A 144,179-nucleotide genomic window follows, 5' to 3' on the forward strand; every position below is an offset into this window, starting at 1 on the left:
TTTTCTCTGTTTGACAATGATTTATTTCATTGACTCACTTTTATATATTTTATTTTTCCTTATTTCTACTTCTATTTAATTTGATCTTCTTTTTCTAGATTTTTCTGATGTAAACTGGCCAGCAATGCAAATTTATTTGGTTAGCTACTAGCACAGCAGTGATGTGTAATGTGTAATTAGCACTTTAAACTGTAGAACCAACTCTACAGACCTGGCAGGATTTTACCCTGAGCTGGCTGCTGGTCAGCTGGCAGCTGCTGGATGTGACTAGAGGATGTGACAAAGAAAATAATGAAAAAAATCACCAGGGATTTAGAGAACCTCATATGCAACTCTAAGTAACTGCACTTTCGCTAAAGGCTATTGACAGATTTGAGTTGCAGAAACATCGTTCTTTTTTCAATGAGGAGAATAGCAGAGAATGGGTCTGAGTAGAGATCCAGCTCCCAGGTGGATCCTACAGTCACATAGAAATGTGATAACACAACTCTTTATTAGACACGGTGGAGATGGAGAGAAAATACAGGCTGAGAAGATGGGAGAGGTCGACTTGGTGATATGGATGCTAGTGAATGAAAGAGAAGAAAGATCACACTGTGATGGGTGGCTCAGCCAGTGGTCAGAAAATAAACTTGATTGAGAATATAGAAAGTGCCACATATAATGAAAAAATATGAATATATACAGAGAAAGAGAGCATGAGTTGGGTTTTCTAGATCATTTTTATTTTATATATTTAAGGTGTACAACTTTATGTTTTGATATACATATAATTCAGAAGTGATTACTGTAATCAAGTAAATTACCATATTCATCATCTCATACAGTTACTTTTTTGTGGTTAGAGTACCAAAAATCTATCTTAGCACATTTTCAGTATGTAATACATTATTAACTATAGTCCTCATGCTTTAATTTGATCTCTAAACTTACTTATCTTGTGTAACTGCAACTTTTTGTTCTTTAATGGATATTTCTCCTTTTTTCCCCAACCTCCACACCCTGGTAACCACCTCTCTACTCTGTTTCTATGTATTAATTTATTTCCTAGATTCTACATATAAATACCATCAAGCAATATTTTTCTATCTGAGATTGGCTTATTTTATTTAGCATACTATCCTTTAGGTTGATCCTTGTTGCAAATGGCAAGATCTCCATTTTTAAGGCTGAATAATATTGCAGTTATTCAATTCCATTAAACATCTGTTTGATCACTGAGCCCCTCCATCAGTCATCTCTTCCCCACCCTGCCTTGGGAACTGCTCACCCTCTCTGGGATATGCCACAGTCTGCAGATAGCCCACACTCTCTGCAGATCAATCTGTTCAGTCTGTCCCCAGTTGACTGAGTAATTCTTGGGTGCTGGGGAGTCTACCAACATCTTTCAGAAAGACCCATTATTTGGAAAAAGACAAGAATGGAAGGACTGTCACCCAGAGCATAATCCCTCCCTAAAGGAAACTGCAAATCCCATTTCTTGTCACTCCGAGCTGTGAGGGCAGTATCACTTCAGAGCCTGTCCATTTAGGTGACTTGCTGGGTCCCAGCTAAGTCTTGGCAAAGATTGTCAGCCCCAGCAGAAGCTGTGGGATGGATTAACCCTCACCACTATGTTTTCGAAAGAGTGGTCTGTGCTGAAAGTTTCCTCTGCCCTACTGAGAAACAGATGCCAGAGGAGATAGAAAAAGCCTTTGCCTCTCTCACCTTTTTTTAAAATACAAAAATATTATCATTTATCCTTTAAATGAAGCAGAGCAAGGACCCAACATGTTTGCCTTAAATCACCTCCCTTGCAATGTGATAATCCAGGTTTCTAGAACAACCATAGGATTAAAGCAATAAAATGCAAAATCTCCAGCTCTAATTAGCAGAAGGCTCAATAAAAAGCTGGATTTTGTGGTCATGGTCAAAGCTACAGATTTAATCAGACCCTCTACATGTGGAGTTGAATCTCAAACAAATTACTTCCCACACTTTAAAATTCCAAACTCATAAGATTTTTTAACTAAAAAAAGAAAGCTCACAACGAAACTGTAAACATCACATTTTTTGTCTCTTTCTTGCCAGAAAATTTAAAGCTTGATTCATTAATCAACCATGCCACACATGGCAACTGGCTCTGGAGGCATCCTCCTTCTCCCCTCTCCTTTGTGGAATTTGCTTTGCTCTGTCATTCCTTGGTTAGGTGTTTCTGGCCTCTACATAATTATCTCTTCATGTCTCCCTGACTCTTCTCTGGTCCCTCACAATCTATCACATGGAGTCACTTAGGTTTCCTTCCTGAAGGAATAGCAGGCACCTAGGTCGCAACCAGGATGCCAAGTAACAGTCTCACTCTGGATGGCTGCTGGAGTTGCTGGTAACATTTAAGTTAGGCATCCTGAGATACTCACTGAGCTGTAGCATGGCATGACCTTCACCCACTAGTACCATAATCCAAATAATTTTCTTCTTGAGTCTTGTAATTAGTGGAGAAACATTAATATCCTTTGCTAGACCAAAAACCCATATGGCTTACTTACTTCTGTATTTATAATGCTATTAGATAAATGCTTATTGAATGAACTGTGCATGATTTCCCTTGGACTAGAAGACAACTGCCCTATTTCTCCTTTTTCTTCCTCCAACAAAACTGTAAGAGAGAGAGAGAGAGAGAGAGAGAGAGAGAGAGTGTGTGTGTGTGTGTGTGTGAGGGAGTGGGGGGTGGTGGTTAGAATCACAAACCGAAATCCTAATGCCATTCTAGAAATAGGATGCCCAATCAATGTTGGCCATTGATGGTTTGAACCATCTTTTCCTGCACGTGTGAATTTATTTATCAGCATTATACCTAATACTTCATTCACTCATAATTTATCCATTCTTTAAAAAATGGGTTAAGTCTTACTATGTGTCAATCTCTGTACTAAATTGGAAGTATAAGTGGTGAACCAAACAGAGGAAGTCCTTGCTCTCATGGAGCTTACATGTGATGGGGACAGGGGAGGCAGTAGACGGTCAAATGACTCTGTAATATACATATATTAATACAATGTATAATTTCCAATAGAGTGATGGGACACAGTTGTGAGCAAAACAGACGTGGTCCCTCCAATGGTCAACAAGACAAAAGAAGTCAATAGGTAAAAACCTAAAACAATAGGAAGTTGTAGTTAGTGTTGAGAAGAAGCAGAGGATGAGTTAGAATAGAGAGTACTGTGTCTGGAGCATTTACATGGGGAAGAATGAGGAAAAATCTCTCCAAGGGACAGTTCCTCTTCCTGCTGCCCTCCTCCCCTCCTGTTCATATCCCATCACATAACTCAGTGTGGCCCATAGGAAGTATTTAGGAAGTATGCTGTGCCCTGTTGGAGCCATTTTAAACTGGGACATGTCACATAACTGCTGAGCCTCACCTATGGAATGGGATTCACCACAGGGTTCCTGAAGGGATTAAATAAAGTCACACAGGTAAAGTGCTTGTACAGACCCTGGCATATGGTAGACTATTCATTGTAGGCTGGGTTCTCTGAGACACAGACTGAGATGGGACTATGATATAGGAGCAGGAGCTTTAGGGGGGTGTGCTTTAGGGAGCCAGGGAAGCAGGATGGGCAGATTGAGAAGTCAAATTGGGACATAGCCTCAACAGAGGCCTCCTCGGCTGGCTCTACAGGAATGTTGAGGGCTAGATGACCCTCATGAATTGGGAAAGGAGAGCTGGGCCTTCAAAGCCTCTCACTGATTAGTCCCTGGTGGCTCTTGGTAGGTTTGGGGGTGAACTTTAGCAGAGGGCAGTGCTGGAGGAGGGAGGGATTCAGCTGTGATTCTTCAGCAGTGACACACCCAGCAGCTAAGGAAATGAGTACTTGAGTCCTGAACAGCAGGTGGGGGCAGCTCCCCAAGGCATTCACCACTATGACCCATGCATGTTATATTTTCACTTCTACCCTATGGGAAGTATCCAGTGCAGTGCCTGCCCCCTAGGGGATGGCCCTCATTTTATTGTTGCTCCATGGTGAGCCCTGCTATGAATACACATCTACTGAGAGCCACGGAGTGAAGGCATCTGGACTGGACTTTGAATAGGACATGGCCTTAGTGTTCTCGCAGAGTCTCAGCTGGAACTGATCTCCTGATTGCCTATCAAGGAGGAAACTGAGGCACAGCCCAAAGCCACATAAGGCAGTCAATGGTGGGCTCTGGACTCAGCATTCAACGTGTCGCCCTGACTCCTAAATTCAGGCTCCCTTCGTGACATCTCACTGCCTCTTCCCCTGCATAGCACCTTCTTCCTAAATGAGTTGAGCAATTGAAATCAGTGATGGGCATCAGGGAACTCTGGCTATCTTCTTGGGTCCCCCAGGAAGGCAACATGTTCAAGGCTTCTCTGGAGGTCCTAGAGCTCAGAACACCCATGCCTTTAAGCAGGTGGGCATGTAGGTGGCATAGTTCATTAGTGACTACACTTCGGGTAAATTCTCCAGCTTCAACCTCCCTGCTTTCAATGCTGCCTCTGTTCTCTGTCAGCAGAGGTGATGGGAACTGCTGAAAATTCATCAAGTTATTATGCCATTTGCCTAACATGACTTATGATTGACAATTATACCTGTCAGAACCCAGAGAAGATATGGTAAGTCTCTAAGGCAAGGCAGCAGGCTGGCTGCCTCTTCACCCCAAGGCCGCCTGCAGGATGGAAGGGTGGTGGGGAGGCTGGGACAGTTGGGGTCTCAGCATTAAGTGTGGCCCCTGGCCTCCCACCGAAAAAGGAAAAAACTAATAAGAACGTTTCACAAAACGTGATCCACCAAATCATGTTTTTAGTGCATGTGAATAACAGTGTCTTTGGGAAGAGTGTTCTGTGGTGAAATAAAGGGCAACATTTCTGGGCTAAACACAGATTAACTGGAATTATTTGGCATTATTTATACAGGACTGTATGTAAGCATTTTTCAAACATATTAAATACTCCATTTAGCCTCTTTTGGAGAACATTTTTTGCTTGTTTTTACTGATTTTTTTCTTTTCTTTTCTTTTTTGAGATGGAGTCTCACTCTGTCCCCCAGGCTGGAGCGCAGTGGTACGATCTCTGCCTCCAAGGTTCAAGTGATTCTTGTGCCTCAGCCTCCCATTAACTGGGTATTACAGGTATAATCCTGAGTAACTGGGATTACAGGTGTGTGCCAACACGCCCAGCTAATTTTTGTATTTTTAGTAGAGACAGGATTTCGCCATGTTGGCCAGTCTGGTCTCAAACTCCTTACCTCAAGTGATCTACCCTCCTTGGCCTCCCAAAGTGCTGGGATTACAGAGGTAAGCCACTGTGCCCGGCCTAGGTGATTTGTTTCTATCACATATTCTTTGGTCTCCAAAACAGTTTGTGGCTTAGTTGTATTTATAAGTCCCGTTCTGCAAATGAGAGAAACTGAGATTTGGGGAAATAAATCTTTCTGAGAGCCTTTTCCAGGAGTTTTCCGGGGGCGCACAGTTCGCAGGAGGCAACACCTGGATCCTAGTGCAGTTTGCTGCCTGAGGATTGGTGCTGGATTTGCTCTGAGGCCCCTCCTACTCTTGCCATCTTCACACTGGATTCATCAGCACTCACTCTTAGAGGGGTTGATGAGTTTTAAATGTAAAGGTAGAATTAAACACAGAGCTCTGTATGAATGCTAATTACAACTTTGAGAAAGTACATTAGGCCTAACATCCTCATGTGAAAATTCAAACCTTTGGCCTACTTGCATTTTTCCTGGTTTCCTTCAGCAGAATAGCTCTCTGATTTGGGTAAAAAGAGAGCTAGACTAGGGTCACGTCACCAGAGCTAAGGTGGAAACACGTTGTGTTCCTTCTCTGAGTTTCCGATCTGGCTTTCAAAAATCTTTTTTTAATTATTTTTTTGTAAACTGTGGATAATGCTATTTTCTGTCTCTCTTACAGAACCTTTTGGAAATTGAATGTGATGATGAACACATAAGTCATTGCATGAGAACACACTCAATTGTCTGTTATTCTCTTCATGAGGACATGATGCCAGTGACTTATGGGTCATTTATGTCTGTGCCCTCTCTTCAAAGAAAGGGACGCACCAATAGCAGGGAGAGACACGGTGGTGAATAGGACATGCATGAAGTCAGTCTTTCATGAAGATGAAGAAGGGTCTTTGGGGCAGACCCCTGGCTGCCTGACTGGCTGTTAACTTCTCAGAGCTCCTCCAGGCCTCAGAACAAGCAGCACATTATGACAGAAATGAGAATCATTTCCTTCCAAGGAAGTATTGTTCTATTAAAGCAAAAAGGAAAGGAAGTTGAGAAAAGTACAGAGGACAAGTAAAAATTGGACAGAGTTTAAAATAGTTTATTAAGTATTTTTTAAAACAGAAGTAGGTAATTTTAGGTAGGTATTTTTTAAAACAGAAGTAGCACATGAGTTGTAAAAGAAAAAAACATCACCTAAATTTATACAAATGGTATGATCATAATATTTTTATTAAAAAGGCAACACATAGACTGAGGATTTATCTGTTCCAAACACATTTCACATGTTATCATACATATTCTTCAAAACAACCCAGCTGAGTAAATTTTATATTCTATTTTACAGATAATAAAACTAACAATTTGGAGAATTTTTTGTTTTGGTGGCCACTGTGTCTTTCTTTAATGTTTCACTTTGTATGCAGGTATTGTTTTATTTTATTTTATTTTTGAAATTGACTGATAAATATGTGTCATGATTATTTCAGCTTACCATAAGGTTCAAATTGAGCAAATCATGGGGAACACAACTTTCCTTCTTGTTGTTCCCCGTCACTGACTTTCTTCCACAACAACTTTATGAATGTACCTCTTCCCTTTACCTTTTACTACATTTCCTTTCAACCTTTGCTGTTTTGGGGACTGAACTGTTTAATCTATTCACCTGGCCACATGGTCACATTTCTACATTCTGTGACTTATAAGTTGCTAAAGTCATTTCTAGGGGAACCTTACAAAGTGTTTGCAGAGCCTATTTCTACAAAAGGACTCAGTAAAGGAGAAAATTAGAGGGGATTTCATCTTATCCCAGTGTCTATCCTGCATCCTAACATGGAGTTTTGCTGGGAAGGGCCTCTGCATGCCTTTGTAAAGTCCCAGATTTTCCAATGGCTTAGCTCAGAGAATATGCACCCTCTGAACCTTGGTCACCCCCTCAACACCCCCACCACGCTTCTCCCCTTCTCCAGATACTATAGGCCATTCTCACCCAAATCTCTGACTGCAGGGTAGGATAAATCAATCAGTGTAACTTTATAACTAAAAAGTGATAGTCAAAGTTTTTAAATTAGGTGATAAACACTGTTCTTAGTATTTTACACCTATTAGTAAATTTACATTTTTAATGATGCTAAGAGGTAGATAATATTACCTCCATTAAACAAATGAGAAAACTTAGTACAGAGAGTTTAATTAACTCACCTAAGGCAACACAGCAAGAAGGAAGGGGACTTTTATATACATTCAAGTATATTTAATTAGACTCCTATATAAACAGTTTCTTAACCAATACAGCAATGAGAGGAAATTACTTGGGAAGGAAGAAGCAAACCATTTCAAGCCCCATTCCCTCAATAACCAAATATCAAAGCCAGGCTTGATGAGCCTGAGTGACAGCAATGCATCCTATGTACTAGATGCCTGTATACTATCAGTGAGAACTTTAATGCAAAAACATTAATGATACTAGCATCTTCACAATTTTAATCATTCAATTACAGTTATTGCTTTCTAACTTTATTGTACTGAGGTCAAAAAAAATGTTCTGTGTGCTACTGATTCTTTGGCCTATTCAATAGCGGGCCAACAGGCATTTTTTGTGCCAAGTGTGCTGGTGAAGAATGTATGTTCTCTGCTTGGTCTAAGGCTCTATGTCCTATAAAACACATCCATTCTATCTTACATCAAGTGAACAATCCTTGCTTAAGATTTGATATCCTCCTCAACAAGGCATCCATGTCTTTCATCACCTTGGGAAATTCATAGTCATTTGAACACTGTCTCTCAAATCTCTCCTACCCTGCACTTTCTGGGACTCCTGCTAGATGTAAATTAGATTGCTCATTTTTTTTATTTATTTATTTATTTATTTATTTATTTATTTATTTAATGTGAAGTGAGTCTCTTGTAGGCAGCATATACCTGGGTCATTTTTTTTTTCTTCTACTTTTAGGTGCTGGGGATACATGTGCATGTTTGTTACATGAGTAAATTTTGTGCTGCTGAGGCTTGGCATATAAATGTTCTCATCACCCAGATAATGAGCATAGAACTGGATAGGTAACCTTCCAATGCACACCTCCTCCACCCTCCCCTCAAGCAGTCCTCAATGTCTGTTTTTCCCATCTTTGTGTCCATGTGCATTTAATATTTAGCTCCCATATATAAGTGAGAACATGCAGTATTTGGTTTTCTGTTCTGCATTAGTTCACTTAGGCTAATGGCCTCCAGCTGCATCCATGTTGCTGCAAAAGACATTTTCTTTATCCAGCATTGATGAACATCTTTATGATTCTGACATATTTGCTATTGTAAATAGTGCTGCAGTGAACATACAACTACATGTGTCTTTTTGGTAGGACAATCTATTTTCCTTTGGATATATTTCCAGTAGTGGGATTGCTGGGTCAAATGAGAGTTCTAACTTTTTAAAGAAATCTTTACACTGCTTTCCACAGTGGCTAAACTAGTTTACATTCCCACCAGCGGTGTATAAGTGTTTTCTTTTCTCCATAATCTTGCCAGCAGCTGTTTTTTTTGTTTGTTTGTTTTTTGGGTTTTTTTTTTTTTTTTTTTTTTTTTGAGTTTTTAAAATAATGGATTGCTCATTTCAGTCTCCATTTTCCCCAAGTTAATTTTCTATGTTGCATTCTGGGTAAATGTATGCAGTTCTACCTTCCAGTTTCCCAATTATTTCTTCATTTGTATACGTTTAGGCTGTCTAGTTTGTCCATTGTGACTTTAATTGCAATAACTACATTTTTCACTTCTGGGAGTCCTATTTGGTTCTTTTCACTTCTGGGAGTCCTATTTGGTTCCTTTCATGATAAGCTCTTGATTGTATCTCACTTTTTAGTTTCATTCATACTTTAAAATGTTAAAAATATATTTATTTTTAAATCTCTAATGGTGATATTATCTTATGGTCTAAGACGTTTAAATATCTTGCTTGCTTGTTTGCTTTGTATTTCTGCTCCTCTCACTGTCAATGGCTTATATTTTTCTTTGCACTTTAATTTTTAATTTTGAGCTCATTCACTCTGATTTCACCTTTGTGAATCCTGAATAAAGTGGATTGAGAGTGTCCCTTGCCAGAGAAGATTTGAGAGTATGTTTATCTTGTGCCTCTGGGGCATTACAAGTCTGGAACTGTGTGTTAATATTTAAGCTTTAAGAATCCTGGACTTTGCAGTCACTTAAACTTGAGCCCCATTGTGGCAGAACTGTGCTGCTTTTCAGATGCTCTGTAGATCTTTGTTGAATATAGTAACTGAAAAAAAATGAATGAGACAATTATATTTTTTCATGCTTTCTTTGAAAGAACATCACCGAAATTAAGCAAGATACTTTTTAATCAAGAAAAACTAAATGTGGTTCAGACTTTTGAAGAAGACATGCCTGTACAGTCTTTTAAAGTGATGCAGTTTTATAGTTCCTAAATCAGTATTGACTAAATCAGAATTTATATATTCCTCTGATTAATTATAAAACACTGGAAGCTAAGTGGGAGTTCCAAGGTCATGCAGACCACCCCTCTCACTGCACAGGCAACGAAGGGTCATGCTGCTTCTCTGAGGCCAAGTGTTTGCCAGTTACTCCCAGGAAATGATTCCAGTTGTTCATATTGTACATCAAATTGGAAAGAGCAAAACGTGAACAGGAGATAAAGCTTAAAGCTCAAATTCACCTTACCCAGTGAGACTTTGTATCTCAGATCACCAATTAAAACCATCCTGACAACACATTTTTGCTGTGTTTTCTCCCAAAAGACCTCACTGTGGATGGCCTCTTGCCTACCAAACTGTAGGGATATTTCCAAAGCAGCACATAATGTGATTGAACAGCCTGCCAGCCTCAGGCTTAAGGATTTCAAAGGATTCAGCCCTAATTTACCACAGAAGCAGGGCATTTCAATGACTTTAGAGATTTTATTTGATCTTTCTAATATTTGCTGATTCCGGAGGTGCAGACCATTTTTATTAGTCTTGTCTCATCTTGGGAGCACAAAAACCAATTCCAGGGCACAAGTGACTTTTCTTTTTACCAATCTATTATCTAAGAGCACTTAGCATCAGATAACCCTCAGAAGGATTGGTTAATTGGACAGTGTGGAAGTTTGCTATTGAGCATATCTCTCATCTGATTCTTTCTGGCTTTTACCTGCTCCTGATTCTTTGTTTGAAAATCTTGTTTGCCTAAACAAGACACACTGTGAGGTGAGGTGGTTCAGCCATGGTGAAACATTAGCCTTTTCTTGGTGTCCATCTGGCTTTTCCTAGCTGGAGTGATTGTTTCTATGATTGTGTCTGGAATGAGCTCCCATCTAGTCTTCAAGGAGAAGCTGAGAAGGAGCCACCATCCTGAGGCCTCATAGGTTTAAAAAAGATGCCCATCTGGGGGTCCAGGCATGAGGAAGCCAGAAGAGGGATACATAGGGTCCCTTTAGTGAATTTCAGAGAGGATGGGCAAATGAATGCTACTGATAATGGGACCAAAGCCATTGCAGCCCCTAATGCTCCCAAAGCCTCAAGCCTTTTCTCCCAAACTTTGATATTGCATGAAATCTAATCAATTGCCCCCCTTTGTTCTCTTGCTGATTTTGTGAACTGGAAGAGATAACTTGACTTTTCCAAACTTCAATTTCCTCACCTAGAAAATGAGGCATATTAAACCTGATCTCAAAGATAAACTCAAACACTGAAGCTCTGACTCAGGTTTCATCATTTCTTAGGTGGGGAGATCAAGGCCCTGAGAACGAAAATGTCTTCCCCAAATTGACATGGTCAGTAAGTGGCATTACTCAGGCCAGAGGCTAGGGCCCTTCACAGACTCTGACCCCCAGGTCCAGCCCCCTCCCACCACAGCCCACTCTCCTGCAGGCACAGAAGGATTCTTACATTCTGCAGTGAAGGGAGGAGTTTGGAGGCTATGGGCTCATCAGAGACCCTAGTTTTCATATTCACACAATTTGTCTTTCTCTTTCACAGTTTACATTTGTTAAATTGTTTATGAAGTGTTCGTGCTTTGGGCAAGTCCCTTGTCTCCTAAAAGAAAGCAGAAGTAGATTATTCATCCTTTCATAATTAAAGAGTGTCAGCATCATGGACTGGTCTTCATACACTGATGCTCCTGGTCAGCCCCATCTGGGGCTCCAGTGATGGTGCTGTGGACCCTACAGATGGGGCAGCACCTGCTCCCCTTCCCTTCCTGGATCGTCAGAAGCCCGAGCTCAAAACTATATTCCTCCCTGTGCAATTGGCATCTATATAGTAACTCCTCTCTGTGTTAGAATTAAGAGCTGACAGCATTAAAATATGCTGGCCATTTGATATAAAACATACAGGATGTCTAGTGCATCAGGAAAGAAAAACACTGGTCAATAAAGCCTGAGTCCTAGGCCGTATACTGTTAATTTACCAGCTGTGCACAAATTATTTCATATCTTTGACGTTACATATAACATCTGCAAAATTAAGGATTTGAGAAGGTCAGTCTTAAAGATTATTTCATGGTGTAAAACAAGGTGCATTAACCTTGGCACTATTGATAATTCTTTGGCTGAAAAATTCTGTTGTGGAAGCTGTTCTATGCAGCTATATCCCCAGCCTATGCCCACTTAATGCCTGTAGCACCCCCTACCAGTTGTGACAACCCGAAATGTCTCCAGATATTGCCAAATGCCCCCTGGGGAGACACATCTCTCTACTACAAATCTCTGATCTGAAGTAATGCAGAACTAGAATCTGTACATTTTCCCAGGTACACCGTCACTTTGAGATATAGATTAAAAGAAAAACAGTCCTTGAATTTCTCTTTCACTAATTTTGTCAGATTTTTATTCGGTGGGCTAGAAGCATTTTCAAAAGTTTATTGCCTGGGATGTGGAAGTTATTAAGTCATTATCTACTTTAGCTAATGTAAGTATTAATTTTATATTAGTTCAAAATCATATTGTTAGAGATTAAAGCGGCAGAACATAGATAAATTTAGAAACTGCAAAGCTAAGAAATACTTTTTACTCATAAGCTGCTTCACTCCTTGGTGCTTTCCCATCTGGGGCTGTTTCCCTTAGCCTCTGGATTGTCATCTCTCAAATGCCATTCCAAAATGTCACTCACTCTTGAAGATGCATCTTACATCCCACTCGTTCCATGAAGCTTCTAGCAATTCCTGTTCATAGAAATAATTTGGTTTACTTCTCTACTCACTGGGAAATGTGTTCGCGTTTCCCTTGTAGTCAGCCTTGTATGGTCCTATCCAAGGGCCAGGCTGTTGCAGGCCAATGACCTCGTCCATTGCTGCATCCCTTTGTAACCCAGAGGAAGCATAATGGCCCTGCCTTTTCTTCTCTGGACACGTCCCAGGCCAGGACCTCATTTCCTGTTCCCCAGATTATGGCATTACCTTTCCGGTTAATTTCCTCTTCTCTATTGGGTGCCCTGGGCTTTGCTGGCCAGGTCCTAGCTATCCCTCCCCATTTGTCTCAACAACCTGGACTCCAACATTTGTAGACACAGCTTACCTTTCTTGGACAGCTCTTCTTACCTTGCCTGTTGAGAAAACATATTGTTCTTCATAATCCAGCCAAATAATTTGGTTTACTTCTCTACTCACAGAGAAATATATTCACGTTTCCCTTGTAGTCAGCCTTGTATGGTCCCATCCAAGGGACCTTCACAGAGGTGATAATCCTCTGTGAAACCTTCCTGAGTCATGCCACTTTCCCAAACACAGAGAAATTTATTCCTTCCCTTCCCCATGTCACCCACAGGATCTCTGTCAAAACGCTCACCCTGTGTCCTCCTGCCAGTGGGTCTCTCATTCAGTATGAATGCTGGCTCTCCTCCCACCCCTCATTCAGTGAACACTCTGGCAAACTCCAATTCTCAGCTCCAGATGTACTCCTAAGGGAACCCTGTCCTGGTACACGCACTCCCCCAGTGGACAGTAAATTTCCTCAATTGTACACTGTATGAATTTTATTTAGTAACTATTTTTCTCCAATAGATTTTAGCCTTTATGATAGCAGGGACATGTTTTTATCATTATAGCAAATTTTCAGTAATTTATTGATGCAGATTAGAAGCTCAACAAATAGTATTGAATGAATACATCTACTGAGATGATCTGTCACCTCTCTTCCTGCTGGACTGCGAGTTTGGTGGGGTGGGGACGTGCTCACTCATCTCGTGACTTTGTGACTTCAGCATCTGGAACAGTACCAGGAAGTTAGTAACTGTTTATTAATTCATCAATATCATTTTTATTGTTACTGGTACTTACTAAATGCTTAATGTGTGCTAGGTAATGTGCTAAGCACTTTACAGAAATTATTTTTTCTAACCCTCAACCACTTTTATGAGGCACATATTATACCCACTTTAGAGATGAAGCAACTGAGAGTTAGAGGATTCAAATAACATGCCCTGTTCACATCCTAAATCTCCTCCTCTTAACTGCTGTTTCATGAAGTTTCTCAGATTTATGCTACAAATAAAGGAAATGGCCCAGAACTCTCTGATACAAGTGATTGAAACCAGAGATTCATTAGGTAAAGGAAAAATAGAAAATACGGAATATTTCTTTAAATTACATATATAGCTTGAGAATTTTATTTTAAATTACATAAATACAAATGTAATCATACATGTATTTATGAACTCTGAGGTAGACCAAGGGTGCTTCTTTGAGAATGGTTTATTTTCAAGAGTTCTGCCTTATCTAGTGTAAACTATGTCTGTAAAATGTCTCTACCCTTTCCAAATTTTTCTTTCTTTAGAATGGAGAGAGTTTAAGACATTTGACTGGCCAGGCACAGTGGCTCATGCCTGTAATCCCAGCACTTTGGGAGGCTGAGGCAGGCACATCATCTGAGGTCAGGAGTTCAAAACCAGCCTGGCCAACATGGTGAAGCCCCATCTCTACTAAAAATACAAAAATTAGCTGGGCATGGTGGTAGGCGCCTGTAATCCCAGCCACATGGGAAGGTGAGGCAGGAGAATTGCTTGAGCCTAGGAAGCGAGGTTGCGGTGAGCAGAGATGGCGCCATTGCACTCCAGCCTAGGCGACAGAGCAAGACTCTGTCTCAGAAAAAAAAAAAAAAAAGACATTGAGAATGCAGGTATCTTCTAGATTTTTATGACCTTGCCTCCAGCTTTTTTTTCCAGGTATGAAGTCCACACATAATTGTCTGGTGATTTTTAAGGCAATCTATCTTTTTTTTCAAAGTCTTTGAAAGGTGCGAAGTTTTTTTATTGTAGTTTTCATAGAAACAATATTATCTCCTTCTTCCCTAATGTATCTTTGGCTTATGAAACATTTTTCAGAGAGCTACAGGGAATCTTAGCATGAGGCAGATCTGTGGAGAGTTGTAAAGCATCCCACTGGCTGAGGCGAACTCACCCACTGAGAGCTTTATCCTAGAATGTTTTACAGGGTCATTGGGCTGTATTGGTTAATCAGAGAAGTCAGCTAAATAGAGTAAGTTTAGAAGAACTTTTATTATAAATGTTTTCACTATTCAATTAAACAGAATTGAGGGGTGTAACTGTTCCAGGTAGTCAACAATTACTGAACATCTCAAAGATGCTGTAAGGAAGATGGTTGAGCAGAAAATAAAATAGAAAAATGATATAATGTGACTCCTCCCCAAGCCCGCTGGTTCTTGGGCTCCTAATTGTTCTGTGGAGATTTATGACACTGCTGATTCTTCCCCAGGCAGAATGTCTCCTTCCTCTCATCCTGCAGGGCCTAATGAAGATCTATGCACCTGCATATGGCCAGTCAGCGGTTTTCAATGATGGCAAAAAGGAGAGATGCAGCCAGCATGCTCCATTAGGATTTTACTTTGTGTTGATACAGATTGTCTTTGGCTAAGTGTGATCCTTTGCACCTCAATACAGGAGGCAATGAAGAGAGAATAGGATATCATTCTTGCCACTCTGAACCTCTGGATCAATATAAGCTAAAGATAGCACTGATATGGAGGAATCTGAGTCATAAAATAAACCACAGGGGTGGGGAAAGGGGATTACTGCCTTTGTTGCCTAAGAGGCCAGACCCCTTCAGTTGGGAATTCTGTGAGGTGACAATGAGACCCACTGGAAATCTAGCCCAAGTGACAGTTTTGGATCCACTAGGACCTCGTCCCACACTGGTGTAGAACTGGCTGGACATGCCTTCCCAGCACATTCTGGAACAATTTCACCTGCAGGAACTTGTGGGGCTTTAAAAGCCTGGGGAACAAATCCCATCCAGATAGCCACACAGCAAGAGGAACAGGAGGGGCAGGGTGCAGCAGCACCTGTAATCCCAGCACTTTGTGCTTGTAATCCCAGCACTTTGGGAGGCCGAGGCAGGTGGATCACCTGAGGTCAGGAGTTCGAGACCAGCCTTGGCCAATATGGTGAAAACCTGTCTCTACTAAAAGTGCAAAAATTAGCTGGGCATGGTGGAGGGTGCCTGTAATCCCAGCTACTCAGGAGGGGGAGGCAGGAGAATAGCTTGAACCCGGGAGGTGGAAATTGCAGTGAGCCGAGATCGCGCCACTGCACTCCAGCCATGGCGATGAGAGTGAGACTCCATCTCAAAAAAAAAGGAACAGGAGGATGGCAGAGGAGGTAGGAACGGAGGACATGTACCCAAGGACCCCTGTGATCAGCTTTGAAAGGAAAATGGTGATCCCCAAATGGGTGGGGTCAGGTCAAGATAATACAACTTTTCACTAGAATCGGGATTTCACATTTACAACTCAAAAAGGTACCCTGTGAAACAGGGTTGGCATCTGTATGAAAAACATACCAGACACTGTATGGGGTTATTATCTAGCATAACAATTACCCACTTTCTCTCAAATTGCTTCCTTCCTGTAAAAGTGGGTGCCCGGGCCCCTGGAGGCTATCCTCTTTAACCATCGGCGGTTAGACCTGGCATGGACTTCTGACCCAGGTGCAGTAACCCACTTCCTTTCTTGGCGATTCTGAATTGGGTCTGCAAGTGAGTAAGTGTGAAATGGTTTTCTGCACAGAGGAGATGGTATCATGGGAGGTGTGGAGTGGCAACTGTTACCTCTGTACAAGCCCGGAAGGGTAGAAAAAAACCAGTCCACAGAAACTGTGAGGAGACAGTGAGAGGTGGAGGGAGACTTCACTCTAGGCTCTTGATACATTTTCAGTTTTAAATTTCCAGAAACTTTCTGAAACCAAGTCTCATTCTCAATCTTGACTTGAAAGACAACATTGCATTTCTTGATATAAAAGTTTTCTTTTTGTTTAAGCTAGAATAATTCACCTTATGTCTATCATTTACAATTAGAGTATTAACAAAAATAAGTAATGTAATTTTAATAATTCTGTATTATAGACATTTACTATGTGTCAGATAATTACTCTAAGTGGACTGCTATGGACTGAATTGTCTCCCTCTCTCCACATTCGTATGTTGATGCCATAATGTCCAAGGTAACTGTATTTGGAGATATGGCTTTTAGGAGGTAATTAAGGTGAAATGAGGTCATAAGGGTAGGTTCCTAATCTAGTAAGATTAATGGCTTCATTAGAAGAGGAAATTCGCTCAGTGTGTAGGCCAGGAAGGGGGCCCTCATCAGAAACCAAAGCAGCACAGCCTTGATCTTGGAATTTCCAGCCTCCAGAACTGTAGAAATAAATTTCTGTTGTTTAAGCCACCTAGACTGTAGCATTTTGTGATGGCAGCCTGAACTGACTAATAAATGGACAAGTCATTATCTAATTTAACCCCCACCACAACCTGTTGAAACTAGTGTCATCATGCCTCATAGATGGGAGATGGAGGCTCTGCATGGTTAACTAACTTGTTCAAGCTCCTCCTGCAGGTCTTTCTACTCAAAGCCTAGATACACTAATACTGCTGCATTTCTTGGGAACTGGATCCTCAAACAGCTAGCTCTAAACCCAGGCTGCTCATTAAAAATAACACTAACCATAGAGAGAGCAGGAGAGACAAATCCCAGGGGAGAAATGCGGGCGTCTACCTTGGGCTTCACAATTGACAACCCTGGGTGAACAGGGCACATGGTTACCGTTTTTGAACAGGAAACCTGCTTCTAGCATCTTGTCCACTAGTCTGAAAGAAGCGTCCACATGTGTAGTGTATGAGCGTGCCCTGCAACCCCAAAGCCCCATGGCACCAAGACTGGATTCATCCATGAGAGAGAGGCAGTTGACCAGGATGCTGGCTGTAGGGAAAGAAGCCTGCAGTAGATTCAGCTTCAGGGCTTGCATCTATGCCTCAGGCTAAACATTTACATAGGCCCAGTGTTTCCCAGGAGCAGTGAGAGGCAGATGGGCTGACAGGCGGAGGATGACAGCCTCATAGATGGGCTCAAAATGTCAACTCAAGATATGCACCAACTTAAGCTATAACAGTCCTGCTACTTTTCCTCAAATATTTTTAAAACTAAACTTAAGTCAAATGTTTTGTACATAATTGTAGATTCACATGCAAAGAGATTCCTATGTATCCTTTTCCCCCTTGTCCTTAATGATGATAACATCTTGCAAAACTGTAACGTAATATCACAACTAGAATATTGACACTGATACAGATCACTGATCTTATTCTTATTTCCCCAGTTTTATTTTTACTTGTACATGTGAGTTTAGTGCTATGTAATTTTATTTTATTTTTTTGAGACAGGGTCTTGCTCTGTCTCCCAGCCTGGAGTGTAGTGGTGCAATCATGGTTCACTGCAGCCTCAACTTCCTGAGTTCAAGTGATCCTCCTGCTTCAGCCTCCCAAGTAGCTGGAATCACAGTTGCATGCGACCATGCCTGGCTAATGTTTTAAAAAAGTTTTTATTTGTTTTTGTTTTTTGTAGAGATGGGATCTCACCATGTTGCCCAGGCTGGTCTCGAACTTCTGGTCTTAAGCAATCCTCCCACCTTAGCTTCCCAAAGTGCTAGGATGACAGGCATGAGCCACTGCACCCAGCCAGTTCTAAGTAATTTTTTATCACCAGTGTAAAGTCGTGTGTCCACCGCCATGTAATCATACAGTATGGAACCTTTTACTCGGTGTAATTATCTGAACATTCATCAAGGTTGTTATATATATCAATAGTTCATTCCTTTGAACTGCTGAGTGCCATTACATGGTATGAATAAATCAGAGTTTGTTCTACCCTTCCCTCATAGAAGGGCATCTGAGTTATTTCCAGTTTTGGGCTTCTATGAACAAATTGATAAAACAATAGTTTTTTCTTGTTTGTTTTTTGTTTTGTTTTGTTTTGTTTTTTGTCAGCACAAGACTTCATTTCTTCAGGATAAATATATTCAGGAATGCAATTGCTAGGTTGTAGGTAAGCCTATGTATAGTGTTCAAAGAAGCTGCCAAACTGTTTTTCTATAGTGTTTTTTATAGTGGCTGTACTATATACCATTCCTACAGAGATATTTGAGTGCCTTAGTTGCTCCACATTTGGTGTTATCACAATTATGTTAATTCAGCCATTCTGCTAGTTTCATGAGCTTGCCATCTCTATACCTCTTCTGTAACGTGTCTGTTCATATCATTTGTCCATTTTCTAATTAAATTTAATTGAATTATTTTTTACTGTTGAGTTGTAAGAGTTCTTTATATATTCTATATTCTAGTTCTTTGTTGGATAAATGGTTTACAAATTTGCAAATATTTTCTCCCAGTCTGTAGCTTGCCTTTTCATTCTCTTAACAGAGTTCTTTTACAGACAAAAAGTATTTAATTATGATGGTATTTGACTTGTCAGTAAGTACTTTCATGAATTATGCTTTTAGTATCAAGTCTAAAAACTTGTTGCCAAATCATAGACACTGAAGATTTTCTTCTACGATTCTTCAAAAGTTTTTTAGTTTTATGTTTAGTTTGTGTGTGTGTGTGTGTGTGTGTGTGTGTGTAATTTTTAGACGGAATCTCACTCTGTTGCCCAAGGTGGAGTGTAATGGCATGATCTCAGCTCACTGCAACCTCCAACTCCCGGGTTCAAGGAACTCTCCTACCTCAGCCTCCCAGGTATCTGGGACTATAGGTGCATACCATCATGCTCAGCTAATTATTTTGTATTTTTAGTAGAGATGGGGTTTCACCATGTTGGCCAGGCTGGTCTTGAACTCCTGACCTTAAGCAACCTGCCCACCTTGGCCTCCCAAAGTGCTCGGATTACAGGTGTGAGCCACTGTGCCCGACTCTACATTTAAGTTTATAATCTGAGCAATTTTAGAGAGTGAACTAAATCTAACCAAACCATAGAATCTAACAAAAAGAGAAATGTAACCTTTTAGCTTTGTATTCACTCATTCATATCTATAGCATAAGTCTACTCTCACCAGGGTTACTTACAGTTCATTTGGCAGAGAACACAGTAGCTCTCTCTGTTATGTGAACCCCCCAAACAATTATAACAAACCCCATCTATGAGCACCTATGGTTACGTCAGATATGTCATTTCTGAGCCTCAGTTTCCTGTCTCCACCTATAGTATCTATACTTCTATAAGAGATAATAAGTAGAGGATTCCAGTAAAGTCAATGGGAATGTTTGCAATTACTGTCTAAATGAGGCAAAGATGTGGAGAGAGCAATGCTGAGCTCTTAGTACAGTGACTGATGGGTGCCTGCCTTGCAACAGAGGTGGCTTCTCCACACCAATCCAAAGTCGACTAAGTTTAGAAAAAGGAGGATATGACATTTTGAAAGGAAACAGAGGCCCAAGAAAGAATGACCAATCAAAAGACACATTACTTGGAAGTGAAAGCTCTTCAGACACACTTAACTGTGCTACTTCTGCTAAGCACAGCACATCATTATGGTCAAAGCATGCCAGCCCATAATGATGGGAACTATGACTGTCATTAACAGATGTATGTCAAGGACCTATCCTAATATTCAGCACATAATCAATAATTAATAAATACATATAAAGTAAAGGAATGGACTGACTCTCAGTTATTTTTGAAGATTTATTTCAGGTTTTGTCTCCTCCAGAAACTCTTCTGCAGATCTCAGAAAAACCTTCCTTCTCACAAAGCTTACTTTGTATGACTTGTGTTTATGTTCATTCCTCCTCTACCAGACAATGACCTCTTTGAGGGAAAGAAATGTCTCATTTATGATTGTAGCCATAGCATATAGCACATTTCCTGTTACATAAGAGCTGACCAGTAAATACAAGAAAAGGAAAACTAAATTGTCTATCTCTTCATTAGACATGCTGCTCCCTCTGGAACCATCAGGATCTTTTGTATGTCTATAATTTTATTACCTGGGCAAGAAAGGACACAGGTGCTTCATGGCATACACAAGCACTTGAGTGACAGAAGGCTGCTTCTGCCTTCTAGGGACAATCTGATTTATCTAATCAGTGCATGGGTCTCTACAAAGTTCTTGATCACTTTCAGATAATGATGGAAAGGAAGAAAGAAAAGAAAAATGAGATTTAAAAAGTGTTGCATATTCCTCAGAGCTGTTAGCAGATGAAACAGGCAGAGGTGATAGGTGTCAGTCACCTGTCTTCTCTTCCTGTTTTATAGACTATAAAGTATAGATTTCAAAAATAGAGAAAAAGAGAAGAACACTGAGCCCAATAGGTATTACTACTTATTTATTATTTTAACATCCAAAGTGCACGATTCCTTTTTAAGCTGCGTGAAGAACAGAACATAGGCTGGCTCTCAAATGAGGGTAAACAAAACTGAAGCTAATCACCCCTGGAAAAGGCGATATGCCCTTTATTCCTAGAGGCAGACAAATAAATAAGAAAAATTGGTAACATACCCTTGGCTAGGACCAGCCGAGGGAGGCCCTAAGTGGTTAGTTTACTATGAGAAGCCTGAAAGTATAAGCGAAGCCCCAATACCTGCCTAAGGACAGAGCAAGAGACTGAGAAAAGAAGTGAGGCTTTGGGAATTGGAACTGAGGCCTCTTGAACAAGGCCACAACCCTCCAAGACCTTCCAGAGAAAAAGATTCTGGTTGCCAGCAAAGAGAAAAATGAGAAAGATTGTTTCTTTGTGGGAGTGGAGAAAGGCTCCCAAAGGCCCGATTCACTTGTGTTTTGAATTTAAATTGATCCTATCCTCACCCTACTTTTGTAGTCTGGAGGAGAGAAGCTGAGAAATAAAGTCAAGTCATCTGGGGTTCATAATACCTTTGGGTTCCTGGCAGAGACAAATGTCAACCCCTGTGGAGGTCTGCCGTCCAGACCACTGAGGAGTCTTGGTGGCAAAGGATCTCAGAAGCTGAGTTCACAATCCCAAACTGCAAAACAGGAAGATATCTATCATCATGACTAAGTCAGGAGCAACAACAGAGCTACGCTCCCTAGAACTACAGATTTGTCATTGTTGTATACATAATACACATTATTTTATTTTATTTTTGAGACAAGGTCTTGCTCTGTGGCCCAAGCTGGAGTGCAGTGGCACAATCACAGCTCACTGCAGCCTTGATCTCCCAGGCTCAAGTGATCCTCCCACCTCAGCCTCTAGAGTAGCTGGGACTACAGGTACACACCACCATACCTGGCTAAGTTTTTAATTTTTTATTTACTTCTAGAGACAGGGTCTTGTTATTTTCTCCAAGCTGCTCTCAAATTCCTGGCCTCAAGTGATCCTTCCACCTCAGCCTCCCAAATTGCTAGAATTACAGGTGTGTCCAGCCCATAATATAAATTGTGTGTTTAAAGTGTTAAAGAATGTAAAAAATGAGAACCACGAGAAATGAATAAAATACTACCAATAGCATTTCAGGCATGTTTTTAAGAGAACACATAGAACCTCTAGAAAGAAAATGTGATCATTGAAATTCAAAAGTATTTGAGGCAACGTAAAGGACAGTAAAATTCCTTAAGGAATCGGTGCAAGGATTTGACAGAAAGACATTACCAAGAGTTCAGAACAGAGAGAAGAGATGTAAAGTAGAAGAAGTAGAAAAAAAAGAAGGGTAGAATGGAAAACTTTAGCCTAATTTGTTTCAGAAAAAATGGGGTACTAGAGGACATAGTGGGAAATATTTTTCAAAAGGAATTCATGATAAAATTCACAAATCATCAGATTTAGGTAGCTAGCTTGATAGAAAAGAAACCCAAATTTAGATGCTCTGTAGTTAAACTGCTGTACTTCAAAAATAAAGATAAAAGTCTTAAAGTCAACCTGAGAGAAATGTCAGATTATTTAAAAGGATGGCTGTTCAACTCAGCTTTCTCTGTGGAAGTCAGGAGTCAGAACAAATTTCCTCAGAGTGCGGAAGGGAAAACTACTACTGTAACATTTCGTACCCAGCAATATTATATTTCAGAGTGAAGGTGAAATGAAAATATTTTACATGAACGAAAACGTAGAGAGGTTATCACCCACAAACTATCACTGAAAGAACTGTGAAAGTTTGTACTCTTGAAGAAGAAAACTGGTCTCGTGGAAAAGGCCTGTGAAGTCACAGTGAATGGTGATGAGGGGAACCATAAGGATGTGAGCAAATCTATGTCAACATGGGTTCTGCAAACCAGCACTAATAGTAATTAATATTGGCTTGAAGAAAGCAAGGTGAAATGAAAACACCCGACCAAAATTTAAAAATTATGTATGAAGGGATGAACTGATTTTTGTATTGTAGGATTGATTTGTAAAGATAAGATTGTGTATATTTTATTAACTCACTAGGTAAAAAAAGATTAATGACTAAAAAAAGACAAATACAGTATATACATTTTAGAGTAGTAGAGTAAAAAGTAATAAAATGTTATTTTAATAAAAAAGCAAGAAATAGGGAAAATCAGAAAAACAAGTGGAAATCAAAACAAAGTAGTATAAATAAATCCAAATACCTATATACCTGTGTTAGTCATACACATATATAATTACAGTTAATATAAAATTTACAACTCAAATATATCAGTCAACAAAAAAAAAAAACACAATTATTTACTCATTTATTCCTTCAACAAACTTTTTTTTGAGGATCTACTATGTGATTGGCCTACTACAATAATGGACACAACTTACCAGTTGTTAAATATTTCCAGATGGGATAGACAAGCTAATCTAACAATACATTATTTAACAGAAACTGATCTAAAAGATGTTGACACATGAAGTCAAAAGGAAAGATGTGGACAAAAGCTCTAAAGGGCACACAAGAGACAATGTAAGGCTATTGTTGCTATAGAGGTATCTGACAAATAGATTTCAAATGAAGTATTACTATAAATATTCTCTTACAGCAATAAAAGGTTCAACTTAGCAGGCAATTATAACAATTTTAAACTTGTATAAACTTGATAATATAACCTGAAAATATATAAAACAAAATCGATAGTTACAAAAATACATGTATAAGTCCTGATTAATAGTGTAATATTTTAATATCACTTTCTTAATAAATAATTTATTGAGAAAAAAAGTAAGACTATAGAAAATTTTATTAAACAGTGCAGTTTATAAAATGACTAACATACAAAGATATCTTGCATCCAAAAATTAAAGAATACACATTATCTTTAATATACCAGGAGTATTTATGAATATTCATGGTACATTAGACTATAAAGAAAATACTCCCCAAATTTAAAAACTCTTTAGCAAACACATCATTTTAAGTATTTCAATATAATTAAGTCATAAATAAAAATAGTTATACATTTAAACATTTAATTTCTAAATATCTCATGGGTCAAAAATAAAAATAAGAAAACGCTCAAGACCAAAAGATTACTCAAATATTGCACAAAATCAATATGACTATAAAATTGTACTCAGAGGAAACCTCCTTTATTCAATACTTTAATAACTTTTTATGATGATCTATGCTTTTTTCAGCTTGTAGTTAAGATACATTTGTGAGCAAAACAGACCAAAGTTCTGCCCTCGTGGAATTTACATATTAGTGGGTGGAGATGGATGATTATTGTAGAACAATATTCATCATGAATATTTTTTCAGGTCATTAACTAGAGACTTAATGTTTCATTTTCAAAAGCCTGCATACTATTACTTAGTATGTATATGTAAAACATTGTTTGAGTTGTCTCAACTACGTGCTGTCGCTCTCTAAGAGGTCCACATCCACAGGGTCTGTCTGGGAGGCCTTTCCTTTGAAGGGAGATGACGTCACCCCGTACTGACATCAGATACTTCCATAAGACTTACTTTTGGCTGATGGAATTGGAGTGGGAGTTATGTAGGCAATGTCCAAGCAGAATCTCGAGAGCCACCCCATGGTTCTATGCTTGCTGTTTGATTTTTGGCTATATCCTGACATGTCACAGATGGAAGGTGATCCTTCAGCCTGGATCCTGGAATGAAAAGGATATGAAAAGAGCTGCAATCTGCTCATACGGATGGGAATGGGAGCAACAGCTCTGTTGATTTAAACTACTAGAATTTGTGTGATAATTTATTTTGCAGCATAACCTACTGAAAGTTGACTGATACATGATGTAGAAAATTTGTTCTGCTGTGTCACTGTGGCAGTTGTTTAGATTATGTCCTTTTTCTCCACTTCAAAATATTTTTATAACCATTCTGAGAGATGGTGATTTTGGGGGGCTGCTTTTAGAAAGATTCTTCCTGTAGTTTCGGGCATGTTGAGAGGGAGAAGGACTCTAAGGTTAGTTGAAAGTTTCAGCCCTGCCAGTTCCTTGCTGTGTGGTGTTATTGAAGATTCTTGGCACACACACAGATAACTGGCTTCTCTGGTCTCTCAGTTTCCCCACTTACAAAATTGAAATGGGAATAATAATAATTATAATAATAATAACAATACTTCTATCACGAAGAGACTGTGTGGGTTAAATGAGAGACCATGCCATTAAAGTAATTTGAAAATAGTAAATATGTCAGTGATTGTAGTGTCTTTTCTGAGTTGCGCTGCCTAACCTGAGCTTTGTAAATGGTGGATGGAATGCCCATGTCCGCTATGTAAGCCTTCTTAGGAAATCAGGATGCTTATGACACTCAAGGGTCATTGCTCCATCAAGGCAAAGGGCTAGGTTTTATGAGGAACTTATGAGAGGCTGGTTAATTCCTGTGAGTATGCTGTTAGTTGACACTAGGGGATTAGTAGTGGCACCTGATTAGGATAACATAGGCAAAGCATTTGGACTTGCTTCAGGGATGGATAACAAGAGGAAGCTGGCTAGATCACTCAATAATTGATCAGTGCTTTTCATGAAGAATTTAGAAAAGCACAGCCATTATTTAACTACACTTTCTAATTAGAAACAATAAAGTACTCCAGACATAGAAAAGTATTAAGGAAAAAAAAAAATAAACGAAGGATAAAAGGTTCTCCTTTTCACTAAATGTAAGTTATGTTATTGTCAAGTTTTTAGTCTCGCTCTGTCGCCCAGGCTGGAAGCATCTCGGCTCACTGCAAGCTCCGCCTCCCGGGTTGCCATTCTCCTGCTCTCAGCCTCCGGAGTAGCTATACAGTGGGTCGCCCGGCTAGTTTTTTTGTATTTTTTAGTAGAATTCACCGTGTTAGCCAGGATGGGCTCCTGACCTTGACCCGTCTCGGCCTAGTGCTGGGATTTGAGCCACCACGCCCGGCCTATCAAGTTTTTAAGGAAGCATTTTGTCTCTTATTATAAAAGTGGGTAAAATTAATGGGCATGATTGACATACGTTTTATCCGTTTTTAAGGGAAAGATGTGGAAGGCCACATTACCACGAGGTTTTGTACATGCATGTGTGTATATTGTTGTGTGTGTCGGGAGGCAACATCAATGTATAGAACATCCAACAATTTCTGCTTTTTTTCAGTCTCTCATTCTGTATTCCAAAAAGAGGGTAGCAGTTCTTTTGGAATGCATTCAGCTAATACCTTATACACATGAGTTCTACATCAACAACAACAAAAAATGCTATCCCTCGGTTTGATATATCTGTAAGGTTGCTATAGTTTACAATAATCTATTATATATTTCAAAATGGCTAGAAGAGAATAGTTTGCTTTTAGCATAAAGAAAAGACAAATATTTAAGGTGAAGGATATCACATTTACACTGATTTGATCTCTACAAATTCTATGAATGCATTAAATTACCACATGTATCCTGAAAATAGGTACATCTAGTATGCTTCAATAAAAATGAAATACATCAAAAAAAAAAAACGACCAAAAAAGTGGTTTATCTCTCTCTGTCACACTCTGTGTGTGTATGTGTGTGTGTGATGGTTCTTGCCACTGTGGCAAATTTTTTCATATCACTTTGCTTTCCTTCAAAAAGTATTGAACAAAATTTAGTTTTTTTTCTAGCTGGTCTCAGAAATAATGGCAGATTCACACCTGACTTTCTAAATCCCCATCATACTGTATTTTGATGGAAGGCAGAAAATTGATGGTCAGAGGAAAGAGATATCAGAAGAGTAGTGAGGAATGTATTTTTTATCTTATCCACATAAATGTGCAAAACTTCTTGGGTTTACGGAGAAAGCAGAGGCTCACCATAGAAGTGAACCACTTGCGTATGTAAGCCTTTGCGGAGGGGGCGGGTCTTGCTGATACACCGTATAGAGGATGAGCAGTGTGATGGCCCAAAGTGGACTGTCAGATTATGCCATTAGCATCTGCCCCCTGTCCTGCTGACCACTTGAGAAGTGGTCATGGTGCAAGGGGAGAGGCTTTATTTAATAAATGTCTCTTTACTCTCTACTTTTCTGCCAAAGAGAATTAGTCCTTTTGCCCCAAGTCAGCATGTACTTTCATATCCTCTTATCTTGGTCAATGCAGATATCTCTCACTGGTTTCTACCCACTGCCTCAGGATGCATCCCCTCACTCTCTCTTTAAAACCTTCTCCAACTCTTGAGAGCATATTCATCCCTTGAGACCCCATCCAATGCTGTCGTGTCAGTGAATCTTTCTTCTAGTTTAACATGAGACAAAACAGGGGTCTACAAATTCTGTTGATTATACACCTCATCTATCAAAAAACTTCAAGAAAGTCTCCCAGGAGATGCATATTTATTTACTTTGAATCATGTGCAACTATTATTTATGGGTTGAAAAATATTAAATTGCTAATGCTCAACCTTTGGCCTTTGAAAATGGCCATTTCATACAGTTCAATCTAATATGCTATAATGATGTCCAGAAATACAAGTGAAAGGGGATGATATAAAAATTAAATAGATGATGTATTTAAAATTATGTGATTTCACTTTGTTTTTCCTAGCACAGAGAACCTTTTTCTTCACTGAAGCATGTTATTAATAATGTTCTGCATACTTAGATGTTAAATGTCTTTCTAATTGTAATGGTTTTATACTCTAGTTAGCTAATATCTCAAGGCTCACTATACACTTGAAGCAAAATTTATCTTTAAGAACAGTGGCTCTTAAAACCATATTTCAAGTAACTGTGCTATTTCTCATCAGTCCCTTTTGGCATTGTTATTACTATGTTCAAGCTGTGGGATTTTTTTTGCAGGATTTTTTGAGACTATTTTTCCATATTGTGGTAAAATAAATAAAACTACAGGTAATCTGTGCATCCTTTTTATTAAGGGCACATGCAACGCAATACCTTGGAATAATGGGTAAGCAAATGAGCAAATGCAATTTTTAAGTTCTCCATATTAAAAAGCTGTCACCTGTCTCTACAATATATGTTACCATAACATACAAACCAAGTCAAGACCTCAAAGTCAATCTGCATATTGCATATTAAACATGTGTAGAATTTAATTTACTTTTTGTTTTCATGCTAAAATAAAGAGAAAAATATTTCTACCATTTGTATTTTTTAAAATGTTAATATATATTTTATTTAACCTCAAATAGCCAAAATAGTATTTTTAAGCTTTTCATTGAAGTATAATTGATGAATAAAAATTGTGTATATTCAAGTTGTACACCACAATGTTTTGATGTATGTATACACTGTGAAATAATCACCACAATCAAGCTAATTGGAATATCCATCACTTCACATAGTTATCCTCTGTGTGTGTGGTGAGAATACTTGAGTTCTACTCTCCTAGTAAATTTCAAGTGTATACACAAGACATTGTTATTAACTATAGTCACCTATGTTATACATTAGGTCTCCAAAATGTATGCATATGATAATTGCAAGTTTGTTCCCTTTGGCCAACCTGTCCCCGTGTACCCCAGCCTCCAATCCACAGCCACCATTCTACTCTCTGCATCTATAATTTCAACTTCTATAAATTCTACATATAAGTGAGGTAATGCAGCATTTGTCTTTCTGCATCTGGCTTATTTCACTTAGTGTAGTGTCCTCTAGGTTCATCCATGTTTGAAGTTGTCACAATTGGCAAGGTCTCCTCATTTTTGTAAAGACCAAATAATATTCTATTGCATGTGTGTGTGTGTATGTGTGCATGTTTATGTGTGTATGTACATATATATATATATATATACACATCATATTTTTGTTAACCGTTGTTTTATCAGTAGACATTTATGTTATTTCCATATCTTGGCTATTGTGAATAATGCTTCAATAATATGGAAATGTAGAAATCTCTTCCACATACTGATTCAATTCCTTGTGGACATGTATCCTGAAATGGGATTACTGGATCATCTGGGAGTTCTATTTTTAACTGTTTAAGGAACTTCCATACTGTTTTTCCACAATGTCTGTACAAATTTACATTCCTACCAACAATGTATAAGGGAATAGTGGGTAAGCAAATAAGCAAATGCAATTTTTAAGCTCTCCATATTAAAAAACTATCACCTGTCTCTACAATAGATGTTACCATTTGACATACAAACCAAGTCAAGACCTCAAAGTCAATCTGCATATTAAACATGTGTAGAATTTAATTTACTTTTCATTTTCATGCACATCCACATTCTTGCCAACGCTTGCTATCTTTTTATTTTTTGACCTAGTCACCCTAACAGTTATGAGGTGATAGCTCATTGTGCTTTTGATTTACATTTCCCTGATGATTAATGATATTGGCCATTTTTAATAATATATTTAATACCTGATGGCCTTTTGTATGTTTCTTTAAAGAAATGTCTTGTCAGGTCATTTGCGCATTTTTAAAACATGTTATATGGTCTACTGATCTTGAGTTTTATGAATTTTTTCCATGTTTTGTATTTTAACCCCTTATTAGAGATACAGTTTGCAGATATTTTCTCCCCATTCAATGGGTTGCCTTTTCATTTTGTTCATTGTTTTCACTGTTGTGCAGAAACTTTTTTAGTTTGAGGTCATCCCACTTATTTATTTTTACTTTTGTTGCCTGTGTTTTCATGTTATATCCAAAAAACTATTGTCAAGACAAATGTTATGGAGCTTTTCACCTAGGTTTCCTTTAGGCATTTTACAGTCTTAAGTCTTGTGTTTAAGTCTTCAATCCCTTTTAAATTTTATGTTTAAGTCTTTAATCCCTTTTAAATTGATTATTGTGAATGGAGTAAAACAGGGATACAATTTTTTTTTTGTATGTGGATATCCCATTTCTTTAACATAATTTATTGAAAAAACTATCGTTTCCCCATTGTGTACCCTTTGTGCCTTTGTCAAAGGTTAGTGGTCTATATATGCATAGATTTATTTCTGAGCTTTCTATACTGTTTCTTTGGTCTGTCTGTCTTTATGCCAACACCATACTGTTTTGCTTAACATAGCTTTGTAATATAATTTGAAATCAGGGAGTATGATGCCTCTAGCTTTGTTCTTCTTTCTCACAACAACTTTGCCTATTCCAGGGTTTTTTGTTTTCTATATAAATCTTAGGGTTGTTTTTTCTTTTTCTGTAAGAAAAAATGCCATTGGAATTTTTAAAAGCATTGCATTGAATCTATAGACCACTTTGGGTAGTATAAACATTTTGACCATTGTGATTTTTCCTATCATGAACATGGTATTTTGAATATTTTCATTTATTTGAATTATCTTAAATTTGTTCAATCAATGTTTTATAGTTTTAAGTACACAGATCTTTTACCATCTTGGTTAAATTTGTTCCTAAATACTTTTTTATTTGTTTTACTGCAAATTGGATTGTTTTCCTAACTTCTTTTTCAGATAGTTTGTTGTTAATGTATAGAAATGCTACTGATTTTCGTATGTTGAATTTGTATCCTGAAACTTTACTGAATTTGTTTTTGTTATTATTTTTCATGGAGTCTTCAGGGTTTTCTCTATATAAGATAATGTCATCTGCAAACAGAGACAATTTAACTTTTTCCTTTCAGATTTACATGCTTTTTATTTCTTCTTTTTGCCTAATTGCTCTAGCTATGACCTCCAGTACTATTTGAATAGAAGTAGTGAGAATGTGCATACTTATCTAATCCCTAATCTTAGAGGAAAAGTTTTCATATTTTCACCAGTAAGATGTGTCAAATGTTGATGTGTCAAATATGGCATTTGTTTGGGTGAGATACATTTCTTCTATACTTACTATGTTGAGAGTTTTAATCATAAGAGAATGTTGAGATTTGTCAAATGCCTTTTCTTCATCAATTGATATGATCATGACTTCATTCTGTTCATGTGATGTATCACATTTATTTATTTGCACATGTTAAACCATCCTTACATCCAAGTGATAAACTCCACTTTTTATGATTCATTTAATGTGCTGCTGAATTCAGTTTGCTAGTATATAATGTAGTATTTTTTGCATCTACATTCATCAAGGAAATTGATCTGTAATTTTCTAGTCTCATAGTATTCTTCTCTGGTTTTGGTATCAGGGTAATGCTGATCTCATAAGTTGGAAATGTTCTCTCCTCTTACATTTTTGGGAAGAGCCTGAGGAGGATTTGTGTGGATTCTTCTTTAAATGTTTGCTAGAATTCACTAGTTATGTCATCAAGTCCTGAACTTTGCTTTAATGGAAGATTTTTATTTAATTACTGATTCAATTTCCTTAGTCATTATTGGTTTGTTCAGATTTTTTATTTCTTCATGATTCAATCTTGGTATGTTGCATGTGTCTTGGAAGTTATCCATTTTTTCTACATTAGCCAATTTGCTGGCATATAATTGTTAATAGTAATCTCTCTTGGGATTCTTTGTATTTTTATGGTGTCACTTGTAAGGTCTCCTCTTTCATTTCATATTTTATTTAATTTTCTTTACTCTTTTTTTCTTAGTCTAGCTGAAGATTTGTCAATTTTGTTTATCTTTTCAAAAATCCCACAGTTTTGTTATTTTTTCCCATAATTTTTATAGTATATATTTCCTTTATTTTTTCTCTAATCTTTGTTATTTCTTTTCTACTACTAACTCTGGGCTTAGTTTGTTCTTTTTATTCTCGTTACTTGTGATGTAACACTAGGTTGTTTATTCAAGATCTTTCTTCTTTAATGTAGGCATTTATCACTATAAAATTCTTCCTTAGAACTGCTTTCACTACTTCTGTAAGTTTTGATACATTGTTGTTTCCATTATCATTTGTCTTCAATTTCTTCTTTGACGTACTGCTGTTTTAGGAGCAAGTTGTTTAATTTTCTTGTACTTGTAAAATTTCCAGTTTTCTTCTTGTTGTTGATTCAGTTGTGGTTGGATAAAATAGTTGATGTCATTTTAATCTTCTTAAATTTGTTAAGACTAGTTTTGTGGCCTCATATATGATCTCGCCTAGAAAATATTCTGTGTGTGCTTGAGAAGAATGTGTTTTCTACTGCTGTTGGAAAGACCATTCTGTATACATATTTTAGGTACATTTGGACTAAAGTGTATTTCAATGTTTTCTTATTGATTTTCTGTCTGGATGATCTATTCATTGTTGAAAGTAGGGTATTCAGGTTCTCTACTATTATTGTGTTGCCACCTATTTATCTCTTCAGACCTGTTAATACTTGCTTTATATATTTAGGTGCTCCAATGTGAGGTGCATATGTTTTTATAATTATTATATCCTCCTGGTGAAATGACCTTTGTATCATTATGTAAATCTCTTTTAACAGTTTTTGACTTAAAGTATATTTTGTCTCAGTATAGATAATCAGCTCTCTCTTGGTTTCCATTTGTGTGTAGTATATTTTTACATCTTTTCACTATCAGTCTATGAGTGCTCTTTTAGCTGAAGTGAGTATCTCATAGGCAGCATATACTTGGGTACTCTTTTTTTTTGTTTCTTTAATTTAATTTTTTAAATTTGTATTCATCCACACTCTATGTCTTCTGTTTAGAGATTTCAATCTATTTATATTCAAGGTAAATAATAGATAAGGTATACTTCAAGGTATTATTAAAATGTAAGGATTTACTGTTGCCATTTTGTTAATTATTTTCTGGCTGTTTTGTAGCTCTTTTGTTCTTTTGTTCCTTTCTTGTTATCTTCCTTTGTGATTTGATGATTTTCTGTAGCAATATGCTTTGATTTCTTTCTTTTCACCTCCTATATAGCTACTGTAGATTTTTGCTTTGTGGTTACAGACTTACATAAAACATAACAGTCTATTTTAAGCTCGTAACAACTTAACTTTAATCGCATATAAAACCTCTATACTTTTAATTTCCCCTCCCATATACAGTGTAGAATGATGTCAATTGTGACAACAAAATCACAATTTACATCTTTTTACATTGTATATTCTTTAACAAATTATTGTAGTTACACTTATTTTTAATAGTTTTGTTTTTTAACTTTTATACCACAGATAAAAGTGATGTATGCACCACCATTATGATATTATTCTGAATTTGATCTGAATTTGGCAATATACTTATTGATATTTTCTTCTTAAAGCCAGTGGAATGTATTGCACACTCTACTATGAAACTACTAATTTAATAGAAATTACAAGCTTTATAGTCAGAAAGATCTGAGTTCAAAGCTGCATACTCACCAGTTTGATAATTTGATGGGCTTTGATTTTCTGGGTTTCAAGTTCCTCTTCAGCAAACTAGAGAGACTATATGTTCAGTAGAGATACTATGTGAACAGTCGAACCTTTTTGGGCATCTGTTCAATTCACAGCCTCTAATACAACTGTGTTCCCTGCCCTCCAAAGAGGGAGAATTGTTTGTGCTTCATGAGCTTTCCTCCCTGGCCAGAACTTAGTAAATAGGGATGGTCCCTGGCCCATGTTGGGCTAATTAGATTCTCTTTTCCTGGAATTTAGCATTGGGACATTGCATTGAGAAACCACGTAGTTGGGTGTGGTGCCTAACTGAGATTTGAGTCTGTTTTGTGCCTGAACGAAGAAGTCATTTACCTGCTGTGTGTGCAGAGGAATAGAAAAAGCAGTTTTGCAGAGTGCAATCCATGAAGCAGACACCCAGAGCATGGCAAGACAAGAGTTACAGTTGAATAAGCTCTCTAAGCCAACTTGAAGGACAATTCTGTGGCTCTATTACCTAAACACTTGCCTGCTTAGCTTTTCAAGGGAAAATGATAATTTCTCTAAATGGACTTATTGTCAGAAATGAAAGACTGAAAAGGTTTCATGGAAAGAGGCAGAAAGAACAAAATGATATTTTGGGTCTGTCCAAATTCTCATCATAAGGTACTTCTTCTGTGAGACTGTAATTACAGCAGTGTTTACCCTGAGTTGCAGTAAGTCATTTAAAAAGCAATTATTGCCAGCAGCCATTGTTCTCTGACTGAGAGTTGAATGGGAAATTTAATAGTATTATGAGAGTTTTTCCCCTACCAAACTAATTCTAAGAAATGATATAAATTGAATGTGTGTTTATTTTTTTAAGACAAGCTTATCTTAATTGAGTTTTTCATAATTGTGTTCCACTGGTTACATATGAAATGGAAAGAGAGGTGTGGTGTAGGGAGGTGAGCACTTGAGTTTCTAAATTCTTTCTTTCTCTGTGCTTCATTTCAGGCCTTTTCTTGCATCTTTCAAGGTACCTTGTAGCACTCAGGACCGGGCACTGCACAGAGTGGTTGCATAGGCTTGATTACTGATTAGTACCAAGATAGTTTGGAATAATGACCAGAGAGCATTGTGGGAATAAATGTTCCCGGCTCTGACTACTGATACACTTGGGAATCTCTCATCCTATCAGTAACATCTGAGTCAATGGCTGAGAGTATCAATGAGAACACTATTTATTGATCATGAACTATGCACGATAGTAATATTGAGAGTATTGCTTATATTACTCAGTTAACCCTGACAACATTCCTAGTATCATGCTAATCTTAAAGGTAAAGAAAACTAGGCTGGGGATATTTAAGCTGTTCAAAGCCACACCATTAGTAGATGATAATGGGTGTCCAGCCTGGGACTTGCCTGCTATGACGCCAGGATCTCAGCCACTCTGCCTTGCTGCTTTTTAGCTATATAATATTTATTGAATGGACATTTATAATACCTGTGATAAAAAGAAAACTTCAGCCGAATTAAATTTAAAGGAGTTTAATTGGGCAATGGATGATTCACGAATTGGGCAGCCCCCTAAAGTCACAGCCAATTCACAGAGACTTCAATGCAGCAGCATGGTGGTAGAAGATTTATAGACAAAAGAATGGCTGGGCACAGTGGCTCATGCCTGTAATCCGAACACTTTGGGAGGCTGAGATGGGTGGATCACCTGAGGTCAGGAGTTCGAGACCACCCTGACCAACATGGTGAAACCCTGTCTCTACTAAAAATACAAAATTAACCGGGTGCGGTGGCGCATGCCTGTAATCCTAGCTACTTGAGAGGCCAAGGCAGAAGAATTGCTTGAATCTGGGAGGCAGAGGATGCAGTGAGCTGAGACTGCGCCATTGCACTCCAGCCTGGGCGACAAGAGCAAAATTCCGTCTAAAAAAAAAGAAAAAAAAAAAAAGACATAGGAAATGAGGTACATAAATTGGAAGTGAGGTATAGAACAGCTGGATTGGTTACAGCTCAGCTTTTGCCTTATTTGAACAGTCTGAACACTCAGCAGTGTATGAATGACTGAGGTATGGCCACTCAGCTATTGTTACAGGTGCATACTCCTAAATTAGGTTTTCGATCTTGTCTACCTATTAAACAAATTTGCAGATCGTCCGCAAGAATTCAAATATAGAAGTATGGAGTCCTTCTCAGGCCATATTTAGTTCACTTTAACACCTGATTGAGTCATACTGTTTGTGAGCACAATAAATGTTTAAATTGGAAGGCTGTTAATTATGATTTATATAAATTCTGCCTTTTATAGTGATTCCTTCTTAATTAACAGTGTTCAATGAGTTACCAATTTGGGTTAAATTTGTATAACTGTTAAAGAAATTCAGTTACATTACATGAATGTTCAATGACTCCATGGAAAAGATAACAGTATGTTTCAGGACTTCTTCATATAGAAGTGAAAGAAACCCATTTTTAACCAGCTTAATGACAGACAGAATTAACTGGAAAGATACTAGTTTGGTTTATATAATTGTATTGGGAGCCACAAGAACCAATAAAGTTCTGAGGATATCAGAGACCAAAAACTGAGAACTCTATGTTGGGTTCACCTTGTCTCTTCCCCACTTGATTTTATCTTCATCAAATTGGTACATTGGCCACCAAATGGTTTAGGGATTTATCTTTGAAGCTCTAAGACTCTTGAGAACAGAGGAGACCATCGCTCAATGGTTGTAGCAGAAAAGTTCCAAATAAAGATACAGGCTGACCCTGAAACATCCTCAGGAGACAGAACAATTTTAGAGACCTAAATGAGGATTTGCCCATATCGGTGGTAGCCAAAGGAGATTATTTCCATTGCCAGAAGAAAGGAGTCTTGTGTACTGTTTACAATCAAGTCTTTACTTTTCTAGACTACTTACAAAATCTTTTTAGCATACAAAAATTGAAAAAAATGCTCCTTCCCAATATAACAGCTACCCATTGTAATTGCTGCTTCCAAAATTATGTCCAGATGTTACTTCCTCCATGTTTAAATGTTATGCCTTCCTCTCGCTGAGCTCTAGTTGGGGCATAAAAAGATTCTGTAAACTTTCAGCTAATGATAACTATCACTATCTGTTTTCTCTAATAAGCAGTCCTGAGGTAAAATATTAATCAACATAATTGTCTCATGGAAAGAGGGAGGAAGAGGAAGTAATATGCAGTAGCCACTGGCCAGATACACAATACTCCAATGGATAAGGATAGAAATGTACACCCATTCATTGTCTTGCTTGTTAATAACAGACTGAGTTCCTTTTTCAACTGATATGATTGCCACAGAATCTGCCTACTGGGTGAATTCACTTATCTGGAATCATCCTGGACCATTCATAAAAGGTGTTGTGCAGTGAGAAGAAATCCCATTCTGTGGTTGAATCTTTGCTAAATATGCTTGAATGAGCCTGAGGACTGTCTTAGGGAATGTGCCATCCAAACCTCATTTTTTGATATTTGGCATTTGTCTAGCCTTAAGTGTTCTTTAAAATTCTAGTCTGGAAGACTGATGCAAGAACATATGTCTGGTCATTATCTTTGAATAAGTACCGTAACCCTTTGATTGCTTATCAATAGACCTGACATTCTGACCATCAGATTAATGGCTACTGTCTTGACTCCTACCTCAGAGTAAAGTGAAAGAAAGGATAGGATGATAAGGTAAAGCTAATTCCCTTTCCTCCTCACCACTGCATCCAAGTTGCTTAGGCCATAGGGAATGATTACCTCGGGTAGGCAGGGAAGAATCTAATCTTCTTCCACTTTTCTCACTGTCCTGTTTTTGCTTATACTAACTTTATCATGGGGTAAAACACTTAGTTTTCCAATTCTACAGAGGACTTTCCTGCCTTAACCTTTCCAGTTTAGCATTGCTGAGGCTGTGTAGAAAGAATTTTTTTATATAGAGGTACATACAGATTTCTTTGTGATTTCAGATAAATCAATTTGTCTTTTTGTTGTAGAAATGTACTGAAGAATGCAGAACAAAGCCTACAGTCCAATATCATCACATTTTTCTACTAAGTCACTGATATTCTGGTTTTGTTGGACACATGGTTGAAGTTTCAAGATACCACAAGAAACCTGTAACCCAGTGCTGTCCTACTTTGCAACAAAATATTTCCTAGCTGAGGATGATGAGGGGAGTGGAGAGTGATTAATAAAGATTCCCCCATCTCATCTTGACAAAACCCAGTTTCACATTTCCATTTTCAAAATTATTGTCCCCACTTCTGGTACCAATTCCAATTGCTAGTCAGGGTTCTTTCAGTTTGCAGTGTCAAAATCTCAACCTGATCTAACGTAAGCAAACAAACAAATAAATAAAAACACTCTAACATTATAGATATTAACTAGAGAAATCCAGGTATATCTGAGACAGGAATAAATGACTTGATGTTGCTAGATATCTTTCTGTCTGCTTCTCATCACCACTTTTCTCTCAAAATCATCTTTATTCTCATGTGTTTATCCATGTGACAGTATATGTGATATCACATTGAGTCACATTCCTACAATTTACTACCTGCAAGAGGAAAAGAAAACCTCTTTGTTCTTAGTTCCAGCCTAAAATGCTTAGAGGGGGCTTCCAGTTTGTATGGTTTGTGTTATGTGGACATTCCTAAATTACTTATGTTACCAAAGTATGCTTTACTGTGATGGGCCAGATCTCAGTCACAAATTCATCCTTGCAATCAGAGTGGTGGGGTCTGTAAACAGAATAGGTAGAAGAAGAGCATTAGGCAAATAAAGATAATAGTTGAAATAATTATGATTCACTGTGTTGTGATGCAATCATGTAGGGGCTGCCTTAGGAGCACAGAGAAGAGAGCAGGGAAAAACTTAATCTCTTGCTTCTCATCTAGACCAGAAATGCTTGAGGTCAGAGACTGGGTCACATTTGCCTTTATGTTCACATAACTTATCACAGAGAGTACCTTATAGAAGATATTTTTAAAAATTAATACATATGAAGAAAAGCTGTTAGGAAGGAAGCAAGGAATGAGAGTCCATTCTAGAAACAGTTTAGATTTCCCCCAGGAAACCTTATGCTGGCACAGGGGATAAATGGATGGACTCAAATTATTGTTCAGTAGAATCTGCAGTGGGATAAGGAAAAGGAAGTAAACCATCCATTTCAAATCATAGAGTTTTAATAATTTCCCTTAATGCCAGATATGCTCACAACTGCTTTTCAGCACCCAGTGAGACTGTGGCATGCCATACATAAAATCCTCTCTGAAATCTTCTTATAGTGCACTTGTGGTTTGACAAGTACTAAGCTTATCTTTTTCATAGTTGCTGCTTGTGTCAAAGCAATTTAAAAATTGAAGAGCAATTTGGCAGCTTGTTCATACCTCCAGTGAGTGGCTCTACCCCATTATTTACAATTTCTCTAAATTTTAAGACATGCTGCTTGGATAGATGTTGGAACAGGTAAGGTTGTGACCATGGTAGAGATTAAGCAGAATTCCTGCAGACATTTGTGAAATAAGCCAGGAATTATTTATCAACAGATCATTAATTGGTAAGTATAAAATGAGACTACCATTTTTGTCATGGAAGAAGTTAACTAATCTTCCTTCTTCTGATGGATAACAACTAAAGAGTGATGAAGGGAAGTAGCTTGCCTTATACATGTATAGCCACATGTATTCCTTTATTCAAATCCATTCAATGATACTTCCAACCTATATGATTCTTTTTTCCAATGAGAATAAATGTAACCTCTTTTATAACAGGGGACATGAACTTCCATCAGTGTATCATTGATACCTGTCAGGTATCAAGAGAAAAGAGACAAAAATCAAAATGATTTTTAAATAAAGGTGAAGAGTCAGTAGATAAATGAATTTAACATAAAATATGGTGCTATAAATACAGAGAGGAATAAAACCAGTTTCCTGCTCTCAAGAATTTGTTCTAGAGAGAGGGAGTAAACAGCTGTCCACAGTTCAGTGGGCTGGGGATTGAGGGTTTTGGTTGGAAGTGTACAGGGTGCTGTGGTTGCACAGAGAAGCAAACCTTTGCATCTGCATGGAGGATTGGTGAAGGAATTTCTCACAAAGGGATTTCATTGCAATACCTTTCACATAGTAAACATTTAATAAATATTTGTTGACTAAATAAGCAAGCATTGAAAGATGAATATAAGCTTGTCAGAAACAGAAATGGAGAAATAAATAGCAATTTAGATGTAGGGGAATGCAATGTGCAAAGACCTAGAGGCATAAAAGCACCTGGCCTGATGGGAAAAGAGCGACCCTAAAAGTCCCCACCCTGAGGCAGCAGTGACCTTCCCACTGCCAAACCTAAAGAACATGTTTCTGTGCCCTTCCTGAGCCTTCAGAATCTGTCGACCACCCCTCTACCACCAAACTCTTACTTCCATTGGCTTCTAACATTGCATGTCCTATGCACTTCACTCTTACTGTCTTGGTAACCATGACTTCTCTAAGAGACCCCCATTCTCTCCTCTTCCTGTAACTATTAGTATTCCTTAGGACTTTGTGTTCCTGACACACATTCCGTGGATAATTTCAGCCACTTCTTTGGCTTTAAGTATCATCACAATACAGATAAATCTGAGATGTATGTTTCTAAATTAGAGCCCTTTTCCAATTGTTAGACATCTAAATTCATTTACCTCTTGATAATTTACTTATTTATTATAAAATAAGTTTAAGTGATGTTGACCACTTACTTCATGACAGATATTGGGGAGACATTAATAATAGTTCATAGTGATAATTGACTCCAAAGAAGTACATAAGATTGTTCAGTAAGAGGATGTGGGGAAAGAAAAGGGTAGGGAAAAGAACAGAAGAGAGAGGAGACGAGAGGACTTATGGCAAAAAACAGAGATATGATCAAAGCAGCCAGATGATACGCTGCAGGCAATTAAGTCTCAGGGCCATCAGAGATAGAAAGAAAACATGAAAGTGTGGTTCATACAACCAAAATAGAAGTGGTATTTCAATAATTAGGGAGATTGAGAGTACATACTTTCACTTGTGAAATGAGGGAACACACCAGGTTGTGTTCAGTTGAGAAAAGAGTGGAAGGTAAGTGAAGCCCAAAAACCTAGCTTGCATTTAAACAAGGCTGATGGATGGGGAAGTGAGCTACAGCAATACATGGAAGGACAAGGGTGTGGTTGTCCTCTGACACCCAGACACACCATGTCTGCCCATGTGGATTTGCATCTCTCCCTTCCCTCTTTCCAGAGAATTGCCTGCTAACATCAGAACTCTGAGAGGTATCCTGGGCTTCCCACTCCCTTGCATCCAACCAGTCACCAGGGGAACCCCACACGGAGGCAGCATTACATAATGAAGGCTGAGGCAGAGGAAAAAGATTTTTACTAGGGTTCAAGTCCTGGTCATGCCACTCACCAACTCTGCGGCCTTGGGCAACTGCTTGACTCTGTCTGAGTCTCAGTCTCTCTTCATCTGAAAACAAAGAGAAGGATATATATTTTGAAGTGCAGGGGTAATTATTACTGCTAAATTGTAGGCAGTAAGCCAAGTGATAGGCAGTTAATTGGATGTTATTATTACTTTTCTTTCCACTTCTTTATTTCTTCTAGCACTACTGCTACTACTGATTTTGGACTCATCTTAGGTTCAGAAAGGTGAAGTTATACAGAGAACTTTACACCAGTGGAGAGCAGGCCAAAGACCAGAAGGTTGCTCTGTCAACTCGAGATGCAATTGAGTACCATTTTTTCCCAGTGCAAGTGATGGCCTATAGTAGGGTCAGGAGGATGACACCACATCAGAACATCCTGGCTGCTCTGGGGAAGGGGACACCCCACCTTCATGGACTAGGGCAGGACTCTAAGAACTTACTGCTTTCCAACTTGCCTCTGGGCTCTTTCTAAAAGAGATTGCTAAGATATAATGCTTGCAATTCATAGAAGGTAGGGTATTCACTGTCTTATTTGGAGCTTCAGGAGTTTCATATTTTCCACATAGCATCTAATCCATTATTAAAGCAAACAAGTGTATTGACCATTCTGCATGCACTTTCTCAAGTGGCAGATGAATCTTGGTTATCTATTTCCTTCACCATTACTAATGCAGCCATGTGGACACTGGAAGAAATTGAATCTTTTTTGTAAAAGTCATATTTGCTCACTTGCTCCTATCCTCCACCACCTCCCTCAAGGGACGGATGCTCCAGTGCTCAGCAGTAGCTCTGGGAAGGGAAGGTGGTAGCAGTTCATCCTCATCTGAAACTCATCTTCATCTGTTCCAGGGTATGCTTCAGCTATGACATTGTCCCTATCAAGACCAATGCAGGGGAGAGTATTTCTGATGGCTTTTAAGCAAAGCAAAGTGACAATGCACTTACTAATGTTGTCTCACTTGAAGTAACTCAGTGAACTATGCTGAGATGGGCTTTTGAGATTGAGCCTGAATCTTGGTTGCTGGAGCAAAACAAAAACAAAAACCGTAAGAGGATGGTGGGCTCCAGGACTCAGGAGGTGTGCTGAGATGTAGCACTGAGCTAGACTAATGTCTAAAAATCACTAGATTTTTTCCTTGTCCTTCTCCCTGTACCCCCTCTGTTTCCCCTTCCATCTCCCCTTCTTCTCTTCCTTTCCTTATTTCCTTCTTCCTTTCCTTCTTTTTTGCCTCCCTGTGACATCATCATCACCATCACTGTCACCATCCCCATCATCATCATCATCATCTTCTTCATCATCATCTTTATAATCAGAAAAAGCATACACTGGGCATTGCTCTAATAATATATTCATTATGTGTGTCTCTCTACTAGTTTTGTAAGTTCCTTGAGGACAGAGGGCAAAGCTGTCTCATCATCTGTGTATTCCATGCATACACAGAAACTGAATGAATATGTCAAGTAAATTAACAAATGGACTTTTGAAAATCAACAAGATTAAAACAATTAGGATAACTGAATTAATCTTTGTAAGTTGATCTTTGTGTTGGGGCCTGATTATATCCCCACGGAGAAGCAGCCTCTGTTTAGGGCAAAGCAGATAGACATTAGAGTGGGGATTCTATTGCCTCAAATCTAGCTTTTCCTCCACTGCTGCTCTGACTTGGGATAAATTGTCTGTCTTCCTCTCTTTTAAAATATGGCACTGATGAGATGATTGCATAAAGTAATCAGTTTCTGGAATGTAGTGGTTTTCTCATCTAAGTGATTTCTTTTTGCAGGGCATAATGATAAGTTTCATTTGACAGTTATGCCTTTCATTTTTTCTGCAGGTGCCACCAGAAACCTCAGGTTTGAAACTCACATTTCATTGGCCTGTCTATTGCTACTCCATTACTTGCTAGTATGCCCTTTCATCTCATTTTAATAGATGTATTGGAGCTACAGTGTTTACTATAAGTAGCTTCATATTGCTTTTAAGAGTGAGCACTGGAGGAAATAATGTGTAGGAATGTAAGTGCTCATGATGGTGAGTGAAATCTCCATTATTAGTTAATCCCTATTTTAATATGAGTATTACATAATCTGAGCAAAAGCCAGGGTGCTACCATCATTTCATCATTTCAGTGAAGGGAAGAGTCAGCCGGGAATAGGAGCACGTGGTTGTGGTGATTTCCTTCTTGCTATCAGCTGATAGGCAGCAGGTTTGACAAAGCCCCCAGCATGAGCTGGAAAACATGACTCTAGCCCTTTGCAGTAAGTCTCGGATGGCAAGACTACATCTTTAGCCAAGTTGGACATTGGCTGGATTCTCCCCTATGGTTTTTCCAGTTCTGATTTATTCTAGCTGCCATTTACCATGCCAGTTCTAGCTTGGCTTGGCTTTTTGTGTCCTCTGTTCTGACACATAGCAATAGACTTTGGTGTGGCCCCTGAACTTCGGTTTGACTTCCAATATTAGAATTAATAGTTGGCCTCTGGCGTGGACCCTGAAATGCAATATGATTCCATTGCAAAAGTTAGTAAATAGTGACCACCAATCTGTGCAGCCCAGGCAGGAGCAAGGAACAGGCAGAAGGAATAAAGAAATTATCTAGCATGACGCAGTCACATAACCCCCAAATGTGCCAGGGGGCCCGCAGTCATAGCAGCAAGAGCACAGTAGATCACAGGATGCTACTAGTCACAAAAACTGAGGCACCCTGGAAACTTCATAGTGAAACTAGAGGATTGGAAAGTCTGTGATTGAGCCAAACAAAGGCAGGCTCAGGTCAACCCAGGTCATGGGTTGAAAAACAAAAATTGCCATCAGCTACAGAGAAATGAGTTCAGAGACTGAGCCCCATGGACCCTTTGTTAACCACTGAAGGTGGGCCTTGACTGATGAGCACCCCTTCTTTGGCCAGTCTTTTAAGGGACAATGCTCTTGTGTTGCTGCCTGGGAGGCAACATGTATGATTTCTGTGTCAGACTATAAAATAAAGAACCTCTGGACTTATTTTGGTGGGTAAGCCTGCAATCATAAAGACCGCCTTCTTCATTGTTTCTATTAGTAACAGTTTTACTTAAAAACATATATTTGTTTGCAAGGAATCCAAGTTGGTAGCATTTCACATTACTTTTTTTTTTTTTTTTTTTTTTTTTTTTTTTTTTTTTTGGACTAGTGCAGACTACACATCACTATACAGGTGTTAGACGAGGATAACACCAAAATCTCCCTTTGTTCAACAGGTATCTGCTCTCTTTCTCTCCCTCTCTCCTCTCTCTGTGCCCCTACATATCAATGTAATGAAAGGACTTGTTCAGTAATCATATTTCTAATACTGTGAAATATTTAATTTTTGTTTCGTTAAATATTGTCATAATATGACATTGTTTCTCTTTAAGGTGGGAATTCCACTGTCTTATGATACTGCACCATTTTAGGTAAGAGTTGTTTTTTGTTTCAATGAGTCTACATGAGATGAGAAACAAGCAAGGGATTAGGCTGCCCTGCAGCCTCTAGGAAGTCATTGGGTCCATCCACGATGGAAACTTGGAACCAAATCCAAGCATTGAATGAACTTATGTCAGGTGACCTTGACCATTGGCTCCACTTCTATGACCTTCAGTTTTCACACTGAACAAGCAGAGATAATATTGTCTTCTTAGCAGGTTCAAAGAGGATTAAATGAGATGATATTTATAAAATGAGTAGTGCAACGCTTGGTTCGCTGGATATAAAAGGTAATTATTATTTTTAGATTATTGAGATTACTTATGTGTTTGGGCAACAGTGACAAACTATATGTGCCTGGAGGGTAGCATGCTAAACCAATGCACTACAGTACAAGATAAAGACTAGAATCAGCTGGATTTTTAAAATTGGTTTCCTTTTATTCATAATATGAGTAGTTTCTATCTCCTGATTCTTCTCTCTTCCACTTATGTTAGATAAAATGATGCTTAATCTCATGATGATGCAAAAGATAGGTTTCCCTATCCAGGCTAACATGAAGAGAAGACAGTCTATTATATGCCAGGCTCATACTAGTCACTTTTAGTCATCACACACTTTCCATCTATCTTAGTCCATTCAGGCTGCTGCAATAAAACAGTTGAGTGGCTTATAAACAACAGAAATTTCTTTCTTATAGTTCTGGAGGCTGGAAGTCCAAGATCAAGGTGCTAGCAGATGTGGTGTCTGGTGAGGGCTGCTTCCTAGTTCATAGATGGCAACTTTTCACAGTGTCCTCACATGGTGGAAGGAGCAAGACAGCTTTCTGGGGCTTCATTTATAAGGCCACTAACTCCATTAGTGAGGGCTCCACCGTCATGACCTAGTCACCTTCCAAAGTCCTCATCTCCTTCACCTTGAGGATTAGGATTCCACTTCTGTATTTGGTGTCATGGGAGACAAATATCTAGACCACAGCATTATCATATTATCTATAACACTATATTACATTTGTTCTGTTACGTGTCTGATGTTCCCTCAGTGTACTTTGAATCTCTCAAGATATGGATCTTTTTCCATTACTTTCTGCATTTCCTGCACCGATACCTACATGTATTCAGGCCAATGATTGAACAAAAATTCAGCATTCAGCTGAAATTTACCTATAGTTTTTGTTTGTTTATTGTTTTTTATTTTTGTTTTTGTTTTCCAGTGGGCAGCATCTATTATGATTGGGCAATACCCATATCTTATTAGTTGTTAAATAGTGTAAATATTGATACTCATTAGGGGTTGAATGAATATAGTTTATCCTCACAGTACTCATGAAGTCAATATTATTCAATGTGCATATAAGAGGAAACTGATGCACAGACAGGACTTATGCAACCTCCACATTCTTTCAGAGTGTGGAAGGGGGCCAGAATTTGAAATCTGCTTTGTCTAGTCCAAAGCCCAAATGCTCTCTCTATTTTTTGTTGACAGTTTTGACTCTTTAATTTTTTAAACAATCTGGTATTGAATACTTAGGATATTTTATAATTCAAGTCTTAGTTTAAAACTTTACATCGGCCGGGCGGGTGGCTCACACCTGTAATCCCAGCACTTTGGGAGGCTGAGGCAGGCAGATCACGAGGTCAGGAGATCGAAACCATCCTGGCTAACACAGTGAAACCCCGTCTCTACCAAAAATACAAAAAATTAGCCAGGTGTGGTGGCAGGCGCCTGTAGTCCCAGCTAATCGGGAGGCCGAGGCAGGAGAATGGCGTGAACCTGGGAGGCGGAGTTTGCAGTGAGCCAAGATTGTGCCACTGCACTCCAGCCTGGGTGACAGAGCAAGACTCTGTCTCAAAAAGAAAAAAAAAAAAAAAAAAAAAAAGAAAAAACTTTACATCATACAGGCAAGAAAAGCCAGATGGATCTGTGCATAGAGTTAACATTTTACAACCTGCCAGTCAGGCAAGAGCAAAACATTCAAGGTGATTTCATGCAAAATGTATCCTAATCTATTAAGTGTAAGGCATTTATATACAAATAGAAAATCAAACTCAATAATCTAAATAAAGTCAACCCTCACCTCCTTTGAAAATCCTGTGCTTAAATATTTGCATGTATACGCAATGAAAACACAAGCTTAATTAATACTTTATATAGTTTGTTCTAGATTGAATGTTTGCATCACCCCAAAATGCATAGGTTGAAGCCCATACCCCTAGGGAGGCTGTATTTGGAGACTGGCCTTCTAAAGAAGTACTTACAGGCTGGGCAATGTGGCAAAACCTCATCTCTACCAAAAATACAAAAAATTAGCCAGGTGTGATGGCATGCACCTGTAGTCCCAGCTACTCAGGAGGCTGAGGTGGAAAGATTGCTTGAGCCCGGGAGGCAGAAGTTGCAGCAAGCCAAGATTCTGTGACTTCCCTCAGCCTGGGTGACAGCGTGAGACCTCATCTCAAAAAAAAAAAAAAAAAAGTAATTAACATGAAATAAGGTCATAAGGGTGGGGCCCTGATCCAATAGGATTAGCATCCTTATTAGAAGAGACACCAGAGAGCTCTGTGCCAAGGAAAAGCCATGTGAGAGCATAGCCAGGAGGCAACAGTCTGACAGCTCAGAAGAGTCCTCACTAGAAACTGAAACAACTCTGCACCTTGATCTTGGACCTGCAACCACCACAAGTATGAAAAAATAGAGTTCTGTTATTGAAGCTACCCAGTCTGTAGTATTTTGCTATGGCAGCCAGAGCTGACTAACACACAGTCAGAGCAGCTTCTTCCAAGGGAAGCGTTGTTGAGTTGACCAAACCAACCTTAGTTAACATAGACACTGGCGAAGAATGGGTGGTTATCAGATTACATATGCTCATGCTTTAAAATCAATATTGCCAATCAGCACATATTAATGGGACTCAACTTTGTCCAGTCATTCCTGTAAGAAGAGTATAAAAATGTTTTTGTGACTATATCAGCCTTAATTGAAATTTTCAATATGTTTATGAGTAAATAAATTTTCTTTAGTTCTCATTTTCTTTGTAAAAATCACAGGAGTGGATAAGAAGGCCTCCAGGGTTTTATTCATGTATGGGACTTTTTGAGGTACTTGTTCTTCCCCATTTTCTTAGGAATTGATACAATACTAACTGTTGAAAAGCGTAAGGCAATTTGAATTTCCACCTACCTTCAATAAAGGCAGAAGATCTAGGGATCGCATTCAGCATCCATACTTTTTATAGTTCACCGGTTATTATAATGTGCTGTCAAGGTTCTCAACAGCAACAAAAACTCTCTGCCTCCTAAGAATACTATGTTCTTTCCACTCGTAGGCCTTGTTGTGTGCTCCCTCTCTGCTTGCAATAGAGAATTATTTTTCATCCTCCAGATTTCCTTTTTGATATGTTTAGCACATATTTCAGGCAGAATTTGATTTCTCTTCCCTGATCTAAATAACCAGTTCATAGCTAAGAAACAGCACTAGCCTCACATAGGTTAGAGAACATGTTGCATCCCTCTTCCATGCTCGGCCCAGCATAGAACTCTGCACACATCAAGTGTTAGCAAATAAATAGTGTATTTGACTGTAGATAAATTAGTTCAGCTCTCAGAATCTGTTGACTCATCTATAAAGAACTCTTGCAATTCTGGCATCACTTAGAAATTCAACATAAATAAATCTTTGTGTCTGAACATAAAAGCATACGATACAAAAACTCTAACCGCACTTTTAGAGAACTGTTCAATTAAAAAGCTGTTAAAATGCATACACTTTACAACAGAAGAAATTCAAATCTGCCTCAGTTCTGACAGAAAGAGGATGCTAAGGGACACCTGCATTTAAGTGGTGGCTGTCAGGCAAGGCCAGGAGAGCTGTGAGCAGCATGAGCTATCTACACCCTGACTGCTGGGTGAGAAATCAACAGGAAAAGAGCTTTGGCTGGAGGTGGGTTGTCTTCATATTATCTTGCCTCATGTCTGGCTCAGTTGCAGTTAAGAACACAAACTGTCTATAATTATTCAACTACCCTTATCTATTCTTGACCACAAACTAAAAGTCAAGTCATTTATGATACAAATATAGTTAATGGGATAAGCAGGAAATTAGGAATCTACAAAGCCATTCACATTTACCATAATGAGTTCTGCTGATAAAAATCCCAAACACACTTGTTAGTGTATCCCTTATTGTGTCTGCATTTTGAGTTTATGTTAGACTTTCTCCTTTGCTTTCTGGTGATCAAGAAAATCTGGGAGATGTATCTGTGATGATACTGAGGAGGATTTTCCCAACCATAAAATGTCAGGGCTGAAAGGAACTGGAATAAGTATGTGGTATACACCTTTACTTCACAGATAGGTGACTTGGAGCTTTGAGAGAGAAAACAGCTATTCAAGGTTTTAACCAAGGATTCCTTGACCAGTGTTCTTCTGAGTACAATGGGATCTATGAAAATTTCTCTTGCATCCTTAGGGTCTCTGTCTCACAACTGTCCCTGAAACTCTTAGAGAAAGAGTAGGTCCCGGTTTAAGTTCATGATTTCTACATGCTGTCTTCTCTAACCACATCCTCTAAACACAGTCTTAGGCAAACCAAAACAGTTGCTCACCCTAGGAGAAATGAATAATTGGTGAAGAGTATTACTGTCTGCTACATCCACCATGCAAGATACTTAAGCTTTCACAGTCTCAGTAACTTTGTGCAAAAAAATGGGAATAATACTGGCCTCAAAAGCTGTTTGTGATGTGTGAGTGATGTCAGGTTGTGTTATCTAACTAGGATTAATGAGGAGAGGGGATTGATTTATTCTAAAGAATTGGCTCACAGGATTGTGGAAGCTGGCAAGTCCAAAATTTGCAGAAGAGGCTGAAAGCCTAGAAATTCTGACAAGAGTTGATATTTTTGATGTTGCAGTCTTGAGTTGCAAGGCAATCTGGAGGCAGAATTTCTTCCTCATGGAGGAACCTCAGTCTTTTCTCATAAGGCCTTTGGCTGTTTGGATGAGGCCCACCCATATTATCAAAGCAGGAGGTTAATCCACTTTATTCATGTACTGGTTTAAATGTTAATTACATCTAAAAATAACTTAGCAGCAACATCTAGTCTGGTGTTTAACGAAACAACTGGATACAACAACCTAGCCAAGCTGACACACATGATTAACTATGACACATATTCTTAGCATAGTATGAGCTTCTAGTAAGTGTCAAGTCAATGTTAGAACTTTTTCTTGACTTTCTTTTCAAAGCATTTATTACTTTCTTTTATTATAGGAGATGCTAATTTTAAAAATTCAAAATTATCAAACAAAAATTGTGTGATATTTCACAATACAAAAATTATCCTGTGTCATTACAGCTATTCGATAGGCTATTTTGTTAAACACAATTAACTGTATGATTGAGAGGTATGTTTAACAAACATTGATTAAATATTCATTACTTACTTAGAGTTCTTCAGCGTACTAAGGCTATAAATGAGAAGGCAGGGCCCAGTGTCATCAGATATCCCCAAATCCAGTGAAGGATTGGAAGCATATTTATCATTAATTGGGGTGAATCTTGTAAGAGCATATGTACAAGGCAACACACCAATACTGTGGAGGGAGAAACTGACTATGCCAGGAGGCTCAGAAATAGTTCCAAGGACATGTGACTTTTATGCTGGCAGGCAATGCTTTAAAAGCAGACTAAGTATAGCACATTGTACCCCCCAAAGCAGTAAGATCTGAAAGAACATTCACAGTATGGTCAAGTGATGGCAAAAGACACTCACAGGGCCTTCAGAGCAGAGTGAACAGAATGTTATCTTTCAAAACCACACTGGACCTTCTCATCCATCTCTCTAGGAGTCTGCTGAGCTTGCCTCTTTATGCTGAAGTTGAGCATCGTAGCAGGACCTGAAGTTCCTTCACAAATGGGGTCTTTTGAATGTTTCCATCATTATCTCTGGGCCTTTCTGCACACAATATGCCTGTCCAGGACTGCATGCTAATGATTCTTCCTATAGTGCTTTCAGCTCATCCCTGTTTCTCATCAGACAAAACCTACATGTACTTCAATGCTCAGATTGTCTGAAATCTTCCTTCGACCCTTTTCTATCTCCTAAACAAACTTAAGTATTTTTTCTGTGGTCTACCATATGACTCCAGACATGTTTCTATTGCAGCATGCAATACTCTATAATGTAAGTTGTTTTTTTTGTTTGTTTGTTTTTGTTTTTGTTTTTTGAGACAGTCTTTTCTGTCACCCAGCCTAGAGTACAGTGTCATGATCATAGCTAACTGCAGCGTCAACCTCCCAGGCTCAAGCTATCTTCCTGCCTCAGCCTTTTGAGTAGCTGGGACTACAGGCATATCCTACCACACCCAGCTAATTTTTTTTCTCAATTTGTATTTTTGTGGAGACAGGGTCTTGCCATGTTTCCCAGGCTGATCTCGAACTGTTGGGCTCAGGTGATCCTCCCATCTTGGCCTCCCAAAGTGCTAGGATTAAAGGCATGAGCCACTATGCCTAGCCCTGTAATGTAATTGTTTATGTATGTCTATTTCCCATAGGATTAGAACTCCTTCAGGGAGGTAGTTGTTTTACACACTCTCGCATAGTAGGATCAAGCTCTGTGGCCAGCACAAACTGGAAGCTCAGTATATGCTGATGGAATTAATACATTTTAAATAAAAACCAGGTGCTAAACACATAGTTACTGTTGAGTAGAAGCAAATGTATTGCAAGTTAAATTAAATATTTGTGACTATTTTGGAATTAGTATTTTTTCACGATGTCAATATCATAACTGGTAATGATCCTGAAAAAGACAAATGTGTTGAAATATTTTTCTGTGGGTTTGAAACAAATTGCCTGTCTTCTATTATGCAAATCCAGAATGTTGAGTCACAAACTATGGATCATCGCCCCTCAGATTAATGAAAAGAACGATGAAAATAAACCTTAGCTCTCGTTTAAAAGCACTTGAAAAGTGATGCCTCAAACAAATACAACTATAGCATAACCTGAGAAGGACCAAGAAAAAGTATTCTTGTTAAAATTTTCCTTTATTTCTGGAGCAAAATTTATTTCTTTTACAAAATAGTTATTCTTCAATCAGTGTACATATTAGTAGAACCATTCCACATACTGGTCATTCAATCATTCTACATACTAGTCCCAGAGAGATCTTTCCAGAAGACAATCAGATCATATCAATTCCTTGCTCAAAAGCATTCAGGGATTCCCCATTACCAATTGATTGAAATTGAAACCATCTGGCACTAACCCACGGCCTGAGGTCGATAACGTAAAAAATATTTATTTACATTATTTATTACATAAATATAAATATATAATTATGATTTAAAATAATAGTGTAAATTATTTATTTCTTGAGTAGATTTGCTATAGAATTGCTGTTTTATTATTTTATTTTTGCCTTATTTTTTCCCCCAAAAAACAGCTTTTGGTTTATTGAGTTTTTTATCCTTTTGTTTTTTCTAACAAGAATTTCTACTCATATCTTTATTATTTTCTGACTCTATATTCTTTAGGTTTTGTCTTTTTTCTAGCATTTGTAATTTTTTTTACTGAACTATATAATATATCCAGAAAAGTTCATAATTTATAAGTGTAAGTTTGATGCACTTTTAAAAAATGAAGACATGCATGTAACCACAACAAAGATTGGAAATAGAATGATACCATCACCAGCTCCAGAATGCACCTCTTCTTAATCCTTCTTTTGCCTCCTTTATAAAAGTAACCACCACTCTGACTTCTAGCAACACAAGTTAGAGTTGTCTATTTTTGCAAGATATTTTGGTAGAATCATAGAACACTTACTGTCTTATATCTGGCTTTTAAAATTCAATATTACACTGAGATTTAAACCCATGCTGTTGGGGAGATATATATATATATATATATATATATACACACACACACACACACACACACACACACACACACATATATAGTTTATTTTTATTGATATATAATATGCCTTTTGATGAATAATAAATATATTGTGATTTCTTTTTCTATTCTATTTTTAATAGAAATTTCCATTTCTCATTATAAATCAGATGTTGCTATAAATATTCCTGTGCTTGACTTTTTGTTGCTGATTGGTATGAATTTCTGTTGGATATATATCTAGAAGTAGAAATGTTGGGTCATAATTTAGGTCTATGTAGATACTGCTAAACAGTTTTCCAGAATGAAATGAAGGTTACGATTGTTTCACATATTCAATAATCCTTGCTTTGGTTCGACATTTTTAAAATGTTGCCCATTCCTGTGGTAGGTAGTGACATTTTACTTGGTTTGAATTTGCATGCCTCTGATGGATCCTTTATTGAACACCTTTTTAATCTTTATTGCCTTTTCTTTCTTGAAGTACCTTCAAATTTTTAAATTAACTTTCCTATTGGGTTGTTTGTCTTTTACTTATCAATTCGTAGGCCCTATCTATATATTCTGGATTAGATTTTTGTTAAATATATATCTTAGACATATCTTGTCTCTCCCAGTGGCTTTCCTTTTTGTTCTCTTAACAATGTTTATTGATGTGAACCAATGTTCTTAAATTTTAATGCAATCTAAATTTTTAGTCTTCTCTTACAAAATGAGTAACTTTTATATCCTATTTAAGAACTCCTTCAGACAAGCAAAAGACCCTCGGCCACAACCACTACTAAGATCCCTTACTCTGCTGCCTCCAAATTGGAGAGGAAACAAACCTTGAGATCATGCCAAAACTGTGGTGGGCAGCCTGGGGGTGCCAATTTGTAATCTATAGCCACGACTTCTGTGGAAGAGGAACCCTCACTTTCAGACCATTGAGAGGAAACATGGTTGCCACTATGAGGAAATACAGGGGAGCCACAAAACTGAGCAAGAGTCCACCAACTGACCACTATGCCTGAGTGCCACCTACTGGATCACACCACAAAGCTTCAACACGAAAAATATTTTGTTAACATACCTCTGTGTGAAACCAAATACAAGAAGTCAGCTACAAATAAAAACCCTGCACAAACACGCCAAAAACAATTGCAACAAAAATAAAGATTGACAATTGGGATCTAATTAAACTTAATAGCTTCTACAAAGGAAAACTATCAACAGAATAAACAACCTACAGAATGAGAGAAAATACTTGCAAACTATGCATCTGATAGGTCTAATAGCCAGCATCTATAAGGAACTTAAACAAATTTACAATTAAAAAAAAACCCATTAAGAAGTGGGCAAAGGACATGAACAGACACTTCTCAAAAGAAGACATACATGCAACCAACAAGCATTTGAAATAGGCTCAATATCACTGATTATTAGAGAAATGCAAATCAAAACCACAATGAGATACCATCTCACACCACTCAGAATAGCTACTATTAAAAAGTCAAAAATAACAGATGCTGGGAAGATTGTGGAGAAAACGAAATGCTTATACATTATTGGTGGGAGTGTAAATTAGTTCAACCATTGTGGAAAGCAGTGTGGTGATTCCTCAAAGAGCTAAAAGCTGAACTACCATTCAACCCACCAATCCCATTACTTGGTATACACCCAAAGGAATATAAATCATTCTACCACAAAGACACATGCACCCTTATGTTCATTGCAGCACTATTCACAATAGCAAAGGCATGGAATCTGCCTAAATGCCCATCACTGACAGATTGGATAAAGAAAATGCGGTACATATACACCGTGGAATATTATGAAGCCATAAAAAGAATGAAAGGAATTAGCTCATGTAGTTTTAAAAGCCAAGGAGTCCCAAGATCTGCAGTTTGCAAGCTGGAGACCCAGGAGAGCCAATGGTATAGTTCCAGTCTGAGGGCTGGAAGACACAGGAAGTGCTGATGTTTCAGTTGTAGTCTGAAGACGGGAAAATAACTTATGTCTCAATTCATGACAATAAAGCAGGAGGGTTCCCTGTTACTCTCAGGAGGGTCAGCCTCTTTAATCTATTGAGGCCTTCAACTAATTGGATAAGGCCTACCCACATTACAGAAGGCAATCAGCTGTATTCAGTCCAGCAATTCAAATGTTGACCTCATCTAAAACATCCCCTCACAGATGTAGCCAGAAAATTGTTTTACCAAGTATCTGTGCACCCTATGGCCCGGTCTAGTTGACATATAAAATTAACCATCACAGTTGTGCATCTAATAACAGAGTTTCAAACTTTATAAAGCAAAATACAATAAAATTAAGTTAAAAATGTATATTCATAATTATAATTGAGGTTTTACTACCCTCTTATCAGTATTTGGTACAATAAATAGAAAACTTCAGTATAATCATCCAGTGAATTTTTTACTTTTGATAATGTACTTTTCAGTTCTAGATCTTCCATTTGGTTCTTTTCCATAGTTTTCAGTTCTCTGCTGAGATCCCCCATCTATTTGCTCATATGTCCATCCTTTTCTAGAACATAATTTCAACAAAGTTCTTGTCTACCCATTCCATCATCTGAATCACCTCTGTGACTGTTTCTATTGACAACTTTATGTCTTGACATAGGTCACATTTTCCTTCTTCCTTGCATTTCTAATGTGTATTTTTTATTGTGTGCTGGACCTCTTGAACATATGATCCAGATGTATAACTCATTTGGACTATGTTCCAATAATGGCATTTTTTATATCAGAATCGTAAAGTTTCAGATACTTGCTCAAACTCTCATAACAAAGATGCCTCAGAGACCAACTTCACACCTAGATCTTTTTATCTTTTCACCAAAGTAATGGCCCTTCAGGATAACATGTACTGGCTAGTCTGTTAACATATGCCCTATGTTATTATTGGAAGAATAAATACTGGTAACATATATGTTCCCAAATGGTTGTAATAATTAAATGATTTTCTTCCTAAATGTCTCTTTCAGTAGGTCCTCTAGACAAAGGGAGAAAGATCATAAAAGACTAAAATATCGGGAAAGATGTCAGATGAGAAAGTTTTTCCAAAGAGAGCAGAAAAAAGGCCAATTTGAAGAGACCTAGTTCTTGAGGAACTTGAATTTCTTCCTTGTATCTCTACTGACACCTAGAATAAAGCCTCAGGCACTTTTTTGTTTTGCACCCCAATTCCCTTTGTTCTAAAAATTTGGAATAATAATACTGACCACATAGGATTATTTTAAGAATGAAATAAGATGAGTTACATCATAATTTGGTAAATACTTGGTAAATATTTGTTGAATTCTAATATAAGACTATTACTAAGGTCATTGAAAAGAAAACATTCAGACTTTGAGTTTAAATAACAGGGATTCTCTGATAGCTTGTGATCTGGTACATTTTTGCATCTTACTTTTCTCATTTATAAAATAGTCATAACATTAACCATCACATGGGGAAATAGGACAGATTAACTGAAATATAATGTAAAATGACCAGCCAGGTGCCATCTATAAAGCTTCCTTGTAATTAATATGAAAACTTTTTGCTTAACATTAATTTTTTATGTGCTCTTATACGGATGCATTATGTTCTCATTTTCTGAAGGTTTAGAGCAAAAAACCACACTGTTTCATTTAATTCATCCTCCCCTACCCCCCACATTCCTTACTACTATTCCCTCCCTCCCAGCAATTTTCCTTTCTCTATTTTCTTTCTGCTTTAAGCTCAAGTGGATTAACTACTTCTGAGCATTAGAGACTGAGTTGAATCCTCCCAAAGAAATCTCATCACAGATGGTTGGGAGCCATGCTGATTAGAATGCTAACTGTTCCAGCACTAGGACACGTTTAGAGGTGAGAAAGATAAAAATATTTCTTTCTTAAGCTGAGGATTTCCCAGAAGGTAATAGAAAAAGAGTCTAAATCAAGGTTGAAAAATGAATACATTATCTGTTTGATGTTTACCTATTGGCAGGTCTTATAAGTTAAGAAGAAAGTAATATCTTTGAGGAGGTTCACATTTAAAATCAGTTATGAACAAAATCTGATGGCATTGAGTGTTTGCATTAGATAAGCTCCCCAAAGTCTAATTCTCAAAGTCAAAGATTTTTTATTTCCATTAGTTTCTTTTCCCACTATTCTACCAATGGGATAAAAAGTGTGCTGGACTAAGGTTCTGAACAGCTGCTTATTAACTTAGCAATCTTGGGCAATTCACAAAACTTTGTGGACATCCTCCTCTTACAAACCAAGGATGTAAACCAAGAGAGTTAATATCACTTACCAGCACTTCTTCTCTTCTATTCCGACTGTTCCTTTCCCATTTCAGCTCCTCAATAGTGCTTCTCCAGGCAATTTCAATAACCATCCAGCCTCTAGCATTGCCCCTCTGGTCAATCTTCCATATGGCTTCTGGAATTACTTTTTTGTAAAAGGAAAATGTGATATTTCTAAAGAATCCCCAATCTTTGACTATGGCAGAGATCTTACACCGCCCACCCTTCTGCCAAATCCAATCATTATTAATAGGATCATATGGTATTTAAAAACAAAATGTTTGTATTAGTTGGCATGACAGATATAGTTGAGTGCTTCTTAAATACCCGTGTGTGTCATGATACTTCCTAGTCTCCTTTAAAGTTAGATTGAGGGCAAGTAACTCATTTCAGCCAGTAGTTGCCTGGGTCAATACTGTTAAGAGGCAATGCACTTCTCCACCCTTGTTTCAATGACCTTGAAGACCCTGGTCTTCTGACATAGGTACCCGCTGACATAGGTACCACATGGAAGAGAGCCGTTCTACCCATTTGGGCTTTGTGTGAGTGAAAAATAAATCCCTTTTATCTTATACCATTGAGCATTGTTTTTTGTTTTGTTTTGTTTTTTTGTTATCACAACACAGCATAGCATAGCTTAACTAATAAAGTTGCCAACATTTTATAATTAAGAAGTTTTACATAAAAATCTTGATTCCTAGTTTTATTTTCAAAACTAGAAAATCTCTGATCCTGGGTTTAAACATGTGGATGGTAAGAATCTGCTGCACCACGGGCACCTTCTGCCCAGCTCCAGCATGTGCTCTTTCATTTACCATCATCTTTCCCCCTCCTCTTCTCTTATTTTTGAGAATCTGACTGACTGAGCTATGTATTTGAGTTTGTGATCCTTGGTGTGCAGAAGACAATTCAGACCTCCTAATGTGGTAAATAAACCCTTTCTTATTTGGGCTGATTTGTCCCTGCAGTCTTATAATTTAGCACCAAATGCACAAGCAAAATTGCACAATCTGCATTTGCTAGAAGATTTCACTGCCTTCCATGCCTCTGTTATTTTAGGTATTTCAGGATCTGCCTCTAGCACCCTTGCTGAATCATTTGATGGACTCTTCTTCAGTTTTCAATATCCATCTTCTGTTTTACTTTTCTGGGAATTCTTTCCAATGTCCTTCTTGCACTTCTCCCAACCAGAAAGGCTCTTCCATTCTAACACCTAATGCTTTGTTCTTTTATTCATCTTCTAATTCCCAACCTAAGGGCAGTGCTGAGTACAGAATAGAAACACAGTTCATGTTAATGGGGCAACTGCTGAATTGTGGGATTTCTTTTTCGGATTTCAAAGCAATGCCTGCACATTGTAATGGTTCAAACAGAAAAGCTCATGATGGAAGTGAATACTTCCCTCTCCTCACTCTTAATGCCACTGCTCACAAACAGTCTTTTTTCCATTTATTTCTGCCTTTATTTATGCTATTGTTGGCCTCCATGACTCTATGTACTGCCCTTGAAACTGTATTTTTTGATTTATTGTTTTTCTTCCTTCTCACTCCATCTTCTTCCCAGCATTTGATAGTACTATTGTTATGCTTTAAGTTTTGTCGGTTCTCTTTGTAAGTCTAATAATAAGCTTAAACTCTTTTTCTACTCTTTGATAGTGTCTATTAAATTTAACTTCTCTTTCCTCCATTTCCCCTCCCCTCGACCTTCACGGCTTCATTCTGTAGGCAACACTTTATGCTGTCAAGAATGTTGAAATTTATATTATAGTCTTTACCCTAATCATCAGCGATTTATTTATTCATTCAAATTCAATTCCTTTGTTCTCACTTCAAAACAAGACGCTCCTTCCCCAAACACTCTTATCTCTGTCTCTCCAATCCCATGTTGCACCTCCTTCCTAGCCAATCTATGTCTGGCCTGTGCTTCCAAACTAAAGAAAAACCCTCCTCTGCTGGGAAGGCTTTAGCCAAATGGTTTTCTCCCTCCCTTCAAGACTCTGTTCTCTGCTGTTTGCTAAATCATCATGAAAGCAGGGCAGCTGAGAGCTGAGTCAGGGACTGTCCCAGGCACTATGCGTGTAGCAAGAAATATAGTCTTGTAAGCGAAGCAAATCAAGAGTCAACATTTTTCTTTGCAGACACAGATTAGACTTAATAGGTTGAATTAGTAAATTCAGAAAGAGACCTGTCTTCTAGCCAAGTCTATCATTTTTATAATAATGTGATGTTTTTAAAGCATGATTCTATAGTCTTTGCAATTCAGAGCTGCTGGGCTCTCTGAGGAAACAGCCACTGTGAGGGAGGAATGGGCCAACGGAAGGACCTTGATTCTGCGCTGGAAGGTTGGAGTCTTGGGTTTCTAATCCAGAACTACCGACTGTTGTCTGGACCACCTCAAGCTAATGGGCTTAGTCTCTCTCTGGACTTCTACAATAATTTAAGTCTTGGTGAAATCATTTCCCAAATCACTTCCAATCCTAACAGACAATGATATCACGCCCCCGGTAAAGATGTTCCTTTCTCACCTCTGCTGTGAGAGGCACCCGTGCTATCTACAGATGGAAAGACTCTTTGGTGGTTTTCTTAATGAGCGTATGTTGTTTGACCTACCTAACATTTATTCTCCCTCCTTTTAGTAATCTAACTGATCTTCCACGGAAACATACTCCAACTGTCTGCCCATGTGACACTGGTGAGGCCAATTACAGCTTCCAGCTCTGGGCTGACCGTGGGACTCAGCTCAGCTAACTGGTGTGTTCCAACTCCCTGGCCACAAGATCCAGTTCCACATGGGCAAGGACCAATCATAGTGACTCACACCATTTCTCAGGTGCTCTTGGGGAAAGGCCTCTTGGAATGGAACCAATACTGAGACTACAGAGCTGAGAGATGGATTATAAACCATGTCCTTATGTTATCTGTCTTAATTTGAGCTCTCTTGAAAGCAGAGCCTGAGATAGGAACTTGGTTATAGGTAGTTTACTTGAGAGGTGTTCCAGAAAGAAGGAGTGAGGAAGCAGGGAGAGTACAAAAGAGAAAAAAGGGAAAACCAATGTAAGTGTGTGTTGTCATGTTTCAGCAAAATAATCAAAAGGACACATTGTTATACCCTCACCACTAGACTTATTCAGTGATGCAGGGGAGGCTGGAACATTGAACCCTGGATCCCACCTTGGATTGGTTGTAATTTTCCACACTTCTGAGCTTCCTTGCTTTCAATCTAAGAAGGCTCCCGCAACATCACAAAAGGCACTGGGTCAGAGAGTGGGTAGAATTATGATACACAATTGATGTGTGATATTGTCAGTGTGACGTGAGGCTGAGCTCCCCTATATAGCTGAGAGCAAAAGAGAACGCACATTCTCTGCAGGCACGCTTCTTCATAGGAGGTGAGGATGAGGCCAGCCTAAATGTGCCTGACTTCTCCTTTCAATCATGTCAAATCACACTTTGTCCCTGGGGGGAGCTGGCTATGGGGATAGAGAAAAAAACAAACATTTTTCTAATAGGCTTCTTCCATGTGGAAGAAACATCAGGAGTGGAGGAACAACAAGAATGACACCCCTAATGCCTATGAAAACACGCATGCAAAGCTCTTAGCTTATCAGTGAGGGATTGATGCATGGGCAATGTTATAAGTCTGCAGAATGCATTCATGCAATTAAATCAAAGATATGCTTATATAGTAACTAGGACCCTGTACATTTCTCTATCCTTGAAATCATTTGTTTGTATATCTACCTCTCACACTAGAATGCATACCTCTTGAGGATAGCAACTGTGCCTCGATATCCTTATCACATAGTAACTAGCACTGTTTTGCCCAGAGTATATTCTCAAAAAATATTTGGATATTTTGGTTGAATGTAAACCACAGGGCTAAAATGCTGTGAAAAATTGAGCAAAGAAAGAACTGGTCTCTATCATGAAAGAGTTGAGACTCTGGCGCAAGAGATGGATTTGTGTGACAATCAAATCAAAGAATCACGGGGAAAAGAGAAATAATTTTGACTGGAGTTGGTGGTGTCAGAGAAGGTATAAAAGTAGAACTGAAGGCAGAGGTATAGAGGTGAACATTCTGGGCAGTGATAGCAACTTTATTAAACCCAGGAAGACAAAACCTTACCAGGCTTCCTGAAAAAACACTTAAAAAGTGTGGGATGACTTGTATGTAGGGTTTAGGTGGAGGCAAGAGGAAGGTGATGTGCTTTAATGGTTAGGAACACAGGCTTTGGAGTCAGACAGCCCTGGTTCTAAACTTCAGCTGTACAAGTCTCTAGGTGACTTTGGGAAAATTACTTGACCTGCCTTAATCTAAACTTCCTTTTCTGTAAAGTGTCAATGTCAATAGTATCTACCTCACAGAGAACTGTGCAGAGTAAATGAGATATTGCATAGAAAAAAATTAATATAAGCTGGGTGCGATGGCTCATGCCTGTAATCCCAGCACTTTGGGAGGCTGAGGCAGAGGATTACTTGATGCCAGAAGTTCGAAACCAACCTGGGAAAAGTGGCAAGATCCCATCTCTACAAAAAAAATGAAAATAAAAAATTTAGCCAGACATGGTGGTGTACACCTAGTAGTCCTAGCTACTTGGGAGGCTGAGGAAGGAGGACCGCTTGAGCCTGGGAGGTTGAGGCTGCAGTGAGCTATGATCACACCACTGAATTCCAGCCTGGGCAACAGAGCTAGACCTTGTCTCAAAACAAAACAAACAAACAAAAAACCTATGGCCAGGCATGGTGGCTCATGCCTGTATTCCCAGGACTTTGAGATGCCAAGGTGGGTGGATCGCCACATCTTGGAAGTTTGAGACCTGCCTCAGCAACATAGCAAAATGCTGTCTCTACCAAAAAATTTGCTGGATGTGGTGGCACATGCCTGTGTTCCCAGCTACTCAAGGAGGCTAAGGTGGGAGGATCGCTTGAGTTGAGGGCAGAGGTTGCAGTGAGCTGAGATCGCATCACTGAACCCCAACCTGGGTGACAGAATAAGATTCTGTCTCAAAAAGGAAAAAAGTAGCATAATACATAATGCCTTGCTACTATGAAGTCATATAGACACAACATAAACTGTTAAGATTAGCAGAAAATAGTAATAAAAAAGGCATCGTGTCAAGTTTTGAAGGACTCAAATATCCAACTGTATAGTATGAACTCTATCCTATGAGAAAATATGAAAGTGTTCTAAGAAGTGACATAATGTGAACTCTATTAGAAAGTTATATTTGTTGAATGTACAAAAAAGGATTGCAGTGGGGAGTTGTAGAAGATATGAAAAACAGCAAGGCAGAAATTTATGGTTCCGGTGAGAAGTGCTGAATGTTTTAACTGAAGTCGTAACACGGGCAGGAAGAGGTTCAAGGTGTTGAGGAGGTAAAATATGTGATGCTCATTAGATTTTATTGTCGAGAAATGGGATTAAGAGTAACTGGTGTTGTGGTCCACACGTGGTACATCTATCCTCTTTGCTGGTTTAGGAATGGACCTTTGAGCCAGTGGAACATCAGGCAATGTCTATGTAGGGGTTCCTCATTCCTAAGAGAGACAATTCTGCTGATGGAAGTTCTGGGTGTTATTTTACAGACAATGATGCCTGGAGTTGCTATGGCCAGTTTGTGGTCACTGTGGCAGTGAAACTCACACAGGGAAAGTAGAGCTGGAGAAGCCAGGAAAATTGGGGTAAAGTGGTTCTGAAACCCAATAGTTGGTGGCTGCTCTCCCCTAAACTAATTGCTATATTCTTTCTGTTTGAGCTGGTTGATGTTGGGGTTTTATGTTGCTCCATAGACAAAGTCTTCTTGACTAGACTACATATTGAATGGATTATGATCATGAGGGAAGAGGATAAATCAAAGGCAACCGTGAGATTTTAAGTTTTGTGGCTAGATGGATGGTGAAGCTGTTCACGGAGATAAAGAACACTGGAGAAGTGCAGATACAGTGAATGGACTCTACACTTAGTGTTTAATACATCGTATTTGAGATACCAGCCTGATCCTCATTTAGAAAAATCCAATACGCAATTTGACATGTAGATACGGACCTCTGATTTGGATACAGATTAGAGTATTACATACACAGAGGTGAGTGTGGTGAGTAGGGCCACCCATGGATAGAAAGCAGGGTGAGTACACAAAGCCATAAATAAGCAGAGATGTTTTAGAAGATCTTTGGAGTTGTTAAAGGCAACATGATGTGCTTAGGGGAAAAGAAATCTGAACAAGATGCATAAGACGATAGGCTCTAAAAAATGAGGTCTCCCATTTACAATTGCTGCAAAGAGAATAAAACACCTAGGAATACAATTTATGAATGACATGAAGGACCTCTTCAAGGAGAACTACAAACCACTGCTCAAGGAAATAAGAGAGAACACAAACAAATGAAAAAAAAAATTCCATCCTCATAGATAGGATGAATCAATATTGTGAAAAATGGCCATATTGCCCAAAGTGATTTATAGATTCAATGCTATTTCCCACAAGTTACCATTGACTTTCTTCACAGATTAGGAAAAAATACTTTAAATTTCATACAGAACCAAAAAGAGCCCATATAACCAAGATAATCCTAAGAAAAAAGAACAAAGCTGGAGGCATCATGCTTCCTGACTTCAAACTATACTGCAAGGTTACAGTAACCAAAACAGCATAGTACTGATACCAAAACAGATATAAAGACCAATGGAACAGAACAGGGGCCTCAGAAATAACACCACACATCCACAGCCATCTGATCTTCAACAAACCTGATAAAAACAAGCAATGGGGAAAAGATTACCTATTTAATAAATGGTGCTGGGAAAACTAGTTAGCCATATGCAGAAAACAGAAACTGGACCGCTTCCTTACATCTTATACAAAAATCAACTCAAGATGGACTAAAGACTGAAATGTAAAATCTAAAACCATAAAAACCCTAGAAGAAAACCTAGGCAATATCATTCAAGACATAGGCCAGGGCAAAGACTTTATGACTAAAATACCAAAAGCAATTGCGACAAAAGCCAAAATTGACAAATAGGATATAATTAAACTAAAGAGCTTCTGCATAGCAAAAGAAACTATCATCAGAGTGAACTAGACAACCTACAGAATGGGAGAAAATTTTTGCAACCTACCCATCTGACAAGGTCTACTATCCAGAATCTACAAGGAACTTAAATGCACAAGAAAAAAACAACCCCATGAAAAAGTGGGGAAAGGATATGAACAGACACTTCTGAAAAGAAGACATTTATGTGGCCAAAAAACATATACAAACAAGCTCATCATCACTGATCATTAGAGAAATGCAAATCAAAACCACAATGAGATACCATCTCACACCAGTTAGAAGGGCAATTATTAAAAAATTAGGAAACAACTGATGCTGGCAAGGCTGTGGAGAAATAGAAATGCTTTTACACTGTTGATGGGAGTGTAAATTATTCCAACTATTGTGGAAGACAGTATGGCAATTCCTCAAGGATCTAGAACCAGAAATACCATTTGACCCAGTAATCCCATTGCTGGCTATATACTCAAAGGAATATAAATCATTCTCCTATAAAGACACATGCATACAAATATTTATTGGAGCACTATTTACAATAGCAAAGACTTGGAACCAACCCAAATCCCCATCAATGATAGAATGGATAAATAAAATATGGCACATATATACCATGTAATACTATGGAGCCATATAAAAGAATGAGTTCATGTTCTTTGCAGGGACATGAATGAAACTGGAAGCCATCATTCTCAACAAACTAAAACGGGAACAGAAAACCAAACACCACATGTTCCCACTCCTAAGTGGGAGTTGAACAATGAGAACACATGGACACAGGGAGGGGAGCATCACACAACCGGGGCCTGTCAGGGAGTCGGGGGCAAGAGGAGGGAGAGCATTAGGACAAATACCTAATGAACGTGGGGCTTAAAACCTAGATGACAGGTTGATAGGTGCAGCAAACCATCATGACACATGTATACCTATGTAACAAACCTGCATGTTCTGCTCATGTATCCCAGAACTTAAAGTAAAATTTAAAATAAAAAATGAGGTCAGACTCGTACCTCATTCCTTGAAGATTTCATGTTAATGAACCATACATCAAGGTGGCCCCCAAATAGAGATAAAACCAAGCAGCTAATGACATCCACAGTTTTTAGCAAATGATGGGATTACATGCTCTGTAATTTGATCTTGACAAGGGCATAATAGGGCAAAAGGATGCAAAGAGAGAGAACCAGTGTGTATGGAGGGCTTATTCTGTGCCAGGCATAGCACATTTTATCTTGAGCCATTTTATCTTGATGTCAGCCTATGAGATGTAGGTATTGTTATCACACCGATTTTACAGGGGAGGTAGAAGAGACTCAGGATTTAAACAACTACCCACAATTAGATGGTTAGCAAACCCTGGTCTGCCTGACTCTAAAATCTTTGCTGTCTCCTCTATGATATGTAGTCTTTGGTAAGTATATAACATAATTTCTTGTAGAATAATAATCTGTATAGATGTTTTATCTTACTTGCATGCTGCTGGTGGCAGATTCCACAACTCATTTTCTAATTGTGGGTTTTGCAAGCAATCTAGCATAGTGCAGTATGAGTAAAATCTATTTAATAATTGCCTATGTGAAAAACAACTTCATGAAATAAATATTGGCTAGATTACAGATTGATCCTTGTATCTTTAATGGTTATGGTGTCTTGGATTATTGTTAAACAGTATTCAGTCCTCTCAACCATTTCCTGTAGGCAGAGTATATTTCCCATTCATGAGTGTGGGGTTAGCCGTATGACTTGTTTTGATAACGGAATGTTACTACACATGAAACAGGCAAAGGCTTGAGATCCCCTTGTGTGGTTGAACTCCACCTCTTGTACTTCTGTTACTACCATGAGAAAAATCTTCCCCAGGTGACCTGCTTGCTATGCCCAATGGGTTATTCCTGCTTGCTGCACAGACAAAATTAATTCACTGAAACTGTGGCATTGCAGTAGAGAAAGAGTTTAATTGATGTGAGCCTGGCCCATGTGGGAGAACTGGAGTTATCACTCAGGTCGACCTCCCCAAGGCTCAGAGGCTATGGCTTTTATGGACAATTAGATTAGGGAATAGGTGCTGCTAATTGGTTGGAGATGAAATCATAGGGGTATGGAAAGCAGTCCTCAGGTGCTAAGTCTGCCTCTAGGTGGGGCCACAGGTTCAGTTGAGTTATGAATCATGAGTCCCGGTGGACTCAGTCTTAAACATATTTCAAAACACCAATTTTAGTTTCTATAATAATGATGTTGTCTATGGGAGCAATTGGAGAAGTCACAAATCTTTTGACCTCTGGCCACATGACTCCTAAGCAGTAAGGGATTACAGAAACTATGCCTATCGCATAGTAGAGTCCGTGCTCCTCCCATAATCCTATTTTTTTATCGTATTTATCAGGCTTACAAAAGTAGTTTTCATCCCTGAGCAAAGAGCGGGTTAGTTTTAGGGAGAGACTATTATCATCCTTGTTTGTTTGTTTTTTCTTTTCTTTTCTTTTCTTTTCTTTTTTTTTTTTTTCTTTTTTTTTTTTTTTTTTTTTTTTTTTTGAGACGGAGTCTCGCTCTGTTGCCAGGCTGGAGTGAAGTGGCGCAGTCTTGGCTCACTGCAACCTCTGCCTCCTGGGTTCAAGCGATTCTCCTGCCTCAGCCTCCCAAGTAGCTGGGATTACAGGCATGCACCACCACGCCTGGCTAAATTTTGTATTTTTAGCAGAGATGGGGTTTCACCATATTAGCCAGGCTGGTCCTGAACTCCTGACCTCGTGATCTGCCCGCCTCGGCCTCCCAAAGTGCTGGGATTACAGGCGTGAGCCATCATGCCTGGCCATTACCCTTGTTTTAAGTTAAACTGAAAACTAAATTCTTCTCAAAGTTAGCTTAGCCTACACCCAGGAATGACAAAGGACAGCTAAGAGATCAGAAGGAAGTTGGAGTCAACTATGTCAGATTGCACTTACTGTCATAATTCTGCAAAGGCAGTTTTATGCTGACCCCAGATGAATGAGAGACATGTAGAGCAGGGCTGTTCCAACTAACCCATGACTCACAAGTTGAAGCAAAGACATCACAACCACCTGCAGAGATTTGAGTGTGAGAATGAAAGTTGCCTCCCATTTCATGCCACTGGGCTCTGGGCTGGTTTGTTACATTGCAATAACTGACTGATGTGATTTTTCTCACTATAAATTATATTTACTAATGATTCTGATTTATTCATTTATTCAACTAATATTTATTTTGTAATTACTGGACTGGGCTCAGGAATAAACTTCTGAACATAGTAGCCACAACCCTGTTGTCATGGTGTTCCCACCCTAGTGTGGAAAAGAAGATGTTTGAATAAAGTATGAAAACATGTATTTGTAGGCCGGGCGCGGTGGCTCAAGCCTGTAATCCCAGGACTTTGGGAGGCCGAGACGGGCGGATCACGAGGTCAGGAGATCGAGACCATCCTGGCTAACTCAGTGAAACCCCGTCTCTACTAAAAAATACAAAAAAATAGCCGGGCGAGGTGGCGGGCGCCTGTAGTCCCAGCTACTCGGGAGGCTGAGGCAGGAGAATGGCGTAAACCCGAGAGGCGGAGCTTGCAGTGAGCTGAGATCCGGCCACTACACTCCAGCTCGGGCGACAGCGCGAGACTCCCTCTCAAAAAAAAAAAAAAAAAAAAATATGTATTTGTTAGTGATAAGGGAAGGTCATAGACTATGAAAAGCATAGTAAAGGCATCATCGCATTGTAGGTTTTATAGTCAAGGAAATAAGTAAATTAGTGTTATCTGAAGTAGAAATGGTGTTAAAAGTCAGGATAAGAAGACATTTTGAAAGGAGAGAGAGAGAGAGGAAGAAGGGAAGTCACAGGCAGAAGAAAAAGAAAACATATGCAATGTCCCAGGGAAAAGAGAAAACAGACTATTAGGGGATGGGAAGACTATTCGATAAAATGAAAGCAAAATGAGTAGTGGGAAAGGATAAGATTGGAGAGATGACTGAGCCGAGATCATGTAAGTACTTGAAATGTTTTATTGAACTTTAAAAATACAAGTATTTTTCCCTGCTAAAATTATAAAAAACTTAGTCTATTCAAATAACACATTTTGCAAATTTTAAAAGTTTTAAAGATCCCTTCCAAAGTCAACACACTCACTCCAGTGATGAGGTCCTACCACATTCCTAATTAACCAGCAGCTCGTTTTATGTTCCCAATCACCACACTCAGAGGGCCACGTGGAAAAGTCAATATGAGGGTGTGAACGTGTGCTTTCCTCAGCTCTTTATTGCTTGCTTCAGACGTTGCCATGGGTAACCAAAGTATCTTCAAGAAATTGACAGTTGGTGCTTACAGAAGGCAGGCAATAAACAGAGAAGGAAAATCTTCTTTCACAACCCCCAGTTTTCCCAGGACCCCTCCTCTTGGAGCCTTCTAAGACACCAGGGGTCTCATTAGCTTCTCCAAATGGAGACTACAAACTCCATGAGGGTAGGGACGGTGTCCCTTTTGCTCATTCATAAACTCTTATTCAATGATGTTGACATTAATGATAACAATAATTATCTAGACCATATTATCTTTTATTTTTCTTTCAAAGGCAAATGAGGAGAAGATAGGCATGAACAGAAAATAAGCTTTCATCACCAGGGTATAGCACAATTCCTGTCACATAGCAGGAACTCCATGCATATTTGTTGAATATATGAATTAATGAGTGAACAAATAAATGAATGAGTTGCTAATATAAGTCACAATTGATGATCCATGTCTGCTTCCTCTACTACTAGATTGTAGTTTCCATAATGACAAGGAGCAGGTCTCATGCTTCTGTGTGCCTTCAGTACCTATCATAGTGCCTCACAGGTAACAGACAACTTACCTCACAGGTAAGCAGATACTATGGTGTATTAGCCCGTTTTCACATTGCTATAAAGATACTATCCAAACCTGCATAATTTATGAAGGAAAGAGGTTTAATTGGCTCACGGTTCTGTATAACTGGGGAGACCTCAGGGAACTTACAATCATGGCAGAAGGGGAAGCAGTCACCTTCTTCACAGCACATCAGGAGAGAGAAGGGTAAAGTGAAGTGGGGAAGAGCCCTGTTTTATTTTCATCAGGAAAGAGAAGGGTAAAGCAAAGTGGGGAGAGCCCCAGATCTCGTGAGAAGTCACTCACTATCACGAGAACAGCATGAGGGAAACCCCCACCACGATCCAATCACCTCCCTCCCTTGACATGTGGGGATTACAGGTTCCTCCCTCTACAAGTGAGGATTAAAATTTGAGATGAGATTTGGGTTGGGACACAGAGCCAAACCGTATCATATGGTCTTATTGAAAGAATGATTGAATGAAATTGTGACATATTGCAAGGATAGCAATTGCTAACCAGAAATAGTTTGGAGTCCAGAGTTAAGTGCCAACACAGAAACAGATTAAAGAAAGTGGATTGAACAGGTTGAAAGACATGGACAAACACAAAATAACAGATGAAAAGTGGGGAAAATTAAGTAACCAAAAAGAGATTATGGTGGAGCAGCATGCCTTAGCTCACTCTGCACTCTCTGCCTGGGATGTTTTCAGCTCCCACACCCCCTAAGTCCTTGTCTGCCTTCTCGATCTAGTTGCTTCTTCCTCAATTATTAAGATTCAGCCTAGATATATCGCTATATTTTAATTCCTTGTAAGGATGAAGATGACAATGTTGACAATAACGATGATAATAATTAATTATCTAGACCAAATTATCTTTTGTTTTTTCTTTCAAAGCAAATAAGGTCATGGTAGACATGGGCAGAAAATAAACATTTCCCATTTGATTTCTTCAATATTGTCAAGCCAAGCCTTATGTTTTTTAAGGGAAGTAGATCTGGTCCAGTGACCTTGACATTTCTCTGTGGTTTTGTAGAACAGTTGGGTTCCTTTAAGTAGTTGACTCCTTAGGAATTCAGGGATTTCTGACCCTTCTCGAGGGCAGACTCCACCCATTCTCCAGACTGTCATTCCAAAACCTCTTTCAGGGTACACAGCTGGGTTGTGTGACATTTCAGTAGAAAGCCCCACCAACGTGCCTGGGAAAATCCCAGCCAGCGTAAGAGGCCCTGTGTTTACAATCTAACTCCAGACCCCTGTGTGTCCTGGTGGGGGTGCTCCTAGCTGAGTTTCAAGCATGATGCTTGATTTCAATCTAGTAACAAGACAGTGGGGAAAGAAAGGTTCTTGGTGCAGAGAGGTCTCATGACAACTGGTCTGTGAATGTCTTTCAGGTGCTTTGTGGGCTTTCAGAATATGAAGGTTGCTGATGAGGGAATGTCTCTGGTTTTATTTATACTATGAACTGTGTGTTTACTTGTCCTTTTTAATTCAAATGATAGACATTGACTCACCCATGTGCACCACCACCCATCTTCCATTTATTCTGGAAACACTCAACTGGGGAGTGCAGGCTCATTCTGGGCATCTCCAGTCCTGATGAGGTGTTCTGTAAATCTCCCAAATTGGAGATCCAAATTCCCTGAGAAGGCAGCTGATGGGGAGAAAACATCATCTCTTTCCTTTCTTCCACCCCAAATGTTTATCAAGGCATAATTCTGGGCATAGCATTATGTTCGATGTGAGGTTTGCAAGAAAGAACAAGAGAGGATGAACAATTTTTCTTTTCTTTTCTTAGACAGAGTGTCACTCTGTCACCAAGCTGGAGTGCAGTGGCACGATCTTGGCTCACTGCGACCTCCACCTCCTGGGTTCGAGCGATTCTCCTGCCTCAGCCTCCCAAGTAGCTAGGACTACAGGTGCGCACCACCATGCCCAGATAATTTTTGTATTTTTAGTAGAGACAGGGTTTTACCATGTTGGCCAGGGTGGTCTCAATCTGACCTCATGATCTGTCTGCTTTGGGCTCCCAAAGTGTTGAGATTACAGTTGTGAGTCACCGCACCCAGCCAGGTTGAACAATTTTTATTTTTATTTATTTATATTTTTTTGAGATGGGGTCTTGCTTTGTCGCCCAGGCTGGAGTGCAGTGGCGTGATCTCAGCTCACTGCAAGCTCCACCTCCCGAGTTCACGCCATTCTCCTGCCTCAGCCTCCCGAGTAACTGGGACTACAGGCGCCCGCCACCATGCCTGGCTAATTTTTTGTATTTTTAGTAGAGACTGGGTTTCACCATGTTAGCCAGGATGTTCTCAATCTCCTGACCTCGTGATCCGCCCACCTCGGCCTCCCAAAGTGCTAGGATTACAGGTGTGAACCACTGTACCCCACCCAGGATGAACAATTTTTATGGAACATATGCAGAGAGACAGGCATGCTCCTCAGCCCACTCATGTGAATTTGTTTTTAATCAACAAAACACTGTAAGATACATATTATTATTCTGATTTGTTCTCCTCAAGAGAAAATAGCCATGTAGGAATATTAACTTGTCCACATTCATACATCCGTAAGCAGCTGAGCAGTCAAGGGAGGAATCTCTTGACCTGGGTCTAGCATCTGCTTCCCACACAGCCCCCACCCCTAGAACTGGCTCCTAGGATCCCACCTCTCGTGAGGTCAGTTAGATAGCTCCATGTTTCTCCTCCTGGAGATGTAGTCCCATCTCCAACAATGTCCAGAACTGGTGTCTGCAGTCTCCTACCTTTCTCTTGGGGCCTTTCTTCTGCTGCCTCTTGTTCCTCTTCCACTCCTGTTAACTGCCTCCCAGAGCCTTTTTTTGAGCACTCATTCACTGAGCATCACTGACTCCTTGGTGTCATTAGGTCACAATGTCCCTTTGGTTAACAGGTCTCAGTTCCCCACCAAGTGTCCCTTGTGGTAAGGAAGTCTGTTCATTGCAATGAGTATTTGAAGTACCATCTAGTAAGGGAAGAGGATGTTTTAAAGAGATTGTATAAGGTTTATAAAAATGTCCACACCGAGTTATCAGAAACCACACTGTAGACCCAGTCATCCACCCTACTTATATACCTGATGAGTTGAGTCAAAATGAATATCCTAAAAACTAAGAAGAGAAAATTGTCCTAATTAATAGCTCCCAGAGGCATGGAGAAGGCACAGCTGTGGATTATGGCGGGAAGGGGAGGAGAAGGAGCCTGATAATGTCAGGGAGCTAGAAACAGTCCAGTGTGTAGAGCTCAGCCCTAGAAATCTACAGCCCAAACAGTAAATACAGGAGCTTAAAATGCAGGGGTTTATGTACAGCTGTGCTCTTAGCAGCATTAATCACAGTCACCAAAAAGTAGAAGCAATCCAAGTGTCCACTGATGGAATGAATAGAGAAAGAAAATGTGGTGTATATGCACAATGGGATGTTACTCAGCCTTAAAAAGAAAGGAAATACTGGCACATGCTACGACATGGATGAACCGTGAGGACATTATGCTGAGTGAAATAAGCCAGACATAAAAGGACAAATGCTCTATGACCCCCCTTATATGAGGTACCTAGAGTAGTCAAAATCATAGAAATAAAAAGTAGAAGAGTGGCTGCCAGGGACTGGAGGGAGGGGAAAGGGGAAGTTGTTCAATGGGTATGGAATTTCAGTGTTGCAAGAGGAAAACATTCTAGAGATTGGTTGCACAATAATGTAAATGTGCTTAACTCTACTGAACTGGGCACTTAAAAATAAGATGGTAAATTTAATGTTTTTATGTTGTGTGTATTTTGCCACAATTAAAAAGAAATACAAGTTTTATCCAGATGGGTTTCTACAAACCCTAAGGATATAATTTGTGAATTGGGGTAGCAGCTCTAGCTTTAGGTCCAGACAGTAAGTGGGTTGATGAGATAGAGGGAAAGAGAGGGCAAGGAGCAGAGAGCTTTAGGTAGTGGGGAGGTGGAAGGGAAGGTTCCCGACCCAGAGGTTGAGATGGAGTCTGCCCTTTGAATAGCCAGGGAAGAGCATTTCAAGGAGAGAGTGTGGTGAGTACAGGCTCTTCCACACAGGGGAAAAGCTCAAATCATAGAACAAAGGTGAGTTCCAAGCACATGAGCTTGCTAAAGGGAGAATGGGCAGAAGTGAAAGAGGAGGTAAGAGACAATTGCCTATTTCAAAGCTTCCAATGCAGTGGGAAGCAGCTGAAATTTTATGCTAAAAGTAATTGAGCATGATTTTCAATAGTAGAGCATTAACTGAGTATTAATGTTAGGATATAGCATAGAATAGCAGTATTTCCAAGGACCTGAGCTAGCAAGACTGCACTGGTAATGACGAGATAAAACTCTGTCAGTCAAACTTCTTCATGGGGAAGGAGTCGGGCTGAGTGAGGTCAGATCTGACTCTAGAATGCCCATAACCCCATAAGCTTCCAGGGAGCCCTCCCATCCCCTCCAGAGCACAAAGCCTGTGATCAGAGACTCCCTGGGTTCAAATACTGACTCTTCCCCTTTGCCACTGTGTCACCTTGAGCCAGTTACTTAATCTCTCTGTGCCTGACTTTCCTCATCTGCAAAATGAATGTGCTAATAACAAGGTTATTGCTGTTATTACTGCATTGCTGATATGAGGATTGCTGATATGAGGATCACATTGCTGATATGAGGATTTTGTGAGTTATGGGTTATCCTATGTGCTCATAATCATGTGTGTCACCTAGTGAGAGGTATTTGAGTGACAGCTGTCAGGATTACTGTGGTTACCTTGGATTCTCAGGGCCCCCGGATGAGGCCAACACAGAGGAGAATCTTTGCCTTCAGTTCAGAGATGAGGAGACATGTTCTCACATTGATGAATAAAATAATACATGTGCTTAGGTCTAAGGCACCCCATGAAGCAACTACACAGAGATGGTGTTTGAATGAGCTTAATGATGTTACAGTGTAGGGAAAAGAGATTGCTCCAGGTGACCAGTGGGCAGAGGAGGACTGGGACTTTGGTTTAGCAGTGGAATCTTCCTGTTTCTCCATTTGTATCAGTTCTTCAACAAATTTGGGGCCTGAAGGTCCACCTGGGTTGCATCACATTACCTCTCTAGGCTTGAGCACAGAGGGGAGGCCCTCTAGCTACTCTTCTGGAGCCCGGGTGGCATGTGCAGGATTGGGAGTCATCTAGCTGGCTTTCCCTAAGTCTCAGTTTTTGCATCTGTAAAGTGGGGTCATATCATCCATCTTGCAGGATAGCTATAAGGAAGGATTAAATAGCATGAGGAGCCATCAAGTGTCTAGTGTATGATATGTGGTCAATGGGTGTCTTGCCTTTCCTTTCAGGGGTTCATGCCAATGTTTCACATAAGAAAATGACTGAAGGAAAGTCTTCCTTAGTCTACAGCCACCTCAGCAGACTCGCAATATCTCTATTGTATTAGTCTGTTTTCACACTACTATGAAGATACTGCCTCAGATGGGTTTTTTATGAAGGAAAGAGGTTTAATTGACTCACAGTTTTGCATGGCCAGAGGGGCCTCAGGAATCTTACAATCATGGTGGGGGAAGCAAGGTATGTCTTATCTGTGGCAGGAGAGACAGATAGCACAGGGGACACTCAGATCTTGTGAGAACGCCCTCATTATCACCAGAACAGCATGGGGAAAACCGTCCCCATGAACCCCACGATCACCTCCCACCAGCTCTCTCCCTTGACACATGGGGATTAGCGTAAGAGATGAGATTTGGGTGGGGACACAGAGCCAAACCACCAGCTCTCTCCCTCAACACATGGAGATTAGCATAGGAGATGAGATTTGGGTGGGGACACAGAGCCAAACCATATCACCTATTAACTCTGATGCAGCTGACTCCAGAATCACAGGAAAGAGTCATTCTTTCAAAAAACATTGAGTGATCGTCTACTTTGCAAGTCTTTGCAGCAGCCTTACCATACAAATGATATTATTATCTCCATTTTATAGATGAGAAAATAAACTCAGGCAGAGAAAACTTTCCCAAAATTGGAGTTTTGAATATGCCTGAGTCCCCAAAATTAGCTTTAGATGACCACCCATAGGCTTTTAAGTATTGCAACACAGGGCTACCTGTAACTTTTGTAATTTCCCCAGCAGTGTCTTGCCTTTTCTGGAAGTTGGCTTCTCTCCTGGATTCCATCTGTTATTGAGGTATGAAGTTTAGTGGCTCATGGAAAAACAAGGACAAGGTAGAGGAAAAAGCATATGACTTATGGGAAGCCTCCCCACTCACATCCAGCACCCATCCCTGAATAGAAGGATGGGTAGGGTTGCTAGTTTTAGGAAACAGAAATGCTGCACACCTAGTTAATTGTATCTATCAACCCCAAGGGTTGGGGCCATCTCTTGTGTCGGGCAGGGGATGGAATCAGAGGGGAAAGAGAAGAGTTTCCTTCAATCTCAAGGACAGTTATTTGAACTGTCAGTCCTCTTTTCTCAGCCTCCAGAATAGCTGGGAATACAGGTGCACCCATCACTCAGTTATTTGAACCTGGTTCAGAACAGCAATACCAGGAGAGAAATGGTGCACCTCTATTTCTGAGTAGCTGGAAAAACAGGTGCACCACCAAGGCTAGATAATTTTTATTTTTTTTGTAGAGATGGTGTTTCACATTGTTGCCCAGGTTGGTCTGAAACTCCTGACCTCAAGCAATTATCCCACCTTGGCCTCCCAAAGCACTGGGATTACAGGCGTGAGCCACCATGTGGCCCTACACTCACCGAATCCTCATAACAACCCTGTGAGCTAAGTACTGATTTTTTTGACTGTGTTATAAATGGTGATATTGAGGTTAAGGTAGTTAAATAATTTGCCTAAGATTGCACAGTTATTAAGTAAAAGAGGTGGGATTTGAACTGAGGCATTCTGGGGCCCAAGTCCATATTCTTAACCATTTTATTATACTGCCTCTTATAATAGGGGATACTCACATATTGATTGAATAAGTTTATGAATAAATAGGTCATTTTGAATTGAGTTAAAAGATAAAGGAAGAGTCAAAAAAAAGTAAGCGAGGAAAGATAAACATGCACATGTTTATAGAAGTCCAGGCACAATTCTCCTGGTCAAAAAGGTACTGCCTCGTCTCTCATATTTCTTCTCACTCTCCATGCTTGCTCTTATCTTATCTCTGCTTTTGAGGGTGCTGCAAAAGGCTTCTGACATTTAAGCCCCCAGAGTAAAGCTATGACTTCCCTGTGTTAAAATGGTAATTATGGTGGATTTTATACTGACTGTGTTTTAGACCCTGCACAGTCTGAGCCTCTGCTACATGAGCCTTTCAGATCACTGCCACCTGCCAGCGTGTCCAGGACCCTGCTTTGGTTTCTCTGAGATTATGCCTGAGCAATGGGAAAAAGGAAGGGTTAATTTCAACACAAGATCGTTTGGATGGGGCTCAGTAAAGTCTCAGGGCAGTATGGTCTGGAGTCCCTCTTCCAAAAAATCTTTTTGCCCTCACGATAACCACTGAGATTGAGGATGTCATTGTTGTCATTTTTAGGAGTAGGTAACAAGACTAAGAAAAGCTACATAGTTTGCTTAAGAATATGCAGCTTATAGGGGTAAGACTTGAATGCAAGTCCTCTGATACCAGGCCTAACCCTTCATCCATTCACTCTGCTCCATTGTCACAAGGCTGAACCACAGAGACCAGGCTAAGTTCACGTAACACTTGAACCCACTGACTTCAAAGGTGAACACATCATGTAAGAGCTGCCTGAGATTGGCAAATTCTGATTTCTACTTTGCCATTCAATATTTGTTCATTCTATTATTGTATTTGCTGTTAGTCATAAATTAATCAAATAGAAGATATGTTATCTACAGTTAAAAATGACTTTCCTTTTCTCTTTCTCTTTTTGTACCAACAACATTCATATTTTATCCAAAGGAATGTAGTCAATCATGTCCAGAAGTGTTGACTCTAGATGTCCTTATCTTATCAGAAAACAACAAGCTTAATCTCTGTTTGCGCAGAAACTTATCATGGCAACTAAATCTGAATAAAATTTAACTTCCTTGAGATTTTACCATGCATTGCCACTTTCATGTTTAAAAGTGATTTTCGGCTATTTCTGTCAATTAAAATAATGAATGTTTAGATTTTTCTAATTTTTAAAAATTCAAGTCACTGTGGTAGGATGAAGAGGCCTCTTTTCTTATACATTGGCATGTGGTGCTCTGCTGCAAAGATGACTATTATCTGAATGGTAGGTTGCTGGTGAGAAGGGAAAAGTCCAGATTGGTAGACCTAGAGTTCAGTGCACTCGGCTAATTACGGAGTTGGTCAGGGAATGGTTGGTCCCAATAGCAGTGTCTTGGGGAAGCAAAAATCTCTTCAGTGTAGGAAGTTGAATATAACAGATGTAGCCTGGCAACAGAAGATCCAGGGCAGCTGGGGACTCGTGCTGTGAGCAAGACAGCATTATGACTCCTGATGGATAACCTATGTCTGTGTTGGAGGTGCAGAGAGCAGGCAAACAAGTGGCAAGGAAACAGGGGGTCAAGTTGGAGATGGAGTCACAAAACCTAAGCAAACATTCATGTGACTGGCCTCTGGTGCCGGGACACAACACAAGAGTCCTTGGGTCAAGTACAAGCCAGCAGCCCTGGTCTAAGGAAAATTCTATAATTTTGATAACCATCTGCTGGTGGGGTGAGAATCTCTTGTACACACCTTGTTCAGTATCAGCTCAAGGACTAGCTAGAGGGATGTCTTCAGGGGAAGATGTTGACTAACTATAGCTGGGTGAGAATGATGAAGAGAGGAACTGAAAACATCTAAATCACTGAGAAGATCTGAGTTTCTGATTCATTTTAATGTGTTTTGCTTTTCTCAGTTCTGATAGCAGCTGTTTTATCAGCCTGGTTGTACAAGTAATGAATCCAATGACCTCAGCCATGTTATTGACCAAGTTACAAGTCTACTTATCTGCCCAGTTGAGAAATGAGGTCCGCCATGAAATTATCTAATTCCTTGGTACTCATAGTGTGGTCCAGGGATCAGCCCCATTGGCATCACCTGAGAGCTTGTTAGAAGTGTGAAATCTCAGGCCCCATCCTTGACCTCCCAAACCAGATTCTGTCTTTAACATTGACTCTGATGATTCCTGTGCATAACACAATTGAAGAATCTCTGATCTTCTTGGTTTTATGATTGGAGGGAACTATGTCCTTCATTCTGTCATTGTCTATTCTTCAGCATAGAGGGAAAGTTATGGGCAGGAAGATGGAGTGCATAATACAGCTATGTCATTTATTGGGCTTGGAACTTTGGGCAATTGATCCCTGTATTAATCTTGATCTCCTTATCTGTAAAATGAACACAATAACATCTCTATCCTGTGGGTGTGAGGATTAGTAAAACGATATCATGTGTATAAAATGACTGCATATGGTGCTTGAGAAATGACAGATGCTCAGTGCACATGAGGATGGCAACACTGGTGATGCTAGTGCTAGCTATCGCCATTACCACCTACTGCAGCTTTCAGGCAGCTCTCCCTTTGTACATTCAGCTGCAAGGCTCTGTGGAAATTGAATAGCAAGTTGGAGGGGAAGAAGGAGGAAGATAAGACTAGCAGAGTTGGGTACAAACAGCACAGGCTTCTGACAGGTAGGAATCTCTGTCTTCATCCCTTTTTCCTCTTACTGATGTACACAAATGGCCTCATTTATGGTCTCAGCAGGTTCTAACCCCTGGTCCAACCACATGCACTAGTTTGGGAGGGGGCTGTTCTTGCAAGGGTCTAGGTGCCTTCAGCTTAGGATTTGTTCTTTCTTCAGGCCAATTTGCCTCACCATATTAAACTGCTAGACTTGAAGTTTTCAATCCTTAGTAGTCATCAGAACCAGCTAGAGACCTTCTGAAAAACAGAGATTCTTGGATCCTACCCCTGAGATTCAGATTCAGTAGGTCTAGAATGGGGGCCAAGAAGCAGAGTACCCAACCAGCTTTGTCTTAGGCTGATGCTGCTGGCTCATGGACCTCATTTCCAGCAGCACTCACGGATTCTGATGAGCGTGGTCCGGGGAACACACACTGAGGAACTCTCCACAGTTGATGTGGTTTGGCTCTGTGTCTCCACCCAAATTTCATCTCGAATTGTAATCCCCACAATTAATGTTGTGGGAGGGACCTGGTAGGAGGTGATTGGATCATGGGGGCAGTTTCCCGCATGCTGTTCTCATGATCATGAGTGAGTTCTCATGACAGCTGATGGTTTTAAACTGTGACACTTGCCCCACTTACTTGCTCACTTGCTCACTCTCTCCTGCCACTATGGGAAGACATGCCTTGCTTCCCCTTTGCCTTCTGCCATGATTGTAAGTTTCCTGAGGCCTCCCCAGCTGTGTGGAACTGTAAAGTCAATTAAACCTCTTTCCTTTATAAATTACCCAGTTTCAAGTCATTCTTTGTAGCAATGTGAGAACGAACTAATACGAGGCTGTCCACTAAACTAGTGCAGGTTATGGCTTACTTACCTTTTCTCCATGCATACTCCCAATGCCCCACTACTAGCCCAGAGCCCAACACATACAGGCGCTCAGTAAGTATTTATTGAATAACAGAATTCCCACTAATTGCAACATTTCTGTTAGTCTTTATTATATCTTACCATATACATCTTACCATAACATCTTTTCCCAGAAGCTAGAACCTAGCCTCTGCCTGGTATATTAGTTTCCTGTGGCTGCTGTAACAAATTACTACAAACTGAGCTGCTTAAAATATCAGGAATTTATTATCTCACAATTTTGCAGATTAGAGGTTTGTAGTCAACGTGTCAACAAGGCCGTGCTCCCTCCAAAAGCTCTAGGGGAGAATCCTTCCAGGCTTCTTTGTAGCTTCTGGTAGCTCCTGGAAACCCTTGCTGCTCCTTGACGTGTAGCTATCTCACTGCAATCTCTATCCCCATCTTCATGAGGTCTCCTACCTGTGTGCTTGTGTAAGGATGCTAGTCGTTGGATTTAGGACTTATCCTAATCCAGTATGACCTCATCTTAACTAATAACATCTGCACAGAGCCTGTTTCCAAATAAGTTCACATTCTGAGGTTTCAGGTGGCATGAATTGGGGATGGGGGGGTACTATTCATCCTATTACACCCAGCATGTGTACACCAGACCCATCTGATTTGAAGTTCAGTTAAGGCAGGTAGGTCACCTCTGCATTCTCTTGGTCACATCTCCCCTCCTGAGCCTGAGCAGCAGTTTCAAGTTTGATGCATTGTGGCTTTTGCTTTTATTTTCACTCTGTCCTGCTCTATATGTTCTCATCTGAGTCTGATGGAACACGTGTTAAGCTTTGAATTTCCCATACTTTCTCCTGCTGGGACATCTTCTCATAACCCTTCAAGAACCCCCACATCAGCAGTAGTTCTCAAACTGAAACAACAAGGGTTGGAGAGTGGTATACAAACTTAAGGAAAAGAAGGTAAATCTTTCTGGATTGTATGTTTTTTCTAGGAAAGCTTGATAGAAAACAAATTTAGATTAAAGAAACAGCTATTTTGAGAAAAAAAAAAAATGAAGGCTCAATGTACATTGTTTTTGCTTGTTTGTGTGTTTGTTTTTTAGATGAAGTCCTGCTCTGTCACCCAGGCTGGAGTGCAATGACACAATCTTGGCTCACTGCAACCTCCACCTCCCAGGTTCAAGCGATTCTCCTGCCTCAGCCTCCTGAGTAGCTGGGATTACAGGTGCGTGCCACCATGCACAGCTAATTTTTGTATTTTTAGTAGAGACGCGGTTTCACCATGTTGGTGAGGCTGATCTCAAACTCCTGACCTCGTAATCTGCCTTCCTCGGCCTCCCAAAATGCTGGGATTACAGGCGTGAGCCACGATGCCCCGCCCATTGCTTTTTTTAAGAATAAATATGACAGATTTCAAATCCATTTCAAGCTAGCGTTGAGCTACTCGGGCTACTTCTTTCTGAGACTTCTCAAACGTGACCATGTGCCTCTGCTTTGGAAATAACTTTAGTGGGAGAGGAGAAGATTCCAGTTCCTTCATCTCTTGAGCAAGACTGTCTTTGATGTGGCCCTACCTTCCTGTCTAGCCTCATATTCTCACTTTCCTACCTACTGTGTACCCTATGCTCCTGGGATACCAAGCTCCTTAAGAAGTCCAATGTTGGCCAGGCACAGTGCCTCAGGCCTGTAATCCCAGCACTTTGGGAGGCCAAGGTGGGCAGATCACTTTAGGTCAGGGGTTTGAGACTGGCCTGAACAATATGGTGAAACCCCATTTCTACTGAAAATACAAAAATTAGCCAGACATGTGGCGGGTGCCTATAATCCCAGCTACTTGGGAGGCTGAGGCAGGAGAATCACTTGAACCTGGGAGATGGAGATTGCAGTGAGCCAAGACCATGTCCTTGCACTCCAACCTAGGTGACAGAGTGAGACTCCATCAAAAATAAATAAATAAATAAGCCAGATGTGGTGGTGTGCACCTGTAGTCCCAGCTACTCAGGAGGTTGAGACAGAATTGCTTGAACCCAGGAGGCAGAGGTTGCAGTGAGCTGAGATTGCACCACTGCACTAAAGCCTGGGTGACAGAGTGATATTCCATCTCAGAAAGGAAAGAAAGAAAGAAAGAAAGAAAGAAAGAAAGAAAGAAAGAAAGAAAGAAAGAAAGAAAGAAAAAGAAAGAAGAGAGAGAGAGAGAGAGAGAGAGAAGAAGAAGGAAGGAAGGAAGGAAGGAAGGAAGGAAGGAAGGAAGGAAGAAGGAAGAAAGAAAGAAGAAAGAAAGAAAGAAAGAAAGAAAGAAAGAAAGAAAGAAAGAAAGAAAGAAAGAAAGAAAGAAAGAAAAAAGAAAAAGAAAGAAAGAAAGAAAGAAGGAAGGAAGGAAGGAAGGAAGGAAGGAAGGAAGGAAGGAAGGAAGGAAGGAAGGAAGGAAGAAAGAGAAAGAAAGAAAGACAGAAAGAAGGAAGGAAGGAAGGAAGGAAGGAAGGAAGGAAGGAAGGCAGGCAAAGAAAGAAAAGCAAAGAAAGAAAAGAAAAGAAGTTCAAGGTCTTTCATGCTTCTATGCCCCTGCACACACTGTTCCTGCTGCCTGGATACCTTTGTTCCTCTCACACATGACTGGCACTTATTCATCCTTTAAGGCCTCACTCCAGTTTCACCTCTTCCAGGAACCTTCCTGAATGCTTTGTGATGAAATTAAGTTCCCCTCTACTGCACCCCTGCTGGGCTTACCTGTGACCTTATGCACTCCAGTGGGCTTGCGTGCATGGCCCTTTGCTGCTAGCACCCTGCCAACTTCCCGTAAAGGCTGAACAATGAGAAGCTGTCAACACATCATTTCCCCAGCCTCTGACAGATGGCCTTGCAGAGGGTCTGCTCTCACTGTTTGTGTATGCACCAAACGAGAGAACACAGCAACAGGCCACGGAATGAGTGAACACCTTGCTTTGAGGGCTCTGACATTTTCACTAAGACTTCTGTTAGCTTATACTGCTGTTATAACACATTGTCACAGTCTTAGCAGTTTAAGACAACATAAAATTTGTTATCTTCCAGTTCTGGAGGTAAAAGGTCTACAATGGGTCTGACTGTGTAAAATCAGGGTGTCAGTAAGGTTGGATTCCTTCTGGAGGCTTCAGGGGAGAACCTGTTTGTCTTTCCCAGCTTTCAATGTTGAAGGAATATGCCTGCCTTCCTTGATTGTGCCCCCTTTCTCTGTCTTCACAGCCAGCAGCACATCTTCTAATCACTCTGCTTCACTCTTCTGCCTCCCTAGTCTACTTATAAGGACTTTTGGCCGGGTGCAGTGGCTCATGCCTGTAATCCTAGCACTTTGAGAGGCTGAGGCGGGCAGGTCACCTGAGGTCAGGAGTTCGTAACCAGCCTGGCCAGTATGGCAAAACTCCATCTCTACTAAAAATACAAACATTAGTTGGGCACAGTGGTGGGCACCTGTAATCCTGGCTCCTCAGGAGGCCGAGGCAGGAGAATTGCTTGAACCTGGGAGGCAGAGGTTGCAGTGAACTGAGATCATGCCACTGCACTCCAACCTGGGCAACGCAGCAAGACTCTATCTTAAAAAAAAAAAAAAGGACTCTTGTGATTACATTGGGCCCACTTGAATAATGCATAATAATGTGCCCATCTCAATCACATCTGTGACATCTCTTTTGTCATGTAAAGAAATAGTTGCAGTTTTAGGCATCAAGATGTGGACATCACTGGGGGGCCTTTATTCTGCCTACAACAAGTCCCATGTCTCCAAATCCCCTCCTGAGCCACCCTCAACCAGTGGCGCAAAAGTAGCCAGCCTGCCAACCCCTGGGCAAAGGAGCTCGAACAGTGTGTGAAACCCATGCAGGCTGGACTCCAGAACCCCACCCCCTGTACCTGAGTATGCTAAGACCGCCTTCCCAACTCCCTCTAACCGCACAAATGAATGAGTCTCCAGGGACGTCATCAAATCTACGCGCTCACCAAATATGCAAGTAAATGAACTGCCGGCTCAGAATAGCTCTGAAGGTGAAAAAGTGAAATGTCTGAAGGGAGGATTCCTCTTAGAAGCTGATCCGACAGAGGGAACATGTTCATTAGCGTGGCAGCCTGTGCTTCTGAGGAGGGGGTGAGGGAGTGTGTGTAGGGGCTGGGAAAGGCCCAGATGGAGCATGAGTTCTTGCCATGCTTATTTCTTGCCAGCGCTCGTTCTCTGCTTCGTGCAGAAAGCACTCTCGTAAGAACGTATGCCAGGCCATGGGCGGCAGAAGGACTGGGCAAGTAGACTCGTGTATTCTACTTCTTTATTTCCTGATTTCCCAAAGGTGTGCTAGAAATCAGCTGTATAACAGTACTGGGTTTGGAACTCAGGGACAGACAGAGGAGGCGCCCAGAACCCCATGGGGTGATGAGTGACCGCAATAGAAGGTAGAGAGTGAAGGGATGGGACTGAGCTGAGTGGCTGGAGAGGGCGAGGCTGATAGAACCGAGGAGAGGAATCATAGCCTCTAAATTCCGAACTGCAATGTTAATGTGGCCAGAGCACTTTGAGGCAGAGCTGCTTGATGTGAAGCAGCCCAGCATTCACGTCCAGAGGCAATGGAGGGTCCAGACAGAGCAGCAGGGGCTGTAATTTCTCCCCACTTACCAGAGAACCCTGGCTACCAATCATGGCAAGCGGTTGGACTCCAATCTGCCCCTTACTCTGTGTCATCCCTGAAGTAGACGTTGTACTTAAATGGATGCGAGGATTAAAGGAGATGAAATGAGCAGAGAGCAAGCCCCAGCCTCCGGCTCCAGCTGTAGGCAGTCACCTTTCCATCCTCAGGGACTTGTCCGTGCTGTTGCTGAGATGTGGGGGCTTTCTGTCACCTTTCTGTCATCCTGGTGACATTCATTAAATTTTCCCCGCTCACAGAAATGACCTGAGACCCTCTGCTAAAGTAAACTACCTGCAGAATTTAGACTCTGTCTCAGGACCATGCCCATGTCCTTCCTTTTCCTCTCCCCAAGGCTTTGTCGGCATCCCTTTGTGTGTCCCTCTGCATGACCACAAAGACCTGTCTCTCTGGTCCACTGCTGATGCCCCAGGGTCCAGGGTTCCATCAACTTATACTGAATGAATAAATCAGCACATTCACACCCAATATATTTGTATTTATTTGTTTGTTTGTTTTGTTTTATTAGAGATGGGGTCTTGCTTTGTTGCTTAGCCTGGTCTCAAACTCCAGGGCTCAAGTGATCCTCCTGCCTTGGCTTCCCAAAATGCAAGGATTACAGGTGCAAGCCAACATGTCTGGTCCCCAATACATTTGTAAATGTCCCTCTTCTGTTTTATAAGAAACTTCAGTCAAAGATGCCAAAATGACACGTATCAAATACTTGCTTGAAGCAAAGCTGAGGGTTAAGGTTGACAGGATGGGTGGCAGTCAGGAAGCAGAATTGTTGGAATTAGGGAGTCCAAGTACCCAGGTGCGAATTTTGGCTCAACATTAACCTGGACACTAGCTCCTTGAGGACAGAGGCTGTGTTCCAGTACCTACCACAGTGACCTGCCCCGACTATTTGACAAATACATAATGGGAGTATATTTGTGTCTGATCCCTTTTTCAACTTTTGCTTCTAGTAGAGGTTTTCCTCCTTGGTGCAAAGAAAGCCTGAGCTGTTTTTACATAATCTCATTGCATTTGTTCCTTATATTTCTATGTATTTTTAGGGAAAATAATCCACTGTGATTCCAGTGTGATTATATTTAGTGAGTGCCCCTCTCTCCCAGCCCAGGAAAAGGGTGATTACTTAGAACTTTCATGTATTCCTAGCTCTTTGAACTAAATAGATGTTGGAATGTTATTTGGAGATGCTATGTTCCCTGTTCCCTGGAGTTTCTCTTTCCAGCATGCAAAAAAGCCCAGGGCTGTGGCAGCTTGCACAATCCTTCTCCAGTCTTTTGAATTTGCAGACAGTGGCCCCCGCTAACGAGTTGGCCCATCAAGCTTGTGTTCTCCATCCCTGTTAGCAAGCACGAACCTCCAGCGCAGTCTCACTTCTAATTGGAGTTTTACTTTCTGGGGCGGAAAGTTAAGCTTGGCACAATCAAAGTACCTCTTTGTTTATGCCCATTTGCCTATGATAGAAAAGCCACTAATTTTCTAACAAAGCAGCTGGCAGTCTGTACTAGTCATTCTCTAAAACTAACTTTCCTCTTTTCCTCTCGTTTTTCTTCCTTCTCTCCTCCCTCCTAAGTTCTAATCTTTATTCTTCCAATTACTTACTGAGTGACCTTGCTTAAGTTATATAACCTTCTCCAGTCCACTTTCTCCTCTGTAAAATAATAGTAGCTAAATTATAATTCTATCCTTAATATTAAATGAGAACATGTTTGTGAGGTCCTCAACAACCTGTCTGGATCATAATAAATGCCACATAACTGACAGCTTCTATTCTTTCTAATTCCTTCATTCTTAGCCTCTCTCATTCCCTCTCTTTTTCCTCTTCTCTTCCTTATGCACTTTCTTCTTTCTAGCACACACATAATTCCTCCCTTTCCTTCTTTTTATACCCTCTTCGTAATTCAGCTCTAGTGATTATCTGATGATCAGCTTGATCAGAAGTTGCATTATCACTCATCTAAAATGTACAACCAAATTCCAGGGCCCTTTGAACTACTGTGCATCAATAAAGAGTTGGTGTATAATGTTATCAACATTTATAGCATCAGGACCTTATTGTTTTGTTTCTTCTCCAGCAGCTACTAGATTGCAGAGATAATCACAGAAGAGTTTATGTTTCTCTAATCAGGATGTAGGAGCAACAAGGAAACCACCTCTTAATCTGGAGTAAGATTTTATCTGGACAAAGCAAGTAAGAAATATGGTTATTATGCTAGGACTTGCATCCCCTCCCTTTCTGAATTGAGCAGAGGCTCATAAATTGTTTCCCCAATGTTTTCAGGCCAGCTGTTAGCTGTGTTTGCTGACTCTATGAATTATTAGTCAACGCGTTGCCACCTTGTTAATCATGGGAACATTTCTGTTGCCTATTTTGGTGAGAAAGTCTGCTTTCTCAAGGAATATACCATTCAGCAAATCAGAGTTTAATAGCCAGTGACGGTCACACATCAACTCTGTATCATCTACTTTCCTCAGCAGGCATTACATTATTCCTCCGATTTTCAGTGCTGTCGATTAACATTTTCCCAATTTGAGAAAGCAGAGAAGTTTTTCAGAGTCATTTTCCCATTGATATGCCAAGGGAGCCTGTTTTTTAATGTCTTCTTTCAATTCTGTATGTATACATTCGTGTATGAAATAGGGGCCGTTGTAGACAGGATATTGACGTCGTGCCTAAATGCAAAGATTGATGCTTATTGGCTGCAGGACAATCGCCGCTAGGTGGAGTTATAATAAGTTGGTCATCCTGCCTATTACTAAGCACTGCACTCACACAGGGCTGAGGTCATTGCTTATGCTATCCAATCAACTCTGCAAGGTTGAACTATGGTTGCCATTTTGCACATGAGGAAGCAGGGCAGTGAATGGGTAAGTGAGGTTTCAGCAGGAACAGGGGAAGGTGGAATCGATGTGGTATGTGGGGCAATGGAATTGAGCCTACCTGGCACTCCAGGGCATGGATCCTAGGAACAGCCCAGGGCAACTCTTACTTGCTGTGTGGCTCAGATGGGCATTTTGTCTCCTTGCACCTCAATATGCTCAGGCATGTATGCAGGTGGGGATGCCTGCTTCTTTCCTGCCAACCTCACACATTTGGAGTGAAGATCAGGTGAAATAAAAATCCATGAAGCCAATTTATTATGTACATAAAATAATGTGGAACTTTAGTAGTTATTATTATATCCTAACTTTAATAGTTATTATTATATCCTAAAAGTTGAGATGGCGCCTGAGGGAAGAACTGACACGTACTGAGTATTTAATGTGATTTCGCCGAGTTCCAAACCCTTCCAATGTGTTCTCTTATTTGAACCCCACACAATGCCAAGTTGAGTTACGACTCTTATTTTATATACGAAGAACCTGAGGGTGAGAAGGTAAAGTAACTTGCTCAGTGGTATACAGCACATGAGCATAAAGACGAGGCCTGAACCTCTCTTTCCAACGACAGAATAACAGCCTGGCTCTTTTCACTCCATCATACTGGTAAAGCCAAAGCCATGCTTTTGCGCCTCTTTGAAAAACAAACAAACAAAATCAAGCCACTCAGTAAAGGATATCTTTATCAAAAAGATGGAAATGTAATGTGGTTGGATCCGATCACCTTCAAGAATTATTTTTTAGCTGTGACCATGTTGTTCGTTAAATATTTATTGAGCAAGAGCTTACCACAGCTTACTAACAACTGTTGTTGTTCAATTGGGTTTTATTGACTCACTTACCTCCACCTGGTCCCGTGGTGATGAATAGTACAAATAAAGTAAGCAGTAAGTGGAGAGAGCTCTATTTATTCTGCAGACAGGTAAATGAAGGCTTTAGACAAGTTACAGTGATTTGACCATTTCTGACTTCTGCCTCCCTGATGTTACAGTAAGCCAGATAAACAGTTTGCTTGCTTGGAAGCAAACAAAACACAGTAGGTAGTGGAATCCAGACTTTGTATTGAGAAACAGCCAATCACTAGTCAAATATGGAGTTTGGAATAGACTCACCTATGTTTGAATCTTGGTTTGTCCCTTAATAAGTTCTATCACTGGGGCTGAGGCTCTTATCTGAGCCTATTTTCTCATCTGAAAAATGCAGATAGTCACAAGTGTCTGACCTATGGAAAGCAGATGACCCTGTTCCTGGACACTGTAGGTCCTCAACTGGTATGGGTTTCTCCTCCCCCAGTGCTCCCCCTACCCTCTCATCCCCATGGTGGAGGAAGCCTCCTGGTTGAATTCTTGAGATCTAGGATCTCACATAGTTGTTTTCCCAGATGAAATCCCTAGGTTGTTTTAATGACTTCCCTCCACCTCCTTTTTACAATGAAGTCACAAAGATCTTTCTGGTTGATTTGTCTTTCCTTTTCATAAAGTAGCCACGATAACAAACTTCATGCAAAATTGGCTCTGCAATACATTTTCATACTAATTAATAGCAGCCTCAATTGAACAAGTTTTTTTAAGAAAATAAATTACATATATTCAGGTGTCTGGTTTTTACCGACATTAAACTTAACTACCCTGTTTGTGTCTCTTTATTGCTCTTCTTTTATAAGGATTATAAAAAAGAAGCTACAATACTTCAGCCAGGGGCTGGTAGGAAGCTGCCTTTTCATATTCCTAATAGCTTCAAATAAAATATGTTCAAGCACTCCTGGCCATCTGGCTGCTAAGGGTTGTTTAGAGAGGGCCCCCTCCTCCACTCCTGATTTTTATAAGCATCAATTCTATTTTCCAATTCCTTTGCTGGATTAAATTTATGAACTGCTCAGCCCTTTGGGTGATAAATCTGTTGATTGTGACCATTTCCTCATTCCAGTTTCCAATTAACATGATTGGTTTGGAATCTACAGGGACAGCTTAGGTCTTGTTACTTTCATCTTTCAGCTCAGTAGCTGAGTCAGCACAGATTTCAGCGACCGCCTCCCCTCTTTAGTCATTTTCCTACTCACACACCTTTTAGAACATGTAACAATAGCTCAATATTCTTTCCATCCATTTGAAAAAAAAAAAAACTAGATTTCAAACCTGTAGGTGCAGCTTGTAATTTTTCTTTAAAAATTTCCTTTTAGTACAGGTAATTTTCTATAACATTTTCATACAATGGGAAACTTCACGTTTGCACCGGAAAATGGATTCAGCTTCTAATCAGACAGCATTACAAGTGATTACGATGCTTTTTACAAATGCAAAGTGACATGGGGAAGGTAGAATCATAAAGAAGTGGAAATTTGCTTCAGGGTGTTCATGAGTTGCTGATTGTCTTTAGCGTCTACATTATTTTAAAAGCCCAAGTCCCAAGAAGAAGGCGGAAGGTCTAACAGAAGCCTGCACTTTCCCTGCACCCCACCTTTTTCTTCTTGTCGTCTTCCATAGTCCCTTGACCATCAGTGTCACCATCTCAATCACCAGTTGGCAGTTTGGCAATGTGGAAAGGATCCAGGTACAGGTTATGGAACAAGGTTGGTTCTTTTTTGACAGTGCTACTTGTGACCTTCATGATTTTGGTTGGAGGCATTTCTATCCCTCAGTTCCAATTATACTACCTGTTAAACAAGAAAATAAAATAGTACCTACCTCTCCCATGTGTGTTATGAAATAATGCAAACATAATAGCTAGCAGAAAGCTGGTGCATGGAAAAGAGATGATTTTATCCATTAATGTAGTCACTAAAAATGAACTCTGGAGCCAGAAGGCTTAGGTTCAAATTCCAGCTCCACCTCTTCCTGGTTGTATGACCTTGGAAAAATTACTTAATCACTCTGTGTTTCAGTTTCTTTATCTATAAAATGAGACTCATAATAATTATAGAATATATTTTATTATTGTGAGGTTAAATGAGATAAAATGTGCTAAGGGCTGAAACTGCAATGTATGTAAATATTCTCATCTACAACATTTATCAATAGCCTATTACTGTTTCCTTCAGCCAATATTTTTGAGCACTTACTTTGTGCCAAGCGTTTTTCTAGGTATTTGGCATGGTCAAAAGGGGAATTAGAACTTCAGATTCAGCTCAAACATCACATTCAAAGGGGAGCCTTTTTTTTGTTTGTTTGTTTGTTTTTTTTTGAGACAGAGTCTTGCTCTGTTACCTAGGCTGGAGTGCAGTGGCGCAATCTCGGCAAAGGGGAGCCTTTTCTGTGCTTGAATCTCTAACCAGATTAGCTCGCCTGTCATGAGTTCTTATAACACCAAGACCTTGTCTTCTCAGCACCTTTGACCATTAGTCTACACTGTTGTGCTAATTTAAATACTATTTCACCCACTAACCCATTAGCTCCATGAGAACAGGAATCGTGTCAGCTTTGGCTCAGTAACCATGTTTAGTGAAAGGATTGGCACATGATAAGAGTTCAATTAATACTTATTGAATGTCAAAAGGAGGTAGAATTCTTTCCCTTGAGGACCTTACATTTTAGCAGAATTGTGGAAGACAATGTGGTGATTCCTCAGGATCTAGAACCAGAAATACCATTTGACCCAGCAATCCCATTACTGGATATATACCCAAAGGATTATAAATCATTCTGCTATAAAGACACATGCACATGTATGTTTATTGCAGCACTAATCACAAGAGCAAAGACTTGGAACCAACCCAAATGCCCATCAATGGGACAAAGAAAATGTGGCACATATACACCATGGAATACTATACAGCCATAAAAAAAGTATAAGTCCCTTTGCAGGGACATGGATGAAGCTGGAAACCATCATTCTCAACAAACAAACACAGGAACAGAAAACCAAACGCCGCATGTTCTCACTCATAAGTGGGAGTTGAACAAGGAGAACACTTGGACACATGGAGGGAAACAACACACACCAGGGCCTGTTGGTGTGGGGGACTAGGGGAGGGATAGCATTAGGAGAAATACCTAATGTAGATGAGGGGTTGATGGGTGCAGCAAACCACCATGACACGTGTATACCTATGTAACAAACCTGCACATTCTGCACATGTATCCCAGAACTTGCACATGTATCCCAGAACTTGCACATGTATCCCAGAACTTGCACATGTACTCCCAGAAAGTACAATTTAAATATATGAATAAATAAGTAAGAAAAGCCAAGTCTGGAAAGAAGAGGAATTCATGGAACTCATTTCTTTGGGACAGGAGAGAGGATGAGGCCAGTGATATTCCTGGGGAAAACCCAAGACCAGGAGTTGTAACAGTGATAATTCTGTGCAGTTCCATATCTTACATTAGGTGATTTGTCAGCAAGTTTTTATTCTCCTCCCCCTCCCTGTGGAGTAGATTATATTTTCCTGCTCCACTGACTCTTGCTTAAACAACAGAAAGTGAGCAGATTTAATAAGAGCACATCATGCAGGGACTATTTAAATGTGCTGGCACAGTTTGACTGAGTTCCTGAACTCTAGCAATTTGCCTTGAGAAGTTTAATCCCTGGAAAGCAATGACACCTTCAACCTGGGCCCCAAAATGAATAAAGGTGGAGAAGACCCAACCTCAGCCTGAAGCCAAACCTGCTGCCTGGAGCAGATCAGCCAGCAGAGAGATTAGCCCACAGAAGCTGAACTGTAGTTGGCGGCAGATCCATGAGCACGGGAATAAATGTGCTTGTAAGCTACTGAGTTTCCGGTTGCTTAATCACGCAGCATCAGTGCACGAATAGCTCACTAATATACCACACTTCTGATTTTTGCTTTCTATTGTCTTCCTATATGCATCACATATTGAAGACATATTATTTGTCATAGATGCCACAGTCCATTGAAGATTACAAGGGGTGCGGTGTGAGTAAAGAGTCTGCTCTACACAGCCTTTATCTACTCAGGCTCCTTGTATCCAGGGATCAGCCATGCCCCAGGTTCCCAAAATCTTCCTTCAGACTTCAGGCATCTGTCAGCAGATGAATGAGGAGAGGGTACAGAGGATTGTTTAGAGGTTTTACGGGTTCTATACACATTGCATTGGCCCAAACTAATCGGTGACTGACCTAATTGCAAGGAAGACTGAAAGCAATGGTCTAGCACAAGGATTCCAGGGACAAGTCAAGGAACACAGAGGAACATCCATGCCATGGAGCTCAATAGAAGGAATTTAATGGGAGGGCCTAAAAAAGCAGAAACCAGGAGAAGGTAAAGCAACCCAGAGATTAACAACTATAGGAGGCTGCTGCCACCCCTAGAGCTGATGGGCCAAGGAGCATGACAGTGCTATCAAGGTCCAGGAGCTGGCATTGTCCAGGAGATTCAGAACCTTGCAGGAGAGGCCTCCCAAGGATCCAGCCAAAATGTTGAGCACATGGGGCCAGAGACAAACTCCAAAACGGAGCTGAAACCATAAAGAACAGAGCCATCTCATAGGATCTAGAATGACCAGGACGGAGCCAGAACCAGTGCAAGCTACCACGGCAAGGGCAGGAATAATGAAGGAGCTTGAACTACCACATCAGACTCCACCAGAGGTAGAGTGAAAAGGGAAGACATACCTTGGCTTCTCTCCTTGACCTAGGCTGGTGTCCTGGAAGCAGAGCCTGAAACAGGGAATTGCATGTAAGTTATTTACTAACACAGGCTCCCAGGATAAATCGGAATGGCCAGGGAAGCAAGGATGAAAAAAGGAAAGAATGTAAGCAAGGATAGGCGTCTAGGTGACATGTAATTATAGCCAGATCCTGAAGGAAGCTTTGGAGGTAAAAATTGCATTCCAGTGTTTGTCCTGCCTTGAGGCAAGGGAGATGGGCTTTTGTCCACTGCACAGAAGTCAGTGATTAGATATAATTCCAAGGGGGCTGTGTAACTTCAAAACATCTCTGGTGACATGGCTCCAGCCACTAAAGACCAATTCCTCAGGGAAGATCACAAGTGGGAGCCTTCAGCAGCTGGGGGATAGGCACCCTGAACTGAAAAGAGACCCTGGGAATCTGAGTGAGGCACCAAAAATGCCAGTTACACACTTCCTACTCTCCTATCTCCTAACAGACTTTCCTTTGTCTGAACTTGACTCATAAAGTCAAACATGGAGAACCTGTTTGCAAGAAAAAGAATGGGAGAGGGGCAAATCTGAGAGCAAACAATCAAACTGCTCAATAATACCTGTGAAGCTGAATTATACTTCCGCACATGTTTTAGGCTTTTTGGCACTTTGCAAAAATTGAATCTGTCAACAGTAGTTGGAGATTTACCATCACTAAGGAAATAGTTTTCAGTAGAAAATTATCATTTGCCTAAGAGTGCATGACAGATACTGATTTTGTGTCAAACATACTACAATGTACTCATCGACCCAAAGGCAGTTTGAGGAGAAGCCTAGATTCAAACTTGGATAGCATTTATCTATCCCCAGCCATCTTTGAAGTGTTAAACCAAGAATATTTTAATTTTTTTCTTGCGGATATAAAGTATGCACTTTAGGGGCGGAGCAAGATGGCCGAATAGGAACAGCTCCAGTCTCCAACTCCCAGCGCAAGTGACACAGAAGACCGGTGATTTCTGCATTTTCAACTGAGGTACTGGGTTCATCTCACTGGGGAGTGCCGGACGATCGGTGCTGGTCAGCTGCTGCAGCCCGATCAGCGAGAGCTGAAGCAGGGCGAGGCATTGCCTCACCTGGGAAGCGCAAGGGGGAAGGGAATCCCTTTTCCTAGCCAGGGGAACGGAGACACACAACACCTGGAAAATTGGGTAACTCCCACCCCAATACTGCGCTTTAAGCAAACAGGCACACCAGGAGATCATATCCCACACCTGGCCGGGAGGGTCCCACACCCACGGAGCCTCCCTCATTGCTAGCACAGCAGTCTGTGATCTACCAGCAAGGCAGCAGCGAGGCTGGGGGAGGGGCGCCCGCCATTGCTGAGGCTTAAGTAGGTAAACAAAGCTGCTGGGAAGCTCGAAGTGGGTGGAGCTCACAGCAGCTCAAGGAAACCTGCCTGTCTCTGTAGACTCCACCTCTGGGGACAGGGCAATAACAAACACAGCCGAAACATCTGCAGACGCAAACGACTCTGTCTGACAGCTTTGAAGAGAGCAGTGGATCTCCCAACACGGAGGTTGAGATCTGAGAAGGGACAGACTCCCTGCTCAAGTGGGTCCCTGACCCCTGAGCAGCCTAACTGGGAGACATCCCCCACTAGGGGCAGTCTGACACCCCACACCTCACAGGGTGGAGTACACTCCTGAGAGGAAGCTTCCAAAGCAAGAATCAGACAGGTACACTCGCTGTTCAGAAATATTCTATCTTCTGCAGCCTCTGCTGCTGATACCCAGGCAAACAGGGTCTGGAGTGGACCTCAAGCAATCTCCAACAGACCTACAGCTGAGGGTCCTGACTGTTAAAAGGAAAACTATCAAACAGGAAGGACACCTACACCAAAACCCCATCAGTACATCACCATCATCAAAGACCAGAGGCAGATAAAACCACAAAGATGGGGAAAAAGCAGGGCAGAAAAGCTGGAAATTCAAAAAATAAGAGCGCATCTCCCCCGGCAAAGGAGCGCAGCTCATCGCCAGCAACGGATCAAAGCTGGACGGAGAATGACTTTGACGAGATGGGAGAAGAAGGCTTCAGTCCATCAAATTTCTCAGAGCTAAAGGAGGAATTACGTACCCAGCGCAAAGAAACTAAAAATCTTGAAAAAAAAGTGGAAGAATTGATGGCTAGAGTAATTAATGCAGAGAAGGTCATAAACGAAATGAAAGAGATGAAAACCATGACACGAGAAATACGTGACAAATGCACAAGCTTCAGTAACCGACTCGATCAACTGGAAGAAAGAGTATCAGCGATTGAGGATCAAATGAATGAAATGAAGCGAGAAGAGAAACCAAAAGAAAAAAGAAGAAAAAGAAATGAACAAAGCCTGCAAGAAGTATGGGATTATGTAAAAAGACCAAATCTATGTCTGATTGGGGTGCCTGAAAGTGAGGGGGAAAATGGAACCAAGTTGGAAAACACTCTTCAGGATATCATCCAGGAGAACTTCCCCAACCTAGTAGGGCAGGCCAACATTCAAATCCAGGAAATACAGAGAACGCCACAGAGATACTCCTCGAGAAGAGCAACTCCAAGACACATAATTGCCAGATTCACCAAAGTTGAAATGAAGGAAAAAATCTTAAGGGCAGCCAGAGAGAAAGGTTGGGTTACCCACAAAGGGAAGCCCATCAGACTAACAGCAGATCTCTCGGCAGAATCCAAGCCAGAAGAGAGTGGGGGCCAATATTCAACATTCTTAAAGAAAAGAATTTTAAACCCAGAATTTCATATCCAGCCAAACTAAGTTTCATAAGTGAAGGAGAAATAAAATCCTTTACAGATAAGCAAATGCTTAGAGATTTTGTCACCACTAGGCCTGCCTTACAAGAGACCCTGAAGGAAGCACTAAACATGGAAAGGAACAACCGGTACCAGCCATTGCAAAAACATGCCAAAATGTAAAGACCATCGAGGCAAGGAAGAAACTGCATCAACTAACGAGCAAAATAACCAGTTAATATCATAATGGCAGGATCAAGTTCACACATAACAGTCTTAACCTTAAATGTAAATGGACTAAATGCTCCAATTAAAAGACACAGACTGGCAAACTGGATAAAGAGTCAAGACCCATCAGTCTGCTGTATTCAGGAGACCCATCTCACACGCAGAGACATACATAGGCTCAAAATAAAGGGATGGAGGAAGATTTACCAAGCAAATGGAGAACAAAAAAAAGCGGGGAGTTGCAATACTAGTCTCTGATAAAACAGACTTTAAACCATCAAAGATCAAAAGAGACAAAGAAGGCCATTACATAATGGTAAAGGGATCAATTCAACAGGAAGAGCTAACTATCCTAAATATATATGCACCCAATACAGGAGCACCCAGATTCATAAAGCAAGTCCTTAGAGACTTACAAAGAGACTTAGACTCCCATACAATAATAATGGGAGACTTCAACACTCCACTGTCAACATTAGACAGATCAACGAGACAGAAAGTTAACAAGGATATCCAGGAATTGAACTCATCTCTGCAGCAAGCAGACCTAATAGACATCTATAGAACTCTCCACCCCAAATCAACAGAATATACATTCTTCTCAGCACCACATTGTACTTACTCCAAAATCGACCACGTAATTGGAAGTAAAGCACTCCTCAGCAAATGTACAAGAACAGAAATTATAACAAACTGTCTCTCAGACCACAGTGCAATCAAACTAGAACTCAGGACTAAGAAACTCAATCAAAACCGCTCAACTACATGGAAACTGAACAACCTGCTCCTGAATGACTACTGGGTACATAACGAAATGAAGGCAGAAATAAAGATGTTCTTTGAAACCAATGAGAACAAAGATACAACATACCAGAATCTCTGGGACACATTTAAAGCAGTGTGTAGAGGGAAATTTATAGCACTAAATGCCCACAAGAGAAAGCAGGAAAGATCTAAAATTGACACTCTAACATCGCAATTAAAAGAACTAGAGAAGCAAGAGCAAACACATTCGAAAGCTAGCAGAAGGCTAGAAATAACTAAGATCAGAGCAGAACTGAAGGAGATAGAGACACAAAAAACTCTCCAAAAAATCAATGAATCCAGGAGTTGGTTTTTTGAAAAGATCAACAAAATTGACAGACCACTAGCAAGACTAATAAAGAAGAAAAGAGAGAAGAATCAAATCGACGCAATTAAAAATGATAAAGGGGATATCACCACTGACCCCACAGAAATACAAACTACCATCAGAGAATACTATAAACACCTCTACGCAAATAAACTGGAAAATCTAGAAGAAATGGATAATTTCCTGGACACTTACACTCTTCCAAGACTAAACCAGGAAGAAGTTGAATCCCTGAATAGACCAATAGCAGGCTCTGAAATTGAGGCAATAATTAATAGCCTACCAACCAAAAAAAGTCCAGGACCAGATGGATTCACAGCTGAATTCTACCAGAGGTACAAGGAGGAGTTGGTACCATTCCTTCTGAAACTATTCCAATCAATAGAAAAAGAGGGAATCCTCCCTAACTCATTTTATGAGGCCAACATCATCCTGATACCAAAGCCTGGCAGAGACACAACAAAAAAAGAGAATTTTAGACCAATATCCCTGATGAACATCGATGCAAAAATCCTCAATAAAATACTGGCAAACCGGATTCAGCAACACATCAAAAAGCTTATCCACCATGATCAAGTGGGCTTCATCCCTGGGATGCAAGGCTGGTTCAACATTCGCAAATCAATAAACATAATCCAGCATATAAACAGAACCAAAGACAAGAACCACATGATTATCTCAATAGATGCAGAAAGGCTTTTGATAAAATTCAACAGCCCTTCATGCTAAAAATGCTCAATAAATTCGGTATTGATGGAACGTACCTCAAAATAATAAGAGCTATTTATGACAAACCCACAGCCAATATCATACTGAATGGGCAAAAACTGGAAGCATTCCCTTTGAAAACTGGCACAAGACAGGGATGCCCTCTCTCACCACTCCTATTCAACATAGTGTTGGAAGTTCTGGCTAGGGCAATTAGGCAAGAGAAAGAAATCAAGGGTATTCAGTTAGGAAAAGAAGAAGTCAAATTGTCCTTGTTTGCAGATGACATGATTGTATATTTAGAAAACCCCATTGTCTCAGCCCAAAATCTCCTTAAGCTGATAAGCAACTTCAGCAAAGTCTCAGGATACAAAATTAATGTGCAAAAATCACAAGCATTCTTATACACCAGTAACAGACAAACAGAGAGCCAAATCACGAATGAACTTCCATTCACAATTGCTTCAAAGAGAATCAAATACCTAGGAATCCAACTTACAAGGGATGTAAAGGACCTCTTCAAGGAGAACTACAAACCACTGCTCAGTGAAATAAAAGAGGACACAAACAAATGGAAGAACATACCATGCTCATGGATAGGAAGAATCAATATCGTGAAAATGGCCATACTGCCCAAGGTAATTTATAGATTCAATGCCATCCCCATCAAGCTACCAATGAGTTTCTTCACAGAATTGGAAAAAACTGCTTTAAAGTTCATATGGAACCAAAAAAGAGCCCGCATCTCCAAGACAATCCTAAGTCAAAAGAACAAAGCTGGAGGCATCACGCTACCTGACTTCAAACTATACTACAAGGCTACAGTAACCAAAACAGCATGGTACTGGTGCCAAAACAGAGATATAGACCAATGGAACAGAACAGAGTCCTCAGAAATAATACCACACATCTACAGCCATCTGATCTTTGACAAACCTGAGAGAAACAAGAAATGGGGAAAGGATTCCCTATTTAATAAATGGTGCTGGGAAAATTGGCTAGCCATAAGTAGAAAGCTGAAACTGGATCCATTCCTTACTCCTTATACGAAAATTAATTCAAGATGGATTAGAGACTTAAATGTTAGACCTAATACCATAAAAATCCTAGAGGAAAACCTAGGTAGTACCATTCAGGACATAGGCATGGGCAAAGACTTCATGTCTAAAACACCAAAAGCAACGGCAGCAAAAGCCAAAATTGACAAATGGGATCTCATTAAACTAAAGAGCTTCTGCACAGCAAAAGAAACTACCATCAGAGTGAACAGGCAACCTACAGAATGGGAGAAAATTTTTGCAATCTACTCATCTGACAAAGGGCTAATATCCAGAACCTACAAAGAACTCCAACAAATTTACAAGAAAAAAACAAACAACCCCATCAAAAAGCAGGCAAAGGATATGAACAGACATTTCTCAAAAGAAGACATTCATACAGCCAACAGACACATGAAAAAATGCTCATCATCACTGGCCATCAGAGAAATGCAAATCAAAACCACAATGAGATACCATCTCACACCAGTTAGAATGGCGATCATTAAAAAGTCAGGAAACAACAGGTGCTGGAGAGGATGTGGAGAAATAGGAACACTTTTACACTGTTGGTGGGATTGTAAACTAGTTCAACCATTATGGAAAACAGTATGGCGATTCCTCAAGGATCTAGAACTAGATGTACCATATGACCCAGCCATCCCATTACTGGGTATATACCCAAAGGATCATAAATTATGCTGCTATAAAGACACATGTACTCGTATGTTTATTGCGGCACTATTCACAATAGCAAAGACTTGGAATCAACCCAAATGTCCATCAGTGACAGATTGGATTAAGAAAATGTGGCACATATACACCATGGAATACTATGCAGCCATAAAAAAGGATGAGTTTGTGTCCTTTGTAGGGACATGGATGCAGCTGGAAACCATCATTCTTAGCAATCTATCACAAGAACAGAAAACCAACCACCACATGTTCTCACTCATAGGTGGGAACTGAACAATGAGATCACTTGGACTCAGGAAGGGGAACATCTCACACAGGGGCCTGTCATGGGGAGGGGGGAGGGGGGAGGGATTGCATTGGGAGTTATACCTGATGTAAATGACAAGTTGATGGGTGCAGCACACCAACATGGCACAAGTATACATATGTAACAAACCTGCACGTTATGCACATATACCCTACAACTTAAAGTATAATAATAATAAAAAAAAAAACTGTATACCACATACAAAAAAAATAAATAAATAAATAAAATAAAGTATGCACTTTAAAGAAAAGTCTAAAAATCAGATAAGGTATAGGTATTGTGCACACTTTGTGTTAAATGCCTGGAATTACAGTGCATGGTTATTTACTGATTTATAACAGGCTTTCACTAACTTGTGAATTTGTTTTATGGACCCTTCCTGGAATGAATAGTGTGCACCTTTACATAATAGCTCAGGAGGACCTCGCTGTGTGGCCTGCCAGTTCATTGCTCTCATGTAATTATTATATATAGCATATTTGCCCAGCTTCTCATAACTCTTTGCAAATGTTAGTTGTTGGGAGTGATCTGGTGTCCAAGAAGACTCTAGAATCCAGAATTTTTTTAAAAAAAGTTAAATTCTTTGAAGAGGATAGAAAGAGAAATATGTTGTAGCACTTGTAAATGCCGGGAAGAGAGTTGGCTCTGTGCATCTGCCAACTCATTTTCTTTTCGTTTCACTCTTACAAGTTATGTAGGGTGTCGTTGTGATGCAGAGAGCAAGACAGAGGCTCAGAAAGATCAGGTGGCTCACCCAAGGTCCCACATTCAGAGGTGGCAAAACCAGGATTTTACTGATTCTCAAGCCCATAACACCAAGTGAAATAACAATACCATTAATAACTGACATAAATGATTTGGGCCTCTGTACATTCTGCTGCCTCTACCTCCTCACTTGTTAGATGTCTCGGCTAAGACATCACCTTCTCTTCTCTGGGAAGACTCCTCTTTAACCCCCAGTTCATAGTCCTCTCATGTGCCACCAAAGCACATTGTCCTCCCCACATAGTAATACTTACAGCTTCTATCACTGTGTTCCAATCGATTTACTCTCTCTGGTGCCCTGTAAGAATAGGGGCTTTCTTAGATTGGTTTCCCCAGCAGAGTTCCCATTACACAGAAGGTGCTCTACTAATACTTGTGGATTGCTGGGGGCCAGGCAGAATCTAGTCATATCACATTTCCTACTCCCTAAAAGGTCACCAGAGAAAAACATGCACACAGCACTTAACACAAGAGTTTTCTTAATGAATGCTAATCCTTCCCCATTTCTGTCTTCCCAATACTCCACCCGACTGCCTAAGGAAAATACATTTATACACACATGCGGGCGCACACACATGCTTTACTTCCCCCTCAGCTTTACTGAGATATAATTTGCAAATAAAAATTGTGTATATTCAAGGTATAAAACATGATGTTTTAATATGCATATACATTGTGGAATCATTACCACAATTAAGCTAATTAACATATCTATCACCTTACATGATTATCCTATTTTTGGTAATGATAACATTTAAGATCTATTCTCTTAGTAAATCTTAAGTGTATGATATGCTATGATTGACTGTCATCACCACGCTGTACATTGGATGTTCACAACTCATTCATCTTGTAACTGAAAGTTTGCACCATTTCACCCAAATCTCCCCATTTCCCTCACCTGCTAACCCCTGGAACCACCCTTCTACTTGTTTCTGTGAGTTCAGCTTCTTTAGATTCCATCTGTAAGTGAAATGATGTAATATTTGTCTTTCTGTTTCAGGTTTATTTCACATAGCATAATGTCCCCTAGTTTCATCCATGTGTTTGCAAGTGGCAAGATTTCCTTCTTTTATAAGGCTGAATAATATCTCAATGTGTACGTGTGTGTGTGTGCGTGTGTGTGTATCACATTTTCTTTATCCATTCATGCATCAATAGGCACTTGGGTTGTTTTCATATCCAGGTTATCATACACATTTTACTTGACTAATTTATTCTTTCTTCCCCTCCAAAATATTTATTTTAATTACTAAAGCTTAGAAGGCATTTATCAGTAAATCTTGTATGTATCAAGTACTGCAAAGAACTCAGTCCTGTAGCAAGTAAGTTCAGTGAAGTAAATTAGCAGTCCCAACATCTTCCTATCCTTCCCTCCCTCCTACCTTTCCCGCCTCTAGTTACCTTGGTCTCACTCTCTTTGATCTCGTAAAAGTAGAGAGTAGAACAGTGGTTGCTAGAGAAGGAGAAGAGTAGATGTGCAGGAGTGGGAAGATAGGGAGATGTTGGTTAACAAACACAAAATTGCAGCTCGATGGGAGGAATCAGTTCTAGTGCACCGAGGGTGACCACAGTTAACAATAATATACATTTTCAAATAGGTAATACAGACAATTTCAAGTAGGTAGTAGAGAGGATTTAGAATGTTCCCCAAACAAAGAAATAATAAATATTTGAGGTGATAGATATGCTACTTATATACGATTACACATTGTATCCATGTATGGAAAATCCCTCTGTACCTCATAAATATGTATAATCATTATGTGTCAATTAAAATTTTTTTTAAATAATTATTCCATCCCTGAAGGGGCTACACTGTCTAGTTGTGAAGTGTGCAGCTGTACACTGTAAATGCAGTGAGTGAAGCAGGCAGTGATTTCTGAACACGTGCCTTAACTTCCACCAAAACGTATGAAGTGCCTTTCATGTGTCAGGCTCTGTGCTAGCTCCTGTCTCCCCTGGGTGATTTTGAACTTTTTCTTGGGCTCTAAAGATTCTTTTTGCCTAGATAACACCTAAAAACTGAATGTGAACTAAGTCATATGATGTATGAGTGACCTGGGTAAATTATTGAATCCTTATAGGTTTCAGTTTTCTATACAAAGGGAGTAGTAAGAATGTAATTCTAATAGGGTTGTTTAGAGAATGGCACATAAAGCACTTAGCACAATGCATGGACCAGAGCAAGTAATTAATCAAAAAGTGTTGTCAGTCATCATCATTACTGTATTAGTGTGTACTCACGCTGCTAATAAACACATACCTGAGACTCGGTAATTTATAAAGGAAAGAGGTTTAATTGATTCAGTTCCACATGGCTGGGGAGGCCTCACAATCATGGCAGAAGGCTAATGAGGTACAAAGTCACATTGTATATGGCGGCAGGCTAGAGAGATCATGTGCAGGAGAACTTGCATTTATAAAAACCTTTGGATCTCATGAGACTTATTCACTATCATGAGAACAGCACAGGAAAGACTCATCCCTAGGATTCTATTACCTCCCACTGGGTCTCTCTCACAACACGTGGGAATTATGAGAGCTACAATTCAAGATGAGATTTGGGTGGGGACACAGCCAAACCATATCAATTACTATTCCTTGTTTTGCCTTATTTGATATTCACAATATTGGTGAAATGCAGATTTTGAGGGGAGGGTGCTCTTTATTTTGTTCCTGATATTTCTATAGAGGTTGAGGGAAGGAGGTTCCTTCTGGATTTACCAGAGATAAACAGTTTTAGAAGATTGTTTCTGTTCCCTTTGCCTACTCTCAAGTCTGCAGGAGTCCTGTGTTAATGAGATTACTCAACTGGGTTGAGGGAAGGGGTTTCCTTCTGAATTTACCAGAGATAAACAATTTAGAAAAACATTTGTGTTCCCTTTGCCCACCCTAAAGCCTACAGGAGTCCTGTGTTAATGGGATTGGTCAACTGGTAATGACATAGCTATCGTATTTTATTATCCTAAGACTCATATTTTTTTCTCTGTTTTTTAAAAATCCATCACAGAGGAAGGGTATGATTAATTGTAAGTTTTTCTGCAAACTATCCCTTTTTTCTCTATTTCACAAATTTAGAAAGTGAGGCTCGAAGAAGTTGGGTCACCTCAAAAGACATGGCAGAGCTGGAATCTCAACCCATTTTCTTCCCAACTCTAAGTCCAGAGTCATCTCCTTTCATTCTCTGCTGGATTCATTAACCAAGTAGCCTGCTTTGACTCTGAGCTTGTGAAAACACTTCATTTGTAGGTAATCTCTACTTTCACAACTCAAATTCAGAAAGAAATTTTGATTCATTTACTTAGAAGTACTGTAATGGACACACCCATGCAACTTCAGTTTCTGGTCTGACATATGAAGAGCTTCGAAGTTGTCACTTCCATCCTCACAACTAAATAAAAACCAAATAAACTGAAAATATCAACAACTCTTCTTAGATCCTTCAGAGAACTGAGGTCACTGGGCAAACTTCTGCCCCTAAACCTGGAGTAGCAGAGAGGTGAGTACAGAGAATCACAGCTTATGGAGGGCAGAAGTCCACAGCTGGAACCAATACCAGTAGGAACACTCAATTATAACTGACAAATTTCTGGAGGCTCCATGTGGACTACTTTGAGAGTTAATAAGTTTGGGGAGCGGGCAGTCTTCAGGAAGACCCAAACTTTCATGGCTTTACCTACAAAAAGGACCCTACAGGTTCTCAGGATGAATTTGGGGAAACATCCCCCTCATGCTTCCAGGAGGGGAGGAGAAAAGTAGACATTTTGAATTATGCCCAGAGCTCTCTGTTCTCCTTATTAAAGCCTGCCCTCAGGAGAATCTATTTTACCAGCATCTAACTGACCTGGGAGAAGGGGAAACATCCAAGTCCAGACTCCATTAACCTTTATGTCTCACCTAAGCAGGGAGGAAAGGGAAAGCCAGGAAGCACTTGTGAAGGTCATAGCTTAGGGACACTGGCTACGTAAAAGCAACTGAGACATAGTCAAAGGAATAGAGAACATTCTTCCTCCCCTCATTCCTTACCATCCCATGAATGAGTGGGCTGCCTGTATAATAACAGAAGTTACAACTAAGAAAACTATAAGCCTCAGATATTATTTTAGAAGGATTTTGTAAGGACACCCAATGACAACAGATTAAGACAGAAACAGTAGATACATCAGAGGAAATTTTAGCTTATGACACCACAGGTACAACAAACAATAGACAGCCTAACTTTTAGCCGTGTAGTCATACAACCTCACACTAAAGGCGTATCTACTTAAGCTCCTTCTACCACATACCCCATGTCCTGCATTCAACAGAGAGAAATTATAAGCATTACTGAAAGTCAAAAACTCAATTGAAGACACAAAGCAAGCATCAGAACCAGACTGAAATACAGCAGAGATTTTTGATTTATCAAATGGGGAATGTAAAACAACTCTGATTAATAGGATAAGGACTCTTATGTAAGAAGTGGACAACATGACAGAAAAAATGGGTAATGTCAGCAGAGAGATGGAAACTCTAAGAATCAAAAAGAAATGCTAGAAATGAAAAACACTGTGACAGAGGCTGGGCACGGTGGCTCACACCTGTAATCCTAGCAGTTTGGGAGGCTGAGGTGGGAAGACCACTTGAACTTAGGGGTTGGAGACCAGCCTGGGCAACATGGCGAAACTCAATCTCTATCAAAATTTTAAAAAGTATCAGGGTGTGATGGCACATGCCTGGAGTCCTAGCAACTCAGGAGACTGAGGTAGGAGGATTGCTTGAGCTTGGGAGGTCAAGGCCGCAGTGAGCTTGGATCATGCCACCGTACTTCAGCGTGGGCAACAGAGCAAGATCCAGTCACAAACATAAGCATACACACAAAAACACTAACAGAAACGAAGAATATCTTAAAGGGCTCATTAGTAGACTGTGCACAGCCAAGGAAAGAATCAGTGACCTTGAAAATACGTTAACTGAAACGTCAAAACCTGAAGAGGAAAGATAAAAGAGGGTAAAAACAAAACAGAAGGGAACATCTAAGAGCTTCGGGACCGTTTAGAAAGTGTAACATATACATAATGGGAACACCAGGAGGAGGAAACAGAGCAGAAAAGAAGAAATGCTTGAAGTAATAATGGCTGAATGTTTTCAAAAATTAAGGACAAACCCTAAACCACAGATGCAGGAATATCAGAGAACACCAAACAGGATACATACTAAAAGATTTACATCTAGGCATATCGTATTTAAACTATAGAACATCAAAGACAAAGTAGAAATCTTAAAGTAAGCCAAAGGGTAAATAATTCCATCTTACCTTTAGATGAGCAAGGAGAAGCATTATATCAGTCTTGTCTTCAGAAAACATGCAAGAAAGAAGAGGGTGGGGTTAAATGTTTAAAGTGTTGACAGAAAAAAACATACCTCGAATTCTATATTAAGCAAAATTATCCTTCAAAAGTAAAAGGGAAATAAAGACATTCCCAGACCAGAAAACAAAAATTGAGGGAACTTGTTATCGATAGGGCTACTTTGCAAAAAAGAAAAAAAAAGTTCAAAAATAGCATTTTAGAGAGAAGAAAAGTGATATTATCCAGAAAGCAGGATCTATGTAACGGAAGAGAGCATTAAAGAAGGAATAAATGAAGATGCATTGGTTTGCTAGGGCTGTCATGACAAAGTACTACAGGCTGGGTGGCTTAAACAACAGAAGTTTATTTTCTCACAATTCTGGAGATGAGAAGCCCAAGATCAAGGTGTCAAAGGGCTGGTTTCTTCTGAAGCCTCTTTATTTTCTTGGCTTGTAAACGGCCATCTTCTCCCTGTGTCTTCACAGGGTCTTTCATCTGTGTGTGTCTGTCCTAATTTTCTCATTTCATAAAGACATGGGTAATACTGGATTAGGATCCACCCTAATGACCTTATTATAACTTAATTACCTCTTTAAAGACGTTGTCTCCAAATACAGTTCCATTCTGATATGTTGTCTCTATGCTAATTCTATGCTAATTCCATGCTAATTCCAAGGCTGAGCCCTCAATAGGCCCCACACCCCTCCATAAGGCCATGTGTTTTCTTTGGGGTAGTGAATACTATGGGCATCCTTCCATTGCCTAACTTCATTGCAGTGGCAACTGTTCCTTGGCAAAAAAAAAAAAAAAAAAAAAAGACAGCAGCGTGTAAGGCATTTGATAAATCCATACATTGGCTAAGCGTCAGAGACTGGAAAAGCATATTCAGTCACATAAATCTAGGTTAGCTGTCAATTTCAGTGAGAGCAAATTCCTACATCACCAGAATGAATGACGTTTTAATCAGTCTGCCTCCAGGTAGGCTGGCTGATTCTCTCACTGAATTAGGCACCATAAAAGGCCTCAGGGCTGGTTGCTGTTTCTGTAACAGTGCTCACTGGGCAATGGCAGTAACTGTGTCAACCCAGGTGAGGGGAAGTCCTGCTTACAAGAATAGCCTCAGTCCATGCTACTATGAACACTTGTCCATAGACCCTTCGAGCAAGCATGGGAATTATATGGAAAGGAGGCTGAATGTTATCAGTAGAAAACCCTAGCCACCTGATTATTAAAGACCTCTTCTGCCAAAAAAAAAAAAATCCTATCAGTGAATATTTTCAATGGGCGCAGTTCAAATTTTTGTTATTATTCTTAGCAAAACACAGACTTAATTAGCCTGAGCAAAAAAATAACTTACTGGAAAGGTAGGAGTAATTGAAGGAATTGAAGGAGATGCTGTAGATTCAGGCATCAGAAGGCATCCAGGTGGCAGGAACTAGAATGGTAGTTAGGCTGACTAATCATCTCAACCAGAAGCCTTTGGACAGTGACAAAAAAGCGCTACTGATAATTGTGTTGGGATAACAGGCACGTATCAGGACTTTAGTCCACGTCTTCTGACTCCAGTGCTTTCGGCTGGTGCAACCTCATGCAAGATACTTGACTGCTTTTAGACATTTCTAGACTCTGCTACTTTATCTCTAACTTGGCAACGAAAAAGCCTGGCAGGAGTTGGATTGTTTTAAACACAAAATGAAACAATGCATATAAATGCGATAACAATGCATATAAATCCAGCACATTGTGAATTTTCAATAACTCTATTCCTCTGGGGCCTCTACCTTATTCTTTTTTCAAAAAGGATTTGAGTTTTTTGCAATAAAAAGAGTTCCAGTTCAGTCTTAGGAGATGGACAAATCTGGATTTGATTCCTGACGCTGCTGTTGATTAACTGTGTGACCTTGGGCAAGTTTTGTAACCTCTTCAAGCCTTAATGTACTTCAAGGAAGAAAGATCTCCACCTCCAGGGTGTTTTATGAGATGAGGCTTAAATGAGATGAGAGTTTTGGAAGTGCCTGGTGCCCTCTCCAGCAGCAGTAGGTGCTCAGTGAGCACAGTGGAATTGGCATGTTCATTTCCAGCTCATCAGAGCTTCTCAGTGCTTCCGAGGTAAACGAGAACCCCTGCAGCAAAATAAAATGTTCTCAAACCACAGAGCAAATAAGCAATTTGTCAGGAAGTCCATAAGATAAGGAGGCATGAATAATTCCAAGGTATCCTCTGTGGTACCACAACAGTCTCTGATGGTTCTTGGAGAATCTGCTATAATCAACCACCAGCAGGCACTTGCATTGAACAGAAGAGAAAGGATCACAATTGGAAAAGATACAATCACAAAAGTTTAAATCCCAAAAGATCAAAATCCTGAAAATATAATTAGGAAAAAATAATTAAAAATTATTTAAAAGATATTTATTTACATTTTTTAAAAGGGATTCATTTGAGAAACATACAAAAACATGACAGGACATTTCATAGGCCATGTTACATGAGAAAATAGGCAATAGTAACACATATTTTTGCGAGGATAAACACTCAAATATACTAACAACAGTCACATAAGTGTAACAATTATAAGTAGATAAACTGCATTCATAAAGGAATAGCTTATGTAAGTGCAGTCATTTGACATACCATGACAGACAACTTAAGTCTTTGGATGAGGAAAAAAAACCATGATGGGTCACCACTGCGTATGCAGTCGCCCAAAGAGCTATCTCAAGAAACATTTTTTTTCCCACAAATGCAGATGTATACGAAGGATATCCCCTCGCTTATCGAGGAAGTTTCAATGTTGTGCGCACATTCACAACAATTACACACCAAGTCTACATTGTGACAGTGCACTTTTGTAGAGTCAAATTTGCAAAAAATAAAAAAAAAAAAAAAAAAATGCATAAAACAAATTAGAATTTGTATCTCCAGTACTGAAAATGATGTGAAGATGGAATACATATCATAGCAAATTGTAAATAATAATGCTGACAATTTAAAATAGTGGGGGAATAACTTAAATATAAGAAAAAATTTAAAAATTGACACACAGAAGATGTATTACGGGAGTAAATTATGGGCAATTGCAAAGAGGTCTTCCATAAGGGCTCTCCGATTTTCCTGATTATTAACTATATTTGGAAGTCTTGCAACATGATGAGTAGCTGCTTTTTCTCTTTTAGGGTATGCCTCTTCTAGAAGAATACGTTCACATTTGTTTTCTACCTGGTGCTGCTCCTTTTGAAATTATTCTATGATTTGATATACATTGACTTAAGCATTCCCTATTAAAATTTTCCATCTTCTATGTCATGCTTCTGTGTTGTTTTGAATTCCTAGAAATTCATTTTGCATGGACTCATATATAGACAACAGATTCAGTGAAAACAATGCTGGTGATTGAACAGCAACACCATTGTGTAAGTGTCTTCTTATCCTGCCATACACATAATTATTTTCAAACCAGTCGGTAACTTCACTGACTTCTTCAAACAAATGTCGTTTTAATTCATTAAAAGCTCCTGGAACTTCATCAGCTGAAAGGAATGCCAATGCAGACAAAAGATGCATTTTTAAACCAAAGTTTTCATGGTTGTCGTATCATGCAGCTAATCCACTCATTTAAATTGTCCACCAAATGCACTGGGCTGAATGGAAAAAAACAATGAACTTTATTGGTAACTCCTTGAAGTTTACTTTTAGAAGCCTTCATAGCACCTAATTCCAAAGATGTCAGTATGTCTATTAGACAGTAGGGATTTTAGACTTTAGGGATTTAGACTAGGGATTTTGATCTTTCAGGATCTCAGCATTCAGGATTATGACATTCTTGATTATGACTTTCAGGATTATGATACGAACCTGAACAGGGAAATCCCCCCTCTTCTGGAATGAAATTCTGGAATCCACTGGACTTGTTCTTCCTGTTCCCATGTTCCTCCAGTGGCCCTGTTGCCTGGGGCGCTTGAGGGAGCAATAGCAGACTTAGATATCTGGACAGGAAGAGAGGTATGAGTTTTATTTCCATATTTGTCCTTTTGTGTTTGACTTTAGGAGTCACTATCTACCTCTAACTTCATTATCTCATCAATAAGAGGAATCGGGGCTTTGGAGTATTGGTCAGCATCAGGCACAGGTGCCATCCTCTCCTCTACCCAAAGCCCACGATGTGCATCAGGAACTCATCAGGACACTTTTGTGCCGAGCCCAGACAGGCTTCAGAACCCTTGTCTAGATGACCACTGGAAATCAGTCTATGTTAGTTCATGAAATAAACCAAGTTTAAAATAGTGATAACAACAGCTCACACTATTTGAGTGTTTACTGTGTGCATTGCATGTTTTAACTTGTTCAAGCCTCACAACAATGCTAACTATTACTATTATCCCCATTTTATCAATGGACAAAACGAACAGCTCATCCATATTTGACTATAGGGGGGACACTTGTGTCTGTACTTACTCTGTCAGCCTGGAGGGAGGGCTAGCTATTCCATCTTCACCCTTTACTCTTATAGCTCCTACATTCTATGATTCCATCATCAAACTTTTTCTTGCCCCTCGAGGTTGGTTGTAACCTTAGGTGATTCTGTTCTCTCTGCATCTCTTTCTCTCTTTTGGTCAATTTTCTCTGTCTCTGTGTCTTGCCTGGCTACCTTCTCTTTAGTACTTGCTTCACAGGAAGAAATTCTACTGGTGCAGCACAAAGCTGTGTCTATGAGTTGACACTCAATTCTCTTTATGGTGCAATGTGGCCAAGATACCACTCCCATACCCCTCCCCATCTATATGACTGTTTCACAGGTGGTAATGACAAAAGGTAAGGTTTGGGTATCCTTGCCCCCAAAATATCCTCACCCACCTATTTAATGTATTCTAGTAACAAAGTTTTTTCATCTACAGGATTTTGTCTTATCTGCACAGCCCTATGAGATAGTTGTTAATCATTTTTATTTTATGGAGAAGGAAACAGGCTCAATGAGGTAAGGTGACTCACTCAGGTAATAATTCACATAGCTGGGTTTTAAAGTTGGGACTTCAACTCTAAGACACATAAACAGGAAAAAAAGAAGAATTTTCCAACCCCTCAAAGAGATCTAGGGCCCATAGAGTCAACATTGTAATGAAAAACAACAGTAGACCTGCTTTGGAGTTAGGGAATATGGAATCTTGTCTTTACTTGATAGCTGACTGGTGGCCTTGAACAAGTCACTTGAACAAGACTGAGGCTTGGAGAAGCCTCAGTCTCTGTCAGTCTCTGTTGATTTAAAATGTTAACATTGAGACGACTTTCCTGCCTCTTGGGACAATGAGGAAATGGCTCTGTGTGTGCAGAGACATGAAGTGATGTAATTGGTGTTACCATTAGTGTTCCTACCCATATTCCTGCTACTCCTTTAATATTAACCTTTCTTGACTTCAAGCTCTCTGCCCTCAGCCCCTGGACATCAGCTGGTGTCACTTTGTATAGTATTTCAAGCAGAGAAGGAGAGGAGGCAGGATGTAAAAGTCACTGTATTTCTCTGGAACATGTGAACAAGGGTCTCTATCCAGGCTGATACAGGGTTTTGGGTGGAGTTAGGTGCATAGTGGGTTGAGGCAAAAGAGAATGCTGTCTGGGTAGAGTTTCAGGCCAGACAGGGACCTGCCATGGTGGGAACATTGGCAGAGCTTAGTGAAAAAGACTCATAGCAGGGGTTGAAGGAGGCCCAGGCACTAGGGACTTACCTTAGGGATCCTGGTTCCTAGATGTGGAGGCAGCCAAATGACTCCCAGACGCCACCCATCCTGTCTTCTTAGGGCTCAGAACTGAGGGCCATTGAGTCCTCTAAAGGCAGAGGGTCAGGAGAGAGAACTAGGGCACACACACACAGACATAACCAACCAACAGGGCTACCTCTTCAGCCCCTAGACATCCACAGAAGCCTCTCTGTCCTGTTTGCATGCAGTTTAAAGACAGGTGGAGCTGACAAAGGCTATTGCAGGGCTTCATTTTTTACCTTGTTCAAATTCATCGTACGGATTTGGCCCATCCATCTAGACAACTTTGGACCTAGAGTGACTTCCAAGCCAGCCTCAGTGCTTCTATATTTTGGGTCAAGTTATATGAGGTGTATAACTTGGTAACTGCTCTCAAATTCCTCTGAAAAGATTTTACTTTCAACATGACTAAGGCAGCATCATGGGTGCTATAGTTTGTATGTCTGTGTCTCCTCCAAAATTTTTGTTGAAATTTAATCCTCAATGCAGCAGTATTGAGATAGGGCTTTTAGAAGGTGATTGGGCCATGAGAGCTCCACCCTAAGAATGAGATCAGTGTCTTATACACGGGCTGCAAGGAGCTAGCTAGGCCCTTTTGCCTGTTCATCCATTCTGCCTTGTGAGGTCACAGCATTTATCCTACCAGAGGATGCAGCAACACAATAGGACACCACCCTGGAAGTGGAGAACAGACCCTCACCAGACACTGAAACTGCCAGCACCTTAATCTTTCACTTCCCAGTCTCCAGAACTATGAGAAATAAATACCTACTTTTTACAAATTACCTAGTCTTGGGTATTTTGATATTGCAACACGAAAGCACTAAGACAATGGGCCTTAATCGTGCTAGAAAATACCAAACAAAAACTGCAGTCTCCTCTAAGAAAAATGTTGAATCCCATTTCCTAGCATTCAGAGGCCTGTTTACTAATTCATGGGATGATAACTTTACCAAAGACATATGCTAAGAATCCTTATCTTATTTTCCAGAATAATCTTTCCAAAGACTCAAGATTGATCAAGCTGCTCCCTGGCTTCCTAGCCCCTCAAGGAATATCCAATCACCTTACCTTGGCTTAACAGCCAAATCACAATCTGACCCAAGAGGAGCTCTCTGGTGTTATGTCTCCACACCTTTTTGAAGTTTTCTGTATACAGCCACATTCCCCAGGCCCCAGGCAAACTGGAGTCATCTCTACTCAGTGGACTTGCTAGATCCTGTCATGGCTGTGTCTTCACACATTTATTAATCCATACATGTCATTGGGTGTCTCGGGTGTACCATGTTGCTGTCTAGGTTCAGAGGTGAGAGAACAGGAAATTCAAATTTTTTATGCTATATGTCTTACATTCTCAGGAAGAAACAGACATTATAGTACAAGAAAATAAATCTATAGCACAATGTCAGTGATAAATACTGTGAGCAGAGTTCGTGCCAGTTAAAGGGATAGAGAGCAATGGAGGCTACTGTTTTAAGAAGCATGAATAAGAAAGGTGATATGGTTTGGCTCTGTGTCCCTATCCAAATCTCATCTCAAATTGTATCCCCACATGTAGAAGGAGGAATCTGGTGGGAGGTGGAACAAGGGATCATGAGGGTCGATTTCCCTCATGCTACTCTCATAACAGTGAGGGAGTTCTCACAAGGTCTGATGGTTTAAAAATGTGTGGCAGCTCCCCACTTGCTCGCTCTCTCTCCCCTGCTGCCACATAAGATGTACTTTGCTCCCTCTTTGCCATCTACCATGATTGTAAGTTTCCTGAGGCTTCCCCAGTCATGAGGAACTGTGAGTCACATAAAGCTCTTTTCTTTATAAGTTACCAGTCTCAGGTAGTTCTTTATAGCAGTGTGAAAATGGACTAATACAGAATGCATCTCTGAAGAGAGGACATTCAAGCAGAGACCTGAATTAAAGGGGGAGCAAGCCACATAGATGTCCAAGGAAGGAAGGAGATTCCAGGCTGAGGGTAACAGTGGGTCATGCTGGTGCACAGGATCAAGACAGTTCCAGTTCTTATAGAGCTTACATTCAAGCAAAGGACATAGACACTGAAAAAATAATTCCACAATAGCTGTCACATTTACCCAAATCATAAATAATTGTGTAGTGTGATGCATGTTACAAAAATGTAGAATGTAATGGAAGCATGTAACTGGAGAATTTAAACTTGTCTGGGGCATGTCAGATCGATTCTTTCAATTATCTCACTCCAATTCCTTGAGTTTTGTCTCTACTCCATTTCTGAGAAATCTTAGGAAAGATAAAACCTTGGTGTGAATCAAATAGAACATGTTCCCCACTTGTCTTCCCACCAGAAACACCTGAAGTGCTTCTATAAAATACTCATGATTAAGCCCACCATATACCTATCAAGTTGGTTCCCCGAGAATGGCCCAAGAATTTTTATTTTAAAGAGAGTTTTTGTTTTGTTTTGTTTGTTTGTTTGTTTGAGACAGACTCTCACTGTCACCCAGGCTGGGGTGCAGTGGCACAATCTCGGCTTGTTGCAACATTTGCCTCCCAGGTTCAAGCAATTCCCCTGTCTCAGCCTCCTGAGTAGCTGGGATTACAGGCATCCACCACCATGCCCGGATAGTTTTTGTATTTTTAGTAGAGATGGGGTTTCACCATGTTGGCCAGGCTGAACTCCTGACCTCAGGTGATCTGCCTGCCTTAGCCTCCCAAAGTGCTGGGATTACAGGCATGAGACACCACAACCAGCCTTTATTTTGTTTTTGAGATAGGGTCTCACTCTGTTGCCCAGGCTAGAGTGCAGTGGTGTGATCATGTCTCACTGTGTCCTCAATCTACTCAGGCTCAGGTGATCCTGCCACCTGAGCCTCCCAAGTAGCTGGGACTACAGGCATGTGCCACCATACCCAGGTATTTGGTTGGTGCAAAATTAATTGCAGTTTTTTTTCATTACTTTAATGGCAAAAATCACAATAACTTTTGCATCAACCTAATAATTTTTGTATTTTTCATAGAAATGGGGTTTTGTTGCATTGCCTAGGCTGGTATCAAACTCCTGGGCTCAAGTGATCTGCCAACCTCTGCCTCTCAAGTTGCTGGGCTTAGCTTAGCTAAAGAGACATCTAATACACAGTCAGTTCTCTGAAGCCTCCATCCCACCTGCCAACATTTTTCTTTTCCTTTTTTGAGATGGAGTCTCGCTCTATTCCCCAGGCTGGAGTGCAGTGGCACGATATTGGCTCACTGCAAGCTCTGCCTCCTGGGTTCACGCCATTCTCCTGCCTCAGCCTCCTGAGTAGCTGGGACTACAGGTGCCCGCCACCACACCTGGCTAATTTTTTGTATTTTTAGTAGAGACGGGGTTTCACCATGTTAGCCAGGATGGTCTCTATCTCCTGACCTCATGATCCACCCCCCTCAGCCTCCCAAAGTGGTGGAATTACAGGCATGAGCCACCGTGCCCAGCCCCTGCCAACATTTTTTATCTGGTACCTTTATAATTGAGAGGGGAGCTCACTCCTCTTCCACTATTCTAGTAAAACCATATCCATTTTTGGACAGCTCAAATAATTAAAAATCGGGCCTTCATGTTGAGCATCAATCTGGTTTTTTGTTGTTGTTGTTGTTGTTGTTCTGCAGTCTCTATCAAACTTGTACAGCAGATGCTTGTGGCCCTTGAAAACATTTTGTTTTTAGACTGAAGTTTTAATGCTTAAAATTAATTATTAGCCTCAGAAGTAGAGATTTTACTTATCTGGCTCCTCTCAAAAAATCAGATCTTTAAACACAGGACTGGTTTCCTAAAAAGAAAAATGGGAAGGACTTGAGCAGCTGCTGCCTGATTTTTATTGGAGTCTGAGCAACCCATACAGCCACACTCAACCCACCCTGGGTCATCTTCACCTGGTCCACCTCATCATCTTCATTGTTGGCCCAGCCCCTTTAGATGTTGGATTTGAGGTCTCTCTTTCTTGTTATGGTTTCTGGGAATCTCAGACAATTCTTCGTCCTCCTTTATGTGATCACCTATTCTGCTCTGGATTCTGTGACCATCACTCTCCCAAGCTTTCTCAAGCCCCACATCCTCCAGGTGTCTATCTCCCTGCCAGAGCCGAGTTTCCAAACTCTCTACCATCTTGGTTTCTCCTCTAGATCCTTCAGTGTGTTAAAGTTTTTCCCAAAAGCAAAAAGCAACATTCATTTCTTGAATGTCTAATACAGCATATGAACTTCAGAGTTTCAGATTTGTTATCTTCTTCAAAATCCTGGGTTTGTACATCTTCATTTTTCTCCAAGTTCTCCCATGTCCACACTTGTTTCCTTCCATTCAATGTTCCTTTGACATTTTAATTTTACTCTCCTTTCATATCTGCAGCCTGCCCAATTCACCCACGCATTATTCCCAATTTTATTAAGAGATTATTGCTTACCTACAAAATAAATCTCCTCACATCTCAGTAGCTGCCAGTTCATGTTCAGTTAATAATGTCTTCCCTTGATCTTTTGCAAATAGTTTCACACTTCATTAAGAACCTTAGTAAAGCTCTCCAACGCACACACATGCACTGACTCTTACCCACATACGCAGCAGGAGGCCAACGTATTTACTCATGAGCCCTTCTGATAAGTAGAAAATTATCTTCATTGGGAAGGAATGCTTTTATAAGTGTTTTGATTGATAGCATAGGAGGTGGGTTCAGTTCCCAGCTCTGACTCACCACCCCACATTGTTCTGGGAATTAGCTGCTGTCAGTTACCCAGTGAGGGAAAAGTGGTTTGGCATAAAAACCAAAGAAAAGTTTGAATTCCCAGGGGAAAATCAAGGAGAAAAGAGAAAGGAGGCAACTAGTGACTGTGTGGGTCAGTGACAGCCCATGGTGGGGTGGCCAGAGAAGGACTTTTGGAGAAAAGTCCCCCTAACTCTCATCTCCTTCTCATTTTTTAGTAAAGTCTACATTGATCACCAATTCTCTTTGGGACAGTGGATTTCTTTGGGGGAAGGCAAAACTATGCCAAGTTTTGTATCCAGGCTTTGAGAGGTCAAAAACAGAGATGGTGTGGACCCTGGAACTACAGACAGAGGAGATCATGGAAGGAAAAGTCTCTAAGAGTTGAAGAAGTGGTGGATGGCCTATGATGTCCACAGGCCATGGCTGGATTCTGAGCTAATAATACCAATTCCCCAAGATGCTGAAGTCCTTAGCTCTCCTCTTAGTTATCTACTTTTTGCCATTTATCTACTGATTAATATATCACTTTTCTATATCAATGGCCTTAAAGTTAGCCAAGCAAATACTTCCTTTGACATATTGAACCACAAAACTTCACCCCTAGGTTGGAGATGGGGAGCAAGTGACTGGGTTTTATAGGTTCACCAAAGTTAAGAAATGGAAAAGAACTTAAGGATCCTAAAGAAGTGACTGAATCCCCTCTGCTCCATTGGTATATACTTGCAAACTGTATTTGAGCACCCCATTGGTGAGGCTCACTTCTTGAATCAGTCCAACACATTCTTAGGCAACTATGAGATAGAAAATACCTGCCTTAGGCTGATGCAAGTTTCTTCCTTCATAATTCTACCTACTTACCCTCAACCTACAACTAGGTACAACTAGAACAAACACATTGCTCTGACAATAACATGTTTAAGATATTTTAGAGGTGAAAGTCTCCAGACCCTTTTCTTTGTGTTACTTAATTTTGCTTTCAGTGTTCCTCTTACAACATGCATTTAATCCCCCAGAATGTTCTAGTGACTCTCCACTGGATGAACTCCTGTAGGTGTGTCCTCTAAAACAAATGTAATACTCAGAACTGAATGTAGTGTTATAGATAAATGATCAGCATAGTACCCCGTCAATTCTATACCTGTAATAACTTCACCCTTTACTATCTGGCTAAGGAGAGTTCCCATACCTACCATGCATGTACCACCTCCTGGTATTAAGCAAGGCAAAACAGATACCTGTTTTGTTTCAATTCTGCAGCACATTTTGTAGATAGAACAACTTCCATCTCAGAGAATTCTGTCATAGGTCAGAGAGTCTTTTCTTAGGAGAATAAGCTCTAACCAATAGCAGCATGAATCATAGAGTAGTGAGTCCTAACCAGCAGTTTCAATTTCTGTGAGAACTTCACACAGTGATCTGAAGATTTTCTGATTGACTACTTAAAAACTCAAGTTTCTGAAACGAATGTCATTAGGGGCCATCCAATTCAAGAGAGGTTCAGCAAATACATGGTTACCTTTTCCTGGTCTCTTTTCATAAAAATAAGTATTCAGCAAAGTTGCCATCTTTTTAGTGTTTATGTTGCCAATTAAAACAGTTGGCTGTTATCTATAGTTTTTAAAAAATAATTTCGCATCCTGTAAACACACCTCCACTTAGCCTGCAACAGTCAGAACTGAAAGGAGAATAAATAAGACGGATGAGCAACAGCATAGTGAAAAAATGATTTGCTTTTTACTAAATTAAATTGCTGTTTAGTTGCCATGATTTTTGTTTTTGTTATTCTAGAGATAGAACAATGGTGAAATTATGATTGTAATGGAGTCCTAATTGGGCACTTAGTGTGTGTCAATACTGTGAAGGCATTTTCTCATTTAACATTCATAGCAACACTATGGAATGAGGGGGCAGAGGCTCGGGGGAGGGATACGTCTTGCAGTGAGTGGTGTGCTGCACCAGAAGTGTGCTGGTTCTGCCAGGTGCAGGCTGTGGGGAGAAGGGAGAAAAATCTCTTTCTTAACTGAGTCATTTTGTGTTATGAAAGGGTAGCTTCTCTCTTCTTAGCATCCTGGTTTCTTCCTCTAGCAGGTTAGCTATTATTGTTACTATAGGTGTTATATAAGGTGATGTGGGAGACTCAGAAATGAAAAGAAAGAATGCACATAGTGTAGGTCTTGGTACATAGTATATGCTCAATAAATATCATTCTAAACTATATATCGTTCAGCAGAATAGTCAGAACTGAACACTCCGTCATGCAAGACAGTTTTAAATAGAGATGTTCATTCATTCAACAAATATTTGTTGAAAACTTAATGCATTCCGGGAAGAAACAAAGGAGCAGAAGAGAGGGAAATCTTCCATTGCAAAGTCCTTGATATTTTCTTAGCAGCTTAACCATACCCTTTCTTATAGGAGAAAATAGACACCTAAAACAAGCCAGTAATTTATTCAAGGTCAAATAGCTGGTCCCTGGAAGAACCTGTGTTTGAACCCATGTTTGCATAATATGCCACATGCTTGAAGCTTTCACTGCCCCATTCAGCTTCTCAGCATGAAGTTTTCCAGTTCCTGGCACTTGGTCTGGAAGCTGTAGGGTTTGGGAAATGAGGGCAGATGATGAAGAGGGTGAGTGGTGGAGAGCAGAACAGGGATGGGCTCCTCTTGTGCTTATAACTCAGTGCTGCAGGCCTGGTAGGGATCCATGCCAGACCAAAGGGAAGCCCCTCAGGGCTTGGGAGATTGTAGAGCATCTTTTAGGGCTCAGAGCACCCTGCTGTATTCCTTGCTCTGCGATCAAAAACATCCCTCCATCTGCTTGAGCCAGAGATGATGCAAAGAACTAAGAAACATAAAATTCAATTTGAGAACTAATTTAATCCTGAGGGCGGGAACCCAGTTTTGAGTCAATGTTTTGGAAACATAAGAGGCCTAAATCAAATTTTCAACGCCAGGCCTGAGGGAGTGGTACTGACCCAAGGATCTGTGACCTGTGACCACAATCCTTTGTTCCTCTGTCCGTGAGTTCTTTATTTGCCCATCTCGTGCAAGGAAGTGTAAGGTTGTACAAGGAATGAGAGTTTGGATTAGGTTCTAATCCTGGCTCACCAGATTATGTCTGGCTTTTTGACTGCATGTATTATAAATGTCAGAAAGTCAGCCTGCTCTAGCTGAGGCCAAGAGAGAGATTACTGGGTTATCTCATTGGAGAATTGAGCCCCTGACCAAAACCAGAAGGAATAAGAAGTTCCCAGTAAAAGGGAGTGGGCTCAGAGGAAAAAACAGATATACATATTACTTGTTATATACCTTAGGGAATTATATTGAACCTCAGTTTGCCCATCCATAAAACTGGAACAACAGCATGTTGTCTTCTAGGTTTATTGTAAGGATTAGATACAACAACACCGGTGTATTAGGCATCTACTGCATATATAGTATATTTTTACTATTTATAAATTAAACAACTTTTTGTGTGTGTGTGTGTGATGGAGTCTCGCTCAGTCGCCCAGGCTGGAGTGCAGTGGCTCGATCTGGGCTTACTGCAACCTCCGCCTCTCGGGTTCAAGCGATTCTCCTGCCTCAGCCTCCTGAGTAGCTGGGACTATAGGCGTGTGTCACCACGCCCGGCTAATTTTTTGTATTTTTCATAGAGATGGGGCTTCACCGTGTTAGCCAGATTGGTCTCGATCTCCTGACCTCATGATCCAGCTGCCTGGGCCTCCCAAGTGCTAGGATTACAGGTGTGAGCCACCGTGCCTGGCCTAAACAACTTTTATCTTTCATATATGTTTATTGTTTTTCTCCTATGCTATATTAATTTATGTTGATACTTGAAAATATGCAAAATAGAAAACTATCACTACTATCCATAGTCTATGTAATTTTCTACACATGATTATATATAATATGTTACCTTGTTTTCACTTAGTGTAATTCACAGGAATATTTTCACATGTGTTTGTAGAATAGTTTGAACTTGGCCAGTGACTACTGGCAGGGCCACAAATATCCATTGAGAGAAGGGGAGAAAGCCCTCAGATACACATTTGCATGTGTTACTTTGCAGATAAAAGACAGCCCTTCATTGAGAAGAAGAGAAATAGAATGTAGATGGCATCAATCGTGTCAGGTTCATAAGTCCATGTGGTCTTATGTCTGAGCTTGAGAGAGAAAAGACCTTCCAGTTAAATTTGAAGTGCAGGCAGGGTGCAGTGGGTCACACCTCTAATCCCAACATTTTGAGATGCCAAAGCAGGCAGATTGCCTGAAGTCATGAGTTCAAGACCAGCCTGGCCGACATGGTGAAACCCTATCTCTACTAAAAATACAAAAATTAGCTGAGCGTGGTTGTGGGCACCTGTAATCCCAGCTACTCGGGAGGCTGAGGCAGGAGACTCACTCGAACCCAGGAGGTGGAGGTTGCAGTGAGAGGAGATGGTGCCACTGTACTCCAGCCTAGGTGATAGAGTGAGACTCTGTCTTAAAAAAAAAAAAAAAAAGGAAAGAAAATTTGAAGAGGGGTTCTTATGAGGAAACTTTATGAAGGGGATGATCCCCCACTTCTTAGACAAAGACAATGAGGCGCTGATGAGTTGGAAATATGGGCTCCTTACCCCTCCCTGGTATCCAGCCCTGGTATCTAGCCCTGGTATCCGGGAGGACTGTGGTTTCAGAAGCATCAAAGACAGGTATCTGGGGCCAGATTTAGGGTAGGCTTGCTGAGTCCTGGTTGCAGGACTTTTGAGGGTAGTGGACATAAGCGAGGGATCATGGAGAGGAAAAGCAAGCAGAAAGGGAATGCCAAATGTGAGCTTAGGACAGACTTCCCAGTGAACGCAGATGAAACATTCTCCTGGGACATTCCGAAACAACTGGGTGAGATGTCAAGAGCGGGTGGGGACAAGAGCTAATGGCTTTTGACATATTACTACTATGTGCTCTGGTGAGGTGCAGGGAATTCACATTTATTATTAACTCTGAGCATCAATTTTATACCTGCATACTGTACAATTAGAGAGGTAGTAGAATTTCCTTTATTTAGTGTCCTACTTTTTACTGTTTGAATGGCTTCCAGTTGTTCATTATCATAAATTCTATAGTAATGAAGAGTGACCTACTAAGCTTTTTGTTGGGTTTATGTTCATTTTTAACTGCAGTATCAATGGGAGAAAACAGGCTTTTCTCTCCTCAAAGAGAAAAGAATGAGATCATTAAACAGCGATGAATCATTATAAAAATTACTAAATGAAGTCCTTAAAGTGGATCAAAATATATCATTTCTTTAGATTTTCTATTTTGACCTCATAATGCATACAAAAATAACAAATGTTGCAGTGCATATACACATGCATATATAATTACATCCTCATACATAATATACATACATACACGTTATATTTTATACTTGATTGTAAATGGCAATGTTAGAAGAGTAATTAATTGGCTGTTGGGCTATTCTTGCATCTCTGTATTACTTAAACTTAAGAAAAGACTGGTTCCTGATGGTGTTGACTGTGAATAGTCATCACATCATCGATTTGGTAGCAGCAGTAGCTGCTTCTGTTGGATAAAATCCTGATTCTTTAGAACAAGCTGGCTTATCCATGATTCAAGATCCCAGTGGCCCACCAAGGGGATCCACAGTTTTGTAAAAGGAAGGCTGCTATAGAAATGGTCTAAATATGATGTGCTTGGCGAACCTGTGGTTTTTGCAAAATACCTTTTGCAGTTGCTTCTGAGCCTGGGCTGGGTTGTAGAGTGTTCCCAAGGTCTCTTACTCCTACTTCCCCCAGAACAAATGCTTTTTTGTTAGTTTTATTGTTTTCCTGTCCCATAAAAAGTTTCCTTGTAAGCCAGGACCTCCTAAAATAAAAGTTTAAAAAGCACCTCGTGTTAAACAACCTCACAGGAATCACTTGGATTCCTGCTGGTTCTTGCGACCATCCCTGTATTATTTTATCAGGGATAACTTGTTGTTTTTCCTTCTTTCCGATTAATTATCAGATGACATTACTCTCTTTCTCTATTTCTTCCACATGCATTCGAGTTTATGAAAATATTATTAATATTTTGCTTTAAAATTACATATATAGTCATATATGTGTATATAATTGTGTGTGTATATATACACAGATCTATATAAACTGCCTTGGGTGGATTTTCATAATTGTTAAAGAGAAAATCCATATTGAGGAGATACATATATATACACACACACACACACATGCACATACACACACACACACGCAAACACACACACACAGACACCCTTGCCCCATGGAATAAATCTAATGGTAGTCAACAATCTCCTGTTGGTGAAAAAACACAGTGCTTCTGATCTCTTTGCCAGTTAAACATTAAACTGGTATATTTACTCATTTGGGATGGAAGTTCAGAAATGTGATTGCTGGGGCAGATAATGTAATTTTTTTCTTACATTAAGAAAGATATTGCAATTTTATTCTTCAAAACCACACAACAATGAACATTTCCACTAGCGATATATAATGTTAACTCTATTTTTTCTTCTTATATTCCTGCCTGCAGTAGGTGTGCTTACTCTCTATAGTTTTGGTCAAATTTTCTATGTAAAATGTTATATTGTGAGTAGTCTAATTTGCATTCTTCTGATTAGTAGGTAGGATCAGTAACTTTTCTTATTTGTGTTATTTAAACCTGATTTTGTTCTTTTGTGAACTGCTTATTCATATTCAGTGCCCATTTTTGTATGAGATTTTTAGTTATCTATCTGAAAAGATTGTATTCAATAGTAATCTCCTCAGTCACATATATTGCAAATATTTTATTTGAAATAATAATCTTAACTATTTCTTTTGACTTAATTTCTGGTATCTCCTTTTAGTTTTAGGATTTACTTTTTGTAGCTTTTGGGTTTCCTGTTCTAGTTAAAAAAATTTCCTCTTCTATTAATGGTTATATTGAAACTTGCCAATATTTTTATTGTTTGATTTCTTTTATAGTTAAAACTTTAATCCACTGCTATTTTTATCATTTAAAGGAGAGATCTAGGTCTATCTTCTTTTGCGTGAATAGCCAGTTGTACCAGAACTCTTTATTAAATAAACCTGCTTTCACTCCCTTTACTATAGAAATCACCTTTATCATCTATAAAATTCCCTTTTTTAATGGGATTTCTTTTTGGAATCTATGTGTATTAGGTTCTTCTTACATTGGTATAGAGAAATACCTGAGACTGAGTAACTCTTTCAAAGGAAAGATGTTTAATTGGATCACAGTTCTGCAGGTTGTACAGGAAGCATAGCAATGGTATCTGTTTCTAGGGAGGCTTCTAGAAGTTTACAATCATGGTGAAAGGAGAAGCCGGAGTTTGTATGTGGCAAGGGCAGGAGCAAGAGAGATGGGGGAGGTGCCAAACAGTCTGAAACGACCACATCTCATGAGAACTCACTCACTCTGGTGAGGACAGCACCAAGGGGATGGTGTTAAACCATTCATGAGAAATCCACCCCCATGGTACAGTCACCTCCCACCAGGCCCCACCTCCAACAATGGGGATTACAATTCTGCAGGAGATTTGGGCAAGGACACGCATCCAAACTGTATCACTGTGTCTCACTTTACTTATGGATTTATTTATTCCCATTCACATATTATACTATTTGAATTGAAGAGGCTTTTTTGTGTGGTTCATGTTCCATGAAACACTCACCAGTTTTCTTTTGAGAACACTCATCAGTTTCAGGCAGTATTCTTTTGTATAAACTTTGAAATTATTTTATGCAATTTCAAAAAAAGCATTCTAATTAATATTCAACTTAATATATACATGTACATCAACTTTGAAGAGTTAACCTTTTCTATGATATTCAATATTTCCAACTGGGAGCACAGTTTCTCTTTCCATTAGCTCCGATAAAATATTATGGCTTCAGTAAGATTTTTATAGTTTCTTCATATATGTCTGATACATTCTGGTAATTTTATTTTTTTTTTTTTTTTTTTTTTTTTTTTTTTTTTTTGAGACGGAGTCTCGCTCTGTCGCCGGGGCTGGAGCGCAGTGGCCGGATCTCAGCTCACTGCAAGCTCCGCCTCCCGGGTTTACGCCATTCTCCTGCCTCAGCCTCCTGTGTAGCTGGGACTACAGGCGCCCGCCACCTCGCCCGGCTAATTTTTTGTATTTTTTTAGTAGAGACGGGGTTTCACCGTGTTCGCCAGGATGGTCTCGATCTCCTGACCTCGTGATCCGCCCGTCTCGGCCTCCCAAAGTGCTGGGATTACAGGCTTGAGCCACCCGCGCCCGGCTGGTAATTTTATTTCTAAAGTATTTTATTGCTTTTGTCACGATTCCTTCATTTTCATTTCTAGCCCATTGTATTTTAAATGGATTAAAAAAATTTGATATTTTTAGCCAGCCAACTCATCAAATCAAAACTTAACTAATTCTGGAGTTGTATGTGCCATAAATAGCCTCTTGAGCTTTACAGGTATGCAAAAGTGTCATCAGAAATTCATAACTTTATCTCATTCACTCATTCATTAATTCCTTCATTCACTCTTTTACCATTTATTGATTGTATTAATGCCATGTGCCAAGAACTTTTCTAGGTGCTTAGACTCTATCAGTGAATAAGTAGCCCAAGATTCCTGGTTTAGTGGAACTTAAATCATAGCAGAGTTAACTGCACTAGAAAGGAAAGCAAAACAATAAGGGGTCCAAAGTGGCCAAGTGGAGGTTGAGGATTAGTAAGAGAGGAGGTCAGAGATACAGTGAAGTATTGGGGTATGGAGGGAAATTCATGTTGAACCTAATAGACCATTGTAAGAAATTTGCCTTTCAGCGAAAGAGAGCAAGAGATACTAAGGGAAAGAAAAATGGGGAGCCATTGCAGTGGTTTTATTGTTATTTTTTCTTTCTAGACATAAACTTAAAAGAAAACCTTGGATTACAGCACAAGAGTAGCTGAGGAGAACTTGAGTTCAAACAAGAAATATTTGTGGGTTTCAAGGGGGCTAGAATTAATATAGATGCTTTTATCCAGAGATAAAAAATAAGGTCCATTCCTTCTTTGACCTCAATACCTTCACCTCTTTCTCGGGCTGACTTTACGCTGCATCTTTTTGTGCCTCTGCCCTGTGCAGCAATGCTGGAACATTTGGGGAAACAGAGTAACTGGTAGGACACTCCAGTCTGCTCGTTGCCTACACAGGTTGACAGTGGAAGCCTATCAGTGGCCTCAATCAGGAGAAGGATTCCAATTCCCTGATTGGAAAGATGGGGGAAGTTGTTGAGGTACGGTGGCTCATGCCTGTAATCCCAGCACTTTGGGAGGCCGAGGCAGGTGGATCACAAAGTCAGGAGTTCAAGACCAGCCTGGCTAAGATGGTGAAACCCTATCTCTATTAAAAATACAAAAAAAAAAAAAAAAAAATTAGTCAGGCGTGGTGGTGGGCATCTGTTAATCCCAGCTACTTGGGAGGCTGAGGCAGAGAGTTGCTTGAACCTGGGAGGTGGAGGTTGCAGTGAGCCAAGATTGCGCCACTGCACTCCAGCCTGAGTGACAGAGTGACACTCTGAGTCGAAAAAAAAAATAGGGGAAGTAGGCAAGCAATTGTTTTCTATTGAATGCTTACTTTGGCCATTGCAGTGTTTTGAGCAGATAAATGACCCGATATGACTTATGTTTTAAAAGAATAACTCTGGCTGTTATGTTGGGGAAAAAAAGCCTGTCAGGAGGCTGCAGAAAGCTGCTAGGAGGCTCTTTTAGAAATTCCGGACAGAGGTGATGGTGGCTTTGAACAGAAGTATGAGAAGTGGCTGAAATCTTGCTGTAATTTTGATGGTGGAACGCACGGGAATTTTTGCTGGATTGGATGTTGGGTCTGAGGAAAAGAGAGGAGTCAGGGATGAATTTAGGATTTGGGCTTAAGAAACTGGATTTTTCACCAGTTGAGGTGGGGGAGGCTGTGGCAAGAGCAATTTCACTGTGAGGGAAGAGGGGAGGGTTGGAAATAACCATTAAAATTTTCTCAGCATATGAATCATGTTTAAAACCATAAAAGTGAATGAGATCACCCAGAAGGGGATGTAGATGGAGGAGAGTGTCAGGGCTGTGATTCCAAGTCACTACAATATCAAAAATTGTGGTGAAGAAAAGGAACCAGCAAAAGAAACTGAGAAAGAGATGCCTCGTGTAATTGGAGGGATTACAGGAAACCAGTGTGTCAGTGAAATGATCAACCACCTCAAAGCTACTGATGACCACAGCTCAGTGTCCTCTGGGACAGAGGTTTCCAGGAAGACAATTTTTGAGGTATACTCTCAGGAAGAAGCTTGAAAGGAAGCAAGAGACACAGAACTAAACAGAAAACTAAGTTGAGCAGTGATGGGGCTGTAACAGAGGCCTGAGCAGCACCCAAAAGAGCTCTGGGGCTGGGGTGGCCATTCAGGGATGTCCTGAATTGAGGTAGAGGTGCTATACTTGGTAGCCTCCCATGGACAATCACTGCATGTGGGCTGCCCCAAGAAGGGAACATAATCTTGGGTGAAATCCCTTGGGAAATTCCTGGGGAGGGACTCCGTGGTGAGCTGTGAGCAGCCAAGGCTCCTGGCAGCTGTGCAAATGAGTTTCTTGTCCCTAAAGGGGAATGTGGGTGGTATACCACTACGCCCACACACGGTAAAAGATGAAATTGACACAGGCTTCAGCAGCATGGAGGTATTTTGCAGATCATGAGCACTTTGGGGTTGGAGTGGTCGGGACACAAGCCAGCTTAAAGTAGGATAAGAATAAATGGATAGAAAGAGATTGAAGAATGAGCAAATACATAGCAGCCAGTTTAAGGTGCTTTGATGCAAAGAACAGCAAAGATTTGCTGTGGTAGCTGGAGAGCGAAGTAAGTCAAGGAGGTGGTAGTATGTTTGTATGCTAATGGCCCTGATGCTGGAGGAAGCAGAAAGAGTAATGGTATAAGAGTGAAGTTTAGAACTGCAAGAGCAATGTCTTAGAGGAGTCTTTTACAGTGTTTTAAATTACGATTTCATCTATGCCAGTGCAGTTATGATAACCACCAAACATGTGGAATGTTGATGAAGTTAATGGACCTCCCATCTTGTGCTTGATTTTAAGAGGAATGGCTTCAGAGTTTCACCATTTTGAACATCTTAAACAGAGTATTGCTTAAGAGTACATTTACACAGTGAATCATGACGTAGTTTTGATTTTTTTAATATAGTCATGATAGCTACTGAATTTAACCAAATTCCTTTCTAGCATTTGTTCTTATGAGCTTACCCTACCTCCTCCTGCCCCCAGCACACACTTGTCTTAGTAGTGGAGTGGTTAAGGTCAGGGACAGAGGAGCCACAATTTCTGGGGGTTTTAGGCCTACCACTTACTCTCTGTGTGATCACAGGGATACAAGTTATCTTCTTTATGCCTTGGGTTTCCCATCTTCACAGTTCAATGATAATTATGATTACAGTGACCAAAATAGGCTTGCAATGAGATGGTAACTGTGTTAATATGTGTAAATTATGCAGCACAGTATCTGATGCACAATCAATTCTGAAGATAAATTTGGTATCAATATTTTTATTACTATTATATTAATGCATTTCCTAATAGAGTATTTTTGGAATTAAGCCCACCAAGTCGAGGAATTATCTTGTTTGGCAATATTGCAAATTTTGCATCCCAAGTCATAAATAACGTTGACATACAGTTATTGTCATTATTGCCATTGTTGTGTCTTTTTCAGAACTTTGCAGAGCTTTGTCTTAAAGTTACGATGGTTGAAGAGTTGTGTTGTTGAGCTTTTCATTTTCCTTGTGCCATCAGAAGTTTTGAATAGCATTAGAAATAGGTGGTTTTTACAAGTTTGCATACAACTCAGTTGTGAAACCACCTAGCCTGATATCTCTTTTTAAGGATAAATCTTTATTTGAGTTTTCAATACTTTTTTGGGTAACTGGTCTGCTCAGATTTTCTACGTCTGAGTAGTTTTGGTAGTTTGTATTTTAGTTGGGAGATATTTTTTTTTCTAGGTTTGTTTTAATTTATTTGCAAGAGATTTACCCATTTATTTATAATTTTTAGTCTTTTTATGTATGAGTTTAATCCTCCTGTTTTATTTTGTACCGTAAATATTTTACTCGATCTCTGTTTTTAGTCTCATAAGGCATTTATATATTTTATTGATCTTTTCAAAGAACCATATTTTAAATGTATTTCTTCTAAAATGTATATACTTTTTCCTATATATTTTATTAATTTCAGTTTTTACTTGAATAATTCTTTCTTCATTAGACCTTTGGGTTTATACTGTTATTTCCTAAGAAAAGGACTAATTTTCTTTGTATTTTGTCTTCCTTCCTCCAGAATAATGCCATTTTAGAGTCTACATTTTTCCCTGAATACTGATTTTATTGTGGCCCATGGGTTTTAATATAAAGTTTTCTCCTTTTCATTGCTTTTCAGATAGTCTGTAATTTCAGTTGCACTTGTCACTTTGTGTTTTTTGCTGCTAAGTAGTCAATAATTTTTGGTCTTTTTTGTTATTATTTATAGTCATTATGATTTCGTTCATAGTATGTATTATGTCAAACTTCTATTTCGAATTTATTAGGGATTTTGTAGTCATGATTCTGATCAATTTTCATAAATTCTTGTTAGACATATGTAAAATGTATAATATGTTTGAAGAATGAAGAGTAATACACACACATATAATTCACGAATATGTATACAATATATAAATTACATAATTACAGCTTATAAAATACTAGTGCAACTATTTTAGCTTTGTAATTGAATTACTGGTATATCTTTACTCATCTTTTTTATTTTCTACTTTTTAATTACTTCATATTCAATTCATTTTTTGTCAACCACATGGAGATGGTTCATATTTTTTAAACAAGTTTGGCAGCCTCTGCCCATTGACATACAGTATAAGAACAACAATATATGATTTATTTATTTCAACTTCTTCATATTTATTATTTATTGCCCATTGTTATTTACAGTTATTTCTTTTATTTTTGCTAGTCTGATGTAGTTGCTATCTATAACTGTTTAGCCTTTGTCAGTTCAGAATGTATCCTTTTTTGATAGCACCATAATGATGTCTTCTTGCTTGAAGCTCAAAATTGCTCTTCCTCTACTATTATATGAAAATAAGATATCAGTTGTCACTCCTAGCCAAGGTTCCTTAGCCCATATCCCCATTGCTTTCCTCTTACCTCAATGTAATATGAATTTGGAAATGCTTGTCTTCCCCCCTATCTATCTCACATCTTCAGGGTTGTATTCACAGAAGGAGTTTTGTTCTTCCAGGTTTAAACATTGTCCTTTATAGCATGTGACTTCTATTTCAGGAATTCTTTCTTGGTATGTCTGCTATGTGTTCCAAGACTCTTGATGACTGGATCTGTATTGCTACCTCTGTCTTGATTCGCTTTTCATTCTTATGAAAACCCTCTGTCTTCCCTTGTCTAGAGATCTCTCAACAAATGTTTAACAACAAACAACATTTGTTGTTTGAACTTCAGCATTTTCTTCAGGTGAGATGTGGGTGATATTTTCTCTAAGTCCTTGTGGATTTTGCCTTCCTTCCTTCCTTCCTTCCTTCCTTCCTTCCTTCCTTCCTTCCTTCCTTCCTTCCTTCCTTCCTTCTCTCTCTCTCTCTCCTTCTCTCCTTCTTTCTTTTTCTCTCCCCCCTCCCTGCCTCCCTGTCTCCCTCCCTTTTGAGACAGAGTTTCACTGTCATCCAGGCAGGAGTGCAGGGGTGAAATCATTGCTCACCACAACCTCAACCTCCTGGGCTCAGATGATCCTTCCACCTCAGCCTTCTGAGTAGCTGAGACTACAGGCATGCACCAACACACCTGGCTAATTTTTTGTATTTTTTGTACAGACAAGGTCTTGCCATGTTGCCCAGGCTGCCAGATGATCTTTCTTTCACATCAACAAGTACATGTTATTGTGATTTAACAGAGAATTCTTGGGTAAATAATCATTTTCTTGGAAGTCTCAAAATACTGTTCTACTATCTCCTTTTTACCTTTGAAACTTATTGCTTTTCTTCTGCATAGAAGCTTGAAACGTTTTCTCCTTATCCCTGAGATCCAAGACTGAAGAACAGTGTCAGACTTTGGTTTGGTGTGTGTATAGTTTTTAATATCAGTCTTGCCTAGGATTGGGTAAGGCTTTGGACTTCTGATTCAGGCCTTTCTTTAACTCAGTATACTTTAAAATGTATTAACTTTTCATTATTCTTTCTTCACCTACTGTCTTTGTTCACCTGTAAGTACCAGTATTGTAAATCAAATACACCCTACCTATTCTCCTCATCTCTTGCTTTTCTCCTCACAGATCCGTTTCTTAATCTTTTCTCCTGTTTTGAGATTTTTCTTCTACTTAGTCTTCCAGGTTCTAATAATGACCACCTTCTCCTTCAACTACCAAAGGTTTTAGTTTAAAAGAATTATTATATAGAGTTGATTCTCATTATTCATGGATTCTGTGTTTGCAAATTTGTCTACTTACTAAGATATATTTTTAACTTTAAAACCAATACCCATGGAGGTTTCACTGTCATGGATGGACATCCTCAGAGTGGCAGAATTTTGGGGAATGCACACGTTCCCAGCTGAGGCCAAACACCACCTTATTGATTCAGCTCTTATACTGTAAACAAATGTATTTTTCATGGTCTATTTTTCACATTATATATTGTGCCTTTTTGGGTAGTTTTGCTATTTGAAATAGCCCCCAAGCTTGGTGCTGAAGTCTAGTGTTCCTAAGCATAACAAAGCCATGATGTGCCTTAGGAAAAAAATGTACGTGTTAGATAAGCTTTTTTCAGGTGTGAGCTATACTGTTGTTCAGGCACATTAATTGACATAGTTTGGCTCTGTGACCCCAACAAAAACTCCCATGAAATTTTCATTCCCAATGTTCGGGGAGGGACCTGGTGAGAGGTGATTGGATCATGGGGGCAGATTTTCCCCATCCTGTTTTCGTGCTAGTGAGTGACTTCTCATGAGATCTGATGGTTTAAAAGTGTGTGGTGCTTCCCCCCTCACTCTCTCTCTTTCCTGCTCCACTATAGAAAGATGTGTCTTGCTTCCCCTTCACCTTCTGCTATGATTGTAAGTTTCCTGAGGCCTCCCCAGTCATATGGAACTGTGAGTCAATTAAACCTCTTTTCTTCATCAACTACACAGTCTCAGGTAGTTATTTATAGCAATGTGAGTATGGACTAATACATAAATGAATCTACAATATATACTAAATCAGGTGTTTTTTTTTTAAAGAAACACATACAGAATAAGATTATGTATTTATTGGTTGATAAGATTGTTGTGACCAGAGGCTAACAGAAACCTCACCTTTTGTATCCTCTAAGAGCAATAGTTCAGTATTCTCTACTCACAGAAACTTTATTAAACAACTACCACCAATAATAACAATTGGCTGTATCTAGTTCTCTGGTCTTTTCTGATGCTGTAATGTACTCTCAAGCATTATTATTTTGCTTGTTTAAGTTGCCTGCCTTCTCTAGCATTGTTTTGCTACCAGATGACTTGTGTTTCCTTTTTCTAACTATTAGGCCTCTCTTGAGTGCATTGCAATTTTCCACTACCCATTCAATGGAGTTTAGGTTCAGCTACCAATATCTTAGTTTTGATCTCCAAATATGAGAAAAAAGATTTTGGTCTCTGCTACAGACTAATAATCTACTAGACTCAGTTAAAAGGGGGACTCAATCTACCTGTCCAGATCCTACAAAGCTTCTCTGAGACCAGGGAAGTCAACATATCTTCCCAGAAACACATTTTCCAGCTCTGGAAACTTTTGGAGAGTCAAGATCTCCACAAGTCACACTTCCTAGTTCTGCATGCTCCACTCCTCAACCTAGGACTCTCTCCATTGGTTTCCAGGCTCTCACCTAACCTCAGGGAGCAGAAATCCTTCAGCAGCATTTTCTGTCAAGATTTCTGCATGTCCCAAAGTCTTGTTTATCCTCATTATGCATCCTGTATCTACCGACACCAAGTTCATAGAAGTGGTTAGCAGTTGGGAGTTGAGAAAGAGATGTAGATATCGTAAAGATGCCATCATTCCAGAATTGGATTCTGAAGTATATTATGTATCCATGAATGCTGCCATATTCGGTGAACACTGTCTTTCTCCACAAATAAATTATTTGGAAGTGTCGAGCTAAATGCCATCACATCCTCTCTATTCCAGATGTTGCCACAAGAGACTTCCCTCTCTCAGTGGCTGTTGTTTCTGACGCTGTTGCTCATAATGATGTGGGCAGATTTTTTTTTACTTATTGGCAAGTTGCTTGCATAACATGGGAGCAGCTAAAGTCTGTAGTTATGAGCATTGAAGGGGAGGAATTTCCATAAATGCCACATGTTTTACAAACTCTGCTTCAGATGAGGCTCACCCATGAGTTTTTGATAATGCACTTGTGATAACACTTGTATTTTTGTACAGTCTATTATTTTCAAAATGAGGCAAATGGCAATACAGTCTCTGGTTCACTAACTCTTGTTAGTTCACCCAAAATCAATAGACTTTGATGCTCCACATACCTTCCATTCAAGGTAATCCATGGCAAGCAGTCCCCACTAACAGTTTTTATATTCATTTGGGCATATCAGTTTTAGCTGATGTCAGTGTGGGCATACTTTACCACCTGTTTCTTAGTATATTTTTATAGTTTTTATTTTTATTTATAAAGGATTTTTAAAATGTTTATTTCACTGAACCATGGTGCTTTTGCAAAATTTTCTCAAATCAACTATATTTGGCCCTTATTTCTTACACTTATTTTTTTTTACCACTTATAAACTGAATGTGAATATTGCAGAGGCATAATTTCACATAGGCTAAATCTGATTTTTGTTAAATATTCATGACTTCTGTTTAAATGTATTCTGTTTGGTACATATTTGATAGTGTGACAAGAGCACTGATTTAAAGGCAAAAGGTTTAGGTTAAAAAATCTCTCCTGCTGAGGAGTTTGTTTACTCTTTATCTGTGTAACTCTGAGTATGTTCAACATCTGTGAACTTTGATCTTCTTGCCTTGAAATGGAGGTGAGAATACCAATCCCACAGAATTCTCATACTAAGTGAGGTATACAAAATTACCTGGCCCATAATAAATACTCGATGAAATATTACTTGAATTTAAAATCATGAAGAAAGGTCTTGTACACATAATGAGTAATATAAACACAACTTTGAGGGAGAAAGTTGAACCTACCTAAAAGAAAAAAAAATATTTTGAACCACTTAAAGAAACCCAGTTTACTGCCCAAGTGTTACTTCACATCATGATTTCTGTTCATTGAATGATGTCTGGCTTACCTCTGTTTCAGAAAGACTTCTTAGCTCACTTTTCTATTTTCCATAGCTGTGTTTACTTTAAATTACATAACCTTTTAAAAAATAAATGTATAATTCAGACTTTTTGCTAAATTACACTTCTCTTTGCCTCACATTGTATTGATTTTTTAAAAAACATTTTAAGCAACATAAAAAAAATGTACCAGAGAACCAGACTAGGGGAAATACTGGCAACAATATATTACAAAGAATGAATAATTTAAAAATATATCTTTCAAATATGTACAACTGGCAAATGCCAAAATCAAAAATGGTTTCAACAGCAATGGAACCAGTTGGAGACATATGGTATACACAAGCAGTAACTGAAGAAAGGGTAGCAAGGGGACTGTCTGGAGAGATGAGGACAAGGTTAAGAAATGCACAGGATGGGAAACACCCAGGGAATAGCAACAGCAGAATTCTTTCCCAGGCAAGATCTCAAGGGGCATAGAAGAGGGTGATGTTGCCAGGGCGTGGCTGTGAAAGGAGAACCCCAGAAAAGCATGGTGGCCACCAGCATAGGAGTACAGCCACTGGCAAAGTCTTGGCCTGACCTGGTGGAGAGGAGAGAAGGAATCTCTTGCTGACCCTCTGATTCTCTTTAGGGACCACCATTGGACTAAATCCAACAGGATGCTAGAAGTTAAGAGAGCCTGGGTGAAGCTCTCCCCTAGACATGGACCACAGCACAGTGATCATGTAGCTGTAGTGCACTAGGGGAGTAACCAGCATAGCAGGATGTGGGAGGAGATAAGCAGAGATGGCTTATAAATATGTGAAAATGTTCAGTGTTGCTAAGCTGGTAATGCGTGAAAGAGTGACAATATTTGGTGTGGGAAAGCAGGTACTTTCATATATTGCTGGTAGGAGAATGAATCCAACTTTTCTGGGAAGCAAGTTAGCAACATGTAGAAGACATCTTAAAATTTGTATTTTCTTAGACCTACATTTATCCTGTGGAAATTGATCCTAAAGAAATAATTATAATGTAGCCTAAGAAAATAATTGGATAAGTTCATAAAGTAACTATACAGGAGAGGATATCACATGAACTATTATAATAGCAAACTTTAGAAGATATCTTAATGTATAATAATGACTATTGGCTAAATAAATTACTCTGTGTGTGTGTGTATGTGTGTGTGTGTATATATATGTATTGCTATTATAATAGCAAAATTTAGAAGATATCTTAATGTGTAATAATGACTATCAGCTAAATAAATTACTGTGTGTATATATATGCACACACCATATATACCATATATATACCATATATACACCATATATACCATATATATGCCACATATATACCATATATACTGTGTGAATATATATACACACCATATATCTAGATATTGCAAATATTAAGAATGAAATGTTAAATCAGCATTTGTTGTCACAGAAAATAGGCCCACAGTATATTGTTAAGTGTACAAAACAGATTGCCACAGCATTTCTGGTTTATGGATAAGTAGGAACTGGAGGTAAAGATGTCTCAAAGGCACACAGTTAGAAAGAACCAGGGTTCTAAATCAGGCTTCAGTAGCACCACTGAACCGTGTGCGTTTTACTTTCCTCTGCCTCTCTATATTTGTGACCCGTCTTTAGAAAACAGGCTATGCCTAAGACCACCCAGAAATTAGACCAGGGTCTCTTGGTGGGATGTCTGTGGGGGATCTCCTTGACATCTGATCTGCCAGTTGGTCTCAGTTGTTTCTTGACCTGTCTCAAGCTATGATCAAGTTCTGAAAACTTACAGATTTCTTCATCCAGAAGTTGCTTCATAAGCCAGGGGCACGGAAGATGAGAGGGGAGAGGGAAGGGAGAAGGAAGGAGGGAGCAGATGGGAGAGGAGAGGAAAATCAGTTAATGGCAAGAGTTCCTTGAGTACCCACTGTAACCAGTCCCGTTAAGGGCACTGATGACTGACTCACACACTCCCTTGCTCCATGGAGCTTGTGGTAGACCCATAAAGTGTGAATCACTATATTAGTTTGTCAGGGCTTGTGTAGCAAAGAACCACACACTGAGTGGCTTAAATAATAGATTTTTATTGTCTCACAGTTCTGGAGGCTGAAAGTTGAAACCAAGGTATTGAAAGGCTCAGTCCCAAACCACTCTTCTAGCTCCCAGTGTTTAACTGGCAATCTTTGACTTTCCTTGACTTATGGAAGCATCACCCCAATTTCTGCCTTCATCTTCACATGGCATTCTCCTTGTGTGTGTGCCCGTGTCCAAACTTCCCCTTCTTATAAGGACACCAGTTATATTGGAATAGGGCTCACCCCTATTCCATGATCTCACTCCTATGACCTCTTTTAACTTCATTACCTCTGTAAAGGCTCTATCTCCAAGTAAGTTCAGTCATCCTTTGGCATCATGAGGTGCTCCAGGGAGTTAGAACTCTCGATGATTGTGAAGCTTTTTGCCTCCTCTTATTTTTTGCTTATAAATTCTCATTCCCATTGTTTGACTGAAAAGGTGGATATGCAGTCCCATCTGAACAGGCGGCTGAGTGTAAAAGATGCTGCCTCCTCTATTTTTGCCTTCTCAAAACCAACACAAAAAGATGCTGAAAACCAACATAGAGTGATCACTGGGTCTGTGAGCAGGTCAAGGGACAGTGAGATGTCATTATCAAAGGATTGACCATTATCAGCCAGAGAGAGGAGGCGACTAAAGCAGTCACAGGAAGAGTCAAGCCCACCTGCCTTTTTTTTTTTTTTAAGTTTCTTGTACATGCCAGAGCCTTTCCTGACTCTCTCCTCCTCTTCGTATACAGCCACCAGTTCCCTTCCCATTATAACCTATTCGTCTATTAATTATGATTAATTCATTTTTGAGGGCATAACCCTTCTGATCCAATCACCTTTTAAAGGCCTTTCAATGCTGTCACATTGGGGATTAAGTTTCAATACACATTTTGGAGGGCACAAATATTAAAACCATAGAAAGTACCTTGCCATTTGCTGGACTGAACTAAGCATTTAGTGGGTTTGTACAAATCAAATCAAAAGGCTCTGCTGAACCTTGGCTCTGGACTATTCATCTTTTTTTTCCTAGGCCTCCATTTCCTATGCTATTAAATAAAAGTGTTTTTTAGTGGCCAAGAGCGTAAATTCTGGATTCAGATTGTTGGATTCTCACCCAAGCTCTGCCATTTATAAGATGTGTGATACCATCAAATTCATCATCTTTGTGTGTCTCAGTGGGTTCATCAGGAAAATGGGCATGTTAATAAGACCTAACACATAAGACTCTTGAGGATATTAAATGAGTTAATAGACACAAATCTCTCAGACAGAACTGTGTACATACAGTGCTAGCAACCATCATCATTATTAATGTCATTATGATCAGAAGTTGATAATTAGATTCATCCAAACCAGATTGTATTCACAAATGACCAAGATGGAATGATTTTATAAGATACAACTTATAATTGTATAGACCAATTTGTACATGAAACACTCCCTACATACACCTCACACATCATCCATAGAAACTCTTCCCTCCAAGTAGGAAAGTGATGCATCTAAATTTCCTCATGGACTCTGTACTCATAGATAGGTGTCTGCCCTGTGGAAGTTTATGCTTTCAGCTCAGGCAGAAGATACTTGTCCCTGTAACTGCTGTGGATAATTGTTCAATAATCTATGAGTGGAATTGACCAGTAGAGATGGATCTTTTTGGAATATAGCTTTTATCCTAACTTTTTGATAGTTATTGAATGTGAAGACATAATGTTTACAGATTCAAAGTTCACACACATGAAACAAAGCTTTGTTCTAATAATCAGTATATTCAATAAACATGTATTGAAGACCTAGTGAGTAGTGAACATTGAGCTCAGGTTTTAATATTCACCATCAACAAGTAGCTGCCAGTCTCTATGTATCTATATTTATCTTACTTTACTTGGCTGTCTATCTATCTACTGCCTCATTCAACAAATGATTTGAGATTGATTAATACTATCTTATTCACCCTCAAAACTCTCCAGTGAGAAAGGGACTATTATTATCCATTTTACATGTGAGAAAACAAAAACCACCTAGGGATTAATTTTCATTTTCACTTCTTATTAAAATATTTACAAAATTTTGAACCAGACATTTCATAATTTTGATAAATTTGGTTGAAGCCTTTCTTCATGCTTATTTCTGATCCCCATCCAAGGCTTACACCCTGGAACAGCTAGAATATGATTCTCGATGACACCCTGCCTATTTGGCTGGTCTAGATTGCCAGTATCCCATTTTCCACCCTCATGTGGCTTGACAGGTTTGAATAATAGTAGGCTGTGTCCAAAAGGATGGAAATGATACTGGAGAGAGTATATCCTGTTCTCACTTTCCTAAAATTCTCATGATTACAAATATCATTTCTGAGTCCCTGAGATCCATCTGGGGATAAAAAATGAATTTCTAAGGCCATGAATGAAAACTAGAGGATGTGTGAAATGAGGCTTCCCAAGAGGTGGACAGCCAACTGTGGAACTGTGTTTCCATTTTTTATTTCCACGCTCTGAAATAACCCACCCAACCCTCGCCGGCTGTGTTTCTCCCACAGACTCAGCAATGGAACACTGAGCCTCCCTGAACCTTTTTGCTTGACTGAGGACTGAGGACAGAGGACAGAAGACTGAAGGATCTTCTGTGGGCCACAGGAGGCTTGCCTTTAGCATAATATTACACACAATCTTGAGGTCCCCAATGTGGGAAGAAAAGTCAGTGATTACCCATTTTTGGATCTCAGGCGATGCTGGCTGAGAAACACTAAGACCGTGTCATCAAAGTGCTCTGTGAAACATGGCTCATCATGGTGCAGTTGGAGCTTTAAAAGATGCAATTAAAACCATTGCTGAAGAAAGGGGCAGATTCTGCTTAACTCAGTCACTCCTGCTCTTTATATTATTTCTGAGATAATTCAGCCATTTCTTTGATTCTGGATCCTTTTTAAAAAATGTTTTATTTCACATACCATGACAATAAATTGATCAGCATATCTATCCTTAAGTATTGATATATTCTTTTTTATGAATACTTCCATGGGGTAAATTCCAAAGTGTTGAAGAACTCTATGTTCTGTTAATTCCCACTACTATTAATCTAAAAAATTATCATTTTTATTATTGAGTCCCTGGAATGTGGGGGTAAAGGGTAGGGCAGGAAAGTGGCTAAGTATTAAATAATACAAAGCATATTTAACAGATTTATTTTACATGGGACACTTGTTTTCCAAGAGGCTCTGAGAATTCACATTGCCACCAGAAATGACTGAGGGTGCCCTTTCTCCAACACCCCATCGGCAGAGGACTGTGCTATATTTAATAAGCAGGGTTGTTACTCAGTCGCAATGCACCTATACACATTATATAGGTTCTTGAAAAATTGAAATACATTTGTACTATTGGTAAGAAGCTCTTTAAATGTTTATTCCTTGATCAAGTCAACCCAGACTCTACCCTGGGCCCACCAGCATCCCCAGGATCTAGCAACTATAGGATAAATGCCTGAGGGAACAAGCTCTCAGGAACTTTCTCTATGCCATGCTAGTTAAATAGTGTCTTAAATATCACTTTTGCCAACAGGAAAAACGTGATTATCTCATTGTTATTTTAATTTAGTTTTTACCAGGCTTACAATGATAATGAAATAATATACTAATAATTATAATAATATAGATATCTGTCAATTTATGTCTATGTCCAGATAAACATTCAGACAGACATATATTCTTATTGTTGTCTTGTTTTTTGTTCTTCTGTGTGTTTTTTTCCATGAAATTTCCATTTAAAGTTTCCCTCAAGTAATTATGTCCAGACAGGAAGTCACATTTGTGAATATCTTTATTCTAAGTAAGATTACTTGGGTAGAACATCTGCAATAGAATGTAACAAGTTTTTTCTTGTTTACTTTTTGTTTTGTTTTTGTTTTTAAAATATCTTCTTTTTCTCACATAAATATTGCTTAAAGGAAACTGAACTTTGCAAAGGTGGTGGTAGTCAAATTTGTAGCAGGACCAAAGGGCCTTGTGGAGAACTATCACCTTGAGGCTTTCCTGCTTAAGGTTCAATGTCATCAACCATCTTACTGATTGAGGTGACATTTACTGAGATCTGCACAAAAGCCACCAAGCACAACCTTTGAATGGACAAGGGAATATTCAAATGGGGGATCTGGACTCACTTGGGATACACTTTATAATTGAGTCAAACATTCTCCTTCCAGCGTTCTGGTGCATTGGGAGGAGGAAAGCGAATGAGTCCATGTTATCAAAAGCTGTAGCATTAGGAGCTTATGCTGATTGTGCTCTAGTGTCCCCCAAATCCATTCTCTGCCCTTTAGTGTTCCCAGGCAAGCTGATCTCCAGGATCTATAACATCATGATCTCTAGCCTCCTGACATCTCATTAAAACTGACCAATGGGGGCTACCAGCAGATGGTGGAGAGTGGAAAGATAAAGAAGTTAGAGTGTTTATTCCCTTGCTTCCTCCCTACCTCCACATGGATCTGGCAGTGGCTGTGTTCCTGTGTTGGGTACATGGCTTCTTTGCTGGGTACATGGCTTCCATGGCTCTCATGTGCTTCTCTGGCCTGAGCTGGCAAAGGCTTCTTGTGTTTGCTGGTGCCTGTAGTCTTCACTAACCCCTCTTAGCCCCTTCAACACTGACCTCTCCTCTGAAATTGTTCTTTTGTTAAGCTTTTTTCAGTTAAATACCTTGGGCATGACTTCCTTCAAGAAGATTGAGCAATATGGAGTCCATGTGTGCATAGGTATGGGGTGCCATGACAGAGTAGACAATGAGATAAGACCTAGTTTTCCTTTCCCTGCACTGCCTGTATAAGTAATTGCTTGGCCAGTAGTGGTGGCATGTTTAGATTACCACACTGGAAGTCAAGGACGTCTTCTAAAGACAATGAAAGAGCATCTGCTTTTTAGCATGTGCCTTCAACTTCAGCAATGCAGTACAGCATGGTCCCCAGTGAACTGGGAAGGTTTTCAGGTTCTACTCTGCACAGCAATTTGCAACTAGGATTGACCTGTGTCAATCCTGGGACCAAGTAAACCCCAGGGACTTGATTTGTCATGAAGTAGGAGATACCCACAGAGGAGCAAATTAAGAGCTTTCTCATGATGGAAGAAATGGAATGTCACACACTTAGCTCAAATAGTCAAATGGGTTTTTCTTGAAGAGACCTTTTAGTGAATCTTCAAATTAAAGCTTACTAATGGTGGTTGTGTTGACTCTGGGATCCTTTTGTTAAGAAATATCCATTCATATCTTAAGCCTATTTTTTGTTGGATTAGTTTTGGGAACTATCAGATTTTCTATTTGTTCAGTTACTGCTGCCATTAAAAGACCAACATGATTTAATGACTCTGTATTTCCCTCTCGTATTTGCTTTCATAGTTTTTATTGATCTCCCCCAGTTCATCAGGGACTCTGCCAAAGCTGAGATGAGTAGATAAAAGTGCACACTTCCTGCATTCTAGAAGGGAAGGGATTTAATATTTATCTAATCTCATCTCTATATTTAAATACTTTATGTACAATATCCTACATATTTTCCCAACTACGTAAAGCACATCATATTATTTCTGATTTTGAAGATAAGAAAATTGTGAATTAAAGAATTACTTCGCATACCTGTTCACGCAGTGATTGAAGGTGGATAGGGCACACCCATGTCCATCTGCCATGAAAACCTGTGCCTCTCCAATGAGCCAGGGCTGCCTGATTCTCAAATGAGACTGATCATGAAGTAAGAATTGACAAAATGCTAAGAACACTGTGGAGGAGAACTGGGATAAGTTTATCCACCTGTAAGGATCAGAAATACTCATTGGAAAACATACACATGGAATTAGCTGCAGAGGTTATTTCACCACAATGATGAGAGGAGCTGTGTGCACAGTACTGGACTCTCGGTAGTTGCTAAATTTGTTGGATTAATGAATTCACTCAAATAACAAAGACCCAAAACAGCAGGGGGAGGTTAATGTGCTGAGTGCTTTGCAGAAGGTTTAGTGAGGGACATGTCCTATCTATGTGTGTCCGCACTGATGTCTGTTAGTAAGATCGTGAACCATATGCTCAAGGACCTTATGGTCCTCTGAAGAAAGCCAGTCTATGGAATCAAGATGTGATTATGGTCAATCACTGTCTCGTCGGGCAACATAGATTGGAGACTGTTTTCCCATGTGCAGCTCATGACAAGTCTTATGATTGGGGGCCTGTGTTTTATTGCCTATAAATCCTTAATATTATACTAGCTGGCAGCATAAAGCTACCATTTGGAAATGCCAGTAAGTTAAAAAACAATAGCCCAACAGACTCTGCCAATTCTAATTTCTTTAATGTTTAGGGACATTAAGTGGCAGAAAGATATCACTATGAAGTCATTATACTTACAACATTTGGACCCAGATGGCAGTTGTTCTTAGCCATTATGGATCAACTCTTCAAAAAGGCTGAGGACAGATCCACATTGAAGAACATAGTTTAATGAATTATCCTAGTAACAGGGTGCAAAATGGACCCATGAATATGCTACCTCCCTGTCATCTTTCTTTCTTATTAATTCAGAAATGCTTATTTCTTTAACAAGTATTTGTTGCCTGCCTATTTTAAACTGGGTTCTCTATTAAACCCTGAGGATGCAGTGTAAGCAAATAAGACCTGGAGTTTACTTTTGAGTCAGGGAAACAAGTAGTACATATATATTTACAGAAATAAAGGTAGAATTATGATTATATTAAATGCTATAAAGAAAAGTACAAGGTGCTATGAGCAAGTATAACAAGGGAACCTACTTGAGATGTGGTGAGCTGTCAGTTATTGTCATAAAAAAATGCAAGCCTAGTGTTACATCTCTCAATTTCTTAAGAGAGGCCTGATACATAGATTTTTGTGCAAAATTACCAAATTAAAATATTTAAAAACTTAAAAGATGTTTAGAAGGTCACAAAAACTAGTCATACTCTAGTTGCATCTTACGGTCTTTCTTTTTATTGTTATTGCCTTAAAATGTAGGATAATGTCATTGTGAAAAGGAAGAGATCAGGGTAGGAAAAGATGTCAAGTGTGTGGGTCAAATGCAGAGTCAGGGGAAAAAATTCTGAAGCTTTGGAGAGACTTCAGCACACAGTTTTGGCATAATTTCGTGTTTGCAGCTTTTGGTGTTATTTTTATAGTATGACTTGTCTCAAGGAGGAGCAGAATAACAGTAGTTCGTGCTTGGATTTTGGGGTCAGAGAGACCTGAATCTTAGATGAGTTTCTAAAGCTCTCTGACCTTCAATTCTTTAGTCTAAAAAAAAAGTAATAAATCTATCTCACAGAGTTATTGGCAGGATTGGAGGCGATCAGTCAGGTGAAGCCCGTATCACAATGCTTGAAATGTAGTAAGGACTTAACAAATGGTAGCCAATAATACAATTATTGTTGCATCTCATTAATTATAACTGACAATGCAAAAGCATTAGCTAACTCACCCTATTAATAAATAGAAGAATCGGTATCTGAGCTCAGGTCTGCCTGTTTCTGATATCAGTTTGCTTCTAATTGCCTCACTGTTTGGGACACCTGAACCTGCCATGTCCTCTGGGTGAACATCAGTTAACATCACAGTGACTGGGAGCAGACACTCTGAGATCCCTGTTTCCCTAAGAACTTAGTGCTCATTAACAGGAAGCTCACATGGGCTGCACAAAGCTTACATTCATTCCCTTTGTGAGCTCCTCTTGTGGCAGCAATCGCATTGTAGCTAAGTTTCTTCATATTCTACTTATTAATGATGTTGTAGACTACTTGAAGGGAAGGGTTTAGATTGTATAGAAGGTATCCTCCTCCCCTCACATTGTCTACTAAGAATAGATGATTCATTACATAAATCTCCTATATTTACAATTCCTAAATCCAAAAAGTTCCAAAGCTGTATTTTTAAAAATTAATTTGACAGCAAGACCAAACTTGACTTTATCTGAGAGGGAAAATATGACCTAAATCACTGAGAGTCTATGTACAGTCTTTATATATATATATTTTTTATGTTTTATTCTTTGAGATGGCGTCTCGCTCTGCTGCCCAGGCTGGAGTGCAATGGCATGATCTCGGCTCACTACAATCTCTGCCTACCAGGTTTAATCAATTCTCCTGCCTCAGCCCACCGAGTAGCTAGGATTAAGGTACACACCACCACACCTGACTAATTTTTATATTTTTTAGTAGAGATGGGGTTTCACCATGTTGGCCAGGCTGGTCTAGACCTCAAGAGATCCTCCCGCTTTGACCTCCCAAAGTGCTGAAATTATAGGTGTGAGCCACCACTCCTGGCCCAGTATTTATTGATCCCAAGTAGGATATTCATATATTTTGTGAAGAAATATTAAGACATTTGATTAGGCGGTTCAACCAGAACTTGCCAGTAATGTTACATGACCATGTACAGTGTGGCTACACCACCAGTGAGGTATCTATTGTTAAGCTGATGAAACTTAGGCTTCAAGGCTTTTGTCCATTATTTTGTATTCAAAAATTTGTAATATTTTACTTGAAGAATCTTTCCAAATTACATAAGATTTAAGCCTCAAGCCTCACCAGGGATCAGCCCTTGTATATCACCTTAACGTTGTAAAATTTGAAAAGTTTTGAAACCAAAGCACTTCTTACTTTGAGGGTTATGGATTTGTGCATTTTAGCAAAGAGGAAGGCAGGAAGACAGATGGAAAGGAAGACATTAAGGGGGTAAGTAAAAAAGATAGATATACCTATATAATTTTTAGTAAGAAAATACTGCAGTAAATAGAATTTAAAATTTAGTGGCTAGTTATTTATATTTAGCCCAGTCATCTGTCCAAAGTGAAGGTTCCAAGTCAGGGACAGCTCTGCTCCACTAGGTCATTAAGGGACCCAGGTTGCTGTTGTTAACATGTGGTTTCCAGGATTGCTCTCATCCATATCCTTTAAGGCCTCCGGAGAACTAGAAAAGCGAGAAATGTGCTTGAGAGGTTTTCTGTTTGTTTGTTTTGGGGTGTGTGTGTTTTTCCTAAGGGTCAAGTTACAATGTTGCGTTTTACTTCTGTTTACACTCCACTAGCTATGACTCAGACTCATGGCCACATCTTCCTGCAAGGGACAGGTAATGTGGCTATAACTTAGGGAGAAAGGGAGAATAGACTTTGGTGGAATAAACACAATATCTGACACACCAACCAGCCTTGAAATGAGGCTTCATAACAATGCGTGACTTACTGCTTCTCACCATCTAAAAATCCAGGCAAGCACTTAGGTTTCTCTTATCTCAGACCCCTGTTCTACAGCCAAATTACCAGAACACATAAAAGTAGAGCTAGGCAATAAAACTTCAATTAGATGTGCTTGGAATATTCTTTGAGTCTGTACTGAACCTTTAGGATAGTTTCTTTCCTTATTTGACAACTTTCCAGTCTTGAACTTGTAAATAAATAAGTGAATGAATAAATGAATGAATGCATACCTCTCCTACTAGCCCATGGTGTGGAGTGTGGAAGGAAGCTACAGTCTGAGTCTAAATAATAATAATGATGATGATATTAATTACATAATACATTTGACTAGCAAGTCAGCTTACAAAGCAACATCACATGTGATATGATTTTGATTTACTCTACAGTCTGCGGTGGAGGCACTCAATGCATTTTGTAAAGATAAGAAACCTATTTTGTAGATAAAGGCTCAAAAGTGTGACATGGCCAGCCTGAGACTACACA

General features: G+C 39.7%; 1 long non-coding RNA gene across 1 annotated transcript; it reads right to left on the reverse strand.

Moving 5' to 3' along the window:
* Positions 1–13,366: 13,366 nt before the first annotated feature.
* On the reverse strand, positions 13,367–70,864 carry LOC126960629 (uncharacterized). Its single transcript, XR_007728085.1, has 4 exons — positions 70,744–70,864; positions 40,456–40,512; positions 37,701–37,770; positions 13,367–13,444 (listed from the first exon to the last, which is right to left on the reverse strand). It is a non-coding gene; the product is annotated as an uncharacterized LOC126960629 (long non-coding RNA).
* Positions 70,865–144,179: the final 73,315 nt, after the last annotated feature.

This window comes from Macaca thibetana, chromosome 8 (genome assembly GCF_024542745.1).
Source record: "Macaca thibetana thibetana isolate TM-01 chromosome 8, ASM2454274v1, whole genome shotgun sequence".
NCBI lineage: Eukaryota > Metazoa > Chordata > Mammalia > Primates > Cercopithecidae > Macaca > Macaca thibetana.